General features: G+C 44.0%; 5 protein-coding genes and 3 long non-coding RNA genes across 22 annotated transcripts in view; 6 read left to right on the forward strand and 2 right to left on the reverse strand.

The window, feature by feature from the left end:
• Window positions 1-6,322, forward strand: part of trmt10b (tRNA methyltransferase 10B) — a 10,199-nt gene extending 3,877 nt beyond the window's left edge. For 8 of the 9 annotated variants that reach the window (XM_061252247.1, XM_061252245.1, XM_061252239.1 and 5 more), the window contains 4 exons: window positions 188-266; window positions 2,105-2,172; window positions 2,465-2,588; window positions 3,069-6,322. In XM_061252247.1, the coding sequence (XP_061108231.1) occupies window positions 188-266; window positions 2,105-2,172; window positions 2,465-2,588; window positions 3,069-3,247 (450 nt within the window). In that variant the 3' untranslated portion in view covers window positions 3,248-6,322. Of the gene's footprint in view, window positions 1-187; window positions 267-2,104; window positions 2,173-2,438; window positions 2,589-3,068 lie in introns of all 9 variants that reach the window. The other variant, XR_009709380.1, reaches the window with a different exon arrangement.
• Window positions 6,323-14,112: 7,790 nt separating this feature from the next.
• cxcl19 (chemokine (C-X-C motif) ligand 19) lies at window positions 14,113-17,197 on the forward strand. The gene is made up of 4 exons (XM_061252973.1): window positions 14,113-14,684; window positions 15,067-15,181; window positions 16,225-16,321; window positions 16,616-17,197. The coding sequence occupies exons 1-4, from the start codon at window positions 14,621-14,623 to the stop codon at window positions 16,619-16,621; spliced, it is 282 nt and encodes a 93-aa protein (XP_061108957.1). The 5' UTR covers window positions 14,113-14,620; the 3' UTR covers window positions 16,622-17,197.
• A 948-nt stretch (window positions 17,198-18,145) lies between these two features.
• LOC133134511 (cytidine and dCMP deaminase domain-containing protein 1-like) lies at window positions 18,146-30,256 on the forward strand. The gene is made up of 7 exons (XM_061250713.1): window positions 18,146-18,278; window positions 22,880-23,470; window positions 24,171-24,220; window positions 25,880-26,049; window positions 26,765-26,963; window positions 27,369-27,426; window positions 29,478-30,256. Exons 1-6 carry the CDS (start codon window positions 18,146-18,148, stop codon window positions 27,402-27,404), a joined length of 1,179 nt encoding a protein of 392 aa, XP_061106697.1. The 3' UTR covers window positions 27,405-27,426; window positions 29,478-30,256.
• Window positions 30,257-35,700: 5,444 nt separating this feature from the next.
• LOC133134888 (cytidine and dCMP deaminase domain-containing protein 1-like) lies at window positions 35,701-99,748 on the forward strand. Of its 6 annotated transcripts, none has more exons than XM_061251454.1 (10): window positions 35,701-35,794; window positions 36,740-36,840; window positions 91,217-91,261; window positions 91,707-91,884; window positions 92,250-93,047; window positions 93,803-93,852; window positions 94,724-94,893; window positions 95,517-95,706; window positions 96,326-96,383; window positions 98,604-99,748. In XM_061251454.1, the coding sequence occupies exons 1-9, from the start codon at window positions 35,716-35,718 to the stop codon at window positions 96,359-96,361; spliced, it is 1,647 nt and encodes a 548-aa protein (XP_061107438.1). In that variant the 5' UTR covers window positions 35,701-35,715; the 3' UTR covers window positions 96,362-96,383; window positions 98,604-99,748. The 6 variants fall into 6 exon arrangements, with proteins under 6 accessions (XP_061107438.1, XP_061107439.1, XP_061107441.1 ...); XM_061251455.1 differs by lacking the exon at window positions 36,740-36,840 and adding an exon at window positions 90,483-90,577; XM_061251453.1 differs by lacking the exons at window positions 35,701-35,794; window positions 36,740-36,840 and adding exons at window positions 86,753-87,484; window positions 90,483-90,577.
• On the reverse strand, window positions 68,102-70,106 carry LOC133134891 (uncharacterized). The gene is made up of 2 exons (XR_009709356.1): window positions 69,955-70,106; window positions 68,102-68,927 (listed from the first exon to the last, which is right to left on the reverse strand). It is a non-coding gene; the product is annotated as an uncharacterized LOC133134891 (long non-coding RNA).
• Window positions 75,938-82,328, reverse strand: LOC133135528 (uncharacterized). 2 transcript variants are annotated; one of them, XR_009709406.1, is made up of 4 exons: window positions 81,428-82,328; window positions 81,280-81,340; window positions 80,470-80,495; window positions 75,938-80,101 (listed from the first exon to the last, which is right to left on the reverse strand). It is a non-coding gene; the product is annotated as an uncharacterized LOC133135528 (long non-coding RNA). The 2 variants fall into 2 exon arrangements; XR_009709405.1 differs by lacking the exon at window positions 80,470-80,495.
• Window positions 99,749-119,683: 19,935 nt separating the features above from the next.
• On the forward strand, window positions 119,684-130,283 carry LOC133134890 (uncharacterized). The gene is made up of 5 exons (XR_009709355.1): window positions 119,684-119,748; window positions 120,818-122,307; window positions 123,247-123,422; window positions 123,822-123,879; window positions 129,887-130,283. It is a non-coding gene; the product is annotated as an uncharacterized LOC133134890 (long non-coding RNA).
• A 2,620-nt stretch (window positions 130,284-132,903) lies between these two features.
• LOC133134512 (cytidine and dCMP deaminase domain-containing protein 1-like) overlaps window positions 132,904-143,849 on the forward strand; it is an 18,309-nt gene continuing 7,363 nt past the window's right edge. Inside the window, exons 1-6 of the mRNA XM_061250714.1 lie at window positions 132,904-133,052; window positions 135,672-135,766; window positions 136,400-136,444; window positions 136,889-137,066; window positions 137,387-138,079; window positions 138,854-138,903. Coding sequence (XP_061106698.1) covers window positions 132,962-133,052; window positions 135,672-135,766; window positions 136,400-136,444; window positions 136,889-137,066; window positions 137,387-138,079; window positions 138,854-138,903 — 1,152 coding nt within the window. The 5' untranslated portion in view covers window positions 132,904-132,961. The remainder of the gene's footprint in view (window positions 133,053-135,671; window positions 135,767-136,399; window positions 136,445-136,888; window positions 137,067-137,386; window positions 138,080-138,853; window positions 138,904-143,849) is intronic.

Here is a 143,849-nt window from a genome sequence, read left to right on the forward strand (position 1 = left end):
TACAGCGCTTTGGATAAAGGCGCTTTATAAATGCCAACCATTTAGCATTTAATGGTTAGTCCTGCGTATATTAGTAGTGGATGGTTTGTCATTATATTAAAACCCACTTTTTAGTGAATTTTGCAGAAAAATAGTGCAGCAACACACGTGACTCAGTCGTGTTTTCCTGCTTGTGCGTGTTGTTCAGATGGACGTTACTGAAGAAAGCTGCATCGACCTCTTCCCTCTTGAAAGCCTCATCTACCTCACGCCTGACGCAGAGCAAGGTAAGGGAGTATAACCAGTATATGGGTCTGGTGGCACCCTAGGATCAGAACACTAGGTATTCTCTCAGGGAGATCGGTTTAAAATACTTTCCTCTATTCCAAACAATTCTTGTCCAAGAGCTGGATGGTTTTGACCCTGTGTGTGAGTGTGTGTGAGTGTGTGTGAGTGTGTGTGAGTGTGTGTGAGTGTGTGTGAGTGTGTGTGAGTGTGTGTGAGTGTGTGTGAGTGTGTGTGAGTGTGTGTGAGTGTGTGTGAGTGTGAGTGTGAGTGTGAGTGTGAGTGTGAGTGTGAGTGTGAGAGTGAGAGTGAGTGTGAGAGTGAGTGTGAGTGTGAGAGTGAGAGTGAGAGTGAGAGTGAGAGTGAGAGTGAGAGTGAGAGTGAGAGTGAAATTCAGGTTTTGTTTTTTGTTTTGACTGGTGTCAAAAGTAAGAAGGTGGTGGTTTTGGCATGGTTTAATATACCTGCTCTATGAATCACAGAGCAGCTATTTTATTTATCTGGTGCCAAGTTTCATGGTGTAATGCAATACCCATCACGTCACAATCACCCGTGCCTATTGTTACATTGAATAAATTGTGCCTGTATTTAGATTGCTCAAGACGTGTGTGTGTTTTTACTAGTGGTGTATACACCGACGATGAGCCAAAACATTATGACCCACCTGCCTAATATACTGTTTGTCCTCCGCGTGCTGACATAACATGGCCTCTACAAGACGTCTGAAGGTGCCCTGTGGTATCTGGCACCGAGACGTTAACAGCAGATCCTTTAATGTAAGTTGTGAGGTAGAGCTGCCGTGGATCGGACTTGCCGTTCCAGCTCGTCCCACAAACGCTCGGATCGCGTTGAGATCAGCGGAATTTGGAGGCCACGGCAACACCTGGAACTCTTGCTCACGTTCCTCTGACCATTCCCGAAACAATTTGCGCAGTGTGGCAGGGCGCATCGTCCTGCTGAAGGAGGCCACTGCCATCGGGGGAACGCCGGAGCCGTGAAGGGGTGTGCGTTGCTCCCGTCGCTCCCGGGTCCAGTTCCGACCCTCCCCGTGCCCGTTGTCGGGGGCTTGGCTCGGGCACTCTGCCTGGTCTGCGGCTACACGGCCCCGTACGTGACACAGTGACGCGTTCCTCCGGTGACCCGTCGTTAAAATGTTCTGAGTCGTGTGCCACCCAGCCAAGTAGCCCTTCTGTCCGTTCCGACCGGGGCGGGGTAGCCTTCGTTCGTTGCCCTCGCGCAATCGATGGGACCCCCCGGGTTGCCCAACTCCCCGTTGCCGGGTCGCGGTGTGTCCCTCCGCGGACCACTGTCCGTAGGTACTCCCCACTGCTGTGACCGCCTTACGAGCGCTGCCATTTCGGAGACGCTTCCGACCCAGTCGTCTGGCCATAACAATTTGGCCCTGGTCAAAGTCGCTCGGGTCTTTTACGCCTGCCCATTTCTCCCTCATCCGACACGAGAGCCGACCGTTCGCTTGCCGTCTAATATATCCCAGGCCTTGACATGCGGCGTTGTTGTGAGATAATCAGTGGTATTGGCTTCAGCTGTGAGTGGTCGTAATGCTTCGGCTCGTCTTTGTGCAGCGCGTCGGGAATGGTGCATGGCCTCAGTCAGAACTTTAACATTGCTCCTTAGTACTCTAAATCTAAGTCCCCCCGACTTCAGACTCCTCCGCTGACAAGTAGGGCTGCTCATTATCTCTGAACCGCATATTTTTCCTCTTACAAGCCCTGGCCAGTGCATTAGTCCAGAGTGCAGGGTTAATGTTCTGAGGTTGTTCTGTATGCTGGCATTTGTCTCTGGGCTCTCAGTTTGGTCTCTGTTTTCCCTGATGTTCCAGCTTTGAACACTGTGGATCCGGAGAAGGTGTACATACTTGGAGGCCTGGTGGATGAAAGCATTCAGAAGGTGACTTGAGCCTCTTGCACGTTTCCACACGGTATAGTGCAATATAATTACGAGATCATCTCTTAACTACAAACGGGGGGAAGGTAGGTTGAGAGAAAACAGTGCTTTGTTTTGAATATATACTGCTTTGTGTATTCATAATGTCAGAAATTAAGGCATGATTGAATTACACCTCAATTAGGCTCAGTAGAGCCGCCATTTGAGGCTGAGTGTTGGCTGGCTTAATAAAGCTCCCAATGAGATGTAGTTTCCCTGGTACACCTCAGTTTCTTCCTGCCCCTCCGCCTCACAGAAGATCAGCTTTCTGAAGGCAAAGGCCAGTGGCATCTGTACAGCCAGGCTGCCCATCGATGAATACATGGTGAAGAAGACTAATCCCAAAAACTTCCATTCAAAGATACTGGCCATTAATCAAGGTGAGCTTCTTTGCCTGATATTAATCCCACCTGATTAGGGCTCCCATATCATTTAAGGCCCAGTACTTCCATTACGTAGGGCAGGGATTTCAAATGCAAATCCTGGAAGGTCTCTAGCTGCTGGTTTTTGTTGTCTTCTGCAACTTCATTCAAAGTGCTTAATTTCAGTCATTGATTGGGTGAGGGGTCTGCACACCTTACAAGGCCTAAATTGGCTTCTTATTGAAAGGGAACAACAAAAACCAGGAGAGACTGTGGCCAACAGCGCACATTCTTTAATGCGTCTGCTGGTATGTTAGTCCCCGTTTGCACGCTTAGTGATTATTTAATGCGTCTGCTGGTGTGTTAGTCCCCGTTTGCACGCTTAGTGATTTTTTTTAATGTAACTGAATGAACTGGTAACTACAGGTACTGTAAATGGTGCACCACATAATCCCCCTGTGTACCTGCGTCCCCCCCCCCGTCCCCCCCCCTCTGTAGTCTTCGACATCCTGCTGTGCTTCTGTGAGTCGGGCAGCTGGACTCAAGCCCTGGGAGTCGGAGTCCCGCTGGGGAAAGGGTACGTGGTCGCTCAGGAAACTACGGAGACTTCTGCAACTGAGACAAAATGCGGAACGGGCAAGGCTGTGGACGCCTTACCGTCGAGGCGTGTGATATGAAGGGCAGCTCTGTGTGCTGCATGCCGTCTGGGGAGGGACGCATGGTCACCTCACGGTTTTCTCCTGACCCATGACTGTGTACTGAACGGGGAAGGCTGGGTGGTGTCCACGCTGTGCAACACTGGGAGTACATCTTTCAGATGAGACGTTAAACCAAGGTCCTGACTCACTGTGGGGGCGACATGGCTCAGGCGGTAAGAGCAGTCGCCTGGCAGTCGGAGGGATGCCGGTTCCATTCCCCGCCCGGGCGGTGTCGAAGTGTCCCTGAGCAAGACGTCTAACCCCCAAATGCTCCTGACGAGCTGGTCGACACCTTGCATGGCAGCCATTGGTGTGTGAGTGTGTGTATGAATGGGTGAATGGAGAAGCATCAATTGTACAGTGCTTTGGATAAAGGCGCTATATAAATGCCTGCCATTTACCATTCTGTGGTCATGAAAGATCCCACGACACTCTTTGCAAAGAGTGGAGGGGGGTTCCCTGGTTAAAGTCCTGGCTAAATTCCCAACCCCGGCTCTTTCAACCTACCACCTAATCGTCCCCTGATTCAATTGGCGAAAACATTGTTCTCTCCCTCTCCACCTCAGCTGGTGTGTGGTGAGCATTCTGGCACAAAATGGCTGCCGTCCATCGCCCAGGTGGGCGCTACACACTGGTCGTGGTTGAGGCGAGTTTCCCCCTCAACACTGTAAAGCGCTTTGGATGTCTAGAAAAGCGCGATATGAATGCAATAATCTATCTGTCCATCTACATCGACCCTGTGTGGTGTCCATGCAGTGCAACACTGAGAGTACATCGACCCTGTGCTCGCCCTGACACTACCACGACTAAGGGCTTCTGCCCGGTTGTAGATGTGCCTGCCACCTACAGGACAGCCTGGGTGTGTGGGTAACCTGAACGATGCTGGGTCCTGTTTGGTGAGGGGGCAGGGGTGATGGCGTAATGGCCCAAAAGCGGTTGGAACTAGGTGTCATCAGTGAGTCTCTGACGACTTCAACCAGTCATAATGGCCTGCTGGAGCAAGCTTTTCTGATTGGTTCAATAAGTTATTCTTCCATCCCATGTCTTGTTCCTTCTCTCTGGCTCTGTTGAATTTTCAGGTCACGTGATCTAAGCAATGTCACTGGTAGTGTGCGGTGGGTGTGGCCTGTGGTCATAATCCTCCAATCACACTGGGTTTCGAAGGAAGTCCTAACTGTAAAAAAAAAAAATATGCACTGCTCTGTTGCTGGAATGTAATTTAGAAATCAGTTTTTAATTTATTTTTTTATATGTCACTGATATGATCTTTAGGTTTTTAATTATTCTCATGTTATTTATTGTAGGTTTTGTTTCTTAATGAAGCTGATTGTGTGCATGTGAACCGGTTTTCTTAAGCACGACAGTATCAGCAGCTTCTATGAAGATGAAAATACTTTTTAGAATATATTTCTAGAGAGACCTATTTTGACAGTGTGGCTGAATGTTGTCCATGTGCAGTAACTCTCAGTGCTAATAGGTCTGTGGTAATTCAGTGGTAACATGGCTTACCGTGACCATGACCACGGCTGGTATAGGAGGTGCAACTCTTTACAGCTGGTTCCCTGTCAGTGGTGAGTGTACATAATGGCAGGATGAGGCACTGGTCACTAGAGGAGCCCACGGTGGCTTAATTATCCCGTACACTGGTATATTAGGCAGTTCCTCTACAACATTACATTACACTACACTAATGGCGTTTGGCAGACGCTCTTATCCAGAGCGACGTACAGTTGATTAGACTTAAGCAGGAGACAATCCTCCCCTGGAGCAACGCAGGGTTAAGGGCCTCGCTCAAGGGCCCGACGGCTGTGCGGATCTTATTGTGGCTACACCGGGCTTAGAACCGCCGACCTTGCGGGTCCCAGTCGTTTACCTTAACCGCTACGCTACGGGCCGCTACAACACCGGAGACTCCCTCAATTATGTTCAATTTCAAATGCATTTTATTTGTGTAATTGGTGTAATAAAAAAACGTTGGGAGCAGAAGAGCTGGTTGGGGAAGTAATGGGGCCCGGCCTCTGATGGCCTGCCTAATGTCAGTAATTAAAGTTTGGCTCAATGACAATGGGGGACGTAAAGGAGAAATTCTTGGGAAAATAATAATCGTGGCTTGGCAGATTTTCGCCTGTTATCAGACGGGTTGAGTTATAGAGCCAGCTGGTTAAGTTATCGTCTCAGTCATTCTTCTCCTTGTGATCCAGACTGGGTCATTTGCCTTCATTTATTTCTTGTAACGCCTCCTCACTTGGCAGTGGACGGACTTTTAGACATGGTGTCTGTTCCCGTCATATCGGCCGTGACTCATGCACTGCCGAAGCCTGTTTTACATGGGCAGGTTCTTCCGTGTTCTTCCGTGTTCTTCCGTGTTCTCCCGTGTTCTCCCCCTTTCCACCCAGGTCCCCGAGGGCCGTCCAGTATCCTCCCACAGACATGCAGGTTGGGGTGACCGTAGGCGGTCTGGGGGTGGTTTCCTGCCTCTCGCCCTCTTAAGCGCGTTCCACACGCCCGCGTAAATCTCGAGGAATGCGCACCTGTGTGAAAGCTGCTTATCATACGGTCTCCAAACATGCTGCTACAGGTCGATTTGAATACCTTTTCAGGCTTGCTGGAGTATTATGCCTGCGGCCTCGGATTCCATTGGCTCTCCGAGGCGACAAGTGGAATAAGCCCTGTTGCGTCACCCCGACGTTGTGACGGTTTTTTTCCCCCCAATGAGCTCCCTGGTTCCTGAATTCCATGCAATGCAATGCACAAACACGCTGAATTCAAAGGTTTTGAAAAAGTTTCCATTTCGGTATGAATGTACTGAAAATGCCCAGCTTCTCTGTTAGCCATGTCTGTGGAGGATGCTGTTGATGGTCGGGCAGTCTGAGCAGCATTAATGCCAAGCTTAAAAATGTGCCGCTGTCTTTCTCCCTGGGAGTGCAGGCTCCCCATTGAGCTAGCACAGTGTGTGACATGTCCTCCCTGCTGTTGATCAACGTGGCTTCAAATTCATCACATTTTGTACATTCTTGAAATGATTTCCATAAATAAACCGCTCCTGACCGACAAGAGTGTGACTTGATTATGAATATGCGGTTCCCCTCCAAAAGTATTGACGGCAAGGTCAATTCCTGTTTTTTTTGCAATGCACTGAATACATTTGGGGATGAAATAAAAATAGACTTTTTCTCCATAATTAAGTGTTTTGGGTCATTGTCTTGCTGCCTGATGAAATTCCTCCCAATTAGTTCTGTAAGTTGGCTGACAGAATGTTTTTAAATTCTTCTGAATTCATCCTGCTGCTACCGTCAACCAAGATCAGTGAGCCCACTCCAGAAGCAGCCATGCAAGCCTAAGCCATGACATACTTCTTCTCACCGAAGAATTGGGTGGTCTGATACAAAAGGTGACATGTTCTAAGTTGTTTAACAAATCTAGATAGAAATACCAGGAAATAAAAGCTGAAATTCGGATGTGTTATCTCATGTACATCTTTTCACCTCAAACTCTATTGTCTTCAGTAGCAAAACAAAGGAATTGACCTTGCTGTTCCAATACTTTGGAGGGGACTGATGATTTATGTATTTTACACACACACACACACACACACACACACACACACACACAAACCGAGCAAAGTGGGTATATGGAGAGGCTTGCAAAGAGTAACTTTTCTTCTCATCCTAAAACCTTTTTTGCTGTGTCATGTGGTACCGGCTTTGAGTTATGGCATGTATGGCATTTACACAGCTCACAAGGTGACAGTGGTCGACACCTAGTAGATGTATGAAAATAATTAGTTCAAACTCAATTGAACTCCCCTTGGCCTGTTATTTACATACCTTGGCTTGCAGCCACACACAAAAAAAAAAAACAAACTTGAGAACCAGGTGTTCATTGCGACATTTGAGATGAGATGATTCAGGCGTCGAAAGGCTGGAGCATTGCCTCTTTCTTTAGTGCTTCAAGCCTTTTCCTGGTTTCTTACTGTCTTGATTGCTCGAAGGCAAATGAAATGCGGGAAGCAGGCTCGCATGCTCCTGCTTCAGTGGGCCTTCCCGGCATGTCTGGCTGTCGAGCGCGTAGTGAGGCCCTCAAGCCACGGCAAATGTGTCCGGACAGGAGTGGCTGCTTCGACAACAAATTTGAATTCTTAACAGTCAAAAAATCAGTTTGAGAGAAAACCACATGGCTTTATTGATACTTTTAAGAGATCCGTGAGTAAAATAAAATATGCTGTGCAGGCAACGTTCAAAGTAGATCATGCATAAGGTCAAAATCAAGTCCTGACTAATATTTAATGTACAATATGTTAGGCATCAAATAAAAAAATAGACTGTTATTTATTTTAAATATTTACATTTACATTGTGTAATCAAAGCTGTATATTTTATAATATAGACTGTTCATTCACATTTATTTGGGTTAACTAATGAAATGCCTGTCGTAGAACATTGCTTTATTAGGCAGATTAATGTTTCCACTGTTTGAGTCTGATAGATATCCCCCTTCATTATGTCATGTCATGTCATGCTGATGGTGAGTTATCCTGAGCTTTAAGAACACTTGCAAACAACGCAGGTCGTGTTTAGTGATAGCAGCTGTTTCACGGCTGTCGGATGCTGCTGTCATAATCGATGGGAGAAGCTTCCTGGCGTGGTGTTGCTTGCATCATACATGGGCGAAGCTTCCTGGCGTGGTGTTGCTGGCATCATACATGGTTTCTGAGGGAACAAGAGAGAGGGCTCATTTCCCTCGGCCGCCTCCTTGTTCTGAACGGCCCCACTATATCCTTTAACAATCAAATGGTACTGTGCAAACATGAACGCAGGGTCGATCTGGAGCTGCACTGGGATCATATCATCTCTGTGAGGAAATACTGAGTGCCTGTATGCCAGGGGTGCACAGCAAGGCCCGACCGGGTTCAGGATTTTGTGGCAACTTCTGCTTTTAGTTATTTAATTAGTTCAAACATGTCTAAATCTGATAGGTGGATAAGCACCAGATAAAGTCACAGACTGCAGGTGTATCCTAACGATTTTACTGATCCAGTACAGGAGTAGTGTACAGAACGGTCAGAAATGTAAAATTAAGCTCACTGGTTGGAACAAAAACCAGCACATAGCTCGGCCCTCCAGGACCAGAGTTGGGCTCCCCTGCTATATGCAAACATGAATCTGTCCATATAATTTACATACTTTATCATTTTCTGAAATCACGCCAGGTTTTCTTCCAAGTCTCATAATCAACATGAAAGTCAAAATATTGAACCTCATTGCACCACAAATCATAGGAAAGCCGTGACAATTTAATTTAGTTTTTTTTTTTTTACCTTTTTTGTTTTTGTTTCTCCCGAATGAAACGAATAATTTTCTTCACCCAGGCTGCACGGTGATCCAGGCAGATTCTCTCCCCACCTGCCAAACCCGCACTAGGAAGAAAGAAAAAAAACGACGTAAAACATTGTATTTATATCAATGTGGCTTGCATTTTCAATTTTTTTTGCTAGCAACATAAACAGTGGGGAGATTTTAAATCTGTTTCCAGTAATTTCCCACCATACTTCCCACATGCAATGCTGTGGTTTGATACTCACATGACCTCTGTGTTCTTGCAGGTGGGCCCACTAGGGCGAATTTCGATGCTCTTTATGTTGTTTAGTGGAATTAGCCTGCGTTCGTGGTTGACGCATTTGCAGAACGCAGTGTAACCCATCCCAATTGTTTCCATGCCTGAGTGGAGAAATGTAGGCAGAACCCATTAGTCCCTAGCTCTTATACTGTGATCAAGCTTTGGCATAATGTCTAAACTGCACACGATTGATAAAATATTGCAACCTAAAATATCCACTGTCAGTGTGAAAGGTCTTGTTGCTTCCATGAGTTTAGGGGTGGGCAAGAAGTGTCATAACTGTTTCTGTATTTCATGCCCAGTTCATTACTATGTATAATTACAGGCAATAAAAGTGGGAGTTTCTCACAGATTTTTTTATATTTAGGTAGAAAAGGCTTGTAATTTGGAAGACATTAAGAAGGTGACAAAATATTTATATTACAATAATTTTGTGTTGGGTTAAACTATAACATAAAAGGTATCATAAAATGTCAACATAGTAGGAGGGTTGAACAAACATTATAAAGTGGCACACAGCACAGCGGAATAAGGGCGATTATTTTCTTACCGTGTACCAGCAGGGATGAGATGCTGAGCAGGAGGAGGATTGATGAGCGCATGGTTTGACCTGTACTGCTGGTCTGTAACCACTTCTCTGTGCTTTCTAGGGTCTGTACTGCTGGTCTGTAACCGCTTCTCTGCGTTCTTGGGTCTGTACTGCTGGTCTGTAGTCACTTCTGTGTGCTTCTTTTGTCTCGCTCTGTGGTTGTCCTGTCCTGGAGCACTGTCCCTTAGATTTATATATGAACACAAGTCATGTGCTTCTCACAACCTTCAGAAGTAAAAAAAAATTTAGAAAAAATCCAATTTTTAGATTTGTTATGGTATGAGCATGACTTTGTTTGTTTCAGTTTCAACATGTGGTAAGCGTCAGTCATGAGATGATGTCTTTGAAGTTGAGGGGTACAACCTCAGAGACGTGTTTGTCGGGTGGTGGTTTCATTTAAGTGTGTGATTGACACCTGAATAGGAGACAGTCCTCCTCTGAAGCAGTTTAAGGGCCTTGCTCACAGTATGGATCTTATTGTGGCTACTCTGGGGTTCAAACCAGCGACCTTGCGGGTCCCAGTCACGTACCTTAACCACTATGCTACAGGTACAGTGTACACAGTGTGACTTGATTGGTTTCATCAGCACAGGTAACGGGTGGCAGAAGCACACACTACAGGATTGGGACGGCTATTTATTTTCTTTCAGAGTAAAAGGTAAAACAGGTGAGCAACTGCACCACTCAGTCGACTGCAGACTGTCATTGTGTTCAAAGCAGTGGTGGCCCAGCATTTTAAGTGATTTTTTTGTTTTTGGTCAACTTAATATTTAGTTGTCTTTTTTTCTGTCCATAATGTAAAAAGTAAATGAATACAACATGGATAAATCATCCGCTATGCACCAGCAAATAATAATAACTTTTAAAAACTGGCACAAACGTATTTCCAATAACCACGTTGTAATCACGACTAATACGGGAAGTTCACAGAGGCGACGAAAAAAGAGGAGGTGGCAGATACGGGAAGTTCCCCAGCGGTGCCATGTCACCCATCACATGCTTCCAAAAGGAGAAGAGGGAAGAGAAATTTGACATGTGCATGACCCACATCAAATACAATATTACTATTTCAGGAAGACACAAAAGTCAACTTGTCTGTAAATCATGAGCCCCGTTTAATTACTGGACAGCAAATGGCTTCGGGCCGAAGCACAAGATTGGGTCTGTTCTGAGCTGACTCCACAGATGTGCGATAATCTTCTGCTAGTCATATGACCTGGGGCTTTTTCATCGGCCCATAAACATGTATGCGAGGTTATGCAATTTGTCACATGTTTCAAAATGATTTTTGTTAAAGCACATTGGATACTAATCTTTAAATCAATGATTTTTAGGCTACACTTTGAGAAAATATGAATTGCCGTCTCTGTATCCAACTGTTCACATCATTCTATTATATCATCTGCTTAATGAGTGATTTATATAGAAATAATTTGATCATATGTACACTCACTGAACACTTCATTAGGAACACCTGTACACCGAGTTATTAATGCGATTTTCTAATCAACCAATCGTGTGGCAGGGGTGCAATGCATACAATCAGGTCAGGTTTCAGTTAATGTGCACATCAACCATCATAATGGGGAAATGGCATGGCATGATGGTCGGTGCCAGATGGGCTGGTTTGAGTATTTCTGTAGCTGCTGATCTCCTGGGATTTTCACGCATAACAGTCTCTAGAGCTTACTCAGGATGGTGTGAAAAATAAAACAAATCCGGGATAAGGCAGTTCTTGTTAATAAGAGAGTAGCTCTTAACAGAGAAAAGGCTTCGGTAACACAGATAACCACTCTGTACAATTGTGAGCAGAAAAGCATCTCAGAATGCACAACTCATTCAACCTTGAGGTGGATGGGCTACAAGAGCAGAAGACCACGTCGAGTTCCACTTCTGTCATCCAAGAACAGAAGGTTGAGGCTGCAGTGGGCACAGGCTCACCAAAACAGTGGACAGTTGAAGACTGGAAAAATGTAGGCTGGTGTGATGAATCGCGATTTGTGCTGAGGCATACAGATGATAGGGTCAGAATTTGGCACCAACAACATGAATCCATCGACCCAGCCTTCCTTGTATCAACAGTCCAGGCTGGTGGCAGTGGTGTAATTGGCACACTTTGGGCCCATTAATACCAATCAATCATCGCTTGAATGCCACTCCCTATTTCCATATTTTTGCTGACCATGTGCATCCCTTCATGGCCACAATCTTATAATGGCCACATCCAGCATAAAAATGCGCCATGTCACAAAGAAAAAGTTGTCTGAAGCTGGTTTCATGAATAGGATAATGCGTTCAGTGTTCTTCAGTGGCCTTCCCAGTCACCGGATCTGAATCCAGTAGAACACCTTTGGAATGTGGTAGAACAGATAAGATGAGACACACCGTGAAGAGACGAAGCGGTCACGGGCAGCAAAGTACAGCACAGTCGAACTGTTTACGCCCCTGCCAGGCACAAGGACCGGCGCAGAGCGTTGGAAGGCCGCTCAGCCCGCCGGATGCAAAGCCTACTTCAGTGGCCGTTTCACACAATAGTCCGGCACTGCCCGAGGAGGTGCCAGCTGCAACGGTAAGCTATGAGATATTAACACCTAGAGACCCCTGACAGAGCTGCCCACTTCAGGGTGGCTGCACCTACTGTATTCACAGGCGAGGCCCCACCAGTGCCTCGAAGGGAACTTGCTGCAGTGTTCTGGCCCCCTAGCGTGAGCCTGGGGTCGTGAGAGCACTCACCGCCCGGCCGGTGGCAGCTCTGGGTGAACGTCACGCGCTTCATCGCTACAAAGTACTGCGCAATGCAACTGAATTTACAGGGACGACGTTGTACTTACAGCATACACAAAAGCCCTTATAGCAACGCAGTCGGTTTTATCTAACCTGAGCTCGATTGTTTAAATGACTAAAATTGCCTACTGATAGATACACCTTTGCCATGATTATCCTTCCAGTATAAGTGTGGGAAACAAACACACATCATCAACTATTATCAACTATTTTGAATGTGCAGTTCTCCAGAAACAATGTTCCGATAAGTAGTCTTCAGAGACTTCTGCAGAATGAGTGTGGGAGAGCTTTGTGTGAGTCATGCCTCTTGTAAAACTTCCTCTGTAATCTCTCAAAGCTTTTTTGTGTGAAAGTTAAAAGGAAAGTAAACATGCAACAAGCCTGGTCTTGCTCCGCCTGCTCTCACTCTTCCACAGAATTGTATTTCTTTGTATTCCTTGGAAGGAGATCACTTCTTTATGTATCAAAGTCCCACAGGCTGATCGCATAGATGTTGCAATACTCTGGGCAGGCAATGAACACAGGCCGGAAAAAAAAAAAAGGAATCGACATTTGTGCAATATTCCAAAGAACCATACCACCATGTTTTCCTGTTACCTCCCAAGGCTGACATTTTTAAGCATCATACTGGATATGAGTGTCTGCTGATGCGTGCAGGAAAAAACCTAAAGCTGTGAGCAGCAGCATAAACATTGCCAATACATCTTTTTCTCATCAATTTTACCCACCGCCTTACCCTAACCCTAACCCTAACCCTTCACACCCTTTGTTCAAACATCAATACAACTCTGAATGCCCAACCTACTGTGGGTCGAGTCTTTTTTTTAAGAAATACCAAACACAGTAAATGCAGATCACTCAAATAGAGACACAGAAAAGGCCTTGCGCAGGCTAGAAATGCAGTGTTGTTTCATGCCAGCCTAACAAACTATACACTGTTACTCATTAGTTAAAATGCTTCCCAGTCGTTACAGGTTCTAGGTTCAGCTGAAGTTATACTGTATTTTTTTGTGCACGGATGGGGGATCACGTTTTTACTGCGCAAATGGATTACCAATACTCGTCAGATAAGAAACGGCCAAACAGACAACAATGCTAATTCCTCCAGAGAAATTCTAAGTAAAGAATGGACATTCTATCAACGTTTCTCAGAGTTAGCCTGCTTTTAGAATTGCATTATTATGCATTTGGTTTGCTGGACCCATGCCGTGAAAAGGACACTGACATTACCTTATTTCGTGTAGTAGCCAATATGGAGTTCCAAAATACAGAGCAGGCAAGGTCCCCCCATGCTTGTTTTGGCACCCACACGTTACAAAAAGAAGTAAATGTTGTAGCTAAAGCATTGAAATCTTAAAATAGGTTATACAGATTTGTAATGCTTTCAAGCCCATGTCCTCTTATCATAGTGCTTGAAAATTCTACCATTAAAAAAGCAATGAATGCAAAAAAACACCAGCGCAGCTGTAAACAAGTGTTTACATTACATTATTGGCATTTGGCAGACGCTCTTATCCAGAGCGACGTACAACAAAGTGCAAAGTGCATACCCACAACCAGGGATAAGTGCGCAGAAAGACCTGAGGGAAGTACAATTTCAACTGCTACTTGCACAAACAAAAGTAAGGACCAGGGCCTATTTGATCATCAGATTATTATTATTATTATTATTATTATTATTTTATTATTTATTTTTTTATTTTATTTTAAATCGTAATACCTCAACACGCAAATGTATGAACAAACCGTTTACCTAGGCAAACACCGCTTACTTAGCCAAACTAAACATCCGAATACATTTACATTTTAATTAAACAAGTCTCCGAATGGAGTTCAAATTATTGGGATTATGCAAATAAAATTTTGGTCATCCTTGGAATAGCTGTGTTTTATTTTTTTTATAGAAATAAAACAACCAGTTTGCAAAATGCAGCTAGTTAAACGCAGCCGGATACGCACAGCGAGAAACAAAGGAGTGTAGCAGCAGCATCATAGGCTTCACTTGAGATTCCATTAATCAAAACGTGTTCGGATCTGCCTTTATTTATTTGGAACCATAACAAGAGATTAGATGATCGATGGATTTATTCAATGCCAGCGGTAGTAGAATTCCCGAAGCTGACTGAGAGAACTTGCGCAAGATCGGGATGACGAAAGATATCGACGCGTAGGAGTCTCTCCGCTCGTCGCAGTGGGATGGTTTTCCATTCAGAGGAAAAAGGTATAAAAACGTGCGTCTGTGAATGGATTAGTACGAGAGCCGCACACGGAGTCAAAACTGCCGGTTTTGCAAGTGATTCTTCCAGCGTGTAACCTACTTCTCTCGTCCCATCTCTTCAACATCTCCGGTGACACAAACCACGATGGACTGCAGAGTTATAGCTTCCGTTCTCATCTGCCTGGCGTTCATGTCCATCGCCACTGAAGGTAACCCACGTTTTTAAACCTCAAATTTTACATTTCCTACGAAACAGTTTTTATTGAGTGTTTATTGTTTATTGAAAGTGTCACTTCGTTTCAATAAATGACCAATTACGTGTATTTTTCACGTGAAAGTTTTTCAGGATTTGCATTGTTGAGTGTTAACACTTACATGAAATTACTTCGTTTCATTTTCTTTACAGTTCAGTAGTACCAACAACGATAGCAAAGTACTGTGATAGAACACATCCAGTAATGCATACTGATATTTGTGGATAACTGATCAGTTAGACAGCAAGGATTGACAGTTAACTTCTTATCCATATTTTGTGCATCTCCTCCTCCTCCTCCTCCTCCTCCTCCTCTTTCTCTCTCCTTTTCTCCTCAGGCCTAGAGCTACGATGCAGGTGCATTGAAAGACACAGCGCCTTCATTCATCCACGGCGCATCCTTAACCTGGAGATCATCCCTGCAGGTGCACACTGTGAAAGGGTGGAAGTCATGTGAGTCACCATCTCTCTGTGCTTTCTCTCAGGGTCCTTTTGATGGAAAACACAGCATTAACCAGCATGTGAGCTAGGGAAGGAATCATTGTGGTGGTTTTTTTGAGGGGCTCAGAATAAAACAGGTCGGTAAACTTGGTCCTGGGGTGCCGGAGATGTTCCTGTTTTGCTCCGTCCAAACCCATAACATAACTACACCGGGTGACTTCTTCTCTGAAGTGTCCCAAATGACCTGAATTTGCCCCAAATTAAATCAAACTTTAAATCAGTTTTAAAGAACTCAGGCGGCCATGTGCTGGAGCATTTCACCACTGAATCCATAATCAATAATCTTGAGGTCAAACTCAGATGGAAAAAAACCCAGGAACATCACTGGCACTCCAGGGTTGCCTACCTGGAAAAAGCCAAACCCTAACCCAATACCCTTTAAACATCAGAAATCTCCTATATCACGGATACTCAAATATAACGGTCAAAGCCAGTAGAGCTACTAGTTTCAATTCTAATATAAGCACACACACACACACACACACACACACACACACACATACAGTAGTATAACAGTTGTCTTTCTAAATAGTCTTTTCAAATATACTTATGGGTAATAAGTAGAAGTACATTAAAAGACTTGAAAAACTAAAAAGACTCAAAGTAGATAAAAATTCTAAGGTTTAATCTTTGTACAGGTAGCAGTTGAAATTGTACTTCCCTCTAGGGACTTTCAGCGCACTTATCCCTGGTTATGGGTATGCACTTTGCACTTGCACGTCCCTCTGGATAAGTGCATCTGACCAAATACCATTAATGTAATGTAATGTAATGTTTCAAAAATTCAACAAAGGTAGAAAATATCATCTGGGTGAATATTTTCCCTCCTCACCATCTAGGAATCTCTTATCACCTGAGCAAGTGTGACACATCTCTATCACCTGAGATGAAGAGGTCACCTGTCTGCTGTCTGCAAGTTGTCTGTGATGATGCCATTATCAGGCAGCTCCCTGAGTGATCTGTGGTTTTAACCTTGAATGCCGTTTCTCCCACAGTATTATGGTGAAAGGAGGAAAACAGGAGAACCAGAAGGTATGCGTGGACCATCAGGCCAAATGGGTGCAGAAGCTGATTAATCTCACAATAAAAAAGGTAAAGCATCTTTTCAGTCTCTTGTAGTTGTCCTCATTCATGTGAATGTAAAGTTTTGAGGTTGTTATAGCTACATATCTACGGCACCGATGTGGTGTTACATGGTTGCAGAAAATATATTTGAGAAATATAATTATACTTCATTATATGAACAATATTCATATAGGACCAGGATTAAACCATAAAACAAAAACAAGAAAATCAAAATATTATAATCTTAAAGAATATGTGGGGTTTGAGCATCAGCTCAAGGTATCAGGAAACTCACGTTTGCTTGTTTTTGCTGTGTTGCAGAAGTGACATTCATCTTAGGACTGCTGGACTTGCTGTGGTAAATGGTTGGCATTTATATACCGCCTTTATCCGAAGCACTTTGCAAGGCACCAACCGGCTCGTCAGGGGCGCTTGGGACACTCAGGGACTCTTGGACACACCCAGGGCAGCCCTCTGACTGCCAGACGACTGCTCTTACCTCCCAACGTCGCCCCTAAGCCCGATCCGAAGTTCAATGTGGAAGTTCATATTTACCCACTCAATGGGAGCTGTTTGTAAACAACTTTTATCATTTTTGTTTACTTTTACACCATTTTATACCACTGTGAATTGTATAATTGAACTCTGTAACAGACTGAATATAACACTGTTCCATAGCAGATAAAATGTTTGTTGTTAGTTTGATAAATTTGACCATGAAAGTGATTTTTTAAATTTTTTGTATCATGCTGTTTTATTTATGTGAAAACAAGTGTTTGATAATGTGATGGTTGTATGCTTCAACTAGCGTTTATTTGGATGTATGTTTTATGCTTTGATGCCCGATAGGATTTGCGTGTGCCTTAATACTAAGTTAATAAAATATGAACTCTTGCTACTGAAGACTGTTCTCAGATAAATTTTCCTTTGAGGTCTGTTCTCCCGCCTCACAGCAAGGAGGTCCTGGGTTCGAATCCTCGTCGGCCGGGGCCTCTCTGTGTGGAGTTTGCATGTTCTCCTCGTGTTTGCGTGGGTTTCCTCCGGGTACTCCGGTTTCCTCCCACAGTCCAAAGACATGCAGGTTAGGCTGATTGGAGAGTCTAAATTGCCCATAGGTATGAGTGAGTGAGTGAATGGTGTGTGTGCCCTGCGATGGACTGGCAACCTGTCCAGGGTGTATTCCTGCCTTTCGCCCAATGTATGCTGGGATAGGCTCCAGCCCCACTGCGACCCTGTTCAGGATAAGCGGGTAAAGATAATGGATGGATGGATGGTCTGTTCTCCACTACAGCTGAAGTTCTGGAGTGATCGAATATTGTTGCGATTCGCAGAGTTCTCTCTTCTAAATAGCAATGGACTGAGGTGGGTCGCAGCAGGCATTGGCTTGCTAGCGAGTAAACGTAAGAAGAATGCGTATGTGTATTCCGCATGAAGAGAGATATGCAGAGAGGACAGGTGTTAAACCAGTATGCTGTGGTACTTTTTTTAAATCTCTCTTCACTGACCACCAATGGCTTCTCACAACCAATTCAATTATAAACGACAGAGCTGTGCAAGCAGTGCCCACCTAAGCTTCACTCCAGGCAGAACTCCATTACATTACATTACATTAATCTTCATTTCGGAGACGCTCTTATCCAGAGCGACATACAGTTAATCAGACTAAGCAGGAGACAGCCCTCCCTCGGAGCAATGCAGGGTCAAGGGCCTTGCTCACGGGCCCAAACGGCTGTGCGGATCTTATCTTATTGTGGCTGCACCGGGGATAAAACCATCGACCTTGCGGGGCCCAGTCATTTACCGTAACCGCTACGCTACAGGCTGCGCTAGCACACTGAATCCACAGTCAGCATGTCGCCTCCTCCACCAGCTGGCTGGCTCATCTCTTCAGACCCCCCAGCGACTGCTCCTCGTGGTGCTGGCTTTTCCTCCACATTTGACCCCGGTGATGGAGCGATCATCCTCAATCAGTCAGGAAGGCAGAGTAACTGTTTTTTTTCTTCTTTTTTTTCTGCAAACCCACCTGTTCAGACAAAACCTCAAGAGTCCAGTGGGGCGACATGCAGCCTTATTTGCACAACCAAACTACTGAGGTAGCTGATTTGCACTGATGTGATTTGGTAGTTCATTCATTCATTCGTTATCCTAACCTGCTTATCCTGAACAGGGTTGCAGGGGGCCTGGAGCCTATTCCAGCATACATTGGGTGAAAGGCAGGTCACCAGTCCATAACAGGGCACACACACCATTCACTCACACACTCATACCTACGGGCAATTTAGACTCTTCAATCAGCCTAACTTGCATGTCTTTGGACTGTGGGAGGAAACCGGAGTACCCGGAGCAAACCCACGCAGACACTGGGAGAACATGCAAACTCCGCACAGAGAGGCCCCGGCCGACGGGGATTTGAACCCAGGACCTCCTTGCTGTGAGGCGGCAGTGCTACCCACTGCACCATCCGTGACGCCATTGATTTGGTAGTTGTAATTTACATTAATGTTAAACTGCACACAAAGAATAAATTACACAGAGATAACTCTTCAGAGACAAACTGCCTTCTTCATTTACTAGTGTTTAAGTTAGGAGCAATTTAGCATAAAAGTGAAGTTGATCAAATTCTGAGCTTAATCATGAGGCCTGCATTGATTTCAGAGAGCGAGCCGGTGATATCTCCCTTGTGAAAACAGGAAATAGCAACTAGCAACAGCTGGCCACCAGAGGGCAGGCCAATGCAATATAAGTCTCTTATCCCCTCAAATATTAAAACAACGGCCTCGCCGCAGATACACGACCCATTTCCCGAAGTTAGGGAACTCTTTGAGTTCCGTGAAGATAGCAACAATCAGACTTCCTGTACAGAAGTTCCAGTCTCAACTACCTGTGATTTTCCGTCAAAATAAGAGCTGCTGAGTAACCTTAAATAATGAGAACATATTTACCGCGTTTTGTGCGCTTCCTCACATAATTACCATTGTTTAAATTCTTATAAAAGTCAGCAAGCAACTAGCTTGCTATTTGACTAGTTATTATAATGTAGACCAAGCATAAATTGCTTGACACTGTTGGTTCAATAACAGCTAATTTGCATACCTGCTTACTGTTTGAAAAAAATGTTGCCAAATATGGAGGGGCATACATTAAATCTATGTATAATATTTATAAAATTATACATTTATTATCTAAAATCATGTTCCCAGCAATTGTTGCTGTATTTACAGTGTGGTAAGGGCATGCAATGCCATTGACTGTCAATTCACGAGCAGCTCATTTGCATAGCCCATAACTCAAAAACTATAAATTGTTAACAAATGAAAGGGGTTATACATTTACTCTATCCATCCATCCATTATCTGAACCCGCTTATCCTGATCAGGGTCGCAGGGGGGCTGGAGCCTATCCCAGCATACATTGGGCGAAAGGCAGGAATACACCTTGGACAGGTCGCCAGTCTATCACAGGGCACATGTGACATGGTTAGCTCAGCTAGTTCGCTAGTAAGCACGGACGTGCAGTGAAAGCGAAGGCTGGTAGCAAATTACCTCGACAACACTCCCCGATGATGTAACCCTCAAATTCAAAAGAACGTTGTTGCCCTTGGCTAGAGGCAAGTTCGTCTTTAGCTGACTGGTAACGCGTTCGTTCAACAAATAATTTGGTACAAGTGAGAGGCCGGGGTACAAATCCTACCTCGGACTCAGGCAATTTCTCACCTGTTACACACACACACCATTCACTCACACATTTATACCTACGGGCAATTTAGACTCTCCAATCAGCCTAATGTGCATGTCTTTGGACTGTGGGAGGAAACCGGAGTACCCGCAGGAAACCCATGCAGACACGGGGAGAACATGCAAACTCCGCACAGAGAGGCCCTGGCCGACGGGGATTCGAACCCAGGACCTCCTTGCTGTGAGGCGGCAGTGCTACCCACTGCACCATCCGTGCCACCACATTTACTCTATATACCCATATATTTAATATTCTACAGTAGTTTCTCTTAAATCATGTTCCCAGCAATTGTTGCTGTTTTTCCAGTGTGGGGAGGCCATACGTTGCTATTGACTGTCAATTCACAAGCAGCTCATTTGCATAGCTCATAACTCAAAAACTATAAATTGTTTCAAAATGAAAGGGGGTATACATTTGTTAGCTGGACCCATATCTTTAATATTCTACAGTCCTTTCTGTGAAATCCTGTTCCCAGCAATTGTTGCTGTGTTTCTAGTGTGGATAGGCCATATGTTGCTATTGACTGTCAATTCACAAGCAGCTCATTTGCATAGCTCATAACTCAAAAACTATAAATTGTTTCAAAATGAAAGGGGGTATACATTTGTTAGCTGGACCCATATCTTTAATATTCTACAGTCCTTTCTGTGAAATCATGTTCCCAGCCATTCTTGCTGTGTTTCCAGTGTGGGGAGGCCATACATTGCTATTGACTGTCAATTTACAAGCAGCTCATTTGCATAGCTCATAACTCAAAAACTATGAATTGTTTCAAAATGAAAGGGGGTAAACATTTGTTAGCTGGACCCATATCTTTAATATTCTACTGTCCTTTCTGTTTATCGCCCCGCGGGTCCTCTGGGGAGCTTCTTGGATGAGATGGACATCCTCCTTAGCTCCTCACCAGTCAATGGCACTCCCCTGATCCTCCTGGGTGACTTCAACCTCAACTCAGAGTCCACCCAGTCTACCTTTCTCTCCCTCCTTTCTTCTTTTGACCTTACCCTCACACTTTCCCCTCCCCCCCACAAAACAGGCAACCTTCTTGACCTCATCTTCACAAGGAGCTGCACAACAACCAACCTCTCTGTAACACCACTCCATATATCTGACCCCCCCCCACCTCCCTCATCACTCACACCTGATGACTTTGTCTCCTTCTTTAAAAAGAAGGTTGATGCCATTTGTAATTCCTTCTCCCCACCCTCTCCCCCTGCTGATCCTCCTACCTTCCCCAACTCCCTAACCTCCTTTTCTCCCCTATCTAACTCCGACACTTTGAAACTCCTTACATCTCACCGCCCGACCACCTGTCCTCTTGACCCCATCCCCTCTCCCCTTCTACAATCTATCTCTAATGACATTCTCCCTTTTCTCTCCTCTCTAATCAACACCTCCGTCTCTTCCGGCACCATGCCCTCTTCCCTGAAGAGGGCCAGAGTCACTCCCCTGCTCAAAAAACCCCTCTGCTCTGAACAACTACCGGCCTGTCTCTCTTCTTCCCTTTCTCGCCAAAACTCTGGAACGGGCGGTCTGCTCCCAACTGTCCACTTATCTTCTTCACAACAATCTCCACGATCCCAACCAGTCCGGCTTCAAGAGTGGCCACTCCACTGAGACCGCCCTGCTCGCGGTCACTGAGGCACTCCACTCAGCTAAAGCAACATCCCTCTACTCTGTCCTCATCTTCCTCAACCTGTCGGCCGCCTCCGATACAGTCAACCATGAGATTCTGCTCTCATCGCTGTCTGGGATGGGTGTCACAGGATCTGCACTCACTTGGTTTTCCTCCTACCTCTCTGGTCGCTCCTACCAGGTGACTTGGAGGGGCTCAGTCTCTGACCCTCACCCCCTACAAACTGTCCTGCAGGGCTCAGTTCTTGGTCCTCTCCTCTTCTCGTTATACACCATATCTCTTGGTTCTGTTATCTCTTCCCATGGCTTTTCTTACCACTCTTACGCCGATGACACCCAACTATTTATTTCCTTCCCCCCCGATACCCAGGTCACCACACAGATTTCTGCCTGCTTGGCCGATATCACTGCTTGGATGACTTGTGCCATCAAGCCCCTCCAGCTAGTCCAGGATGCTGCAGCCTGCCTGATCACCAGTCAGCCCAGGTCGGCTCATGTCACCCCGCTCCTCATTGGCCTCCACTGGCTTCCTATTGCCGCACGCATCTCATTCAAGGCTCTAGTGTTGGCATTTCAGGCTGCTAGGGGGACTGCCCCACCTTACATACAATCCTTAATCACTCCCTACTCCCCAGCTAGACCACTCCGGTCTGCCAGCTCTGGTCGCCTTATGGTTCCCTCTCTACGAGCACCTGGCAGTCGAGCTGCATGTTCACGTCTGTTTTCCGTTCTGGTTCCTCAGTGGTGGAATGACTTGCCTACCACTGTCAGGACAGCAGAATCCCTCCCCCTATTTCGACGCAGACTCAAAACACACCTTTTCAAACTGTACCTTAGTCTTCCCTCCTGCCTGATTTCCCCCGCCCCCCTTTCTGATATCCCTATCCTCCTTGTCTAACCCCCCCCCAAAACCCCCCCCCCCAAAAAAAAAATTGCACTTATGATGACTATATGTTTAGAACAACACTTCATGTGTATTTTACTAGTTATGGATGTGATGCTTTAACTTGTCGAAGAACCTATGCACTTGTAAATCGCTTTGGATTAAAAGCGTCTGCCAAATGACAAAAATGTAATGTAAATGTAATTGACCCACCTTTATTTTTCCTTTCTGTTCCTTTTGGAGCGCTATATCCTTTTAAGGAGCTATATCCTAATAAACCCAGGCCAAAGTGAAATGTTGTTTTAAATCTCCCCCTCTTTCGCCTCCCTTAGCTGGCGTGAACCACGTGTCCTACTGGCCCGGCGACCCCAAGCTCAGCCAGCTGTTGCTTAGCGACGATGACGCCTTCGCCGCAGAGCAGCTCAAGTCCAACAGCCGGCTGCACGTGTACATTCCGCTGCAGCCGCTGGCCAGCACGATGCAGCAGTTCGCTGCGGAAACCTCCATGGCCTGCGACTTCCTGCAGCGCATGGCGGACTGCGAGAGCCGGGACGCGGGCGAGCTGTTCACCGTCCAGCGGCGGCGGAGCCTGGAGGACCTCACGACCGCCTTCTTTGTCACGGACGAGCTTCGGCACAAAGACCTGGCCAGGATGGGCCTGGAGAACTTCTGCGTGGAGCCCTATTTCAGCAACTTGCGGCAGCACATGCGGGATCTGATCAAGGTGCTGGCGTCTGTCGCCTCCAGTGTCCCTGACCTCCAGCCGGACTACGGCTTCTATGTGAAGGACCAGGCGGAAGGCCTCTCCCAGGGTCTCTCCCAGGGCCTCTCCCAGGACCTCCCCCAGGGCCTCTCCCAGGGCCTCTCCCAGGACTTCGTCCGACACTGCATGATACAGGCCCAGCTGCTGGCCTACAGGACGGGTGAGGCCGGGGCCCTTTGCCTGACTGCGTCTTCTAGATCAGATGAGTGTTAAGCCGGGATGTTTTTTTCTCCATTCAAAATTGTATTTAGTCTATGACTAGGCTACAGTTTTTCAAGTTTTTCCCTCCTTTATATATGAAATATGAAATCAATGCAAACTTCCACTTCCACAAATTTCCATTTACAAGTGAGATATTAAGAAGTCCAGAACTACAAATCTAACATGGTAAATGTGTAGCATGTTCTCTATCGAATATATAAAGAACATTTACAGAAAGTTTGAGCAAAATTGGAGAAGTCACCCCCCCACATTTCAGATATATATATATTTTTTTTTTGACCTGAAATATAGTTCCTTAGGTGGCAATGTGACTGATACTTGCAAATTAATTTAACTCATGTTAAGTAGCGAAGTGGCCAGATTAGATAGGTTTAGGCTTAACCTTCTGTTTGGCCAACAAAAGCATAATGTAAAAATTATTCCTTAATATTGCTACCGAGCCAGAAGTTAAGCCCTGGAGCAGCCATTATGGTATAGAAATTAAGAACCAGACCCCGAATCATCATATTTTTAATGATTTCCAGCCCTGCCCGTAGGGAAAAGAGCTCTATTTGAGCAACTTCCAGTAGACAGGCATGATTGACAATGGTGCTTGATGTTGTGAGGGATTTAAGGCAAAACCTTTCTTCTCTTTACAGAGGACCCCAAAGTCAGAGTTGGTGCTGTGATCTGGGCTAAAGGAAAGTCTGTGAGTGACTTTTTCTTTTTTAAATTTTTTTCCAGATTTTTCCCTTTTTCTCCCAATTTGGTAGCCAATTGTACCTCGTCTGATTCAATTGGAGGTAGTCGTCCCTCGGCGGCCCGAATCAGAGCGACACGCCTTCTTCAAGCCGTCTCGTCTCGTGCCCGTTGCCGTGATTCCAAGGCACCCGAGGTGCTTATTGTGCGGCGATCTAATAACCCTGCCAAGTCCCTCCCTCTGGAGCAGCGAGCCAATTATTGCTGCCCCACGTGAGCCGGCCAAACTTGGCTTTTGGCAGGACCAAGAATCGAACCCCGGTCCCCGGTGTGCAACTGCAGCGAACTGCAACCGCAAGTCTGCTGCGTCTTAGCCTGTTGCGCCACCGTGGCTCAAGTGAGTGACTTTTTCAATGTCATCGGAGCCATCGGTCATCTGTAAATAACGTTCCAGAAAGTTTATCTTTCTTTCATCACAGTGTGGTAGTTATGTGTTGTGGGGGAAATTCCCTGGAGAGACGTCTTGCAAGCAACCTTTCCCGTTTAAAAGAACCCAGTTCTTTCACAGCAAGGAGAGCTACAATAATACAAACTTTATTAATACTGCAGAAAAACAAAGCACGGAGAATGCATCACACCAATGTGAGAATGCACTAGATTTTAGCAGACAGGGTGTCTATTCTTATATCACTACACATCCTAAGTTATCACATGAATACATTACAGTGAAAGCCAATCATCTTCATACAGTGTTTCAGTACTTTTCCATCACACGTTGTACTCCTGGGCCCACATCTGCTCTTTAAGTCATGTAACATTTGTTTTGCAATTAACACACTGCTACAGCAACTACAAAGCTTACTTTATCATCCGTCTTTCCTCCTTAGGCTGGTTAAGGAGGAACCGACCTTGGGTGCGATTCTTCCTCATTTTTTAGTATCATAATCAAGCACATGAGTGCACCCAACAATGGGAGAGTGTTCTGCTTTATCTCCTGCACGTATGCCTATGTGATGTAAGCTGTGGCAGAGCACTCACCCCTCCCTTACATTTTTGCTGGTTATCTGTCATTTATTCTCTTATGCAGTTTTCTAACGATATGCATTGTACATATCTGGATACATATATACTAGGTTCCATTGTACTACATTATATGGCAAATGGATGGCATTTATATAGCGCCTTTATCCAAAGTGCTGTACAATTGATGCTTCTCATTCACCCATTCATACACACACTCACACACACACTCACACACACTCACACACACACTCACTCACACTCACACACACTCACACACACTCACACACACTCACACACACTCACTCACACTCACACACACTCACACACACTCACTCACACACACTCACTCACACACACTCACTCACACACACACCAACGGCGATTGGCAGCCATGCAAGGCACCGACCAGCTCGTCAGGAGCATTTGGGGGTTAGGTGTCTTGCACAGGGACACTTCGACACAGCCCTGGCGGGGGATCGAACCGGCAACCCTCCGACTGCCAGACGACTGTTCTTACTGCCTGAGCCATGTCGCCCCATTTCTTCTCCCACAGCGTGTGTTCCTGCGGTGGATTGAAAGTGGCGTGTTGAAGGTAAAGAACGGCCATGAAGGTGACGCAGGGTGTTCTGTGGGGCGGTGTTTTCAGGGTTGCTGTGATGGGACGGGCCGCATGTACCTGGTGGGGTGCGGCTACAATGGGTATGCAGGGGGGTCCGCGTATTCAGCGTTTCCCCAGATGAGCAGCGAGGAGATGGACCCTCAGGAAAGGAAGTACAGATACATCATCCATGCTGAGCAGAACGTACTCATGTTCAGGTGTGGAGCGGAGTGGGGCATAAGTAGGGGCAGGGGCAGGGGCAGGGGCCGACAGGGGCCAGGAGAGGGGTGAAAAATGTTAGAACCTGTATTCCACAATATAAACAAGAACAGACTGTATACAACTCAAATCATGGTGGCCTGCAGTGTTTTAGCACTTAAAGGTACAATAGGTAAGATTTTTGTGTTAAAACATTATTTTACCATTGTAAATCCCTTCCTATCATTGAAAAAGGCTCACTGACATGTCGACTCACCCTCTGCCTGTATTTATAGTCCTTAAATTCGGGTTTCAAAATAAGCAGTTGATGGGCCGGCAATCTGTACCAAAACATTGTATAGCAAATATACTAATTCAAACTCATTGGTTGAAAATTGGTTCTAATTGCCACAGCCGATGGCATTTCAACGTCAGCGCATTGATAGACAGTGTTGTGCTTGTTGCTGCAATTCCTCTTTAGAAGTCTGAAATGACCTATTGTACCTTTAAGTGCCTAATTTAGTCATTTTGTTTGAAGGTCCTCATCCCTTCTTTCTGTCCCATAAATTGGCAGCTGATTGAAAGGAAATCATAAAACCTTGCATGTGCTGTGGCCCCTCCAGGCCATAGTTTCAGATCCTTATTGTAGAATTGCAACTTAGCTGCCTAAAGGCAAGCCTGTTGGACTGCTTTTCATGGAGTACTTTTCCCTTCCCTGGTTTGTTCTGTTTCTAGGAGTGCTGAGATTAAGGAGGATGAGAAGACAATGCTCTTTGTCACAAAATGCCCCTGTGATGACTGTGTACCTCTGATAGTGGGCGCTGGAATTAAACAGGTGTACACCATAGGCCCGAGCACAGAAAAAAAAAAAGAAGAAAAAAAAGACCTCTCCTACAAAAGGTTTGTCGAACTACAGGGTGTACAGAAGTTTATGGTGAGTATTTATATCTTATGCAGTGGTGTTTCACAACAATCACAATGCAGTTTGCAGTTTAACCATCAGCAGAAACATGTGCACCTTAGACCAAAGATAACAGTCCCACACCCTGTTGAATTATAGGGGCTGGTCAACCAGCTAGCATCTGTTTCAAAAACCTAGCTTGAGATGTTTTTTTCAGCAGGGTTCTCCCTTACAACCTTGTGAATTTAATCAAAAGTCCGACATTATTAGGCCTGCTTAACAAAGTGATCCAAGGACTGTTGATTTACAATCCGTTTTCTCCTCGTCATATCCTCGCCTCCATTATAAACAGGCCGGAAAAACTGATCCTCAATCGATTGTGTTTTTTGTTTGCATATTCACTCAGCACTTCCTCTTTGAATGTGTTTGTTCCCATAGTGGCAGAAAACGCCACAAGCCGAAGACCTTTCATAACCGCCCGAACAGACATGATCAAGTAAGCTTTCCTATCTTGTGTAAAACTAGACTGAATAGGTTTATGTGTGCACACTACATGGGTGTCATGATTAAGGAAAGTTGAGCCTACTGGTTATTGCTAATACAATTTACATTACACAGTCTTCCAGACTTCTTGACGTGAAGTTAAAGCGGAATTCCCCATGCATTTTTCTTTTCTCTGTAGAAGAGTAGCTGTCCCCCTGATTAAAATGGCCACCCAGCCAGCTCTCTGTCTGTAATGAGACAGATACAGCCCCAAACTACTGTGCCTGCTCCAGGTACCTACCTGGGCGGGCCCTTGCAGTCTATCCACGGACGTCACACAATGAGTCACATTTCCACTTCTATTGAATAGTGAGACAGGGGCTGTACTCTCTAAGAACTAACCACTAAAGAAAGCAAGTATAGGTTTGTGTTCGGTTTACTTTCATAGGACTGAATATGGCACAATTCAATATAATTAAAAAAATATTGAATATTGAATTAAATAAGTATATAAATACACACATTTGTGAAGTTAAACTAGTAGTCCGATATTCCGGTTAGCAACAATGTATTAAGATCGCAAAAATAGTCAGTTATAGTATAGTTAATTATAGTATGAAGCATACCGGGTAAAAGCAAGGCAGTTCAATTACCAACTCATGTTCGAAAGGAATGAGCTTTTATGCCCCAAACCTCCTGAAGTAAAATGCAGGTACTTGTCCCTGATTGGGTGACAGGCAGACGAATACACATTATTTTGTATACATATGATGTGACCAAGGAAACCAAATGGTAATTGTCAGCAAAGCAGACAGTAAACCCCTTTGATCATTCAGTATGGGCTTCCTAACCCCCCTTGATCATTCAGTACGATTGAGGTGTTAGGTGACCATCCAAGAACAATGAAGCAGGAAATGTATTCTTCCCTACAGTATGATTTTGCGTGTCGTGTATTCATCTGATAAAACAAACAAACTAAGCTCAGCCAAACAATGCATGTAAGGTGTGGTTTGGTTTGAGGAAGAGTGTACTGGGTGCAGCAATATTTCTGGTTTAACTTGTCTCATTTGCATTTTGAAGATTGAAGTGAAGCAGTCACATTCACTTCATTTGTCCTACGGGCTGACAGTGAACCCCCCTTGATCATTCAGTATGATTGAGGTGTTAGGTGACCATACAAGAACAATGAAGCAGGAAATGTATTCTTCCCTACATAATCCCCCCTTAAACCTGTATGCAAGAGAGAAAGGCTTAATTCAGGAACAACACATCCTTATCAAAGTGACCACAGGCTCACCACATAGTGGACTTAAGGAGATATGTCTGACACCACTGGATACCAGGAACAACCACAATGGAGCTGTACCAAGGGAGGGGAGTCCCAGTAGCACTAGGTGACTCTACACATATACTGCTGTGTTCCGACTTTATTCATTACAGCATTCCTTTCCCTGTACTCAGCATCCTTTTTGTGTTGTTTTATTAAAACCTGAAGGTTGCAAGTCAGAGCCGATACATCCAGTAACATCAGTACTGATGCTGCTGTGGCTCCCTTGAAAATCAGGTCCCAGTGTGTGTCTTGGTAGTTCCCCTTTATTCCTTAGGGCCCATTAAGATAGTTGTGAATTCTCTGAATCAATCCCTTCTCATCTGCATTTATCTGTGTAAGCAGGTATGGCCATAACAAACATCAATGTGTGTGTGTTGTATGGTTATATGACAGTGGAGCAGTGATGGCATTCTTAACTATGTGTTACATTTTTACAGGCAGTTTGCATTCCCATTTGTATCTCTTCCATACACATACCTTATTTCATATTATTGTCAGTACAATTGCCACAAATAGTTTAATTATTGATTGACACCCAAACCCTTCTGTACCCTTATGGTTTGAAGTTTGCATTGTCAGTCATATCGTTTTTGTTATGTGCAGCAGCAGAATTTAGATAAAACTTAGCTAAAACTTGTTTAAGCTGCTGCAGTATTGAATTCATGTCCTCAGGTCATGGCTGGAACTGTATGAGAGATTTCTGACTGTGTTATACTTTTTGCTGTGTTTTTCAGCCTCGCTATCAACATCTTTTGACCCTCCTTTGTGATGACAGCTGAAACCTTTTCATGAATGGGGGCTGTAGGGGAAATTCACGGAAAAAGAGATCTCCTTCCTTATTGTGATTCATTGCTTACAAAGTCAAAATCAGACTCAATATATCACATGTATGCTGCTTGTTATCAAATCAAATGAACCTAGAACATTTAATTACAGCTAAGCTTATGAAAACGCAAGAAACCACAGTGTAAACTGTCGAAATGAGAGCAAAGACTGCAAAAATGCATCAGGCTAAAGAAGTACATTTACTCACTGAGAAGAATAGATTGATAATCAAATGTTTAGTAGTATATTTTCAATGATTCACTGATGTTTAGTAGTATATTTTCAATGATTCACTGATGTTTAGTATATCATATTTTCAATGATTCACTGATGTTTAGTAGTATATTTTCAATGATTCACAGATATTTAGTAGTATATTTTCAATGATTCACAGATGTTTAGTAGTATATTTTCAATGATTCACAGATGTTTAGTAGTATATTTTCAATGATTCACTGATGTTTAGTAGTATATTTTCAATGATTCACAGATGTTTAGTAGTATATTTTCAATGATTCACAGATGTTTAGTAGTATATTTTCAATGATTCACTAATGTTTAGTATATCTTATTTTTTTTTACTTTTACATTTACTATTGCGCTGTTCACATGCTTCCTCAAGCCAAACTTGAGGATCTGATTTTTCTAACAGAGATCCATCGGATCCCTCTTTGCAATGTTTTGCAATGTACTCAATGGCATACTCCATTATCCTAGGTTCTGAGTACACCTATGTACAATATTCCTGCTGTGGTCGTTTAACTCAAGGACACAGGTGAAATGTAACACACCTCCTGTTTAACCCAGTGTAGCTAACTTCACTGCTAAACAGGTCAGAACAATATATCTACCATGTACAATAAACCAACTGTGGTGGTTTACATCAAGGCCACAGGATAAACATGGGATACCCTGCTGGTACTTTTAAAAAAGTCCAATTCCTCTTGTAAGGGTAATTTTCTCAATTGATTCTTAATTGACAATGTGTGTTAACATAAAGACAATCACAAGATTACAAATAACCTTTTAGTGATAATCCCTATTACTATTAGACCACTTTCTGAATTAAGTGCTTACTATGAGTCTTTCTCTGTCTCTCTCCAGCAGACAGACAGCCTTTGACCTTAATGTCTCTGCTTCTCAGCTAGCACATTCTGGTCTTACAGCAAGGTCAACAAGGGGTATTCAGAAGACAAAATACTGATAAATGTTCATGGCCAGCTTCATGTCTTTTTGTTTTGGTAAAGCCCCCCCTTCTGGAAAAGTGTGTATAAGAGTCTTACTGTGTGATGCAAATCAGAAAGCCGTTAAGCTTTCTCACTTTCTGTCATTTCTTTGCAAATAAATACAAAAGTTAAACTCAAGTATAGCTATTGTTGTTTTTACTGGGATCTGTTTCATCAGACGATGCTCACCTGTGAAATGTTAAAAAGGGCATTTTTCCCTAGCAGTTTGGCGACGAGGATGGGATCTCTAATGTGGTTCTTCCCTATACAGAACAGTCTCGGAGTCTGTGACGTGGACAGACAGTGTACACTGCCAGGGGTCAGAGTCCCCTGAACCGAAAAACCCACCCCACAAAGAGATTGTAAGCAATCGCCTATGGGGAAGGATGATGGTATCCGGTCCAGTTCTGAGACGTTTATGTGTGGGGTAACCAATACGCGATCCTAAAAAAAGAACACTCAGGTGAGGCCATAGTTAATCACTAAAAGGCACCTCGTTTGACTTGGGGCTGACGGGCCCATCACTCAGGGAGTAATTCAAACACTAGAGCCGGTATGCTCTCAAGAGCCGGTATGCTCTCTCAAAAAACTAACCGTTAGGATTAAAGCAAACACTTCTAGATTCAAAATAGGCCTAAAACTTGATAATTAAAATTATTCAAAAATATTGTTGAACCTAAATAGATTTGAACCTAATCTAGGATTTCAAAATCATAGATAAAACTCTCATAGAGAGAACTTAAATAGAGAAACCCTAAAGGATAAGACCCATGAAAAGAATTTAACTTGAGATTTATAGGGAACACTTTTTATTTTATTTTGGGGAAATATTTGTGTGTTGTGTGTATTTGTATGTTGATGCCAATTCTTGACAATAAGTTCAAAATAAAAACCAGCTGGCAGTTCAAATTCACCCCTCGTATTGTGGTCTCTTTATTGAGTATCTTACTTACTGCTCCTTTAGAGCCTAGTTATACTGGTCCTTAACCTTTTACATAGCATAGGTGTTACACATCCACCAATGTGGACAACTAATCTAAATTATTATTAAAATGGAGTCAGATAAACAAAGGTGAATGTATTGGCCCTATTGTGGAGATTCTTGGTCAGCCCAGACCAGTAAAGAGTGGAAGGCAGAGTGGTACTACTGTCTTTGTATTGTGGTTTATTTATTGGCTGATCTAGACTCTCCGCATAGGGGCCACTCATTTTTAACCCTATTAATATTCTTTCTGCAACACCAGAAGGACAAGCACGCTGATACCTTTAGCCCTCGCTAAATTCCGTCGTTGGGTTAAGTGGGGTTTTACACACGTATTTACATTACATTACATTAATGGCATTTGGCAGACGCTCTTATCCAGAGCGACGTACAACAAAGTGCATAACCATAACCAGGGATAAGTGTGCTGAAAGACCCTAGAGGGAAGTATGATTTCAACTGCTACCTGTACAACAAAGATAAGGACCAGGGCCTATTTGAATTTTCTCTTTTTTTTTTTTTTACACAAATAAACAAACAAAGCAAAAGTGACCAAACTTAACTAGCCAAACTCTGCTTACCTAGCCAAACTAAAAATACCGATACACAAAAAAGTAAATCACAGAAAGACGACGATTAAGGTTCACAGGGAGGTAGGGAGGGACGGGGAGAGGTGCTGCTTGAAGAGGTGCGTCTTCAGTTTGCGCTTGGGAAGAGGGGAAGTGCCAAGCGGCCTGTGGAGGCTGAACGAAGAATTTCATTTGCATATGTCAGACCCAAAACTGAGTGCAATTCCTTCTCATTTGTGGGCCAAGGAGGTGTAAACACTGCTCCAGTTGTATCTAACCTAAACTACTAGTTTGGCCCAAGTCCTGGGCAATGCAAAAGATTTCACTGTGATGGATCTTGCTAATGTTTTTTTTTTTTTTTTCAGTATGCCGGTTGATATTGATTCCCAGTACTGGTTTGAACTCACCATCGCGGGTGCAGGACAGAGGACAACATGACGACATTCCAGTCTGTCTCTCAAAGGCAATATTCAGACTAGTTATCCGACAGGTCTGTTAAATAGGATCTGAACCATGACAGTGCCCCTGTAGGGGAAAATTCACAGAACAAAAGATCTCCCTCCTAAAAGCATGATAAACAAATCACAAGTCAAAATCAGACTCCGCCTTAGTGAGCAGGCTGGTTCCTCCAAAACTCGACGATGTGTGCTAAAAGTTTATCAATATATCTGTATTAAAGTATGATATGTACCCTGTATAGTTTCAAACTGATTAACTGCTAAATTGTGCTAGGATTACACAGTGAGCCCAGCCAGCTGGCAGGGGGGGCCCGACTTGAACTGTGTAGACCAAACTGTCAAGGACACGGGCAGAGCAAGATATGACTGTACAGCTGATTTCTCCGGGACTCTCAATGTTTTATGCCAGAAGCGTATCTATTTGACCTAGAACATTAATTATAGCTGAGCTTATGAAAACGCAAGAAACCACAGTGAAAACTGTTGAAATGAGAGCAAAGAATGCTACGTACATTTATTCCCTTAGAAGAGAATAATTAATCAAATGTTTAGTATGTCTGTATATTAGAAAAGTATATTAGAAGTGAATATTAATTTACATTACATTACATTATTGGCATTTGGCAGACGCTCTTATCCAGAGCGACGTACAGTTGAGTAGACTAAGCAGGAGACAATCCTCCCCTGGAGCAGTGCAGGGTTAAGGACCTTGCTCAAGGGTCCAACGGCTGTGCGGATCTTATGTGGTGTGTTCTAATCAAGACTTGAAGAGTTCATAGACACTATTCTCATGTAGAAATAAACAGAGCTGGTGTAGTACAGATTTCTCTAATGTCTTAGACAAAATGGCTGAACTCCAGCCATTATTTTGGTACATATCCAATCATCTAATTCTAAAGGAATGTGGCAGTGGGGTGCTGAGTTAGGAAGTTACACTAACTAGCCACTAGATGGGTCATGTTTGAAACGGGTTCCTCCCTATATGTGATGGGGAAGGGAATGATTAATGAAGGCCGCTGATTTTCAGCACCTGTCCCATGCTTCTTACAAGGTGTGTGTGCAGCCAGTGGAAGGAAGCTGCTGATTGTTCTCCTGGTATGGAGGTATGAGCGGGTACTGTTTCCTGGGGGTATGTATTTGTTTGCAACGACCACAGGCGATGTGGATTTATTATGTTCATGTAAACCTTTTAAACAATGTTGGTGATTGATGTCTTTATCTGTCATAGAGACTGCTGGGGATGTTTTTCATTGAGAGGACAACAGCAGAGTGGAAGTGTGTGGCAATCGCTGTTCCTCTGGTGTTCTTTTTCATGTTTCTTTTGTTTGATTTTGTTTCCGAGTGTTTAATCCTTTTTGCTAGCCAGCGCCCATGATAATGCTGATTAGTTGATCAGCCAGTGTTCACTTAGCACTCTGGCCTGTGGCGGCGCTGGTGAGCAGCTTTGTATATTTGTTTGTTTGTTTTGTTTGTCAAAACCTTACCGATTGTTTGCCAGGCTAACCCAGAACCGGATATATGTATGTTGGGAGGAAGAGCAGGGCTAATGTTTGCAGTGCCACATTGTGTGAATATTTGAACTTGGTTCTTTGTTTGCACCTGATGATCCTTTATGTGTGGGGTGTTTCTGACCGACGGTGTGTTTAACCCCTTGCTCTGCCTCAAAAGCGTAAAAGAATTGTTTTAAGTTTGGGGTTAGTCCTTGTTAACTGTGGGGAAGTTTTATTGTGCTCTCAAACATTCCGTAATGAAATCAATGTTTAATAAATTGTATTTTGATACTTCCAAACTTCTCCTTGCTCATGGTTAATTCTTGGTATACTTGTGACCAGATTACAGGAACAAAGGATGAAAACTGCTCTGAATGTTGAGACCTGGCCTCCTCAGCATAGGGCATGTGACCAAAAGAAGTTAAAAAGATCCTTTGTTTCCTCTCTAATCTTTTCAATCTTTGCCTCAAAAAAAGTCATAAAATCATCACCGCTCTATCAATAGAGGGAATTCTGGATTTGGTTTGTGATTGTCTCTTGGTTAATTTGTCCACTAAACTAAAGAGGAATCTTGAGTTTATTATTAATTATTTGTATTGTCCTCAATAAGGCAGGACAATCTTCATTTGAACATTGGGATTCAGGATGTTCTGATGAAGGAAGGCCTTTGAGTGACAGCGTAATAACAGGAGCATGTGTAGGGAAGTGGTTGAGTGTATTGAGTGCATTCATGTGATGAGCAGACGTCGTCTGAGGTCCATCAACGGACGGTCGTTTTCCTGAGGTGCCGTCTAAGGGCCATACTGTACGATTATAGCGTTTTGCCAAATCGAGAGTTCCGGTGCTTAGGACATCGTTTTGGTTTCGGGAACTTCCGGTTCCTCCACATTCGCTGCCATAAATGTTGCATACTGCATCGTAGCAGCAGTGCCAGCTACCTGAGGACATAGCAGGTCGCCACTTGTGCCAACCCAAAAAGATGGCAACTACAGAAACTTTGCAGGTTAAGAGGAATCGAGATGAAAGTCGCATCGTTTGCGATTGCAAATGCGATAGATGCGATGCAAGCACACAGACCGACATCAAAGGTGAGAGAGGGTCGCTGCCTTGGTTTGTGTAACACGGGTTTTGACACCATAGCCTATGTGAATACTGTATACATACAAGTATAACATGGACATGAAGACAGACAAATTTTTCAACGTCACAGGAATACGTGTGTCTTGCATTTACATTGATGATTTTAATTATTCAAATTAGTGTGTCAATGGAAATTTCATGACGCTGTTTCGGGAACTTCTGGCTCATCCAGCCTCTCCGGTTCCTCCACATTCGCTGCCATAAATATCGCGTACTGCATCGTAGCAGCAGTGCCAGCTACCTGAGGACATAGCTGGTCGCCACTCGTGCCAACCCAAAAAGATGGCAACTGCAAAAGCTTCGCAGGATAAGAAGAATCAAGATGAAAGTCGCAACGTTGGCCCACAGACCGACTCCAAAGGTGAGAGAGGGTCGCTGCCTTGGTGTGTGTAACACGGGTTTTGACACCATAGCCTATGTGAATACTGTATACATACAAGTATAACATGGACATGAAGACAGACAAATTTTTCAACGTCACAGGAATACGTGTGTCTTGCATTTACGTTGATGATTTGAATTTTTCAAATTAGTGTGTCAATGGAAATTTCATGACGCTGATTTATTTACATTACATTAATGGCATTTGGCAGATGCTCTTATCCAGAGCGACGTACAACAAAGTGCATACCTATAACCAGGGATAAGTGCACTGAAAGACCCTAGAGGGAAGTACAATTTCAACTGATATGGGTCCATGTTGCAGTATAGAATCCACCGGCGTGTTGACGTTTTCAGCAGCGAACATTTTGGGTTCTCGGTTTGTTTCCAAAGTGCTCACGTGTAACTGGAGAAGAGCATTATCTTTTATTGATTGCTTTAATCTTTTCTGAGAGTGGTCAGGCATCAGGGTTTATTTAACTTGCCTTAAGGAACCAGGGCAGCTGGTCATTTTGTCCTGTGAGGTGACATGTCCATCCCCCATTTCAGTGCTCGTTCTTGTTCTCACTGCTGTTTAAGTGTAAACATTTACCCAAAGCAAACAGTTTGTTTCTATTGCTGTGATACACCTGACAACGCCTGACACCACCGCCACTCCCGCTGCCCTCTCATCCTCCTTCTCCTTCTCTCACACTCCCCGGCCTTCCGGCCGTGGCGGTGGTACTGGTCTTTTAATTTCCCCCTCATGGAAATTCTCTGTTCTCCCCCTCTCTGACCTGTCCATATCCACTTTTGAATTCCATTCTGTTACAGTATCCTACCCTACTAACCTTTTTATTGCAGTTATCTATCGTCCTCCAGGGCCCCTGGGAAGCTTTTTAAATAATTTTTTAATAATTTATCCGGACATGGTTTCCTGTTGCAGGTCATGAAGTTCGACTTTCCAGAGTCAACCTCTTCACTCTGCTGAGCCTTTGGATGGAACTTTTCCCCAGGACTGAATCCCAAACGGAAAATGCTGAGCAGGTAAAGTAAATCTTCGTGTTAACATAATTGTATGTTGGCGGACTCCAGGAAGGGTAGCCACTGTTCTTGAAGTGGCTAATGGAGATTAAATTAACAGCTGCACATTAATGTTAACGGCGGCACGGATGGTGCAGTGGGTAGCACTGCCGCCTCACAGCAAGGAGGTCCTGGGTTCGAATCCCCGTCGGCCGGGGCCTCTCTGTGCGGAGTTTGCATGTTCTCCCCGTGTCTGCGTGGGTTTCCTCCGGGTACTCCGGTTTCCTCCCACAGTCCAAAGACATGCATGTTAGGCTGATTGGAGAGTCTAAATTGCCCGTAGGTATGAGTGTGTGAGTGAATGGTGTGTGTGCCCTGCGATAGACTGGCGACCTGTCCAGGGTGTATTCCTGCCTTTCGCCCAATGTATGCTGGGATAGGCTCCAGCCCCCCTGCGACCCTGATCAGGATAAGCGGGTGCAGATAATGGATGGATGGATGGACATTAATGTTAACGTTAATGTTCACATCAACCATCAGAATGGGGAAAAACTGATCTCAGTGATTTTGACCTTGGAATGATTGTTGTTTGCACACAGTTCTGACATGCAGAAGACCATCTCTGAACACACAAGGCATCATAACTCTAAGTAGATAGGATACAGCAGGAGAAGTCTAAACAAATAAGTCTAATAAATACCTAATAAAGTGCTCACTGAGTGTACATTTTGCATATTTAAAAGGGAACCTTCATGAGACAAATCAAAATGTGCAGAACAGTAAATTAAAGATTTCTCTGGTTTGAACAATATTAAGAACATCTAAATTAGGTTTTTCTTTCAAACTCGTTTAAAAAAAATTGTTTTTTTAAATGTCTGGGGTGTTTATTAAAGGGATAATTCCATTTTTGAAGATTTCAGATATCTAATTTCTGGAAGCATTTTCAATTGGTAGAGGCCACTTTAATTAGTAATGTTGGGCATTTTACATTGAGCTTTTGATGTCCTGCTGCCATTCTAATGCCTTTCATGGCCTGGGTTTGTAGTCTACAGCAATGCAAATGCACAAAACAAAATGCACAAAACAAGATGGAAAAAATATTCAGGTGAGTTGTGTATGTACACAGTCCCCTAAAACCACGACAAATTCAATTACCTTTACACCAACCACTATGAAACCGGCAAGACACCCGGAACTTCTGTCAATATCTAGAATGGCGGTTCAAAAACCAGGTCCTGGGGACCCTCTATGCATGCTGGTTTTTGTTCCAGACGGTCATCTCTTGATCAGTAGAGGTTGTTTGGACTTAATTGAACAGAATGTAGGTTTGGCTTGTTTTCATTTCCATTGTCTTTGAATTCATAATTTTCTATAAATGTTTTGATTCAGTGACGAGGTGCAAACATTCATCAATGCATTGTGCGGAAATATTGTGCATTTAAAGATGTGTCAGCTGTGTAATTCACTCTTGATATGTGTCAACTAGATGCATAAATGTAGTATAAAAATGAACTAATGCCCCAGTTCTAAACATGTTATTTTTCCACCAGGCACAAGGTACATTCACAGGTCTGGTCGTGGTCCAAGGCCGCAAAGTGATGGGTCTGCACCGCTCCAGTGCTGAGCTGCATGTGGGGCAGGTGGCAGTGATCAGACACGGCCCCAGACTGAAGTGCTGTGACCTCTACTTCTCCAGGAAGCCCTGCTCCACCTGCATGAAGATGATTGTTAACGGTAACAAACCTTGCAATGCCAGGCAGCGTGGCTGTCATCTGCAGTGGCAGCATGCTACAGCAAACCTGTAAAACAACAAACCTGTAAAACAGCAAACCTGTAAAACAAAAACAACCCAGGGCTTTTGTTGTGCAGAGATTGTGGTCTAAAACGGGAAGCTAAACTTCCAGGTAACTCCAGAACTTGACCAACCAGCAAAGATTAGTTCCCCAAGTCTTTATTTAATGCATTTAATTGACCCACCTTTATTTTTCCTTTGTGTTCCTTTTGGAGTGCTATATCCTTATAAGGAGCTATATCCTAATAAACCCAGGTGAAATGTTGTTTTAAATCTCCCCCTCTTTCGCCTCCCTTAGCTGGCGTGAACGTCGTGTCCTACTGGCCCGGCGACCCCGAGCTCAGCCTCCTTTTGCTTAGCGACGCCGCCGGCGTCAAGGACTCCGCTGCCGACGAGGACCCCGCGGGCGTCAAGCAACCCGCTGTCGACGAGGACATCGCGGGTGTCGAGCAACCCGCTGCCACTGGTGACAACCACCCCGCCATACTCGATGCCATCGCCGCGGAGCGGCTCAAGCCCAGCAGCCAGCTGCACGTGTACTATCCGCTGGCCAGCAAGATGCAGCAGGTTGCTGTGAAGACCTCCAAGGCCTCCGACTTCCTGAAGCACATAGCGAAGTGCGAGCGCCAGGAGGACCGCGAGCGCCAGGCGGCCCACGGGAGCCAGGAGGACTGCAAGCGCCAGGAGGACCGCGAGCGCCAGGCGGCCCACGGGAGCCAGGAGGACTGCAAGCGCCAGGAGGACTGCAAGCGCCAGGAGGACCGCGAGCGCCAGGCGGCCCACGGGAGCCAGGAGGACTGCAAGCGCCAGGAGGACCGCGAGCGCCAGGCGGCCCACGGGAGCCAGGAGGACTGCAAGCGCCAGGAGGACTGCAAGCGCCAGGAGGACCGCGAGCGCCGGAAGGACCGCGAGAGCCAGGAGGACCGCAAGCGCCAGGAGGACCGCGAGAGCCAGGCGGCCCACGAGAGCCAGGAGGACCGCAAGCGCCAGAAGGACCGCGAGAGCCAGGCGGACCGCGAGAGCCAGGCGGACCGCAAGCGCCGGGAGGCCCGCGGGCGCCGGGAGGACCACGAGCACCGGGAGGACCGCAAGCGCCGGGCGGACCGCGAGCGCCGGGAGGACCGCGAGCGCCGGGAGGACCGCAAGCGCCGGGCGGACCGCGAGAGCCAGGAGGACCGCGAGCGCCAGGAGGACCGCAAGCGCCAGGCGGCCCACGAGAGCCAGGAGGACCGCGAGCGCCGGGAGGACCGCGAGCGCCGGGAGGACCTGTTCGACAACCAGCGGCAGCGGAGCCTGGAGCGCCTCAGGACCGCGTTCATTGTCAGGGACGAGGATCAGCACCAGTACATCCTGAGGAAGATCGGCCTGGAAAACTTCAGCGTGGAGCCCTATTTCAGCACCCTGCGGAAGCACATGGATGATCTGATCTACGTGCTGGCGTCGGTCGCCTCCAGCGTCCCCGACCTCCAGCAGGGCTACGGCTTCTATGAGAAGGGCCAGGTGGAAGACCTCTCCCAGGACCACTCCCAGGGCCTCTCCCAGGACGTCGCCCGACACTGCATGATACAGGCCCAGCTGCTGGCCTACAGGACGGGTGAGGCCGGGGCCCTTTGCCTGACTGCGTCTTCTAGATCAGATGGGTGTTAAGCCGGGATATGTTTTTTTCTGGCCAGCTTTACAGACACAGCTCATCTTAGTCCTGGACTAAACTGAGTATTCTATGGAGAATCTCCATTCAAAATTGTATTTAGTCTATGACTAGGCTACAGGTTTTCAAGTTTTTCCCTGCTTTATATATGAAATATGAAATCAATGCAAACTTCTACTTCCACAAATTTCCATTTACAAGTGAGATATTAAGAAGTCTAGAACTACAAATCTAACATGGCAAATGTTTAGCATGTTCTCTTTCGAATATATAAAGAACATTTACAGAAAGTTTGAGCAAAATTGGAGAAGTCACCCCCCCACATTTCAGATTATTATTTTTTTTTCTCTCAATGGAATGACCTGCAATATAGTTAGGTGGCCATGTGACTGATACTTGCAAATTAATTTAACTCATGTTAAGTGGCGAAGTGGCGAGATTAGATGTTTAGATGTCTGTTTGGCCAACAAAAGCATAATGTAAAAATTATTCCTTAATATTGCTACCGAGCCAGAAGTTAAGCCCTGGAGCAGCCATTATGGTATAGAAATAAAGAACCAGACCCCAAATCATCATATTTTGAATGATTTCCAGCCCTGCCCGTAGGGAAAAGAGCTCTATTTGAGCAACTTCCAGTAGACAGGCATGATTGACAATGGTGCTTGATGTTGTGAGGGATTTAAGGCAAAACCTTTCTTCTCTTTACAGAGGACCGCAACATTGGAGTTGGTGCTGTGATCTGGGCTGAAGAAAAGTCTGTGAGTGATTTTTTTCAATGTCATCGGAGCCATCGGTCATCTGTAAATAACGTTCCAGAAAGTTTATCTTTCTTTCATCACTGTGTGGTAGTTATGTGTTGTGGGGGAAATTCCCTGGAGAGTTGGTTCCACATTATTCTTAGGGGTCCTGTAAATTTATCACAGGCCACATTTAGCTCCTTCCCACAACTATTCCCCATTTTAACAATTACAGAAAGGTACCAACCTGAAATGAGTCTTAAGGTCTTACGAGATCTCCGGTCCCGGACCGGTGCGTTCGTCAACACATAGGCACGCCCTACACCCGGTGTAGTCTGCCCAAGTCTCGTTCTCGTTGCTGTGGGGTTGCCGCTCAGTATTCCTCAGTATTCAGATCTCATATCGCTTCCTCCTCCCGAAGGCCTTTCCAGTCCCAGGCTGGTGAGACTCAGCCCCTTCTGAGACAGAAACGAGTTAGAGACCCTGCCGACTACGCCAAGTCCCTGGAGAGACGTCTTGCAAGCAACCTTTCCCGTTTAAAAGAACCCAGTTCTTTCACAGCAAGGAGAGCTACAATAATACAAACTTTATTAATACTGCAGAAAAACAAAGCACGGAGAATGCTTTATATCATTACACATCCTAAGTTATCACATGAATACATTACGGTGAAAGCCAATCATCTTCATACAGTGTTTCAGTACTTTTCCATCACACGTTGTACTCCTGGGCCCACATCTGCTCTTTAAGTCATGTAACATTTGTTTGGCAATTAACACACTGCTACAGCAACTACAAAGCTTACTTTATCATCCGTCTTTCCTCCTTAGGCTGGTTAAGGAGGAACCGACCTTGGGTGCGATTCTTCCTCATTTTTTAGTATCATAATCAAGCACATGAGTGCACCCAACAATGGGAGAGTGTTCTGCTTTATCTCCTGCACGTATGCCTATGTGACGTAAGCTGTGGCAGAGCACTCACCCCTCCCTTACATTTTTGCTGGTTATCTGTCACAAGCAGAATTTATTCTCTTAAGCAGTTTTCTAACTATATGCATTGTACATATCTGGATACATATATTCTAGGTTCCATTGTACTACATTATATTTTTCTCCCACAGCGTGTGTTCCTGCGGTGGATTGAAAGTGGCGTGTTGAAGGTAAAGAACGGGCATGAAGGTGACGCAGGGTGTTCTGTGGGGCGGTGTTTTCAGGGTCGCTGTGATGGGACGGGGTGCATGTACCTGGTGGGGTGCGGCTACAACGGGTATACAGGGGGGTCCGTGCGTTCAGCGTTTCCCTGGATGGGCAGCGATGAGAAGGACCCTCTGGAAAGGAAGTACAAATACATCATCCACGCTGAGCAGAACGTACTCATCTTCAGGTGTGGAGCGGAGTGGGGCATAAGTAGGGGTAGGGGCAGAGGCAGGGGCAGGCAGGGGCCAGGAGAGGGGTGGAAAAGGTTAGAACCTGTATTCCACAATATAAACAAGAACAGACTGTATACAACTCAAATCATGGTGGCCTGCAGTGTTTTAGCACTTAAAGGTACAATAGGTAAGATTTTTGTGTTAAAACATTATTTTACCATTGTAAATCCCTTCCTATCATTGAAAAAGGCTCACTGACATGTCGACTCGCCCTCTGCCTGTATTTATAGTCCTTAAATTCGGGTTTCAAAATAAGCTGTTGATGGGCTGGCAATCTGTACCAAAACATTGTATAGCAAATATACTAATTCAAGCTCATTGGTTGAAAATTGGTTCTAATTGCCACAGCCAATGGCATTTCAACGTCAGCGCATTGATAGACAGTGTTGTGCTTGTTGCTGCAATTCCTCTTTAGAAGTCTGAAATGACCTATTGTACCTTTAAGTGCCTAATTTAGTCATTTTGTTTGAAGGTCCTCATCCCTTCTTTCTGTCCCATAAATTGGCAGCTGATTGAAAGGAAATCATAAAACCTTGCATGTGCTGTGGCCCCTCCAGGCCATAATTTCAGATCCTTATTGTAGAATTGCAACTTAGTTGCCTAACAGCAAGCCTGTTGGACTGCTTTTCATGGAGTACTTTTCCCTTCCCTGGTTTGTTCTGTTTCTAGGAGTGCTGAGATTAAGGAGGATGAGAAGACAATGCTCTTTGTCACAAAATGCCCCTGTGATGAGTGTGTACCTGTGATAGTGGGCGCTGGAATTAAACAGGTGTACACCACAGACTGGGACAGTGGCAAAGATAAAGGTGACATCTCCTTCCTCACGTTTGTCCAACGACAGGATGTACAGAAGTTTATAGTGAGTATTTATATCTTATGCAGTGGTGTTTCACAGACCCTTGCAGTCCCAAGCCCAATATGAAGTGGGGTTCCCAAGGGGTTTTGGCTTTGGTTGAGACTGTTTTCAGCCCTGCCAAAAACAGTGTAGCAGTCATTTTAAAAATGTTTAAGGCGGAGAGCGCCATATGACACCTTTGGTACTGAAAGGGATAAATCAAGTCCACCAGGATTTTATTAAATCTGCAGGGAGATCGGGTTCCATTCCCTGGTGTCAAATCCAGCTATACCAGGTTGAAATGATCAGCTCCCAGCTGTTTCAAAACCTTGCTTGAGATGGTCAAACTATGTTGAGTATGGGGCTGGTCAACCAGCTAGCATCTGTTTCAAAAACCTAGCTTGAGATGTTTTTTTCAGCAGGGTTCTCCCTTACAACTTTGTGAATTTAATCAAGAGTCCAACAATGTTAGGCCTGCTTAACAAAGTGATCCAAGGACTGTAGATTTACAATCCGTTTTCTCCTCGTCATATCCTCGCCTCAATTATAAACTGGCCGGAAAAACTGATCCTCAATCGATTGTGTTTTTTGTTTGCATATTCAGCACTCAGCACTTCCTCTTTGAATGTGTTTGTTCCCATAGTGGCAGAAAACACCACAAGCCAAAGACCTTCCATAACCGCCCGAACAGACATGATCAAGTAAGCTTTCCTATCTTGTGTAAAACTAGACTGAATAGGTTTATGTGTGCACACTACATGGGTGTCATGATTAAGGAAAGTTGAGCCTACTGGTTATTGCTAATACAATTTACATTACACAGTCTTCCAGACTTCTTGACGTGAAGTTAAAGCGAAATTCCCCATGCATTTTTCTTTTCTCTGTAGAAGAGTAGCTGTCCCCCTGATTAAAATGGCCACCCAGCCAGCCCTCTGTCTGTAATGAGACAGATACAGCCCCAAACTACTGTGCCTGCTCCAGGTACCTGCCTGGGCGGGCCCTTGCAGTCTATCCACGTACGTCACACAATGAGTCACATTTCCACTTCTGTTGAATAGAGAGACAGGGGCTGTACTCTCTAAGAACTAACCACTAAAGAAAGCAAGTATAGGTTTGTGTTCGGTTTACTTTCATAGGACTGAATATGCCACAATTCAATATAATTTAAAAAATATTGAATATTGAATTAAATAAGTTTATAAATACACAAATTTGTGAAGTAAAACTAGTAGTCCGATATTCCGGTTAGCAACAATGTATTAAGATCGCAAAAATAGTCAGTTATAGTATAGTTAATTATAGTATGAATGTGGTTTTATTGGTTTTTACATTTCTTTACATTTTAAAATTCTTTTTCTTTTTTTAAAACACACTAATTAACACAAAATAATCATTCAATCAAGGACTTAAACTAGTGAAACAAAGACATCAAAAGTCGTTGGTCTTTTGGTGCATTAAAAGACAAGGAAATAGTAAAGAAGAAAGTCCATTCCGCTCAGGTTTAGTTCTCCCGAGAGGCTTCTGTGTCCCTTCTGTGTCCCTTGGTACTTGTCCCTGATTGGGTGACAGGCAGACAAATACACATTATTTTGTATACATATGATGTGACCAAGGAAACCAAATGGTAATTGTCAGCAAAGCAGACAGTAAACCCCTTTGATCATTCAGTATGGGCTTCCTAACCCCCCTTGATCATTCAGTACGATTGAGGTGTTAGGTGACCATCCAAGAACAATGAAGCAGGAAATGTATTCTTCCCTACATAATCCCCCCTTAAACCTTGACCTGTATGCAAACAAGAGAGAAAGGTTTAATTCAGGAACAACACATCCTTATCAAAGTGACCACAGGCTCACCACATAGTGGATTTAAGGAGATATGTCTGACACCACTGGATACCAGGAACAACCACAATGGAGCTGTACCAAGGGCGGGGAGTCCCAGTAGCACTAGGTGACTCTATACATATACTGCTGTGTTCCGACTTTATTCATTACAGCATTCCTTTCCCTGTACTCAGCATCCTTTTTGTGTTGTTTTATTATAACCTGAAGGTCACAGGTCAGAGCCGATACATCCAGTAACGCCAGGACTAATGCTGCTGTGGCTCCCTTGAAAATCAGGTCCCAGTGTGTGTCTTGGTAGTTCCCCTTTATTCCTGTGGGCCCATTAAGATAGTTGTGAATTCTCTGAATAAATCCCTTCTCATCTGCATTTATCTGTGTAAACAGGTGTGGCCATAACAAACATCAATGTGTGTGTGTTGTACGGTTATATGACAGTGGAGCAGTGATGGCATTCTTAACTATGCATTACATTTTTACAGGCAGTTTGCATTCCCATTTGTATCTCTTACATACACAAATACCTTATTTCACATTATTGTCAGTACAATTGCCACAAATAGTTTAATTATTGATTGACACCCAAACCCTTCTGTACCCTTATGGTTTGAAGTTTGCATTGTCAGTCATATCGCTTGTGTTATGTGCAGCAGCAGAATTTAGATAAAACTTAGCTAAAACTTGTTTAAGCTGCTGCAGTATTGAATTCATGTCCTCATAGGTCATGGCTGGAACTGTATGAGAGATTTCTGACTGTGTTATACTTTTTGCTGTGTTTTTCAGCCTCGCTATCAACATCTTTTGACCCTCCTTTGTGATGACAGCTGAAACCTTTTCATGAATGGGGGCTGTAGGGAAAATTCACGGAAAAAGAGATCTCCGTCCTTATTGTGATTCATTGCTTACAAAGTCAAAATCAGACTCAATATATCACATGTATGCTGCTTGTTATCAAATCAAATGAACCTAGAACATTTAATTACAGCTAAGCTTATGAAAACGCAAGAAGCCACAGTGTAAACTGTCGAAATGAGAGCAAAGACTGCAAAAATGCATCAGGCTAAATAAGTACATTTACTCACTTAGAAGAATAGATTGATAATCAAATGTTTAGTAGTATATTTTCAATGATTCACTGATGTTTAGTAGTATATTTTCAATGATTCACAGATGTTTAGTAGTATATTTTCAATGATTCACAGATGTTTAGTAGTATATTTTCAATGATTCACTGATGTTTAGTAGTATATTTTCAATGATTCACAGATGTTTAGTAGTATATTTTCAATGATTCACAGATGTTTAGTAGTATATTTTCAATGATTCACTGATGTTTAGTAGTATATTTTCAATGATTCACTGATGTTTAGTAGTATATTTTCAATGATTCACAGATGTTTAGTAGTATATTTTCAATGATTCACTAATGTTTAGTATATCGTATATTTTTTTTTAACTTTTGCATTTACTATTGCGCTGTTCACATGCTTCCTCAAGCCAAACTAGAGGATCTAATTTTTCTAACAGAGAGGCATAGGATCCCTCTTTGCAATGTTTTGCAATGTACTCAATGGCATACTCCATTATCCTAGGTTCTGAGTACACCTATGTACAATATACCTACTGTGGTCGTTTAACTCAAGGACACAGGATAAATGTGGGATACCCTGCTGGTACTTTAAAAAAGTCCAGTTCCTCTTCAAACACACCTCCTGTTTAACCCTGTGAAGCTAACTTCACTGCTAAACAGGTCAGAACAATATATCTACCATGTGCAATAAACCAACTGTGGTGGTTTACCTCAAGGCCACAGGATAAACATGGGATACCCTGCTGGTACTTTAAAAAAAGTCCAATTCCTCTTGTAAGGGTAATTTTCTTAATTGACAATGTGTGTTAACATAAAGACAATCACATGATTACAAATAACCTTTTAGTGATAATCCTTATTACTATTAGACCACTTTCTGAATTAAGTGCTTACTATGAGTCTTTCTCTGTCTCTCTCCAGCAGACAGACATCCTTTGACCTTAATGTCTCTGCTTCTCAGCTAGCACATTCTGGTCTTACAGCAAGGTCAACAAGGGGTATTCAGAAGACAAAATACTGATAAATGTTCGTGGCCAGCTTCATGTCTTTTTGTTTTGGTAAAGCCCTCCCTTCTGGAAAAGTGTGTATAAGAGTCTTACTGTGTGATGCAAATCAGAAAGCCGTTAAGCTTTCTCACTTCCTGTAATTTCTTTGCAAATAAATACAAAAGTTAAACTCAAGTATAGCTATTGTTGTTTTTACTGGGATCTGTTTCATCAGATGATGCTCACCTGTGAAATGTTAAAAAGGGCATTTTTCCCTAGCAGTTTGGCGACGAGGATGGGATCTCTAATGTGGTTCTTCCCTATACAGAACAGTCTCGGAGTCTGTGACACGGACAGACAGTGTACACTGCCAGGGGTCAGAGTCCCCTGAACCGAAAAACCCACCCCACAAAGAGATTGTAAGCAATCGCCTGTGGGGAAGGATGATGGTATCCGGTCCAGTTCTGAGACGTTTATGTGTGGGGTAACCAATACGCGATCCTAAAAAAAGAACACTCAGGTAAGGCCATGGTAAATCACTAAAAGGCACCTCATTTGACTTGGGGCTGACGGGCCCATCACTCAGGGAGTAATTCGAACAGTAGAGCTGGTATGCTCTCGAGAGCCGGTATGCTCTCACTAACACTCTAAGGACTGGGTCCCAAGTGCTGAGAGTGTTAGAGAGTGATTAGTAGTAATACTAACACTCTGGGACTGGGTCCCAAGCGCTGATAGAAGTAATAGTTAATAGTTAACTATTAGAATTGATTGATCTTAATGAGTAAATGCGTACAAAAAAGAACTGAGCTCTAAAGTAAATTACCTTGTGTAATATGGTATGTTTTGTTGTCCATGAGAGTGCAAGCTGAAAACAGGCCAGTGTGATAGAGGCGTTGTGTAGCGGGTCTGTGTGTGTGTGCACGAATGTGTGAAAGTGTCGACATTGGAGCCAAATTGTCTTTTAGATTTTGTCTTTTAGAAATTGCCTCGCGGATTTTGAAACCGACTCTGATTAGGTTAGGTGCACCATTAAAAAAAAAAGAAAAGAAAAAGTTAAGTTAAAAAAAAAAATTCTCATTAAAATGAGTAAAAAGGAAAATTATTAATAATAAGGTACAGACTGGTAGTGGGGTGAGGTAATAACCATGAGCTCAAAGAGGCAAGACCCAGAATTGATGGGTCCTATGAAAATAATGCATGACAGTATGGGTTGGCAACCACACACCAGTGTATTATCATTTTTTTACTGTAAGAAGAAACAATGTTAAGACAGGAAAAGCAGGCTAAGAGGGAAGAAGGAGATAAGTCCGCAATTTAAAAAATATATATATCTTTTTTTTTTTTATGTATTCCAATTTTTATTTTTTGTCATTTTTTATTATTTTTTATTCAGTGTTACCTCCTGTTGTGCATTTCAGCTGCACTTTTGATCCAAATTTAGCATAACTCTCTGGCATATGCAAAATTGACCTGGACCTAGATTACCCTGCATGTCAGCCAGACCACTATCAGCAAGCTGCTATCGGCTGCCCCAGCACCCAACCACCGAGGAGCAGATTCCAGCACTGCGAGACCCCCACTTTCCAGCAGTGGGGCTGCGGATAGCGGAGTCAGGCAACAGCCTCAGCAAGCCCAGATTCCACAGGAAAGGTAATTTCCACCACGGGCGAACTGCACAGAATGCCCAAACCCCAGAGTGGGTCAGGAAGACCAGGGTCTGACGGTCCTGCAACTGGTCTCTGGAAGCTGTCAGAGTTGCAGATCGTGTGTGTGGACCTGCAGATCCGAGTCAGGTGGGTGGAGAAGGTTTGGTGAAACTGTTAATGATGTTCTTGAGAGACTTACAGAAAAATACGATGCACACAACGGAATGGAGAAACCTGGGGATAATATGCCAGTCTCACCCCGTACGGAACCCAGCTGACTAACTGCTTCATGGACGGTTTGCGGAAAGCGCTGGCTTCAGCAAAAGGATACTGGACTTTGGGAAATGGCTCCCCAGGGTAATGTCACGATCCAAAACCCTGGTGGCTGCCCCGGATGGAATGGCTGGTGTTTTCCCGAATCCTGGCAGCCAAACTGGATTGCAAGGACAATGAAGGTGTACAGGGCGCATGCACGGGGTGGTGAGTCTGCAGGTCTTCTATATCGAACGCCTGCAAATTCATTACCAATCGGATCATTAAAAGTAAATAGGCGAGCATTAGACTTTATTGTGAATATGGGGGCTGGTCATTCTGCAAAATTGTGGTGATCAAAGCCTCCACCTTGTGGAAAAACTATGGTCAGTCAAGATGCCGGAGGAGGTAATATGACAGAAAAGTTTATAATTCCTTTACTGGTTCTGGATAACAATGAGGGTTCTACTATCATTTTAAAACATGCATTTATATTCTCTCCTGTATGTCTGGTAAACCTGCTTGGCAGAGATATGATTGGTTGTAGAATGTACAAATGACGGTTTAACAATTGGTGTGTGGCGCCCCTGCTCCTGCATGTGGTGGAACCCCGGATGGACGCGGACAACGCAACCACCCAAAGCCACGCATTGGGAATGGTATGAGAAGGAGAGGTGATGGGGAGATCAGCACCCTGGAGAGAGATTCCTCTACCTGCAGTCCAGGACCCCGGACAGCGCACGTGAGTGAGCACCGTGGAAAAGTACTGACTCAGCTGCAGCCTTTTTCGCTAATGAGCAGGGAAGGTATTTAAGGCGCGGTCGAGGCTGCAAACGGGGTCAGTCGGCGCCTATTCTGAGGAAGGAAGAAGCAGAGAGAGGAAAGACCGTCTGATGTACTGACCTGGAGGATTGAACCTAAAGGAGACCCCACCTTTACCGACGGACACATGAGAATAATCAAGCACCTTAAACTTACCCTATCCCTTTGTGCTTCTCCCAGCCCTGATGCAGCCCAGGAAGGAAGGAGGAAGGAGGCCCTGAAGAATACCCCGGTCTGGGAAGAACCTAGGTTATTTTTGTGTGAATGGCCCTCTTATTTTTCTCCCGTTTTTCCTACCCTTGCCCTGAGGGGGGGCGCTATCGGCAATACCCTGACAAGAAAAAAAAAAAACTGAATTTCTTTTTTAATTAATTATTTTCTGAATATTACTGACCACCCACGGGCCTCAGGATCCACCCTGAGGCACCACAGTAGATTTAACAGTGTAGAAAACTTTGAAATGTACTTCTATGCATGGGATCTAGACCGATGCCCAGGTACAGCTAAGGCCAGGTAAATATGCCAGTGATGGAGGAACTAGGATGTAGCAGAGGGTTTGAGAATGTGTAGAAGATTGATGTAAAGGATGTATTGAAAGGAAGAAAGTGGTTTGATTACAAAGTGCCTTGCTCAGACACAGGACGAAATGAGGCACTGGTGAAAATCCAGTGAGAATTAAAAGAACTGCATGTAGGGAAGGGATAGAGATTTTGAAATGAGGAGAAATGGAATGGTGAAACAAAAGTGTACTAAATTGTTTTTGGTAGGACAAGATTTTTGCATTGTCTGTACAATTGAGCTCAACATGGCAGCCATTTTGTATCATTTTGGGAAGCGCACCCCATGTGTCTGTGTAAAGCCTCAAACAAAAAATGGGGGGACACAGGACCCTGGGTTAAATTATGTTTGGACTACAGACTGGGAAGAGGGGAGAACTCACCAAATATTCTCCCTCTTACTGCACACCAGTTTCCAGACTCTGACCGAATTCATGCATTGCCTTGTGACTCACACGTGCAAGGCGGAAATGACTAATCTGGCATTGTCACTCAGTGCGCTGGTCCGCTTGCTGGCTTCCTCTGGTACTGTGGCAATATGTGGCTGTAAAGTAATTTAACCCCAGGAGCATGCACCATTAGCCCCCACCGTCTCCGTACCCATACGGGCAGGGGCCCGTGGGGGAAGACTCAGGCATCTGTTTTCTTGAGAAGCTACCCCCATGTCTCATTTTCTAATCGGGCCTCCAGCTGTAAAACTTGTTACGTCAGGGTGCTTTACGGCACAGGAAGGTTTCAGAAAGCACGACCTGTTGGGCCCATTATTCTCTTCGACCCCCCCCCCCCCCCCCTCTTCCTTACTCCCTCCCTCTCACATCTCCCTCATTCCTCAGTTTCCCTGGAAGTATGCATAAAGCATCGGATGTTTCATGACAAAGTCAGTTTAGATAATATTCATGTTTGGTATTATTCTGATTGTTTCAGTGCGACTGGTGCAATGGTTTCATTTCTGCAACAGCAAACTTTGGACATCATAACCAACCAGGAACCAAGGAGAAACTGTGTGGAGCTCTGCCCCAGTGAAAGCCATGTGCCTCAACCCCCCTGATCAGATCTTCTTTTCTGGGGAGGCCTGGCTCCAAATTCCAAATGGTTATAAAACACCAGATGGTTCATTGGTTCATTGCGGACCCATTTTTAGGGTCAACATCAAAGGCCTGATTTTGGATTTAAGTGGACCAAACCAACAAATCTGGGAGAATGCAATCAGACTCCCGTTGCACACCGTGCACGTAATTTCTATGTACAGGGTGTCTGCAGCCAGACTCCCGTATGTAGCTTTTATTACCAGGTATGACTTAAGACTCTGTAAGTTTCCTTTGTAATGCTTTTATGTATATTTTGATTTGGAACTAGAGTGTAATTTTGTATGTAACCTGCCTGGTAAAATAAATTGTTAAAACTTGATCGGTGTGGTTTCGCTTACTGACACTCAATGTTACACAGGGAATGCTTGGTTACCCCCTCAAACTGGTCTAGGGAGGATGAATATTTACGCTTAATGTATCACGGCGTATAGCACCCGTAGACCTATGATGGTAAATCCCTCGCCTCCGCGTGGTAGTTAATTCATGTCGAGCACAGCCGTAGCTATGTTGGTCTGCTTGGGTCCCTAGGCTGTAAACAGATATACCCAAGAGTAGCTATTCCTGCGACCTCTGTAATGACTGCAGATATCTAGTCAGTTCGTGAGATGTGCACATAACGCGCGATGTGACATGCGGCGGAACCAGCAGAGGACTGTTCAGATGAGTAAATCTCAGTACAGGATTCTTATAGTGATCAAGTCAAAATTATAAATAAGACATCTGTAACCCAGGTTATTTTTCATAAACCTAGGTTAACTAGCCTCAGAAATGGATAAATAAATGGACATAAACCTTTAATGAAAAGATAACTATCCCTTTAAACCATAAATGGATAGACTTGTGTCATGTCAATTAGATGTGTAGCTTAGTGATGGTTAAAATGGAGTATTATCTCTTTAAATAGCTGTACGCGTGTTGGCAGTGATCGGGAGGTTACCATGCCGACCAAGTCACGTGACTGCAGAAAAAAACCCAGAAATAAATCTGAAACGGAAGCAGAGATCGGCAGAGAAGAGATTTCAGTTGGAAAACAGTTGTTAACTTCGAATATATTGAAAGAGATAAGTACCTAGACTATAAATACGTTCGAGAACACGACAGGGCTGCGATTATTGATGTTTTTGGTGTTCCGGCTAATTGTGGTTGTTTAACGCTGAAAATGTTGCTATAGTTAAGATCTCACATATTACAGCCAAGAAATAGCCGGTCTTGGAGGTTTAGAATCGTATAGCTGGTTTACCGGCTGTGGGGTTCGGAGCCACCTCGTAGCAAGGTAGCTAGCTTGGCTACTTTGCTGGCTAGCTACGTTGTTCATATCAACGCTGGCTAGCTGGTGAAAGAGTAAAGTTACTAAGCTTTTGAAGATTTGAGCACTTGTTGCACACCGATTTGGACGGCTGTACTACTGCTGTCTACGGATTCAAGATGGCGAGCCACCCATAGGATTACCCACGTTTGGATCAAGACTTCATTGATAGAGACTTCAGCACCCCAACTATAACTGTGGGGTAACAGGAACAGCTACTGGAGAATTAAGGTTGGAACATTCGCTCTAGTTTTCTGAAGCCACGGATAGTGGGGAAATAGAGACACCTGCTGGACGAATAAAGGTGGAACATTTTAGTTTATGTTCTCTCTGCAGTTTGCAATGGAGACAGATTAGGACATTCAATTGAATACCAGTAAACAAAGACTGGATTTAGTTTAGGTTGATTTGTGATAGGAACTTTCGCAGTTAAGTTGTATTTTCTTTTCTTACTGAATTGTGAATACAGTGATAAGAGTGTTTTGTTTCTTTTCTTAAATGGTCAACTGGACTGTGGTCTAGAAAAAAACTAACCGTTAGAATTAAAGCAAACACTTCTAGATTCAAAATAGGCCTAAAACTTGATAATTAAAATTATTCAAAAATATTGTTGAACCTAAATTTAGAGTTTAACCTAAATAGATTTGAACCTAATCTAGGATTTCAAAATCATAGATAAAACTCTCATAGAGAGAACTTAAATAGAGAAACCCTAGGGATTAAAAGAATCTATCTTGAGATTTATAGGGAACACTTTTTATTTTATTTTGGGGAAATATTTGTGTGTTGTGTGTGTTTGTATGTTGATGCCAATTCTTGACAATAAGTTCAAAATAAAACCCAGCCGGCAGTTCAAATTCACCCCTCGTGTTGTGGTCTCTTTATTGAGTATCTTACTTACTGCTCCTTTAGAGCCTAGTTATACTGGTCCTTAACCTTTTACATCGCATAGGTGTTACACATCCAACAAATGTGGACAAATAATCTAAATTATTATTCAAATGGAGTCTGATATAAACGAAGGTGAATGTATTGGCCCTATTGTGGAGATTCTTGGTCAGCCCAGACCAGTAAAGAGTGGAAGGCAGAGTGGTACTACTGTCTTTGTATCGTGTATTATTTATTGGCTGATCTAGACTCTCCGCATAGGGGCCACTCATTTTTAACCCTATTAATATTCTTTCAGCAACACCAGAAGGACAAGCACGCTGATACCGCTAAATTCCGTTGGGTTAGTGTGGGGTTTTACACACGTATTTACATTACATTACATTAATGGCATTTGGCAGACACTCTTATCCAGAGCGACGTACAACAAAGTGCATACCCATAACCAGGGATAAGTGTGCTGAAAGACCCTAGAGGGAAGTACGATTTCAACTGCTACCTGTACAACAACGATAAGGACCAGGGCCTATTTGAATTTTCCCTTTTTTTTTTTTTTTTACACAAATAAACAAACAAAGCAAAAGTGACCAAATTAACTAGCCAAACACTGCTTACCTAGCCAAACTAAAAATACCGATACACAAAAAAGTAAATCACAGAAAGACAACAATTAAGGTTCACAGGGAGGTAGGGAGGGACGGGGAGAGGTGCTGCTTGAAGAGGTGTGTCTTCAGTTTGCGCTTGAAGGTGGGAAGAGGAGAAGTGCCAAGCGGCCTGTGGAGGCTGAACGAAGAATTTCATTTGCATATGTCAGACCCAAAACTGAGTGCAATTCCCTCTCATTTGTGGGCCATGCCCAAATATGATGTGGGGCTCATGACTGGGGCTACTCTACTTCAAGTTACCCCTAAAGTCAGAGTATAGGCCCTGTAAACTAAACGCAAATGTCCCGCCCAGAGGCTGAGGAAGGAATTGGCCCTGTTTTTCATGCGTTGTACAAAGCTGGTGTTGTGGTTCCCTGCCCTAACTCTCCGTGCAATACAATTCTGCTGTAAAAAAAAAAAAAAAAAAGGAGGTGTAAACACTGCTCCAGTTGTATCTAACTACTAGTTGTATCTAACTACTACTGTATCTAAACTACTAGTTTGGCCCAAGTCCCGGGCAATGCAAAAGATTTCACTGTGATGGATCTTGCTAATGTTTTTTGTTTTTTTTTCAGTATGCCGGTTGATATTGATTCCCAGTACTGGTTTGAACTCACCATCGCGGGTGCAGGACAGAGGACAACATGACGACATTCCAGTCTGTCTCTCAAAGGCAATATTCAGACTAGTTATCCGACAGGTCTGTTAAATAGGGTCTGAACCATGACAGTGCCCCATCTCTTATGCCAACATGGTCTTCGAGCCTATTCGGAAGGATACTGTGGTCTATCGCATCAAGCTCAGCACTAAGATCCAACAGCACAAGAAGTGAAATGTAGTTGTGATCAGTAGCAGAGAGAAGATTGTTTACTGCGGTGTGTTCTAATCAAGACTTGGAAGACTTCATAGACACTATTCTCATGTAGAAATAAACAGAGCTGGTGTAGTACAGATTTCTCTAATGTCTTAGACAAAATGGCTGAACTCCAGCCATTATTTTGGTACATATCCAATCATCTAATTCTAAAGGAATGTGGCGGTGGGGTGCTGAGTTAGGAAGTTACACTAACTAGCCACTAGATGGGTCATGTTTGAAACGGGTTCCTCCCTATATGTGATGGGGGAAGGGAATGATTAATGAAGGCCACTGATTTTCAGCACCTGTCCCATGCTTCTCACAAGGTGTGTGTGCAGCCAGTGGAAGGAAGCTGCTGATTGTTCTCCTGGTATGGAGGTATGAGCGGGTACTGTTTCCTGGGGGTATGTATTTGTTTGCAATGACCACAGGCAATGTGGATTTATTCTGTTCATGTAAACCTTTTAAACAATGTTGGTGATTGATGTCTTTATCTGTCATAGAGACTGCTGGGGATGTTTTTCATTGAGAGGACAACAGCAGAGTGGAAGTGTGTGGCAATCGCTGTTCCTCTGGTGTTCTTTTTCATGTTTCTTTTGTTTGATTTTGTTTCCGAGTGTTTAATCCTTTTTGCTAGCCAGCGCCCATGATAATGCTGATTAGTTGATCAGCCAGTGTTCACTTAGCACTCTGGCCTGTGGCGGCACACTCAGCTCACTCAACCGCCCATCCTCTCTCTCTCTCTCTCTCTCTCTCTCTCTCTCTCTCTCTCTCTCTCGCTCTCTCGCTCTCGCTCTCTCTCTCTCTCTCTCTCTCTCTCTCTCTCTCTCTCTCTCTCTCTCTCTCTCTCTCTCTCTCTCTCTCTCTCTCTCTCTCTCTCTCTCTCTCTCTCTCTCTCTCTCTCTCTCTCTCTCTCTCTCTCTCGGCTCATTCCAATTGCTTCTTTGCTTATTTTATCCTTAATCCTAATTAACCACTGACCTTGCATGTCCCAGTCATTTACCTTAACCGCTACGCTACAGGCCAGCCCCATTATAGTGTGGTATGCTTTGTGAGCTTCTTGTTATGCTACATAAGAGTGTCTGCCAAATGCCATTAATGTAATGTAATGTAGTGGATAGAGTGTCTGCCAAATGCCATTAATGTAATGTAATGTAATGGGTAAGAGTGTCTGCCAAATGCCATTAATGTAATGTAATGCTCCCAAGTGGTCCTGTTGATTGCCACTGGTGACTCGCTGCTTTAAAAGCCAGTCTTGATTGCTGCCACATGGAGGATTTTTCTTTGAATAAAGCATGGAGGTGGACTATGGATTGGGCTCAGTCGGCACAAGGTCTGTGACCAAGCCATTATAACCAGGTTAAGTCTCCCGGTTTGACTGTCGTGATGGGAACGTTCGTTCATTTAAAAAAATTATTTTGCCTCCGTTCGGTCAAAAGATTCATTAATTTGGCTCACTTGTTCATTCACTTGTACATCTGGGAAGTACACGCATGAGTCTCATGTGTTACTCAGTTCATTGTTCGTTCACAGCTTTAAACTGTATTTGTTCACAGCATAAACGAGCCACCCGCGTCTCGTTACGGAATTGATTTATCATTTCCTCCTTTAACATTAATTTAGTATGTTCTGTAAACCGCAGTCAAAGTGTAATAGGTTAAATAACCATAATCATTACCCCTCTTTTAGTCAGCATTCATTGACACTTGTTGCACTGTTGTAGCCGAGCCTATTAATCCGAGAAAAATAAAATAAGCCCAATATTTGTATTATTTGGATAGCATGCAAACGGCAAGCGATTCTGATTCTGGTCCGGAGTCAGTCGGTACCGGCACAGATCAGGTCCAGAGTCAGTCGGTACCGGCACAGATCAGGTCCGGAGTCAGTTGGTACCGGCACAGATCAGCTGGCTGATGGATAGTACACAAAAGCCATCTGCTTAGTAGCCTAAATCACACACATCAGCGATGAATAGCATTAATAGACATTTTATCTTCCACAACATCATTTCAGTTTCACATTATAGCCTTTATAATTACATTAGCTTAAGCGTTCTGTGCAGAGTATAGTGTAACAGTCTAACAACTATGTGATATAATGCACAACAAAAGCACCATGACACATCAATAGATGAAGGAAAATGATAGCAATCTTCTAAACACAAGTTAAGAATACACCATCGTGCAAGATCATTACAGTGTAGGTTGAGAAGGAACAGGCTACAGTGACAAAGTTGAGAAGATAAAAAACTGACCTTCTTTCTGTCAGTAATGCTGCTTTTTCCCCACAATGGCTGGACCTCCCTTACAACGGTGGCATAGGTTATATGACTCTAACATGTTGATGGTGTTGTGTCTTGGAAACGACAGAGTCCAAATCTTCAATTTGTCGAAAAACATCTTCACGAGGGAAAAGACGACACCACGGCAGCAAGTTCTTCAGGAAAATTATTTATTTTATTAGCAGCAGCGCATAAAGCCGGATCAGTTCTCCGGAACTGAACCCCGACTGTCATTTTTACACCCATTTTATACACAGTTACTCCACCTACAACTCCTCCTCAAACCTCATTCTGGCAAATCACCCACACTGTTCTTATCGTAACTCCTCTCAAAGCTCCTCCCACAACGTCATTGTGGCAAATTGCCAACGGTCCTTATGCTCTGCCAACAATGTTCAGGGCGTTCTGCCAACTATGAACAAAGTTCAGGACTCCCCCTGTCCTCACTTCACCCCGCACCTGCTCTTGGCAGAGTGGAAAACTACCAGACCTCATAAAGTTCTGAATGCCCCCCCTCTAACACACACGTCACCCATACACGTCACTCTGTATCTTTCGCTTTTATAAGACCAACTAAGCAGCAGTAATCTTTGAAAATATACAGACATACTAAACATTTGATTTAGTATTATCTTCTAATATTCTTTTCTAATATACAGACATACTAAACATTTGATTAATTATTCTCTTCTAAGTGAGTAAATGTACGTTGCATTCTTTGCATTCTTTGCTCTCATTTCAACAGTTTTCACTGTGGTTTCTTGCATTTTCATAAGCTCAGCTATAATTAAAGTTCTAGGTTCATTTGATTTGATAACAAGCAGCATACATGGGATATGTTGATTATAAGTCACTTGCATATAGATACACTTCCGGCATAAAACATCGAGAGTCCCGGAGAAATCAGCTGTACAGTCATATCTCGCTTTGCCCGTGTCCTTGACAGTTCGAGACGCCTCCCCCCCCAGCTGGCTGCTTTTATTAAACTCCGGTTACATATGGGTCATGTGATTGTTTATCATGCTTTTAGGAGGGAGATCTTTTGTTCTGTGAATTTTCCCCTAATTAACACCACTGTGCTGCAAGCTCACAGCATAGATGAGAGGCACACAGTCGAAAACACAGCAGCTTATCTTAGAAAACTACAATCAGAACCGTTGCTTGTATTTCCAATGCCTTTGAGACGCTAAATGTACTGTGCAACTGGGGGATTCATTTGGGGACCCAGTGGATGGCGATTGCCATACCCCACCCTGTTGATAGGTCGTAGCAATGTGCAGTTGGCACATCTTCTTAATATTGAGGGGCTATAAGGTGTCCAGTACCTTAAATACTCATTAATTGTAGCAAAAAAAAATTTTTTTTTCATTTTCATAATTGTTCCCACCCAGGGATGAAATTAAGGAGTCCTTGTGTTTAATTCAGGGATATTGCATGCTTTCAGGGGCAAAGTGAAGCAAATTGTATTGATTTCAAGTTTTGTACTGCCAATGAATGAGAATTTACTGCAAAATATTTAATGATGCAATGTTGCAGGATGTTATGAAGCCAAAATGCAAATGCAATAGTTGCTGGCGGTTTGCGACCCTACTGGATGAGCTCTGAACGAGAATCACAAGTCTCCATTCGCCAGTAGGGGGGGGGCATCCTATGCTCTGGCCTTACTGAATCGGGTGATTCAAGTGAATCGTTGAAAGAGTCGTTCTTTTGACACCACTATTAGGTAGCATTTAACTTCATTCAATTGTCTTATGCATATTTTCTCCACCTCTGTAGGCTACGGTCATAATCAACACCCATTATGGCCTATTTCTGCTTATTCAAAATAGTTCCACAGGTAGTGTCATATAGGCCATCTAATGTATGTTCAGTGAGCAGCCTATTGCTAAATGGCTTGGTATTCATGTAATCACCCATTGTCAATATCAGGACTTGGAAATATGTATAGTTTGGAAATATTACTGGTGTCTTGTTGACATATATTGTCTTTTGTGCAACCACAACTCCCAAGTAATTTTTGCCATCCCCAAGTTCAATATGTTTACGGTTTGTTCTTTTTGGTTTTGTCTGTGTCCAGAGCATGATGACTTCTTGACAGTGGCCCAGTCCTTAAAGAAAGAGTTTGACAGCCCAGAGACGTCAGACCTGAAGTTTGGCGTGGATGGAAAGTGTGAAATGCATGCGTTAGAATCATATAGAATTATGACAATTTCAAGCTATTTATCATGACTCTTGATTTGATCAAAGCCTCATGTGTGAGTGTCTGTGTGTGTGTGTGTCCGTGCATGTGTATGAGTGCATGTGTGTTTATGCACAGCTCTTTCTCTCATGCTTTAATTGCTGACGTGTCTGTGCAGGTGTGAACACTTCCGGTCCATGTTCCAGTCCCACTGGAACGAGGACATGAAGGAGGTGATCGAGATCGACCAGTTCTCCTATCCTGTGTACCTTTCTGGAGTTCCTCTACATGGACAGCGTGGATCTGCCCCCGGAGGATGCCATAGGTACTGCGCGCTAAACTCCACATCTTTTGAGACTGCTTCCTTTGATTACACCATTGCTCTCTCGTTCTCTTTTTGGATTTCTTTCTGGGATAGGGAAGTTAAAGGCACAGAAGGAGACAGTCATCAGGTGTGAGTGATGAGGGAGGTGGGGGGGGGGGGGGGGGGGTCAGATATATGGAGTGGTGTTACAGAGAGGTTGGTTGTTGTGCAGTTTCTTGTGAAGGTCAAGAAGGTTGCCTGCTTTGTGGGTGGGAGGGGAAAGTGTGAGGGTAAGGTCAAAAGAAGAAAGGAGGGAGAGAAAGGTAGACTGGGTGGACTCTGAGTTGAGATTGAAGTCACCCAGGAGGATCAGGGGAGTGCCATTGACTGGTGAGGAGCTGAGGAGGATGTCCATCTCATCCAAGAAGCTCCCCCGAGGACGATAAACAGAAAGGACTGTAGAATATTAAAGATATGGGTCCAGCTAACAAATGTATACCCCCTTTCATTTTGAAACGATTCATAGTTTTTGAGTTATGAGCTATGCAAATGAGCTGCTTGTGAATTGACAGTCAATAGCAACGTATGGCCTCCCCACACTAGAAACACAGCAACAATTGCTGGGAACAGGATTTCACAGACAGGACTGTAGAATATTAAAGGTATGGGTCCAGCTAACAAATGTATACCCCCTTTCATTTTGAAACAATTTATAGTTTTTGAGTTATGAGCTATGCAAATGAGCTGCTTGTGAATTGACAGTCAATAGCAACGTATGGCCTCCCCACACTGGAAACACAGCAACAATTGCTGGGAACAGGATTTCACAGACAGGACTGTAGAATATTAAAGGTATGGGTCCAGCTAACAAATGTATACCCCCTTTCATTTTGATACAATTTATAGTTTTTGAGTTATCAGCTATGCAAATGAGCAGGTTGGCAATTGACGGTCTTTGGCAATGCATGCCCATACCACACCTGACAGACAGCAACAACAGGTGGCAAACAGTTTTTATTGAAATTTGTGCACAATTTTATATTCTCTGCAAATACATCACAATCATATCCAACTGTATTCATTTAACAATGAAAACTGACAAAATTACAGTTCATAAATAATTTTATTCATCAAACTTTTATTTTGATAAATGCGAACCGGGAGTCTCCAATTGTGGCCGGCAACATTTGCCAACTTCACGGAGCTGGAACTCTGTCAATCACGGCACCCGTAGAGGGGACCAGGATATGCCCCCGGAAGATCCCATAGGAATCCGCCCAACCGGTAAGCGGATGCTGTATCCAGTTCCAGTTCTGTATAATGCCACTGCGTGCTCAAGAACACAACCTATCCAGATTGATCATTTCCATTTTCACGGCCTACTTTCAAGCAGACCCGCAGCAAGGAAGCAAAAAGTCAATAATAAAAAGTATCTCATTGTTTCCAAACTCTTATGCCTGCAGTTCCTTTTTACATTCAGTTCCCCCCAAATCTGTGAATCAGTTTTGATTAAAAAAAAAAAAGATTGTTGTACTCAGCGTTGATATATCCTTTAAACTTGAACTTAAATATTTTCTTGGTGACTAAAGGGCTGAGGTATGTCATCTAGGCATTTTATATTAGGCCTGCAATTTATCTGAGTATTTGTAAGCCTAGTGGCTATGCTATAGATGTGCCCAGAATCCAGCTCAACCTGTCTGTTGACTGAATATCATGTTTTAGGTACAGTACCTTATGATTTCACAGTCATGTTTATTTACAGAGTCAGATCCTGCAGACCAAAGTGTTTTTTTACCAACTCTGTAACAGACTGAATATAACACTGTTCCATAGCAGATAATATATTTGTTAGTTTTATAAATTTGACCATGAAAATGATTTTTTTAATTTTTTGTATCATGCTGTTTTATTTATGTGAAAACAAGTGTATGATAATGTGATGGTTGTATGCTTCAACTAGCGTTTATTTGGATGTATGTTTTATGCTTTGATGCCCGATAGGATTTGTGTGTGCTAAGTATTATTAACTTAATACTAAGTTAATAAAATGTGAACACTTGCGACTGGAGACTGTTCTCAGATTAGTTTTCCTTTGAGGCCTGTTCTCCACTACAGCTGAAGTTCTGGAGTGGTCGAATATTGTTGCGATACGCAGAGTTCTCTCTTCTAAATAGCAATGGACTGAGGTGGGTCGCAGCAGGCATTGGCTTGCTAGCGAGTAAACGTAAGAAGAATGCGTATGTGTATTCCGCATGAAGAGAGATATGCAGAGAGGACAGGTGTTAAACCAGTATGCTGTGGTACTTAAAAAAAATTTTTTTATCTCTCTTCACTGACCACCAATGGCTTCTCACAACCAATTCAATTATAAACGACAGAGCTGTGCAAGCAGTGCCCACCTAAGCTTCACTCCAGGCAGAACTCCATTACATTACATTACATTAATGTTCATTTGGGAGACGCTCTTATCCAGAGCGACATACAGTTAATTAGACTAAGCAGGAGACAGCCCTCCCTCGGAGCAACGCAGGGTCAAGGGCCTTGCTCACGGGCCCAAACGGCTGTGCGGATCTTATCTTATTGTGGCTGCACCGGGGATAAAACCATCGACCTTGCGGGGCCCAGTCATTTACCTTAACCGCTACGCTACAGTCTGCGCTAGCACACTGAATCCACAGTCAGCATGTCGCCTCCTCCACCAGCGGGCTGGCTCATCTCTTCAGACCCCCCAGCGACTGCTCCTCGTGGTGCTGGCTTTTCCTCCACATTTGACCCCGGTGATGGAGCGATCATCCTCAATCAGTCAGGAAGGCAGAGTAACTGTTTTTTTTCTTCTTTTTTTTCTGCAAACCCACCAGTTCAGACAAAACCTCAAGAGTCCAGTGGGGCGACATGCAGCCTTATTTGCACAACCAAACTACTGAGGTAGCTGATTTGCACTGATGTGATTTGGTAGTTCATTCATTCATTCGTTATCCTAACCTGCTTATCCTGAACAGGGTTGCAGGGGGCCTGGAGCCTATTCCAGCATACATTGGGTGAAAGGCAGGTCACCAGTCCATAACAGGGCACACACACCATTCACTCACACACTCATACCTACGGGCAATTTAGACTCTTCAATCAGCCTAACTTGCATGTCTTTGGACTGTGGGAGGAAACCGGAGTACCCGGAGCAAACCCACGCAGACACTGGGAGAACATGCAAACTCCGCACAGAGAGGCCCCGGCCGACGGGGATTTGAACCCAGGACCTCCTTGCTGTGAGGCGGCAGTGCTACCCACTGCACCATCCGTGACGCCATTGATTTGGTAGTTGTAATTTACATTAATGTTAAACTGCACACAAAGAATAAATTACACAGAGATAACTCTTCAGAGACAAACTGCCTTCTTCATTTACTAGTGTTTAAGTTAGGAGCAATTTAGCATAAAAGTGAAGTTGATCAAATTCTGAGCTTAATCATGAGGCCTGCATTGATTTCAGAGAGCGAGCCGGTGATATCTCCCTTGTGAAAACAGGAAATAGCAACTAGCAACAGCTGGCCACCAGAGGGCAGGCCAATGCAATATAAGTCTCTTATCCCCTCAAATATTAAAACAACGGCCTCGCCGCAGATACACGACCCATTTCCCGAAGTTAGGGAACTCTGAGTTCCGTGAAGATGGCAACAATTAGACTTCCTGTACAGAAGTTCGGGTCTCAACTACCTGTGATTTTCCGTCAAAATAAGAGCTGCTGAGTAACCTTAAATAATGAGAACATATTTACCGCGTTTTGTGCGCTTCCTCACATAATTACCATTGTTTAAATTCTTATAAAAGTCAGTAAGCAACTAGCTTGCTATTTGACTAGTTATTATAATGTAGACCAAGCATAAATTGCTTGACACTGTTGGTTCAATAACAGCTAATTTGCATACCTGCTTACTGTTTGAAAAAAATGTTGCCAAATATGGAGGGGCATACATTAAATCTATGTATAATATCTATAAAATTATACATTTATTATCTAAAATCATGTTCCCAGCAATTGTTGCTGTATTTACAGTGTGGTAAGGGCATGCAATGCCATTGACTGTCAATTCACGAGCAGCTCATTTGCATAGCCCATAACTCAAAAACTATAAATTGTTACCAAATGAAAGGGGTTATACATTTACTCTATCCATCCATCCATTATCTGAACCCGCTTATCCTGATCAGGGTCGCAGGGGGGCTGGAGCCTATCCCAGCATACATTGGGCGAAAGGCAGGAATACACCTTGGACAGGTCGCCAGTCTATCACAGGGCACATGTGACATGGTTAGCTCAGCTAGTTCGCTAGTAAGCACGGACGTGCAGTGAAAGCGAAGGCTGGTAGCAAATTACCTCGACAACACTCCCCGATGACGTAACCCTCAAATTCAAAAGAACGTTGTTGCCCTTGGCTAGAGGCGAGTTCGTCTTTAGCTGACTGGTAACGCGTTCGTTCAACAAATAATTTGGTACAAGTGAGAGGCCGGGGTTCAAATCCCACCTCGGACTCAGGCAATTTCTCACCTGTTACACACACACACCATTCACTCACACATTTATACCTACGGGCAATTTAGACTCTCCAATCAGCCTAATGTGCATGTCTTTGGACTGTGGGAGGAAACCGGAGTACCCGCAGGAAACCCATGCAGACACGGGGAGAACATGCAAACTCCGCACAGTGAGGCCCTGGCCGACGGGGATTCGAACCCAGGACCTCCTTGCTGTGAGGCGGCAGTGCTACCCACTGCACCATCCGTGCCACCACATTTACTCTATATACCCATATATTTAATATTCTACAGTAGTTTCTCTTAAATCATGTTCCCAGCAATTGTTGCTGTGTTTCCAGTGTGGGGAGGCCATACGTTGCTATTGACTGTCAATTCACAAGCAGCTCATTTGCATAGCTGATAACTCAAAAACTATAAATTGTTTCAAAATGAAAGGGGGTATACATTTGTTAGCTGGACCCATATCTTTAATATTCTACAGTCCTTTCTGTGAAATCCTGTTCCCAGCAATTGTTGCTGTGTTTCTAGTGTGGATAGGCCATATGTTGCTATTGACTGTCAATTCACAAGCAGCTCATTTGCATAGCTCATAACTCAAAAACTATAAATTGTTTCAAAATGAAAGGGGGTATACATTTGTTAGCTGGACCCATATCTTTAATATTCTACAGTCCTTTCTGTGAAATCATGTTCCCAGCCATTCTTGCTGTGTTTCCAGTGTGGGGAGGCCATACATTGCTATTGACTGTCAATTTACAAGCAGCTCATTTGCATAGCTCATAACTCAAAAACTATGAATTGTTTCAAAATGAAAGGGGGTAAACATTTGTTAGCTGGACCCATATCTTTAATATTCTACTGTCCTTTCTGTTTATCGCCCCGCGGGTCCTCTGGGGAGCTTCTTGGATGAGATGGACATCCTCCTTAGCTCCTCACCAGTCAATGGCACTCCCCTGATCCTCCTGGGTGACTTCAACCTCAACTCAGAGTCCACCCAGTCTACCTTTCTCTCCCTCCTTTCTTCTTTTGACCTTACCCTCACACTTTCCCCTCCCCCCCTCAAAACAGGCAACCTTCTTGACCTCATCTTCACAAGGAGCTGCACAACAACCAACCTCTCTGTAACACCACTCCATATATCTGACCCCCCCCACCTCCCTCATCACTCACACCTGATGACTTTGTCTCCTTCTTTGAAAAGAAGGTTGATGCCATTTGTAATTCCTTCTCCCCACCCTCTCCCCCTGCTGATCCTCCTACCTTCCCCAACTCCCTAACCTCCTTTTCTCCCCTATCTAACTCCGACACTTTGAAACTCCTTACATCTCACCGCCCGACCACCTGTCCTCTTGACCCCATCCCCTCTCCCCTTCTACAATCTATCTCTAATGACATTCTCCCTTTTCTCTCCTCTCTAATCAACACCTCCGTCTCTTCCGGCACCATGCCCTCTTCCCTGAAGAGGGCCAGAGTCACTCCCCTGCTCAAAAAACCCCTCTGCTCTGAACAACTACCGGCCTGTCTCTCTTCTTCCCTTTCTCGCCAAAACTCTGGAACGGGCGGTCTGCTCCCAACTGTCCACTTATCTTCTTCACAACAATCTCCACGATCCCAACCAGTCCGGCTTCAAGAGTGGCCACTCCACTGAGACCGCCCTGCTCGCGGTCACTGAGGCACTCCACTCGGCAAAAGCAACATCCCTCTACTCTGTCCTCATCTTCCTCAACCTGTCGGCCGCCTCCGATACAGTCAACCATGAGATTCTGCTCTCATCGCTGTCTGGGATGGGTGTCACAGGATCTGCACTCACTTGGTTTTCCTCCTACCTCTCTGGTCGCTCCTACCAGGTGACTTGGAGGGGCTCAGTCTCTGACCCTCACCCCCTACAAACTGTCCTGCAGGGCTCAGTTCTTGGTCCTCTCCTCTTCTCGTTATACACCATATCTCTTGGTTCTGTTATCTCTTCCCATGGCTTTTCTTACCACTCTTACGCCGATGACACCCAACTATTTATTTCCTTCCCCCCCGATACCCATGTCACCACACAGATTTCTGCCTGCTTGGCCGATATCACTGCCTGGATGACTTGTGCCATCAAGCCCCTCCAGCTAGTCCAGGATGCTGCAGCCTGCCTGATCACCAGTCAGCCCAGGTCGGCTCATGTCACCCCGCTCCTCATTGGCCTCCACTGGCTTCCTATTGCCGCACGCATCTCATTCAAGGCTCTAGTGTTGGCATTTCAGGCTGCTAGGGGGACTGCCCCACCTTACATACAATCCTTAATCACTCCCTACTCCCCAGCTAGACCACTCCGGTCTGCCAGCTCTGGTCGCCTTATGGTTCCCTCTCTACGAGCACCTGGCAGTCGAGCTGCATGTTCACGTCTGTGTTCCGTTCTGGTTCCTCAGTGGTGGAATGACTTGCCTACCACTGTCAGGACAGCAGAATCCCTCCCCCTATTTCGACGCAGACTCAACACACCTTTTCAAACTGTACCTTAGTCTTCCCTCCTGCCTGATTTCCCCCGCCCCCCTTTCTGATATCCCTATCCTCCTTGTCTAACCCCCCCCCCCAAAAAAAAAAATTGCACTTATGATGACTATATGTTTAGAACAACACTTCATGTGTATTTTACTAGTTATGGATGTGATGCTTTAACTTGTCGAAGAACCTATGCACTTGTAAATCGCTTTGGATTAAAAGCGTCTGCCAAATGACAAAAATGTAATGTAAATTTAATTGACCCACCTTTATTTTTCCTTTGTGTTCCTTTTGGAGTGCTATATCCTTTTAAGGAGCTATATCCTAATAAACCCAGGCCAAAGTGAAATGTTGTTTTAAATCTCGCCCTCTTTCGCCTCCCGTAGCTGGCGTGAACCACGTGTCCTACTGGCCCGGCGACCCCAAGCTCAGCCGGCTGTTGCTTAGCGACGATGACGCCTTCGCCGCAGAGCAGCTCAAGTCCAACAGCCGGCTGCACGTGTACATTCCGCTGCAGCCGCTGGCCAGCACAATGCAGCAGTTCGCTGCGGAAACCTCCATGGCCTGCGACTTCCTGCAGCGCATGGCGGACTGCGAGAGCCGGGACGCGGGAGAGCTGTTCACCGTCCAGCGGTGGCGGAGCCTGGAGGACCTCACGACCGCCTTCTTTGTCACGGACGAGCTTCGGCACAAAGACCTGGCCAGGATGGGCCTGGAGAACTTCTGCGTGGAGCCCTATTTCAGCAACTTGCGGCAGCACATGCGGGATCTGATCAAGGTGCTGGCGTCTGTCGCCTCCAGCGTCCCTGACCTCCAGCCGGACTACGGCTTCTATGTGAAGGACCAGGCGGAAGGCCTCTCCCAGGGTCTCTCCCAGGGCCTCTCCCAGGACCTCCCCCAGGGCCTCTCCCAGGGCCTCTCCCAGGACTTCGCCCGACACTGCATGATACAGGCCCAGCTGCTGGCCTACAGGACGGGTGAGGCCGGGGCCCTTTGCCTGACTGCGTCTTCTAGATCAGATGGGTGTTAAGCCAGGATATGTTTTTTCTCCATTCAAAATTGTATTTAGTCTATGACTAGGCTACAGTTTTTCAAGTTTTTCCCTCCTTTATATATGAAATATGAAATCAATGCAAACTTCCACTTCCACAAATTTCCATTTACAAGTGAGATATTAAGAAGTCCAGAACTACAAATCTAACATGGCAAATGTGTAGCATGTTCTCTATCGAATATATAAAGAACATTTACAGAAAGTTTGAGCAAAATTGGAGAAGTCACCCCCCCACATTTCAGATTTATTATGTTTTTTCTCTCAATGGAATGACCTGCAATATAGTTCCTTAGGTGGCAATGTGACTGATACTTGCAAATTAATTTAACTCATGTGAAGTAGCGAAGTGGACAGATTAGATAGGTTTAGGCTTAACCTTCTGTTTGGCCAACAAAAGCATAATGTAAAAATTATTCCTTAATATTGTTACCGAGCCAGAAGTTAAGCCCTGGAGCAGCCATTATGGTATAGGAATAAAGAACCAGACCCCAAATCATCATATTTTGAATGATTTCCAGCCCTGCCCGTCGGGAAAGAGCTCTATTTGAGCAACTTCCAGTAGACAGGCATGATTGACAATGGTGCTTGATGTTGTGAGGGATTTAAGGCAAAACCTTTCTTCTCTTTACAGAGGACCCCAAAGTCGGAGTTGGTGCTGTGATCTGGGCTGATGGAAAGTCTGTGAGTGATTTTTTCAATGTCATCGCAGCCATCGGTCATCTGTAAATAATGTTCCAGAGTTTATCTTTCTTTCATCACTGTGTGGTAGTTATGTGTTGTGGGGGAAATTCCCTGGAGAGACGTCTTGCAAGCAACCTTTCCCGTTTAAAAGAACCCAGTTCTTTCACAGCAAGGAGAGCTACAATAATACAAACTTTATTAATACTGCAGAAAAACAAAGCAAGGAGAATGCATCACACCAATGTGAGAATACACTAGATTTTAGCAGACAGGGTGTCTATTCTTATTTCATTACACATCCTAAGTTATCACATGAATACATTACGGTGAAAGCCAATCATCTTCATACAGTGTTTCAGTACTTTTCCATCACACGTTGTACTCCTGGGCCCACATCTGCTCTTTAAGTCATGTAACATTTGTTTTGCAATTAACACACTGCTACAGCAACTACAAAGCTTACTTTATCATCCGTCTTTCCTCCTTAGGCTGGTTAAGGAGGAACCGACCTTGGGTGCGATTCTTCCTCATTATTTTGCATCATAATCAAGCACATGAGTGCACCCAACAATGGGAGAGTGTTCTGCTTTATCTCCTGCACGTATGCCTATGTGACGTAAGCTGTGGAAGAGCACTCACCCCTCCCTTACATTTTTGCTGGTTATCTGTCACAAGCAGAATTTATTCTCTTATGCAGTTTTCTAACTATATGCATTGTACATGTCTGGATACATATATCCTAGGTTCCATTGTACTACATTATATGGCAAATGGTTGGCATTTATATAGCGCCTTTATCCAAAGTGCTGTACAATTGATGCTTCTCATTCACCCATTCATACACACACTCACACACACACACACACACACTCACACACTCACACACTCACACACTCACACACCAACAGCGATTGGCAGCCATGCAAGGCACCGACCAGCTCGTCAGGAGCATTTGGGGGTTAGGTGTCTTGCACAGGGACACTTCGACACAGCCCGGGCGGGGGATCGAACCGGCAACCCTCCGACTGCCAGACGACTGTTCTTACTGCCTGAGCCATGTCGCCCCATTTTTTCTCCCACAGCGTGTGTTCCCACGGCGGATTGAAAGTGGCGTGTTGAAGGTAAAGAACGGGCATGAAGGTGACGCAGGGTGTTCTGTGGGGCGGTGTTTTCAGGGTTGCTGTGATGGGACGGGGTGCATGTACCTGGTGGGGTGCGGCTACAACGGGTATGCAGGGGGGTCCGCGTATTCAGCGTTTCCCCAGATGGGCAGCGAGGAGATGGACCCTCAGGAAAGGAAGTACAAATACATCATCCATGCTGAGCAGAACGTACTCATGTTCAGGTGTGGAGCGGAGTGGGGCATAAGTAGGGGCAGGGGTAGGGGCAGGGGTAGGGACAGGGGTAGGGGCAGGGGCAGGGGCAGGGACAGGGGTAGGGGCAGGGGCAGGGGCAGACAGGGGTAGGGGCAGGGGCAGGGGCAGACAGGGGCCAGGAGAGGGGTGAAAAAGGTTAGAACCTGTATTCCACAATATAAACAAGAACAGACTGTATACAACTCAAATCATGGTGGCCTGCAGTGTTTTAGCACTTAAAGGTACAATAGGTAAGATTTTTGTGTTAAAACATTATTTTACCATTGTAAATCCCTTCCTATCATTGAAAAAGGCTCACTGACATGTCGACTCACCCTCTGCCTGTATTTATAGTCCTTAAATTCGGGTTTCAAAATAAGCAGTTGATGGGCCGGCAATCTGTACCAAAACATTGTATAGCAAATATACTAATTCAAGCTCATTGGTTGAAAATTGGTTCTAATTGCCACAGCCAATGGCATTTCAACGTCAGCGCATTGATAGACAGTGTTGTGCTTGTTGCTGCAATTCCTCTTTAGAAGTCTAGAAGTTTAGAAATGACCTATTGTACCTTTAAGTGCCTAATTTTGTTTGAAGGTCCTCATCCCTTCTTTCTGTCCCATAAATTGGCAGCTGTTTGAAAGGAAATCATAAAACCTTGCATGTGCTGTGGCCCCTCCAGGCCATAGTTTCAGATCCTTATTGTAGAATTGCAACTTAGCTGCCTAACAGCAAGCCTGCTGGACTGCTTTTCATGGAGTACTTTTCCCTTCCCCTGGTTTGTTCTGTTTCTAGGAGTGCTGAGATTAAGGAGGATGAGAACCCCCTGTGATGAGTGTGTACCTCTGATAGTGGGCGCTGGAATTAAACAGGTGTACACCACAGACCCGAGCACAGAAATGAAAAAGAAGAAAAAAAAACCTCTCCTACAAAAGGTTTGTCGAACTACAGGGTGTACAGAAGTTTATGGTGAGTATTTATATCTTATGCAGTGGTGTTTCACAACAATCACAATGCAGTTTGCAGTTTAACCATCAGCAGAAACATGTGCACCTTAGACCAAAGATAACAGTCCCACACCCTGTTGAATTATGGGGGCTGGTCAACCAGCTAGCATCTGTTTCAAAAACCTAGCTTGAGATGTTTTTTTCAGCAGGGTTCTCCCTTACAACCTTGTGAATTTAATCAAGAGTCCAACATTATTAGGCCTGCTTAACAAAGTGATCCAAGAACTGTTGATTTACAATCCGTTTTCTCCTCGTCATATCCTCGCCTCCATTATAAACAGGCCGGAAAAACTGATCCTCAATCGATTGTGTTTTTTATTTGCATATTCACTCAGCACTTCCTCTTTGAAAGTGTTTGTTCCCATAGTGGCAGAAAACACCACAAGCCGAAGATAACCGCCCGAACCGCCCGAACAGCCCGAACAGGCATGATCAAGTAAGCTTTCCTATCTTGTGTAAAACTAGACTGAATAGGTTTATGTGTGCACACTACATGGGTGTCATGATTAAGGAAAGTTGAGCCTACTGGTTATTGCTAATACAATTTACATTACACAGTCTTCCAGACTTCTTGACGTGAAGTTAAAGCGAAATTCCCCATGCATTTTTCTTTTCTCTGTAGAAGAGTAGCTGTCCCCCTGATTAAAATGGCCACCCAGCCAGCCCTCTGTCTGTAATGAGACAGATACAGCCCCAAACTACTGTGCCCGCTCCAGGTACCTACCTGGGCGGGCCCTTGCAGTCTATCCACGGACGTCACACAATGAGTCACATTTCCACTTCTACTGAATAGAGAGACAGGGGCTGTACTCTCTAAGAACTAACCACTAAAGAAAGCAAGTATAGGTTTATGTGTTCGGTTTACTTTCATAGGACTGAATATGCCACAATTCAATATAATTGAAAAAATATTGAATATTGAATTAAATAAGTATATAAATACACACATTTGTGAAGTAAAACTAGTAGTCCGATATTCCGGTTAGCAACAATGTATTAAGATCGCAAAAATAGTCAGTTATAGTATAGTTAATTATAGTATGAAGCATACCGGGTAAAAGCAAGGCAGCTCAATTACCAACTCATGTTCGAAAGGAATGAGCTTTTATGCCCCAAACCTCCTGAAGTAAAATACAGGTACTTGTCCCTGATTGGGTGACAGGCAGACGAATACACATTATTTTGTATACATATGATGTGACCAAGGAAACCAAATGGTAATTGTCAGCAAAGCAGACAGTAAACCCCTTTGATCATTCAGTATGGGCTTCCTAACCCCCCTTGATCATTCAGTACGATTGAGGTGTTAGGTGACCATCCAAGAACAATGAAGCAGGAAATGTATTCTTCCCTACAGTATGATTTTGCGTGTCGTGTAATCATCTGATAAAACGAACAAACTAAGCTCAGCCAAACAATGCATGTAAGGTGTGGTTTGGTTTGAGGAAGACTGTACTGGGTGCAGCAATATTTCTGGTTTAACTTGTCTCATTAGCATTTTGAAGATTGAAGTGAAGCAGTCACATTCACTTCATTTGTCCTATGGGCTGACAGTGAACCCCCCTTGATCATTCAGTATGATTGAGGTGTTAGGTGACCATACAAGAACAATGATGTGGTTTTATTGGTTTTTTTACATTTCTTTACATTTTAAAATTCTTTTTCTTTTTTTAAAACACACTAATTAACACAAAATAATCATTTAATCAAGAACTTAAACTAATGAAACAAAAACATCAAAGGAATGAAAACAAACTTAAAGAGAGGGTGATTACAAAATATTCCAAAGAGACCTTACAAAACTTAACAAAATCAATTTCAACAATAAAGAAACAAAGGTGAATTAAAAGACGAGAAAAATAGTAAAGAAAGAATCCATTCCGCTCAGGTTTGGTTATCCCGAGAGGCTTCTGTGTCCCTTCTGTGTCCCTTGGGGGGGTGGACTATATGATGAATTCTTTCCAGTGGTCCACCCCCCACTTCTCTCTCGCCAGGTTCTTATTTGTGTGCATGTCCACCAGAATGCCGTCCTGGAGGAGGTTTTGGATCCTCCTCCGGAGAGTGACCAGGTCTACAGATGTTTTCTGGTAGACCTTGATGTTCCTCGTCTCCCACAGGACCTGCTTCACGGTGTTGATGATCCTCCACTGACGCTGGAGCACGGTGGTCTTGCATCCCCCCGGCGGACCGTAGAGGATGCCCTCAGCCATCAGGGAGGACCTCGGCAGGAACCTGCTTAGGGAGACAGAGGAACAAACAAGGCCCCAGACCCGCCTGGCCACGGAGCACTCCCAGAACAGGTGGTGGATGTGTTCTGAGTCAGTGCATCCGTGGGGGCAGCGCTCGGTGAGGGCTAAGTGCCGGCGGTACATAAACGTTCGTGTGGGGAGACACCTATGGGCTGTCATCCAGGCAATGTCTTTTTGTTTGTTTGTAAGACATTTGTGTGTTACATTTGCCCAGATGACTTGCGGGTCCAGGTCTGGCCCCCCCCTCGGGAGCGTTACAATTTCTCCAGATCTTAAATGAGCCATAATCATTTTATAGCTCCACGAGGTTAGGCCAGCCCTGGGCAGACCCGTCCTGTAGGCAAAGTCCTTCAGGGCTCGATAAACATAGGGGGGGTCCCAGCTATAGGGTATGGTGAGGTCCAGCACACCCAAGCCCATTGCTCTGAGGAAGGGGGTGGCATAGTACCTGGCAAAGGTACCAGAGGCCTTACCCACCTTCCCTGCATTCTGGACAAGGGTGGCCAGACCCTGCACCATGATGATGTTCACAATGTCTGGGACCCCCCGCCCCCCATTCCGCTCCTCTTTGAGGAGGGTGACGCGTTTAAGTTTTTCCATGGTGCTCCCCCAGACAAAGCGGAAAGCCATCCGGGTGATTAACTTCCCGGTGGCTTTGTCTGGGGGAAACACCCTCCCCACATAGAGCAGAATGGGTAGGACAATTGCCTTCAGGACGAGGATCTTACCCGCCATGGTCAAGGGCCGTGCACTCCAGCTCCTGATTTTATTTTGGACGTGGCGGAGGGCTTCCTCCCAGCTGGTTCTCCCTCCTCCGTCAGCCTGGAAGGTCACCCCCAGGAGCTTGATGGTATTCCTACGCACAGGGAAGGAAACGGTCAGCTCCTCACTCCAATGTGGAGACAGAAACAGTTCACTCTTGTCCCTGTTGACCAGGGCGCCAGTGGCCACACAGAAGTCGTCCAACACCTTGGTGGCACAAGCGATAGAACGACTGTCTGTGGCGACGATGGCAATGTCGTCCATGTACGCCATCACCTTTAGCCGTTCCCCCCCCGCTCCAGGGAGTGGATAGCCCACCACCCCTGGATTGGCCCTAATGGCCTGGAGGAACGGTTCCAGGTAGATGACGTACAGGAGAGATGCTAGAGGGCACCCCTGCCTGACGCCAGACCTGACATCGAACGGGGCAGAGGGCTGTCGATTGACAACCACTCTGCCCGTTATGTCTGTCAGACAGATCTTTGTCCAGCGCAGGAGGGGGCCAGGAATGTTCATTTTCTCCAGCACTCTCTCCAAGCACACGTGACTCACCCGGTCAAATGCCTTCTCTTGATCGAGACTGAGAAGGCACAAGGGGGACCTCCGCTCCCCGGAGTGGATGATTAGATCCCTCGCGAGGAGCAGGTTGTCATTTATGGACCTCCCCTGCACGCTGCAGGTCTGGTCCGGTCCGATCACCGATGTTATCAGGCCTTGGAACCTCCCCATCAGCGCCTTCGCCATGATCTTATAGTCGACTGAGAGGAGGTTGATCGGCCGCCAGTTGCGGAGGTCCTTCAGGTCCCCCTTCTTTGGGACAAGAGCTACTGAGCTCTGTCTCAGTGAGGCGCCTAACCGCCCCTCCCTGTACGCAGCCCTGAACACTTCCGCCACGTCCCCCTTCAGGAGATCCCAGTGAGCCTGGTAAAACTCAGCTGGGATTCCGTCAGGGCCCGGAGCTTTGTGTGTATTCAGGGAGTGCACGGCCCTGGTGAGCTCCTCAGTGCTCAACTCCGCCTCCATCTGCTCATCTCCCAGGCGTCTGTCCAGGCAGCCCAGGAAGGTGTCCATGAGAGCCCCGTCTGAGGGCCTCTCGCTGTAAAGGCCCTCGTAGAACTCCCTGGCCACCTCCCGGGCCTCCGCCTCTTCAGACACCACCACACCTCTGCTGTTATAGAGAGACAAGATGTTATTCGTCTTGGTTCGTGCCCTGCGGAAGAAGAACCGCGTGCACTTCTCATCCTCCTGGAGGCCCTGGAGTTTGGAGCGGAAGGTCTGTTTCTTCCGCTCTTCCCGGTAGAGGGTGGTGAGGCTCTGCCGAGCTTGTGCAATTTCGCTGCTGACATCCAGGCCTCGGGACTGGAGGAGGCTTAGTCTTTGGAGGGCAGCATTGTGGCGTTCAAAAACTGCCCTCCCTTCCTTCGCCTTCCTCCGTCCGACTGCCCGGAAGTAGCCCCGCACTCGCTCCTTCACCATCTCCCACCACTCCACCGGGGAGTCAAAGAGATGTTTCAGACTCACCCACTCCAGGTATCTTCTCGAGAAGGAGAGACGCACCTGGGGGTCTTGGAGATGGCTGATATTCATCCGCCAGAGCCCCTTACCCACGGTTATAGGTTTCTCCCAGACCAGGGACACGGTTACCATGTGGTGGTCCGAGAAGTGCACCGCCTTGGTGGAATAGCTTGTCTCATTTGCATTCTGAAGATTGAAGTGAAGCAGTCAGATTCACTTCATTTGTCCTACGGGCTGACAGTGAACCCCCCTTGATCATTCAGTATGATTGAGGTGTTGGGTGACCATCCAAGAACAATGAAGCAGGAAATGTATTCTTCCCTACATAATCCCCCCTTAAACCTTGACCTGTATGCAAACAAGAGAGAAAGGTTTAATTCAGGAACAACACATCCTTATCAAAGTGACCACAGGCTCACCACATAGTGGACTTAAGGAGATATGTCACACACCACTGGATACCAGGAACAACCACAATGGAGCTGTACCAAGGGAAGGGAGTCCCAGTAGCACTAGGTGACTCTACACATATACTGCTGTGTTCCGACTTTATTCATGACAGCATTCCTTTCCCTGTGCTCAGCATCCATTTTGTGTTTGTTATAACCTGAAGGTAGGGCGGCCTGTAGCGTAGTGGTTAAGGTCAATGACTGGGACATGGTCGGTGGTTCTAATCCCGGTGTAGCCACACTAAGATCTGCACAGCCGTTGGGCCCTTGAGCAAGGCCCTTAACCCTGCATTGCTCCAGGAGAGGACTGTCTCCTGCTTAGTCTAATCAACTGTAAGTCACTCTGGATAAGAGCGTCTGCTAAATGCCAATAATGTAATGTAATGTAATGTAAGGTAACAAGTCAGAGCCGATGCATCCAGTAACGTCAGTACTGATGCTGCCGTGGCTCCCAGTGTGTGTCTTGGTAGTTCCCCTTTATTCCTGAGGGCCCATTAAGATTCAGAATTCTCTGAATCAATCCCTTCTCATCTGCATTTATCTGTGTAAACAGGTATGGCCATAACAAACATCAATGTGTGTGTTGTACGGTTATATGACAGTGGAGCAGTGATGGTATTCTTAACTATGCGTTACATTTTTACAGGCAGTTTGCATTCCCATTTGTATCTCTTACATACACAAATACCTTATTTCACATTATTGCCAGTACAATTGCCACAAATAGTTTCATTATTGATTGACACCCAAACCCTTCTGTACCCTTATGGTTTGAAGTTTGCATTGTCAGTCATATCGTTTGTGTTATGTGCAGCAGCAGAATTTAGATAAAACTTAGCTAAAACTTGTTTAATCTGCTGCAGTATTGAATTCATGTCCTCATAGGTCATGGCTGGAACTGTATGAGAGATTTCTGACTGTGTTATACTTTTTGCTGTGTTTTTCAGCCTCGCTATCAACATCTTTTGACCCTCCTTTGTGATGACAGCTGAAACCTTTTCATGAAAGGGGGCTGTAGGGAAAATTCACGGAAAAAGAGATCTCCGTCCTTATTACATTACATTACATTACATGGCATTTAGCAGACGCTCTTATCCAGAGCGACGTACAACAAAATGCAAATTAAACACTATTATTGTGATTCATTGCTTACAAAGTCAAAATCAGACTCAATATGTCACATGTATGCTGCTTGTTATCAAATCAAATGAACCTAGAACATTTAATTACTGCTAAGCTTATGAAAACGCAAGAAAGCACAGTGTAAACTGTCGAAATGAGAGCAAAGACTGAAAAAATGCATCAGGCTAAATAAGTACATTTACTCACTTAGAAGAATAGATTGATAATCAAATGTTTAGTAGTATATTTTCAATGATTCACTGATGTTTAATAGTATATTTTCAATGATTCACTGATGTTTAGTATATCATATTTTCAATGATTCACTGATGTTTAGTAGTATATTTTCAATGATTCACTAATGTTTAGTATATCGTATATATTTTTTTTACTTTTACATTTACTATTGCGCTGTTCACATGCTTCCTCAAGCCAAACTAGAGGATCTGATTTTTCTAACAGAGATCCATAGGATCCCTCTTTGCAATGTTTTGCAATATACTCAATGGCATACTCCATTATCGGGTATTCTCGGGGTATTCTAGCTGCCTACTCGGGGTATTCTAGCTGCCAACTGTGGTATGCTAGTTTGGGAGTTGATGTATTCTTCAAGGGTTCAGATTATATCTGTATGTTTACACTAGGACTCTTCGCACTTGTTCTTGTGTTTGATCTGCACTTTGTTGTACGTCGCTCTGGATAAGAGCTTCTGCTAAATGCCATGTAATGTAATGTAATGTAAAAATTATCCTAGGTTCTGAGTACACCTATGTACAATATACCTACTGTGGTCGTTTAACTCAAGGACACAGGATAAATGTGGGATACCCTGCTGGTACTTTAAAAAAGTCCAGTTCCTCTACAAGCACACCTCCCGTTTAACCCTGTGAAGCTACCTTCACTGCTAAACAGGTCAGAAAAATATATCTACCATGTACAATATACCAACTGTGGTGGTTTACCTCAAGGACACAGAATAACCATGGGATACCCTGCTGGTACTTTTTCCAAAAAGTCCAGTTCCTCTACAAACACACCTCCCGTTTAACCCTGTAAATCTAACTTCACTGCTAAACAGGTCAGAGCAATATATCTACCGTGTACAATAAACCAACTGTGGTGGTTTACCTCAAGGCCACAGGATAAACATGGGATACCCTGCTGGTACTTTAAAAAAGTCCAGTTCCTCTACAAACACACCTCCCTTTTAACCCTGTGAAGCTAACTTAACTGTTAAACAGGTCAGAATTTACGTATTAAATTCACAGGAGAATTATCATGCCTAAGTCTTGAATTTACTCCTAAATCTGTGCTATTTTGCTCAACTCTGCCACAGCTGACAAATCTCATTGTTACACAACCATAAAAATCTATTATCCACAGCGGGATAATGCAGAAAACCTGTAATACAAAAGGTCCCAAGGAAATTGCGGATTTGAGATGGAGGTCCAGTCTGTCTTGTTTCCTTGCAGCAGCAAAAGGTCTATCTTCTCTCTGTGCAACAAACAAAGTCCTGGCTTGGTGTGGCTGTGCGAATGTTCTTGGATTCTCTGTTGATAAACAAATTGAGTGGTGTGGATTTTCTTGATGGAAAAGAGAACGTTCTCCAATTGTCCTTGCTTTTATAAATGTAGGATTTATCTTGATGGAAAATAAAAAGTTTTTTCCAATCGTCCCCACTTGTCTGTCGCTGGCTCGCCAATGTAGGAATTTGGTCCTTTGTGTAGTAAAACTAGTAGTCCGATATTCCGGTTAGCAACAATGTATTAAGACAGCAAAAATAGTATTTTATTACAGTATGAAGCATACGGGGTAAAAGCAAAGCAGTTCAATCAGGAAATGTATTCTTCCCTACAAATTGTTAAATAATTAAATACTTAAATTAGTTTTAAAAAAAAAGAATTCACACCTCCATGACTGTCCTTTTTCATATTCCTATTTCCAAGCTTCCGCAGGGTCATTGAGTATGATGCTTATTCTGGCTTTAATTTTGCTAAAAAAGCTTTGCACACCTATGGGACCACCGACCCGTTTCACCAATGATACCTGTGCAGTTGGTGGCTGTAGACTGGCGTCAGATGGTCGAAACTGATTGGTGCAGAGGTATCACAGCAGGAAATGGTGCCCTCTAATATGCCATCCTTGTGCACCCATCTTCCACCTAGTATGCAACCTGCTCTCTGCTCTCTGGACTGCTCTCTGGACTGCTCTCTGGACTGATCTCTGGACTGATCTCTGGACTGCTCTCTGGACTGATCTCTGGACTGATCTCTGGACTCCTCTCTGGACTGATCTCTGGACTGATCTCTGGACTGATCTCTGGACTCCTCTCTGGACTGATCTCTGGACTCCTCTCTGGACTGCTCTCTGGACTGATCTCTGGACTGCTCTCTGGACTGCTCTCTGGACTGCTCTCTGGACTGATCTCTGGACTGATCTCTGGAAATTCACTGGTGTTTCTCACCTTTACTCTTGTGCCCAAAGGAACTGTCTAATGCTTTAGCCAAGCATTAGTGTGTGCTAATTCCGATAGTGGTGTGCCAATACTGATAGCGGTGTGTCCCACCCACCTGCTCTGAAAGATTATGACGGTATTGCTTACATTTACTCCCAACTCTCTACTGTCGTCCAAGTCAGACTCCAGTGGTCCCAGGACAGGGTCAAGGCCATTTTGGCTTTTGTCTGAAATGCACACAGACGCAGTACTGCAAAAACCCTATCAGATCATCTGATCAGTTATACTATGATTACAGATAAAAGAAGCCCGCTTTCAGTCAATAGCAGTCCTTTCATGCACAACCAATACGCATTGCAATGCATTTGCAGGTGAAGTTATACTCTTGTGAGTCCTGAGGTGGAAGAATCATAGGCCAGTGTCCTCTTCACTGTAGACCTGTACAGGAAGAGTCAAAGTTACATTACATTACATTACATTAATGACATTTGGCAGACGCTCTAATCCAGAGCGATGTACAGTTGATTAGACTAAGCAGGAGACAATCCTCCCCTGGAGCAATGCAGGGTTAAGGGCCTTGCCCAAGGGCCCAACCGCTGTGCGGGTCATATTGTGGCTACACCGGGGATCGAACCACCGACCTTGCGGGTCCCAGTCATGTACCTTTACTACTACACTACAGGCCACCCTGTTATAAAGTTGAGCTGGATATACAGCCAATACAAAGGGCTAGGACCATCGATTCTTGGGCAGTTTTACCTAATTAGAAATGTGCCTTGGTTGATTAAAAATGTGTGTCATCTTACCCAATGGAGAGACGAGGTCTTTTTCTCTGTTAAAAAAAAACTAAAAGTTTTAATCCCAGCCAATGATAGTATTGCACAATGTTTGGCATTTTCTACTTAAAAAAAAAATAAGCATGTAGCCTGTATGTCTGCAATGGGACCGGAAATCAGATATGCAGGAAGCTGGCAGCTAAGACACAGCTCTGTGTGTGTGTGTGTGTGTGTGTGTGTGTGTGTGTGTGTGTATGTATACAGTGAGCCAGAATTATTGGGACCCTTCATAAATATGCATGAGAAATAGTGTAAACTAAAAATATAGTTATTGACATACACTTTATTTTCCAACATGTGTTAACCAGTATAAAGAAACGTACAACTCACGTCACTGAATGCATTTGATCCACAAATGCAGATTTAACATTTGAGACTGGGTTATTGCAAAAAATACATGCAGAATTGTGACATTTTTTTTCTTCATATACAAATATGTATGCATTTGCGCAAATCAGAAGACAGAAGACCCACGTTGAGAAATATTTGTGTGTGTGAATAATATGAAACACATTTGTGAATCGTCACTTATTTGTGGATCATGTTACGCACATTTGTGATCTCAATCATGTTTGAATTGACCACCTTAATGAGAAAAGCCCCAGTGGTAAAGATGCACAACTAAACAACTATTAAAGAAACTAGTTACATATAATGCAAAAGTAGCAAGCAGATTTTTAACAAGCTAGCAGAATTTGAATCATTTTGATTGACCCATCTCAGCTTTGACTGAAGTCTATTCACGTCTATTTACAAAAATGACAACTGCGCAATACACACCTCCATAGAGCTGTCACTGTCGTTGCTGTCATCCTTTGTCTTGTGCAAATTGCAATATATCCTGAAAGAGAAAGCACATTTAATGGTATAAAACTGAATTCTACAATTTCCATTAAAATGATGGAAATAAAATGGGCTTCATACGCACTTAAAAATGCCTCGGTCAACATCCTCAATGTTTTCTGCGTCGGCCTCCAGAGCACATGGGTAATGGCAACTCCTTTTACACCTCCTCACCTCACACCCAACAGTGGCTCCACTTCTTTTGCACTTGGCACACTTCTGTGAAGAACCGGTGTAGAGTCTGTTGTAGCGTAGGATTCTGCCTGTGCAGACTGAGGCTGCCATTGTTGTTTTCTCCCCCAAGAAAATATTTCTCTCAGTTCTCCGTTTTCAGTAGACTCTTGTATAACATGCCAAGTTCCCCCCCAAAATGTCATTTTAGATTATTCCACACATCTACCATTGACTCTTATGCATCTAGGCATACCCTAAAAGTGGCCGTTTCCTCTAATCAGGCCCACACCATAGACCTGTCGCCTGTAATCGCTTAGTTATGCACTAGAATTGCTGAATGGCAGGGAAGAGGCCAGGGCCGTCTGGGCATCTGCACCTGTGTACGCCCACGTCTGTGATTCGAAAGGACGACCAAAGGCCCCATTCCCTGCCCTGATCGCGTTGGACAGGCTTTACAAAACGGGGCGTTCTCTGCAGATAAGTGCGTCTAGCCTCCCCTCCCTCCTTCTCCACCCACCTATACCCTGACAGTGTTTCTGCCGTAAACTCCTGAAGGACCGAGGCTGTGCCCGCCTCTGATGTGCAGTGGCTTCTGAGAGCCCACAGTCTCAAGTCTCACCTGTGACTCACAAACTGCTATGGACAGGCTGAAGGATCCGTTTTGTTATTCGAAGCAGTGAACAACAACGGGCATCTGTGGCACAGACCTGGACTGGATTGAGTCCTACCTCTCTGGTCGCTCCTTCCAGGTTGCCTGGGCTGGTACGGTATCGACACCTCGGCCCCTTGCCACAGGAGTTCCCCAGGGCTCAATCCTATACAACATACTGAGAATCCGCCCCTTTCTCACCCCCTACTCGACCCAGCTTCTGGTCCAAGCGATGGTTCTGTCCCACCTGGACTACTGTAATTCCCTCTTGGCTGGCCTCCCAGCGTCTGCCATCTGACCCCTCCAACTTATCCAGAATGCAGCAGCTCGTCTGGTCTTCAACCTTCCCAAATACTCACAAGTCACCCCCCTGCTTACTTCCCTCCACTGGCCGCCTGTCATGGCTCGCATCAAATTCAAAACAAAAAATTAAAAAATAGCTAGCCTTCCAAGCAGTTAAGGGGTCTTCCCCAGCTTACCTACAAAAAATCATCAGACCCTACACCCCTGCCAGACCTCTTCGTTCAGCCTGCACAGGCTGCTTGGCACCTCCCCCTCTTCGAACCTCCACCTTATGCTCACGACTACTGTATGTTCTGGCTCCACGGTGGTGGAACGAACTCCCCGTTGAGGTCAGAACTGTAGAATCTCTCCCCACCTTCAAGCGCAAACTGAAGACGCACCTCTTCAAGCAGCACCTCTCCCCGTCCCTCCCTACCTCCCTGAGAACCTTAATTGTTGTCTTTGTGATTTACTTTGTGTATCGGTATTTTTAGTTGGCTAGGTAAGCAGTGTTTGGAAAGTTAAGTTTGGTCACTTTTGCTTTGTTTGTTTATTTGTTCGTAAAAAAATAAAAAAATAAAAAAATAAAAAAAATTCAAATAGGCCCTGGTCCTTATCTTTGTTGTACAGGTAGCAGTTCAAATTGTACTTCCCTCTCGGGTCTTTCAGCGCACTTATCCCTGGTTAAGGGTACTTTGTTGTACGTCACTCTGGATAAGAGCGTCTGCCAAATGCCATTAATGTAATGTAATGTAACTTGCTGTGGCTCAGTTTTGGGAATTGATTTCTGGCAGTCAGTTTAGTGGTATGATCTTGGCTGAGGCGTATATGTTTTGAAATGACCAAATGCATTAAAAATAAATAAATGTATATATTTTTCAGCAAAGATTGCGAGCAAATGCTTATTCATGGTTAAAGAAGAGACTTGGTTGTACCTATGAAGGTCCAGCAGTTTCATATTACAAGTGTTGATTTGCACATGCAAGACGCATCAATATAATATTGAATAAGCGTTCATTGATATTGTTGCATTTACGTTGTGAATATGAAAACCAGCCCTCAGCGCAGTGTCAACCTGTTCTGGGTCTAGAAAATGGCAGTGCTCCACTCTCTAACTACACTGGCACATCAGATATAAAATGGCTGCTAGATGTAATTGCAGGTGTTGCCACTGGAGGGATGCAATGGTGACATTAGCTGTTATGCTGATTTTTATTTTTTTTTACCATTAAATGGTGATTGTTTCCTGCAGCACTTTTTCCATCTTTGACCTCTACAAAAATGGCCAATGAATAAAAGTTGCTCTATCCAATTTCTTTCCTTACCTCTAATTGTTTTTTTCTAGAAATTTAATCTCCTTGTTACATTTTAAATGTTTCAAAAATGCTTGGAAACTTTATGCTTTGAAGTGCCGTGTGTGGGGTGTGTGTGTGAATGAAAAGCATCAGTTGTACAGGGCTCTCTATAAATGCAGACCATTTAGCATTTGAACCATTGCATTGCATTTGAAAATTTTTATATTTGGGGAAGCTATTACCTCAGCATTTCCAAATGAGTCGTCTTAAGAAATGTGCATTTTCACAAAGGAAAACAGGCAAGAACTGGAAGCAAAAGATCCATCTGACCAAATGTTTATTTGTAGATTTTGTATGCAACCACTGATGCTTTCTATGTAAATCTATTGAGTATGCCTCAGTACATAAATACAATCCGGTTTTACATTATAAGCAATTGTGCAAAAAAGTAACCGCTAACATTCAGTTGTGATGAGTTGACCCTAAAAATGGTATATTCAAGGTTTGAAGGTTTTTCTCTTGCACGTGTACCCAGAAATGATCCATCAGTTCAGACTTTGCATTGTTGACCTGGATTTCTTCAACGCCTCGATTTCTCTCTGCAGGGTGAGCAGCCTGTCCTCATATTCTTGGCAGAAGAGGGGTAAAGATGTTACGGAAGGATAGCCATGTTCCCGGGCTCATTTTAATCGCCTATTTTCAACTCCTTTCACATTGTTATTTGTTGTTTGGGAGGCTCCCAAAGTGTTCTTGAGCAAGAAAACATGAGCACATGTATGCACTTTGCACTTTGTTGTATGTCGCTCTGGATAAGAGTGTCTGCCAAATGCCATTCGTGTAATGTAATGTAACATTATTTAGGTAAATGAATTTTTCCTACAATGTCATTCAGCAATAAACGATTGACCTGTAGATCCACCTCTCCCCGCATGCCACGTCTGTAACTAACCCATATGCCACTGCTTCAAACTGACATTTGAAGGACCAAGGACATTCCATTTGCGTACTTCACCCATTGGGTGGAGCTAGGAGCAAGGAAAGAAGGAGGAGGTGGAAAAATAAACAATTGAGCCCGCTCAGCAGGTTCAGGTTAGCCTTGTTTTCATGGTCACTAGGTTACAATAGGTGTGCATAAATTTTCCTGTCTTACCTGTCTTCTAGGGCAATTATGTCTCGTAGCATTCCCGAGGCTTCTAGCACTCTGAACAACAGGGCGAAGTCTGTAAAAGTGACACACAGTCACAGACACGTTTTGTCAACTGCTTTTCATTAATAGTGACCAGTTGTCATTTGTATTCCTAATTGGCATTATGTGCCATAGAATTGAAATTGAAATAAATAAAAAATCGAATATTCGTGCTCATTTTTTATCAGTAAAGCGATATAGTAAATTGGAAGAGGTAAGCTCATTTTAATCGCCTATTTTCAACTCCTTTCACATTGTTATTTGTTGTTTGGGAGGCTCCCAAAGTGTTCTTGAGCAAGAAAACATGAGCACATGTATGCACTTTGCACTTTGTTGTATGTCGCTCTGGATAAGAGTGTCTGCCAAATGCCATTCATGTAATGTAATGTAACATTATTTAGGTAAATTAAAGTGTTAATTTAGCATTTTCATACGTCTCCCCTCCAAAATGTTGTCGTGTCTAGGAAAACGACAGAATTCTAAATCCAATCTCTAATTTGCAGCAAAGCACCCTCATGAGGGAAAAGACTCCACGGCAGCAAGCTCTTCAGGAAAATCAGACTTTATTAGCACAAGTGCATAAAGCCGGACCAGTTCTGCAGAACTGAACCTCGATTGTTGGTTTCACACACATTTTATACACTTCTTTCACCAATACTCCTCCCAAAACATTCCTCAAAAACAACAGGTGGTCTCTGTGGCGCCTCAATGCCTAGGCCCACTTTTTTTGATTTGTACGCTGTTTTTAAAAATATATGTTCTTATCACATCTTGTTCTGAAAACTGTCCTTGAACATGACTGTCTTCAAAGCAAGACATCCCGCCGCGCAAGCCGGTCAGGTCCACCCGTCCCACAAACTATTTTGGAAAAGACAGCCTTCAAGGCAAGATTCCTTGGCTTGCAAACTGTTCAAGACGCCCCTGTCCCACAAACTATTTTGGCAAAGACGAAAAGAACAAAGCGTCCTTATCACATCGTGTTCCTTAAACTATCCTTGAAAATGGCAGTTCTCAAAGCAAGGCCTGCCGCCCCGCAAGCCGTTCAAGTCGCCCCCGTCCCCCAAACGTTTTTAACATAGAGGAATCATAAAAGATGAATTCATGCAAAATATGGTGCTATTCTTTCTAATTTTCCTTTTTAGCATACACATTATTGTATTCAACTCAGGTTACATATGGGTCACTGTACTTCTAGCACAAATTAATCAGTTTGAAAATATATAGGCATTCTTAATTGTATTTTTACATTTGATTAATGGTGGTTTCTTGCGTTTCCATAAGCTCATCTGTAATGAATGACATGGGGTCATTTGATTACATATTCTACAGTTGACACTGTGGTTTCTTGCGTTTCCATAAGCTTATCTGTAATTAATGATATAGGTTCATTGGATTATATATTGATTACATGAGTAAACAATCTGATTTTGATTTGTGATTGATTTGTCATAAAACGTAGGTAGAACATCTTGTTCTGTGAATTTTTCCTACAATGTCATTCAGCAATAAATGATTGACCTGTAGATCCACCTCTCCCCACATGCCACGTCTGTAACTAACCCATATGCCACTGCTTCAAACTGACATTTGAAGGACCAAGGACATTCCATTTGCGTACTTCACCCATTGGGTGGAGCTAGGAGCAAGGAAAGAAGGAGGAGGTGGAAAAATAAACAATTAGAATGAGCCCAGGGTAACCGCTCAGCAGGTTCGGGTTAGCCTTGTTTACATGGTCACTAGGTTACAATAGGTGTGCATAAATTTTCCTGTCTTTCCTGTCTTCTAGGGCAAGTATGTCTCGTAGCATTCCCGAGGCTTCTAGCACTCTGAACGACAGGGCGAAGTCTGTAAAAGTGACACACAGTCACAGACATGTTTTGTCAACTGCTTGCTGTAATGTGCATTTTTTTTAAGGCCTTTCATTAATAGGGACCAGTTGTCATTTGTATTCCTAATTGGCATTATGTGCCATAGAATTGAAATTGAAAAAAAAAAAATATCGAATATTCGTGCTAATTTTTTATCAGTAAAGCAATATAGTAAATTGGAAGCGGTAAGAGTCCCTACAACAAATAATTAAATGAGATTAACGTGAGGAGTTTTAAATATTTTGGCAATAGCGTCTGTTGTTGTTCGGTGCGTTTCGGCACTTTAGTGTTGAATTTAACTGGCTGATTGTCTGTGGTTCTGCCAGAAAAGAAGCGTAGTGGACATCTGATGTCGTCTGAGGTCCATCAACGGACGGTCGTTTTCCTGAGATGCCGTCTAAGGGCCATACTCTACGATTATAGCATTTTGGCAAATCGAGAGTGCTTAGGACATCGTTTTGGTTTCGGGAACTTCTGGCTCATCCAGCCTCTCCGGTTCCTCATCATTCGCTGCCATAAATATGGCGTACTGCATCGTAGCAGCAGTGCCAGCTACCTGAGGACATAGCAGGTCGCCACTCGTGCCAACCCAAAAAGATGGCAACTGCAAAAGCTTCGCAGGATAAGAAGAATCAAGATGAAAGTCCCATCAGTCCCGATTGCAAATGCACAGAGACCGGCACCAAAGGTGAGAGAGGGTCGCTGCCTTGGTTTGTGTAACACAGGTTTTGACACCATAGCCTATGTGAATACTGTATACATACAAGTATAACATGGACATGAAGACAGACAAATTTTTCAACGTCACAGGAATACGTGTGTCTTGCATTTACGTTGATGATTTGAATTTTTCAAATTAGTGTGTCAATGGAAATTTCATGACGCTGATTTATTTACATTACATTACATTAATGGCATTTGGCAGATGCTCTTATCCAGAGCGACGTACAACAAAGTGCATACCTATAACCAGGGATAAGTGCGCTGAAAGACCCTAGAGGGAAGTACAATTTCAACTGATATGGGTCCATGTTGCAGTATAGAATCCACCGGCGTGTTGACGTTTTCAGCAGCGGACATTTTGGGTTCTCGGTTTGTTTCCAAAGTGCTCACGTGTAACTGGAGAAGAGCATTATCTTTTATTGATTGCTTTAGTCTTTTCTGAGAGTGGTCAGGAATCAGGGTTTGTTTAACTTGCCTTAAGGAACCAGGGCAGCTGGTCATTTTGTCCTGTGAGGTGACATGTCCATCCCCCATTTCAGTGCTCGTTCTTGTTCTCACTGCTGTTTAAGTGTAAACATTTACCCAAAGTAAACAGAGCAGTTTGTTTCTATTGCTGTGTTAATCACTTATACTGGTTGCATACCTGTCAAGTGATTGAACTGTGGAATTTGTCAGTAGATTAGCTTTGATTTGATATTGCTTGTGAGCGATTGTAGGCAATTTAAAGAGGTGTGTCAGAGCGACGCTCCGTCCCAGTTTGTTATGTTATGTTTCACCCCATCCCAGTCTGCTCTCTCACTCGAAGACACCCCCTGCGACGGGGGCCTCCACGGTGTCGGAACCCCTCGAACCTCAGCTGCCCCCCGCTGACCCCCTGTGAGGACTTTGGCAGTTCCATAGTCCCCCTGTGACCGCAGTCTGCTACTTGGAAGGCTGACTTCATCCCCGCATATGCCTACCTCCAGTCCCTACAATTCCTTGCCCTAACTGAGACCTGGATCACACCTGACAACACCGCCACTCCCACTGCCCTCTCATCCTCCTTCTCCTTCTCTCACACTCCCCGGCCTTCCGGCCGTGGCGGTGGTACTGGTCTTTTAATTTCCCCCTCATGGAAATTCTCTGTTCTCCCCCTCTCTGACCTGTCCATATCCACTTTTGAATTCCATTCTGTTACAGTATCTTACCCTACTAACCTTTTTATTGCAGTTATCTAGTGTCCTCCAGGGCCCCTGGGAAGCTTCCTTGATGAGCTAGACACCCTTCTCAGCTCCTTCCCTGAGGATGGTACCCCACTGATTCTCCTTGGAGACTTCAACATCCACCTTGAAGCCTCCCAGGCTGCTGCCTTCCTACCGCTACTCCACTTCTTCGGCCTCTCCCTGCAACACTCTCCTCCAACCCACAAGGCAGGCAATGTCCTAGACCTTGTCTTTGTGAGGAACTGTTCATGCTCCGATTTCACAGTTACCCCTCTGCATACATCTGATCACCACTTCATCTCATTCTCCCTCCCTCTTCCTCCCCATCCTCCTCCCACCCATACTTCCTCAGCCCGCCGTAACCTCCACTCCCTCTCACCCTCTTCCTTTGCCACCACTGGCACCGCCTCACTCCCCCCTCTCGAATCCTTCTCCAAACTCCCCACTGACTCTGCATCTGCCACCGTCCTTTCATCTCTCTCCTCCGCCTTTGACTCTCTCTGTCCCCCTGTCTCAAAGTCGCCTCGCACATCCCCCCTCAGTCCTTGGATATCTGACACCTTCCATTCCTCCAGGGCCAGCCTCCGCGCAGCGGAGAGGAAGTGGGGAAAATCCAGAGACCCTTCAGACCTCACAACTTACCAGTCTCTCCTGGCGGCATTCACTTCTGCTGTCACTGCCGCCAAAGCAAAATACTATCAAACACAAATTCAGAACTCTACTTCTAACCCCCGGAAACTGTTCTCTATTTTCTCCTCTCCTCAACGCACCGCCTCCTCCACCTCAGTCCTCCTTCGCTGCTGATGACTTTGCAGATTTTTTCGATGAGAAGGTCACAGACATCCGCAGTTCCTTTACAACCTCCACTCCCCTCTCTGTGCCCTTCCCTCCCTCTAGGCCCATCCCTTCCTTTTCCACTTTCTCCCCCCTTACAGACTCTGATGTTTCTCAACTCCTGCTCTCCCACCGCCCTACAACCTGTGCCCTTGACCCAATCCCCTCTTCTCTTCTCCAGACTATCACACCTGACATTCTCCCAATTGTCACCTCGCTTGTCAACTCCTCCCTGTCTTCTGGCTGTTTTCCAGCATCCTCCAAGAGGGCCCACATCACTCCGCTACTAAAAAAGCTAACCTTGGTGCTAGCCTTCCAAGCAGTTAAGGGGTCTTCCCCAGCTTACCTACAAAAAATCATTAGACCCTACACCCCTGCCAGACCTCTTCGTTCAGCCTCCACAGGCCGCTTGGTACCTCCCCCTCTCCGAACCTCCACCTCACGCTCACGACTACTGTCTGTTCTGGCTCCACGGTCGTGGAATGAACTCCTCGTTGAGGTCAGAACTGTAGAATCTCTCCCCACCTTCAAGCGCAAACTGAAGACGCACCTCTTCAAGCAGCACCTCTCCCCGTCCCTCCCTACCTCCCTGTGAACCTTAATTGTTGTCTTTGTGATTTACTTTGTGTATCTGTATTTTTAGTTGGCTAGGTAAGCAGAGTTTGGATAGTTAAGTTTGGTCACTTTTGCTTTGTTGTTTGTTTGTTTATTTGTTTGTAAAAAAGAAATAAAAATAAAAATTCTAATAGGCCCTGGTCCTTATCTTTGTTGTACAGGTAGCAGTTGAAATTGTACTTCCCTCTAGGGTCTTTCAGCGCACTTATCCCTGGTTCTGGGTATGCACTTTGTTGTACGTCACTCTGGATAAGAGCGTCTGCCAAATGCCATTAATGTAATAATTTATCCGGACATGGTTTCCTGTTGCAGGTCCTGAACCTCGACTTTCCAGAGTCAACCTCTTCACTCTGCTGAGCCTTTGGATGGAACTTTTCCCCAGGAATAAACCGAAAAATGCTGAGCAAGTAAAGAAAATCTTCCTGTTAACATAACTGTATGTTGGTAGACTCCAGGAAAGGGTAGCCACTGTTCTTGAAGTGGCTAATGGAGATTAAATAAACATCTGCACATTAATGTTAACGTTAATGTTCACATTAACCATCAGAATGGGGAAAAACTGATCTCAGTGACTTTGACCTTGGAATGATTGTTGTTTGCACACAGTTCTGGTATGCAGAAGACCATCTCTGAACACACAAGGCATCATAACTCTAAGTAGATAGGATACAGCAGGAGAAGTCTAAAAAAATAAGTCTAATAAATACCTAATAAAGTGCTCACTGAGTGTACATTTTGCATATTTAAAAGGGAACCTTCATGAGACAAATCAAAATGTGCAGAACAGTAAATTAAAGATTTCTCTGGTTTGAACAATATTAAGAACATCTAAATTTGGTTTTTCTTTCAAACTCAAAATTGTTTTTTTTAAATGTCTGGGGTGTTTATTAAAGGGATAATTCCATTTTTGAAGATTTCAGATATCTAATTTCTGGTGAGCATTTTCAATTGGTAGAGGCCACTTTAATTAGTAATGTTGGACATTTTACATTGAGCTTTTGATGTCCTGCTGCCATTCTAATGGCTTTCATGGCCTGGGTTTGTAGTCTACAGGAAGAAAATGCACAAAACAAGATGGAAAAAATATTCAGGTGAGTTGTGCATGTACACAGTCCCCTAAAACCACGACAAATTCAATTACCTTTACACCAACCACTATGAAACCGGCAAGACACCCGGAACTTCTGTCAATATCTAGAATGGTGGTTCAAAAACCTGGTCCTGGAGACCCTCCACGCATGCCGGTTTTTGTTCCAGACGGTCATCTCTTGATCAGTAGAGGTTGTTTGGACTGAATTGAACAGAATATAGGTTTGGCTTGTTTTCATTTCCATTGTCTTTGAATTCATAATTTTCTATAAATGTTTTGATTCAGTGACGAGGTGCAAACATTCATCAGTGCATTGTGCGGAAATATTGTGCATTTAAAGATGTGTGAGCTGTGTAATTCACTCTTGATATGTGTCAACTCGATGCATAAATGTAGTATAAAAATGAACTAATGCCCCTGTTGTAAACATGTTATTTTTCCACCAGGCAAAAGTCTCAGGTCTGGTCGTGGTCCAAGGCCGCAAAGTGATCGGTCTGCACTGCTCCAGTGCTGAGCTGCATGTGGGGCAGGTGGCAGTGATCAGACACGGCCCCAGACTGAAGGGCTGTGACCTCTACTTCTCCAGGAAGCCCTGCTCCACCTGCATGAAGATGATTGTTAACGGTAACAAACCTTGCAATGCCAGGCAGCGTGGCTGTCATCTGCAGTGGCAGCATGCTACAGCAAACCTGTAAAACAACAAACCTGTAAAACAGCAAACCTGTAAAACAAAAAACAGCCCATCCTGAAAGGGCTTTTGTTGTGCAGAGATTGTGGTCTAAAACGGGAAGCTAAACTTCCAGGTAACTCCAGAACTTGACCAGCCAGCAAAGATTAGTTCCCCAAGTCTTTATTTAATGCATTTAATTGACCCACCTTTATTTTTGCTTCCTTTTGGAGCACTATATCCTTATAAGGAGCGATATCCTAATAAACCCAGGCCATAGTGAAATGTTGTTTTAAATCTCCCCCTCTTTCGCCTCCCTTAGCTGACGTGAACCGCGTGTCCTACTGGCCCGGCGACCCCGAGCTCAGCTTCCTGCCGCTTAGCGACGCCGCTGTCGTCGAGCACCCCGCTGCCGTCGAGCACCCCGCCGAGTTCGACGCCATCGCCGCGGAGCGCCTCAGGTCCCACAGGCAGCTGCCCGTGTATGTTCCGCTGCCTCACATGATGCTGAGGTTCGCTGCTGACACCTCCGCGGCCTCCAGCTTCCTCGAGTACGTGGCGCATAGCGAGAGCCGGGACGCGCGCGAGCTGTTCATCGAACTCCAGCAGCGGAGCCTGGAGGACCTCACGGCCACCTTCTTTGTCACGGACGAACTTCGGCACAAATACATCCTGAGGAAGATCGGCCTGGAAAGCTTCTGCGAGGAGCCCTATTTCAGCAACCTGCGGAAGCACATGCAGGATCTGATCAAGGTGCTGGCGTCGGTCGCCTCCAGCGTCCCCGACCTCCAGCCGGACTACGGCTTCTATGTGAATGACCAGGAGGAAGACCCTGTGCCGGACCAGGTGGAAGGCCCTGTGCCGGACCAGGGGGAAGGCCCTGTGCCGGACCAGGTGGAAGGCCCTGTGCCGGACCAGGCGGACGACCCTGCACCGGGCCTCTCCCAGGACCTCCCCCAGGACCTCTCCCAGGACCTCCCCCAGGACCTCTCCCAGGACCTCCCCCAGGACCTCTCCCAGGACCACTCCCTGGAGCTCCCCCCGAACCTCTCCCAGGGCCTCCCCCAGGACGTCGCCCGACACTGCATGATACAGGCCCAGCTGCTGGCCTACAGGACGGGTGAGGCCGGGGCCCTTTGCCTGACTGCGTCTTCTAGATCAGATGGGTGTTAAGCCAGGATATATTTTTTTCTGGCCAGCTTTACAGACACAGCTCATCTTAGTCCTGGACTAAACTGAGTATTATATGGAGAATCTCCATTCAAAATAGTCTATGACTAGGCTACAGGTTTTCAAGTTTTTCCCTGCTTTATATATGAAATATGAAATCAATGCAAACTTCCACTTCCACAAATTTCCATTTACAAGTGAGATATTAGTCTAAAGTCTAACATGGCAAATGTTTAGCATGTTCTCTATCGAATATATAAAGAACATTTACAGAAAGTTTGAGCAAAATTGGAGAAGTCACCCCCCCACATTTCAGATTTATTATGTTTTTTCTCTCAATGGAATGACCTGGAATATAGTTCCTTAGGTGGCAATGTGACTGATACTTGCAAATTAATTTAACTCATGTTAAGTAGCGAAGTGGCCAGATTAGATAGGTTTAGGCTTAACCTTCTGTTTGGCCAACAAAAGCATAATGTAAAAATTATTCCTTAATATTGTTACCGAGCCAGAAGTTAAGCCCTGGAGCAGCCATTATGGTATAGAAATAAAGAACCAGACCCCGAATCATCATATTTTGAATGATTTCCAGCCCTGCCCGTCGGGAAAGAGCTCTATTTGAGCAACTTCCAGTGGACAGGCATGATTGACAATGGTGCTTGATGTTGTGAGGGATTTAAGGCAAAACCTTTCTTCTCTTTACAGAGGACCCCAAAATCGGAGTTGGTGCTGTGAGCTGGGCTGATGGAAAGTCTGTGAGTGATTTTTTCAATGTCATCGCAGCCATCGGTCATCTGTAAATAATGTTCCAGAGTTTATCTTTCTTTCATCACTGTGTGGTAGTTATGTGTTGTGGGGGAAATTCCCTGGAGAGACGTCTTGCAAGCAACCTTTCCCGTTTAAAAGAACCCAGTTCTTTCACAGCAAGGAGAGCTACAATAATACAAACTTTATTAATACTGCAGAAAAACAAAGCAAGGAGAATGCATCACACCAATGTGAGAATACACTAGATTTTAGCAGACAGGGTGTCTATTCTTATATCATTACACATCCTAAGTTATCACATGAATACATTACGGTGAAAGCCAATCATCTTCATACAGTGTTTCAGTACTTTTCCATCACACGTTGTACTCCTGGGCCCACATCTGCTCTTTAAGTCATGTAACATTTGTTTTGCAATTAACACACTGCTACAGCAACTACAAAGCTTACTTTATCATCCGTCTTTCCTCCTTAGGCTAGTGAAGGAGGAACCGACCTTGGGTGCGATTCTTCCTCATTATTTTGCATCATAATCAAGCACATGAGCGCACCCAACAATGGGAGAGTGTTCTGCTTTATCTCCTGCACGTATGCCTATGTGACGTAAGCTGTGGCAGAGCACTCACCCCTCCCTTACATTTTTGCTGGTTATCTGTCACAAGCAGAATTTATTCTCTTATGCAGTTTTCTAACTATATGCATTGTACATGTCTGGATACATATATCCTAGGTTCCATTGTACTACATTATATTTTTCTCCCACAGCGTGTGTTCCTGCGGTGGATTGAAAGTGGCGTGTTGAAGGTAAAGAACGGGCATGAAGGTGATGCAGGGTGTTCTGTGGGGCGGTGTTTTCAGGATCGCTGTGATGGGACGGGCCACATGTACCTGGTGGGGTGCGGCTACAACGGGTATCCAGGGGGGTCCGCGTATTCAGCGTTTCCCTGGATGGGCAGCGACGAGCTGAACCCTCGGAAAAAGAAGTACAAATACATCATCCATGCTGAGCAGAACGTACTCATCTTCAGGTGTGGAGCGGAGTGGGGCATAAGTAGGGGCAGGGGCAGGCAGGGGCAGACAGGGGCCAGGAGAGGGGTGGAAAAGGTTAGAACCTGTATTCCACAATATAAACAAGAACACACTGTATACAACTCAAATCATGGTGGCCTGCATTGTTTTAGCACTTAAAGGTACAATAGGTAAGATTTTATAGTCCTTAAATTCGGGTTTCAAAATATGCAGTTGATGGGCCGGCGATCTGTACCAAAACATTGTATAGCAATACACTAATTCAAGCTCATTGGTTGAAAATTGATTCTAATTGCCACAGCCGATGGCATTTCAACATCAGCGCATTGATAGACAGTGTTGTGCTTGTTGCTGCAATTCCTCTTTAGAAGTCTGAAATGACCTATTGTACCTTTAAGTGCCTAATTTAGTCATTTTGTTTGAAGGTCCTCATCCCTTCTTTCTGTCCCATAAATTGGCAGCTGATTGAAAGGAAATCATAAAACCTTGCATGTGCTGTGGCCCCTCCAGGCCGTAGTTTCAGATCCTTATTGTAGAATTGCAAATTAGCTGCCTAACAGCAAGCCTGTTGGACTGCTTTTCATGGTGTACTTTTCCCTTCCCTGGTTTGTTCTGTTTCTAGGAGTGCTGAGATTAAGGAGGATGAGAAGACAATGCTCTTTGTCACAAAATGCCCCTGTGATGACTGTGTACCTCTGATAGTGGGCGCTGGAATTAAACAGGTGTACACCACAGACCGGGACAGTGGCAAAGATAAAGGTGACCTCTCCTACCTCAAGTTTGTCCAACAACAGGATGTACAGAAGTTTATAGTGAGTATTTATATCTTATGCAGTGGTGTTTCACAGACCCTTGCAGTCCCAAGCCCAATATGAAGTGGGGTTCCCAAGGGGTTTTGGCTTTGGTTGAGACTGTTTTCAGCCCTGCCAAAAACAGTGTAGCAGTCATTTTAAAAATGTTTAAGGCGGAGAGCGCCATATGACACCTTTGGTACTGAAAGGGATAAATCAAGTCCACCAGGATTTTATTAAATCTGCAGGTAGATCGGGTTCCATTCCCTGGTGTCAAATCCAGCTATACCAGCTTGAAATGATCAGCTCCCAGCTGTTTCAAAACCTTGCTTGAGATGGTCAAACTATGTTGAGTATGGGGCTGGTCAACCAGCTAGCATCTGTTTCAAAAACCTAGCTTGAGATGTTTTTTTCAGCAGGGCTCTCCCTTACAACCTTGTGAATTTAATCAAGAGTCCAACAATATTAGGCCTGCTTAACAAAGTGATCCAAGGACTGTTGATTTGCAATCCGTTTTCTCCTCGTCATATCCTCGCCTCCATTATAAACAAGCCGGAAAAACTGATCCTCAATCGATTGTGTTTTTTGTTTGCATATTCAGCACTCAGCACTTCCTCTTTGAATGTGTTTGTTCCCATAGTGGCAGAAAACACCACAAGCCGAAGACCTTCCATAACCGCCCGAACAGACATGATCAAGTAAGCTTTCCTATCTTGTGTAAAACTAGACTGAATAGGTTTATGTGTGCACACTACATGGGTGTCATGATTAAGGAAAGTTGAGCCTACTGGTTATTGCTAATACAATTTACATTACACAGTCTTCCAGACTTCTTGACGTGAAGTTAAAGCGAAATTCCCCATGCATTTTTCTTTTCTCTGTAGAAGAGTAGCTGTCCCCCTGATTAAAATGGCCACCCAGCCAGCCCTCTGTCTGTAATGAGACAGATACAGCCCCAAACTACTGTGCCTGCTCAAGGTACCTGCCTGGGCGGGCCCTTGCAGTCTGTCCACGGACGTCACACAATGAGTCACATTTCCACTTCTATTGAATAGAGAGACAGGGGCTGTACTCTCTAAGAACTAACCACTAAAGAAAGCAAGTATAGGTTTGTGTTCGGTTTACTTTCATAGGACTGAATATGCCACAATTCAATATAATTTAAAAAATATTGAATATTGAATTAAATAAGTTTATAAATACACAAATTTGTGAAGTAAAACTAGTAGTCCGATATTCCGGTTAGCAACAATGTATTAAGATTGCAAAAATAGTCAGTTATAGTATAGTTAATTATAGTATGAATGTGGTTTTATTGGTTTTTACATTTCTTTCCATTTTAAAATTCTTTTTCTTTTTTTAAAACACACTAATTAACACAAAATAATCATTCAATCAAGGACTTAAACTAGTGAAACAAAGACATCAAAAGTCTTTGGTCTTTTGGTGCATTAAAAGACAAGGAAATAGTAAAGAAGAAAGTCCATTCCGCTCAGGTTTAGTTGTCCCGAGAGGCTTCTGTGTCCCTTCTGTGTCCCTGCTGTGTCCCTTGGTACTTGTCCCTGATTGGGTGACAGGCAGACGAATACACATTATTTTGTATACATATGATGTGACCAAGGAAACCAAATGGTAATTGTCAGCAAAGCAGAGAGTAAACCCCTTTGATCATTCAGTATGGGCTTCCTAACCCCCCTTGATCATTCAGTACGATTGAGGTGTTAGGTGACCATCCAAGAACAATGAAGCAGGAAATGTATTCTTCCCTACAGTATGATTTTGCAAGTCGTGTAATCATCTGATAAAACAAACAAACTAAGCTCAGCCAAACAATGCATGGAAGGTGTGGTTTGGTTTGAGGAAGAGTGTACTGGGTGCAGCAATATTTCTGGTTTAACTTGTCTCGTTTGCATTTTGAAGATTGAAGTGAAGCAGTCACATTCACTTCATTTGTCCTACGGGCTGACAGTGAACCCCCCTTGATCATGCAGTATGATTGAGGTGTTAGGTGACCATCCAAGAACAATGAAGCAGGAAATGTATTCTTCCCTACACAATCCCCCCTTAAACCTTGACCTGTATGCAAACCAGAGAGAAAGGCTGAATTCAGGAACAACACATCCTTATCAAAGTGACCACAGGCTCACCACATAGTGGACTTAAGGAGATATGTCTGACACCACTGGATACCAGGAACAACCACAATGGAGCTGTACCAAGGGTGGGGAGTCCCAGTAGCACTAGGTGACTCTACACATATACTGCTGTGTTCCGACTTTATTCATTACAGCATTCCTTTCCCTGTACTCAGCATCCATTTTGTGTTGTTTTATTATAACCTGAAGGTCACAGGTCAGAGCCGATACATCCAGTAACGCCAGTACTAATGCTGCTGTGGCTCCCTTGAAAATCAGGTCCCAGTGTGTGTCTTGGTAGTTCCCCTTTATTCCTGAGGGCCCATTAAGATAGTTGTGAATTCTCTGAATCAATCCCTTCTCATCTGCATTTATCTGTGTAAACAGGTATGGCCATAACAAACATCAATGTGTGTGTGTTGTACGGTTATATGACAGTGGAGCAGTGATGGCATTCTTAACTGTGTGTTACATTTTTACAGGCAGTTTGCATTCCCATTTGTATCTCTTACATACACAAATACCTTATTTCACATTATTGTCAGTACAATTGCCACAAATAGTTTAATTATTGATTGACACCCAAACCCTTCTGTACCCTTATGGTTTGAAGTTTGCATTGTCAGTCATATCGTTTGTGTTATGTGCTGCAGCAGAATTTAGACAAAACTTAGCTAAAACTTGTTTAAGCTGCTGCAGTATTGAATTCATGTCCTCATAGGTCATGGCTGGAACTGTATGAGAGATTTCTGACTGTGTTATACTTTTTGCTGTGTTTTTCAGCCTCGCTATCAACATCTTTTGACCCTCCTTTGTGATGACAGCTGAAACCTTTTCATGAATGGGCGCTGTACGGAAAATTCACGGAAAAAGAGATCTCCGTCCTTATTGTGATTCATTGCTTACAAAGTCAAAATCAGACTCAATATATCACATGTATGCTGCTTGTTATCAAATCAAATGAACCTAGAACATTTAATTACAGCTGAGCTTATGAAAACGCAAGAAGCCACAGTGTAAACTGTCGAAATGAGAGCAAAGACTGCAAAAATGCATCAGGCTAAATAAGTACATTTACTCACTTAGAAGAATAGATTGATAATCAAATGTTTAGTAGTATATTTTCAATGATTTACTGATGTTTAGTAGTATATTTTCAATGATTCACTGATGTTTAGTATATCATATTTTCAATGATTCACTGATGTTTAGTAGTATATTTTCAATGATTCACTAATGTTTAGTATATCGTATATTCTTTTTTAACTTTTACATTTACTATTGCGCTGTTCACATGCTTCCTCAAGCCAAACTAGAGGATCTAATTTTTCTAACAGAGAGGCATAGGATCCCTCTTTGCAATGTTTTGCAATGTACTCAGTGGCATACTCCATTATCCTAGGTTCTGAGTACACCTATGTACAATATACCTACTGTGGTCGTTTAACGCAAGGACACAGGATAAATGTGGGATACCCTGCTGGTACTTTAAAAAAGTCCAGTTCCTCTTGTAAGGGTAATTTTCTTAATTGATTCTTAATTGACAATGTGTGTTAACATAAAGACAATCACATGATAACAAATAACCTTTTAGTGATAATCCTTATTACTATTAGACCACTTTCTGAATTAAGTGCTTACTATGAGTCTTTCTCTGTCTCTCTCCAGCAGACAGACAGCCTTTGACCTTAATGTCTCTGCTTCTCAGCTAGCACATTCTGGTCTTACAGCAAGGTCAACAAGGGGTATTCAGAAGACAAAATACTGATAAATGTTCGTGGCCAGCTTCATGTCTTTTTGTTTTGGTAAAGCCCTCCCTTCTGGAAAAGTGTGTATAAGAGTCTTACTGTGTGATGCAAATCAGAAAGCCGTTAAGCTTTCTCACTTTCTGTAATTTCTTTGCAAATAAATACAAAAGTTAAACTCAAGTATAGCTATTGTTGTTTTTACTGGGATCTGTTTCATCAGATGATGCTCACCTGTGAAATGTTCAAAAAGGGCATTTTTCCCTAGCAGTTTGGCGACGAGGATGGGATCGCGAATGTGGTTCTTCCCTATACAGAACAGTCTCGGAGTCTGTGACACGGACAGACAGTGTACACTGCCAGGGGTTAGAGTCCCCTGAACCGAAAAACCCACCCCACAAAGAGATTGTAAGCAATCACCTGTGGGGAAGGATGATGGTATCCGGTCCAGTTCTGAGACGTTTTTGTGTGGGGTAACCAATACGCGATCCTAAAAAAAGAACACTCAGGTGAGGCCATGGTTAATCACTAAAAGGCACCTCGTTTGACTTGGGGCTGACGGGCCCATCACTCAGGGAGTAATTCGAACACTAGAGCCGGTATGCTCTCGAGAGCCGGTATGCTCTCACTAACACTCTAAGGACTGGGTCCCAAGTGCTGAGAGTGTTAGAGAGTGATTAGTAGTAATACTAACACTCTGGGACTGGGTCCCAAGCGCTGATAGAAGTAATAGTTAATAGTTAACTATTAGAATTGATTGATCTTAATGAGTAAATGCGTACAAAAAAGAACTGAGCTCTAAAGTAAATTACCTTGTAAAAACAGGCCAGTGTGATAGAGGCGTTGTGTAGCGGGTCTGTGTGTGTGTGCACGAATGTGTGAAAGTGTCGACATTGGAGCCAAATTGTCTTTTAGATTTTGTCTTTTAGAAATTGCCTCGCGGATTTTGAAACCGACTCTGATTAGGTTAGGTGCACCTTTAAAAAAAAAAGAAAAGGAAAATTTATTAAAAGTAAAAAAAAAAAAATTCAAAATAAAACTTGCACATTAAAATGAGTAAAAAGGAAAATTATTAATAATAAGGTACAGACTGGTAGTGGGGTGAGGTAATAACCATGAGCTTGAAGAGTTCAAAGAGGCAAGACCCAGAATTTACGGGTCCGATGAAAATAATGCATGACAGTATGGGTCGGCAACCACACACCAGTGTATTATAATTTTTTACTGTAAAAAGAAAAAAGAAACAATGTTAAGACAGGAAAAGCAGGCTAAGAGGGAAGAAGGAGATAAGTCCGCAATAAAAAAAAAAAGATATATATCTTTTTTTTTATGTATTCCAATTTTTATTTTTTGTCATTTTTTATTATTTTTCATTCAGTGTTACCTCCTGTTGTGCATTTCAGCTGCTCTTTTGATCCAAATTTAGCATAACTCTCCGGCATATACAAAATTGACCTGGACCTAGATTACCCTGCATGTCCGCCAGACCACTATCAGCCGCAAGCTGCTATCGGCTGCCCCAGCACCCAACCACCGAGGAGCAGATTCCAGCACTGCGAGACCCCCACTTTCCAGCAGTGGGGCTGCGGATAGCTGAGTCAGGCAACTGCCTCAGTAAGCCCATAGGAAAGGTCATTTCCACCGCGGGCGAACTGCACAGAATGCCAAAACCCCAGAGTGGGTCAGGAAGACCAGGGTCTGATGGTCCTGCAACTCGTCTCTGGAAGCTGTCAGAGTTGCAGACCGTGTGTGTGGACCTGCAGATCCGAGTCAGGTGGGTGGAGAAGGTTTGGTGAAACTGTTAATGATGTTCTTGAGAGACTTACAGAAAAATACGATGCACACAGCGGAATGGAGAAACCTGGGGATAATATGCCAGTCTCACCCCGTACGGAACCCAGCTGACTAACTGCTTCATGGACGGTTTGCGGAAAGCGCTGGCTTCAGCAAAAGGATACTGGACTTTGGGAAACGGCTCCCCAGGGTAATGTCACGATCCAACCCTGGTGGCTGCCCCGGATGGAATGGCTGGACTCAGATGCCACAGGGCGCTGGTGTTTTCCCGAATCCTGGCAGCCAAACTGGATTGCAAGGACAATGAAGGTGTACAGGGCGCATGCACGGGGTGGTGAGTCTGCAGGTCTTCTATATCGAACGCCTGCAAATTCATTACCAATCGGATCATTAAAAGTAAATAGGCGAGCATTAGACTTTATTGTAAATATGGGGGCTGGTCATTCTGCAAAATTGTGGTGATCAAAGCCTCCACCTTGTGGAAAAACTATGGTCAGTCAAGATGCCGGAGGAGGTAATATGACAGAAAAGTTTATAATTCCTTTACTGGTTCTGGATAACAATGAGGGTTCTACTATCATTTTAAAACATGCATTTATATTCTCTCCTGTATGTCTGGTAAACCTGCTTGGCAGAGATATGATTGGTTGTAGAATGTACAAATGACGGTTTAACAATTGGTGTGTGGCGCCCCTGCTCCTGCATGTGGTGGAACCCCGGATGGACGCGGACAACGCAACCACCCAAAGCCACGCATTGGGAATGGTATGAGAAGGAGAGGTGATGGGGAGATCAGCACCCTGGAGAGAGATTCCTCTACCTGCAGTCCAGGACCCCGGACAGCGCACGTGAGTGAGCACCGTGGAAAAGTACTGACTCAGCTGCAGCCTTTTTCGCTAATGAGCAGGGAAGGTATTTAAGGCGCGGTCGAGGCTGCAAACAGGGTCAGTTGGCGCCTATTCTGAGGAAGGAAGAGGCAGAGAGAGGAAAGACCGGCTGCTGTACTGACCTGGAGGATTGAACCTAAAGGAGACCCCACCTTTACCGACGGACACATGAGAATAATCAAGCACCTTAAACTTACCCTATCCCTTTGTGCTTCTCCCAGCCCTGATGCAGCCCAGGAAGGAAGGAGGAAGGAGGAAGGAGGAAGGAGGCCCTGAAGAATACCCCGGTCTGGGAAGAACCTAGGTTATTTTTGTGTCAATGGCCCTCTTATTTTTCTCCCGTTTTTCCTACCCTTGCCCTGAGGGGGGGTGCTATCGGCAATACCCTGACAAGAAGAAAAAAAAAACAATTTCTTTTTTTAATGAATTCTTTTCTGAATATTACTGACCACCCACTGGCCTGAGGCACCACAGTAGATTTAACAGCGTAGAAAACTTTGAAATGTACTTCTATGCATGGGATCTAGACAGATGCCCAGGTACAGCTAAGGCCAGGTAAATATGCCAGTGATGGAGGAACTAGGATGTAGCAGAGGGTTTGAGAATGTGTAGAAGATTGATGTAAAGGATGTATTGAAAGGAAGAAAAAGTGGTTTGATTACAAAGTGCCTTGCTCAGACACAGGACGAAATGAGGCACTGGTGAAAATCCAGTGAGAATTAAAAGAACTGCATGTAGGGAAGGGATAGAGATTTTGAAATGAGGAGAAATGGAATGGTGAAACAAAAGTGTACTAAATTGTTTTTGGTAGGACAAGATTTTTGCATTGTCTGTACAATTGAGCTCAACACGGCAGCCATTTTGTATCATTTTGGGAAGCGCACCCCATGTGTCTGTGTAAAGCCTCAAACAAAAAATGGGGGGACACAGGACCCTGGGTTAAATTATGTTTGGACTACAGACTGGGAAGAGAGGAGAACTCTCAAAATATTCTCCCTCTGTTACTGCACACCAGTTTCCAGACTCTGACCGAATTCATGCATTGCCTTGTGACTCACACGTGCAAGGCGGAAATGACTAATCTGGCATTGTCACTCAGTGCGCTGGTCCGCTTGCTGGCTTCCTCTGGTACTGTGGCAATATGTGGCTGTAAAGTAATTTAACCCCAGGAGCATGCACCATTAGCCCCCACCGTCTCCGTACCCATACGGGCAGGGGCCTGTGGGGGAAGACTCGGGCATCTGTTTTCTTGAGAAGCTACCCCCTTGTCTCATTTTCTAATCAGGCCTCCAGCTGTAAAACTTGTTACGACAGGGTGCTTTACGGCACGGGAAGGTTTCAGAAAGCACGACCTGTTGGGCCCATTATTCTCTTCAACCCCCCCCCCCCTTCCTTCCTCCCTCCCTCTCACATCTCCCTCATTCCTCAGTTTCCCTGGAAGTATTCATAAAGCATCGGATGTTTCATGACAAAGTCAGTTTAGATAATATTCATGTTTGGTATTATTCTGATTGTTTCAGTGCGACTGGTGCAATGGTTTCATTTCTGCAACAGCAAACTTTGGACATCATAACCAACCAGGAACCAAGGAGAAACTGTGTGGAGCTCTGCCCCAGTGAAAGCCATGTGCCTCAACCCCCCTGATCAGATCTTGTTTTCTGGGGAGGCCTGGCTCCAAATTCCAAATGGTTATAAAACACCAGATGGTTCATTGGTTCATTGCGGACCCATTTTTAGGGTCAACATCAAAGGCCTGATTTTGGATTTAAGTGGACCAAACCAACAAATCTGGGAGAATGCAATCAGACTCCCGTTGCACACCGTGCACGTAATTTCTATGTACAGGGTGTCTGTAGCCAGACTCCCGTATGTAGCTTTTATTTCCAGGTATGACTTAAGACTCTGTAAGTTTCCTTTGTAATGCTTTTATGTATATTTTGATTTGGAACTAGAGTGTAATTTTGTATGTAACCTGCCTGGTAAAATAAATTGTTAAAACTTGATTGGTGTGGTTTCGCTTACTGACACTCAATGTTACACAGGGAATGCTTGGTTACCCCCTCAAACTGGTCTAGGGAGGATGAATATTTACGCTTAATGTATCACGGCGTATAGCACCCGTAGACCTATGATGGTAAATCCCTCGCCTCCGCGTGGTAGTTCATTCATGTCGAGCACAGCCGTAGCTATGTTGGTCTGCTTGGGTCCCTAGGCTGTAAACAGATATACCCAAGAGTAGCTATTCCTGCGACCTCTGTAATGACTGCAGATATCTAGTCAGTTCGTGAGATGTGCACATAACGCGCGATGTGACATGCGGCGGAACCAGCAGAGGACTGTTCAGATGAGTAAATCTCAGTACAGGATTCTTATAGTGATCAAGTCAAAATTATAAATAAGACATCTGTAACCCAGGTTATTTTTCATAAACCTAGGTTAACTAGCCTCAGAAATGGATAAATAAATGGACATAAACCTTTAATGAAAAGATAACTATCCCTTTAAACCATAAATGGATAGACTTGTGTCATGTCAATTAGATGTGTAGCTTAGTGATGGTTAAAATGGAGTATTATCTCTTTAAATAGCTGTACGCGTGTTGGCAGTGATCGGGAGGTTACCATGCCGACCAAGTCACGTGACTGCAGAAAAAACCCCAGAAATAAATCTGAAACGGAAGCAGAGATCGGCAGAGAAGAGATTTCAGTTGGAAAACAGTTGTTAACTTCGAATATATTGAAAGAGATAAGTACCTAGACTATAAATACGTTCGAGAACACGACAGGGCTGCGATTATTTATGTTTTTGGTGTTGCGGCTAATTGTGGTTGTTTAACGCTGAAAATGTTGCTATAGTTAACATCTCACATATTACAGCCAAGAAATAGCCGGTCTTGGAGGTTTAGAATCGTATAGCTGGTTTACCGGCTGTGGGGTTTTGAGCCACCTCGTAGCAAGGTAGCTAGCTTGGCTACTTTGCTGGCTAGCTACGTTGTTCATATCAACGCTGGCTAGCTGGTGAAAGAGTAAAGTTACTAAGCTTTTGAAGATTTGAGCACTTGTTGCACACCGATTTGGACGGCTGTACTACTGCTGTCTACGGATTCAAGATGGCGAGCCAACCATAGGATTACCCACGTTTGGATCAAGACTTCATCGAACTTCATTGATAGAGACTTCAGCACCCCAACTAGAACTGTGGGGTAACAGGAACAGCTACTGGAGAATTAAGGTTGGAACATTCGCTCTAGTTTTCTGAAGCCACGGATAGTGGGGAAATAGAGACACCTGCTGGACGAATAAAGGTGGAACATTTTAGTTTATGTTCTCTCTGCAGTTTGCAATGGAGACAGATTAGGACATTCAATTGAATACCAGTAAACAAAGACTGGATTTAGTTTAGGTTGATTTGTGATGGGAACTTTCGCAGTTAAGTTGTATTTTCTTTTCTTACTGAATTGTGAATACAGTGATAAGAGTGTTTTGTTTCTTTTCTTAAATGGTCAACTGGACTGTGGTCTAGAAAAAAACTAACCGTTAGAATTAAAGCAAACACTTCTAGATTCAAAATAGGCCTAAAACTTGATAATTAAAATTATTCAAAAATATTGTTGAACCTAAAATTAGAGTTTAACCTAAATAGATTTGAACCTAATCTAGGATTTCAAAATCATAGATAAAACTCTCATAGAGAGAACTTAAATAGAGAAACCCTAGGGATTAAAATAATCTATCTTGAGATTTATAGGGAACACTTTTTATTTTATTTTGGGGAAATATTTGTGTGTTGTGTGTTGTGTGTGTTTGTATGTTGATGCCAATTCTTGACAATAAGTTCAAAATAAAAACCAGCCGGCAGTTCAAATTCACCCCTCGTGTTGTGGTCTCTTTATTGAGTATCTTACTTACTGCTCCTTTAGAGCCTAGTTATACTGGTCCTTAACCTTTTACATCGCATAGGTGTTACACATCCAACAAATGTGGACAACTAATCTAAATTATTATTCAAATGGAGTCAGATAAACGAAGGTGAATGTATTGGCCCTATTGTGGAGATTCTTGGTCAGCCCAGACCAGTAAAGAGTGGAAGGCAGAGTGGTACTACTGTCTTTGTATCGTGTATTATTTATTGGCTGATCTAGACTCTCCGCATAGGGGCCACTCATTTTTAACCCTATTAATATTCTTTCAGCAACACCAGAAGGACAAGCACGCTGATACCGCTAAATTCCGTTGGGTTAGCGTGGGGTTTTACACACGTATTTACATTACATTACATTAATGGCATTTGGCAGACACTCTTATCCAGAGCGACGTACAACAAAGTGCATACCCATAACCAGGGATAAGTGTGCTGAAAGACCCTAGAGGGAAGTACGATTTCAACTGCTACCTGTACAACAACGATAAGGACCAGGGCCTATTTGAATTTTCCCTTTTTTTTTTTTTTTTACACAAATAAACAAACAAAGCAAAAGTGACCAAATTAACTAGCCAAACACTGCTTACCTAGCCAAACTAAAAATACCGATACACAAAAAAGTAAATCACAGAAAGACAACAATTAAGGTTCACAGGGAGGTAGGGAGGGACGGGGAGAGGTGCTGCTTGAAGAGGTGTGTCTTCAGTTTGCGCTTGAAGGTGGGAAGAGGAGAAGTGCCAAGCGGCCTGTGGAGGCTGAACGAAGAATTTCATTTGCATATGTCAGACCCAAAACTGAGTGCAATTCCCTCTCATTTGTGGGCCATGCCCAAATATGATGTGGGGCTCATGACTGGGGCTACTCTACTTCAAGTTACCCCTAAAGTCAGAGTATAGGCCCTGTAAACTAAACGCAAATGTCCCGCCCAGAGGCTGTAGAAGGAATTGGCCCTGTTTTTCATGCGTTGTACAAAGCTGGTGTTGTGGTTCCCTGCCCTAACTCTCCGTGCAATACAATTCTGCTGTAAAAAAATTAAAAAAAAGGAGGTGTAAACACTGCTCCAGTTGTATCTAACTACTAGTTGTATCTAACTACTACTGTATCTAAACTACTAGTTTGGCCCAAGTCCCGGGCAATGCAAAAGATTTCACTGTGATGGATCTTGCTAATGTTTTTTGTTTTTTTTCAGTATGCCGGTTGATATTGATTCCCAGTACTGGTTTGAACTCACCATCGCGGGTGCAGGACAGAGGACAACATGACGACATTCCAGTCTGTCTCTCAAAGGCAATATTCAGACTAGTTATCCGACAGGTGTGTTAAATAGGGTCTGAACCATGACAGTGCCCCATCTCTTATGCCAACATGGTCTTCGAGCCTATTCGGAAGGATACTGTGGTCTATCGCATCAAGCTCAGCACTAAGATCCAACAGCACAAGAAGTGAAATGTAGTTGTGATCAATAGCAGAGAGAAGATTGTTTACTGCGGTGTGTTCTAATCAAGACTTGGAAGACTTCATAGACACTATTCTCATGTAGAAATAAACAGAGCTGGTGTAGTACAGATTTCTCTAATGTCTTAGACAAAATGGCTGAACTCCAGCCATTATTTTGGTACATATCCAATCATCTAATTCTAAAGGAATGTGGCAGTGGGGTGCTGAGTTAGGAAGTTACACTAACTAGCCACTAGATGGCTAATGTTTGAAACGGGTTCCTCCCTATATGTGATGGGGGAAGGGAATGATTAATGAAGGCCGCTGATTTTCAGCACCTGTCCCATGCTTCTCACAAGGTGTGTGTGCAGCCAGTGGAAGGAAGCTGCTGATTGTTCTCCTGGTATGGAGGTATGAGCGGGTACTGTTTCCTGGGGTATGTATTTGTTTGCAATGACCACAGGCAATGTGGATTTATTCTGTTCATGTAAACCTTTTAAACAATGTTGGTGATTGATGTCTTTATCTGTCATAGAGACTGCTGGGGATGTTTTTCATTGAGAGGACTACAGCAGAGTGGAAGTGTGTGGCAATCGCTGTTCCTCTGGTGTTCTTTTTCATGTTTCTTTTGTTTGATTTTGTTTCCGAGTGTTTAATCCTTTTTGCTAGCCAGCGCCCATGATAATGCTGATTAGTTGATCAGCCAGTGTTCTCTTAGCACTCTGGCCTGTGGCGGCACACTCAGCTCACTCAACCGCCCATCTCTCTCTCTCTCTCTCTCTCTCTCTCTCTCTCTCTCTCTCTCTCTCTCTCTCTCTCTCTCTCTCTCTCTCTCTCTCTCTCTCTCTCTCTCTCTCTCTCTCTCTCTCTCTCTCTCTCTCTCTCTCTCTCTCTCTCTCTCTCTCTCTCTCTCATTCATTCCAATTGCTTCTTTGCTTATTTTATCCTTAATCCTAATTAATCAAGGTCCGCCACCTTTACGAAGATTTTAGGCGTTCATTGAAACTTCAAACTGACTTTGGAGCGAGGTCATTCCTTTTGTCTAATTCCCGTTTTCTCACTTACACGATCCTCCCTACCTTTCCATGCCTTCTTCAGGGTTGGATCTGCACCGACGACGTCTTCACCTGCTTCGCCACTCCCTCCGTCATGTGGCGGCTGCTGTCCATGGGTGAGGCTCCTCCCCCTCCCCCCGTGTTAAATTCTGTTATTTCAGGCGACTGTTCCATTACATTACATTACGTTAATGGCATTTTATCCAGAGCGACGTACAGTTGATTAGGCTAAGTAGGAGACAGTCCTCCCCTGGAGCAATGCAGGGTTAAGGGCCTTGCTCAAGGGCCCGCCGGCTGTGCGGATCTTATTGTGGCTACGCCAGGTTTAGAACCACTGACCTTGCATGTCCCAGTCATTTACCTTAACCGCTACGCTACAGGCCAGCCCCATTATAGTGTGGTATGCTTTGTGAGCTTCTTGTTATGCTACATTGCTGTGTGTCGCTCTGGATAAGAGTGTCTGCCAAATGCCATTAATGTAATGTAATGTAGTGGATAAGAGTGTCTGCCAAATGCCATTAATGTAATGTAACGTTCCCAAGTGGTCCTGTTGATTGCCACTGGTGACTCGCTGCTTTAAAAGCCAGTCTTGATTGCTGCCACATGGAGGATTTTTCTTTGAATAAAGCATGGAGGTGGACTATGGATTGGGCTCAGTCGGCACAAGGTCTGTGACCAAGCCATTATAACCAGGTTAAGTCTCCCGGTTTGACTGTCGTGATGGGAACGTTCGTTCATTTAAAAAAATTATTTTGGCTCCGTTCGGTCAAAAGATTCATTAATTTGGCTCACTCGTTCATTCACTTGTACATCTGGGAGGTACACGCATGAGTCTCATGTTACTCCGTTCATTGTTCGTTCACAGCTTTAAACTGTATTGGTTCACAGCATAAACGAGCCACTCGCGTCTCGTTACGGAATTGATTTATCATTTCCTCCTTTAACATTAATTTAGTATGTTCTGTAAACCGCAGCCAAAGTGTAATAGGTTAAATAACCATAATCATTACCCCTCTTTTAGTCAGCATTCATTGACACTTGTTGCACTGTTGTAGCCAAAAGCCATCTGCTTAGTAGCCTAAATCACACACATCTGCGATGAATAGCATTAATAGACATTTTATCTTCCACAACATCATTTCAGTTTCACATTATAGCCTTTATAATTACCTTAGCTTAAGCGTTCTGTGCAGAGTATAGTGTAACAGTCTAACAACTATGTGATATAATGCACAACAAAAGCACCATGACACATCAATAGATGAAGGAAAATGATAGCAATCTTCTAAACACAAGTTAAGAATACACCATCGTGCAAGATCATTACAGTGTAGGTTGAGAAGGAACAGGCTACAGTGACAAAGTTGAGAAGATAAAAAACTGACCACCTTTCTGTCAGTAATGCTGCTTTTTCCCCACAATGGCTGGACCTCCCTTACAACGGTGGCATAGGTTATATGACTCTAACATGTTGATGGTGTTGTGTCTTGGAAACGACAGAGTCCAAATCTTCAATTTGTCGAAAAACATCTTCACGAGGGAAAAGACGACACCACGGCAGCAAGTTCTTCAGGAAAATTATTTATTTTATTAGCAGCAGCGCATAAAGCCGGATCAGTTCTCCGGAACTGAACCCCGACTGTCATTTTTACACCCATTTTATACACAGTTACTCCACCTACAACTCCTCCTCAAACCTCATTCTGGCAAATCACCCACACTGTTCTTATCGTAACTCCTCTCAAAGCTCCTCCCACAACGTCATTGTGGCAAATTGCCAACGGTCCTTATGCTCTGCCAACAATGTTCAGGGCGTTCTGCCAACTACGAACAAAGTTCAGGACTCCCCCTGTCCTCACTTCACCCCGCACCTGCTCTTGGCAGAGTGGAAAACTACCAGACCTCATAAAGTTCTGAATGCCCCCCCTCTAACACACACGTCACCCATACACGTCACTCTGTATCTTTCGCTTTTATAAGACCAACTAAGCAGCAGTAATCTTTGAAAATATACAGACATACTAAACATTTGATTTAGTATTATCTTCTAATATTCTTTTCTAATATACAGACATACTAAACATTTGATTAATTATTCTCTTCTAAGTGAGTAAATGTACGTTGCATTCTTTGCATTCTTTGCTCTCATTTCAACAGTTTTTACTGTGGTTTCTTGCATTTTCATAAGCTCAGCTATAATTAAAGTTCTAGGTTCATTTGATTTGATAACAAGCAGCGTACATGGGATATGTTGATTATAAGTCACTTGCATATAGATACACTTCCGGCATAAAACATTGAGAGTCCCGGAGAAATCAGCTGTACAGTCATATCTCGCTTTGCCCGTGTCCTTGACAGTTCGAGACGCCTCCCCCCCCCCCCCCCCCCCCCCAGCTGGCTGCTTTTATTAAACTCGTTACATATGGGTCACTGTGTGATTCTAGCACAATTTAGCAGTTAATCAGTTTGAAACTATACAGGGTACATATCATACTTTAATATGGATATATTGATACACTTTTAGCATAAATCATCGAACGTTTTGGAGGAACCAGCCTGCTCATCAAGGTGGAGTCTGATTTTGACTTGTGATTGTTTATCATGCTTTTAGGAGGGAGATCTTTTGTTCTGTGAATTTCCCCCAAATTAACACCACTGTGCTGCAAGCTCACAGCATAGATGAGAGGCACACAGTCGAAAAAACAGCAGCTTATCTTAGAAAACTACAATCAGAACCGTTGCTTGTATTTCCAATGCCTTTGAGACACTAAATGTACTGTGCAAAAAAAATTTTTTTTCTTCATTTTCATAATTGTTCCCACCCAGGGATGAAATTAAGGAGTCCTTGTGTTTAATTCAGGGATATTGCATGCTTTCAGGCGCAAAGTGAAGCAAATTGTATTGATTTCAAGTTTTGTACTGTCAATGAATGAGAATTTACTGCAAAATATTTAATGATGCAATGGTGCAGGATGTTATGAAGCCAAAATGCAAATGCAATAGTTGCTGGTGGTTTGCGAGCCTACTGGATGAGCTCTGAACGAGAATCACAAGTCTCCATTCGCCAGTAGGGGGGGGGCATCCTATGCTCTGGCCTTACTGAATCGGGTGATTCAAGTGAATCGTTGAAAGAGTCGTTCTTTTGACACCACTATTAGGTAGCATTTAACTTCATTCAATTGTCTTATGCATATTTTCTCCACCTCTGTAGGCTACGGTCATAATCAACACCCATTATGGCCTATTTCTGCTTATTCAAAATAGTTCCACAGGTAGTGTCATATAGGCCATCTAGTGTATGTTCAGTGAGCAGCCTATTGCTAAATGTCTTGGTATTCATGTAATCACCCATTGTCAATATCAGGACTTGGAAATATGTATAGTTTGGAAATATTACTGGTGTCTTGTTGACATATATTGTCTTTTGTGCAACCATAACTCCCAAGTAATTTTTGCCATCCCCAAGTTCAATATGTTTACGGTTTGTTCTTTTTGGTTTTGTCTGTGTCCAGAGCATGATGACTTCTTGACAGTGGCCCAGTCCTTAAAGAAAGAGTTTGACAGCCCAGAGACGTCAGACCTGAAGTTTAGCGTGGATGGAAGGTACATGCATGTTCACAAGGTAATCCTGAAGATCAGGTGATGCTTTCTACAGGGCAGGCAGGCAGGCTGTTCTGGTCGTTAGGGTCTGGTTGGCCAGACTCCCACTGTCTGTTTACAGATTTTCAACTTGGAAAGTCATGGAAATGGAAATTGGCCAGAAAATAGAAAACCTTTACAGCGGGGAAAAACTCTTGGAACATGTGAAATGAATGCGTTAGAATCATATAGAATTATGACAATTTCAAGCTATTTCAGCAACCAGGACCAGCTTTGTAATATCCCACAAAATCGCTAAAAACAGTAAGCCATTCTCAGATGGAGAGTTTGTAAAAGAGTGATGGTGGACTCTGCAGCACTAATATGTCCTGAAAAAAAAAGCATTTGAGCAAGTCCCGCTGTCCAGGCGCTCTGTGACGAGAAGGATCGAGGACATTGCAGGAAATTTGGAGCTTCAGCTGCAACGTGAAGTGGCAAATTTCTCCTTGGCTTTGGACGAGAGCTGTGTTGTCCGTGACACAGCCCAGTTACTTGTATTTGTCCGTGGGATAACGGACTTCAAGATTACGGAGGAGCTGGCAGCAATGCGCTCAATGAAAGGGACAACGACGGGGAGCGATCTGTTCACGGAGGTAAATGCATGCATGGACACACTGAGTTATGAGCTATGCAAATGAGCTGCTTGTGAATTGACAGTCAATAGCAACGTATGGCCTCCCCACACTAGAAACACAGCAACAATTGCTCGGAACAAGATTTCACAGACAGGACTGTAGAATATTAAAGATATGGGTCCAGCTAACAAATGTATACCCCCTTTCATTTTGATACAATTTATAGTTTTTGAGTTATCAGCTATGCAAATGAGCAGGTTGGCAATTGACGGTCTTTGGCAATGCATGCCCATACCACACCTGACAGACAGCAACAACAGGTGGCAAACAGTTTTTATTGAAATTTGTGCAGAAATTTATATTCTCTGCAAATACATCACAATCATATCCAACTGTATTCATTTAACAATGAAAACTGACAAAATTACAGTTCATAAATAATTTTATTCATCAAACTTTTATTTTGATAAATGCGAACCGGAAGTCTCCAATTGTGGCCAGCAACATTTGCCAACTTCACGGAGCTGGAACTCTGTCAATCACGGCACCCGTAGAGGGGACCAGGATATGCCCCCGGAAGATCCCATAGGAATCCGCCCAACCGGTAAGCGGATGCTGTATCCAGTTCCAGTTCTGTATAATGCCACTGCGTGCTCAAGAACACAACTTATCCAGATTGATCATTTCCATTTTCACGGCCTACTTTCAAGCAGACCAACAGCAAGGAAGCAAAAAGTCAATAATAAAAAGTATCTCATTGTTTCCAAACTCTTATGCCTGCAGTTCCTTTTTACATTCAGTTCCCCCCAAATCTGTGAATCAGTTTTGATTTAAAAAAAGATTGTTGTACTCAGCGTTGATGTATCCTTAACTTGAACTTAAATATTTTCTTGGTGACTAAAGGGCTGAGGTATGTCATCTAGGCATTTTATATTAGGCCTGCAATTTATCTGAGTATTTGTAAGCCTAGTGGCTATGCTATAGATGTGCCCAGAATCCAGCTCAACCTGTCTGTTGACTGAATATCATGTTTTAGGTACAGTACCTTATGATTTCACAGTCGTGTTTATTTACAGAGTCAGATCCTGCAGACCAAAGTGTTTTTTTACCAACTCTGTAACAGACTGAATATAACACTGTTCCATAGCAGATAATATATTTGTTGTTAGTTTTATAAATTTGACCATGAAAATGATTTTTTAAATTTTTTGTATCATGCTGTTTTATTTATGTGAAAACAAGTGTATGATAATGTGATGGTTGTATGCTTCAACTAGCGTTTATTTGGATGTATGTTTTATGCTTTGATGCCCGATAGGATTTGTGTGTGCTAAGTATTATTAACTTAATACTAAGTTAATAAAATGTGAACACTTGCGACTGGAGACTGTTCTCAGATTAGTTTTCCTTTGAGGCCTGTTCTCCACTACAGCTGAAGTTCTGGAGTGGTCGAATATTGTTGCGATTCGCAGAGTTCTCTCTTCTAAATAGCAATGGACTGAGGTGGGTCGCAGCAGGCATTGGCTTGCTAGCGAGTAAACGTAAGAAGAATGCATATGTGTATTCCGCATGAAGAGAGATATGCAGAGAGGACAGGTGTTAAACCAGTATGCTGTGGTACTTTTTAAAAAAAAATTTATCTCTCTTCACTGACCACCAATGGCTTCTCACAACCAATTCAATTATAAACGACAGAGCTGTGCAAGCAGTGCCCACCTAAGCTTCACTCCAGGCAGAACTCCATTACATTACATTACATTAATGTTCATTTGGGAGACGCTCTTATCCAGAGCGACATACAGTTAATTAGACTAAGCAGGAGACAGCCCTCCCTCGGAGCAACGCAGGGTCAAGGGCCTTGCTCACGGGCCCAAACGGCTGTGCGGATCTTATCTTATTGTGGCTGCACCGGGGATAAAACCATCGACCTTGCGGGGCCCAGTCATTTACCGTAACCGCTACGCTACAGGCTGCGCTAGCACACTGAATCCACAGTCAGCATGTCGCCTCCTCCACCAGCTGGCTGGCTCATCTCTTCAGACCCCCCAGCGACTGCTCCTCGTGGTTCTGGCTTTTCCTCCACATTTGACCCCGGTGATGGAGCGATCATCCTCAATCAGTCAGGGAGGCAGAGTAACTGTTTTTTTTCTTCTTTTTTTTCTGCAAACCCACCTGTTCAGACTAAACCTCAAGAGTCCAGTGGGGCGACATGCAGCCTTATTAGCACAACCAAACTACTGATGTAGCTGATTTGCACTGATGTGATTTGGTAGTTCATTCATTCATTCGTTATCCTAACCCGCTTATCCTGAACAGGGTTGCAGGGGGCCTGGAGCCTGTTCCAGCATACATTGGGTGAAAGGCAGGTCACCAGTCCATCGCAGGGCACACACACCATTCACTCATACCTACGGGCAATTTAGACTCTTCTAGACTCAGCCTAACTTGCATGTCTTTGGACTGTGGGAGGAAACTGGAGTACCCGGAGGAAACCCACGCAGACACGGTGAGAACATGCAAACTCCGCAGAGAGGCCCCGGCCGACGGGGATTTGAACCCAGGACCTCCTTGCTGTGAAGCGGCAGTGCTACCCACTGCACCATCCGTGACGCCATTGATTTGGTAGTTGTAATTTACATTCACGTTAAACTGCACACAAAGAATAAATTACACAGAGATAACTCTTCAGAGACAAACTGCCTTCTTCCTTTACTAGTGTTTAAGTTAGCAGCAATTTAGCATAAAAGTGAAGTTGATCAAATTCTGAGCTTAATCATGAGGCCTGCATTGATTTCAGAGAGCGAGCCGGTGATATCTCCCTTGTGAAAACAGGAAATAGCAACTAGCAACAGCTGGCCACCAGAGGGCAGGCCAATGCAATATAAGTCTCTTATCCCCTCAAATATTAAAACAACGGCCTCGCCGCAGATACACGACCCATTTCCCGAAGTTAGGGAACTCTGAGTTCCGTGAAGATGGCAACAATTAGACTTCCTGTACAGAAGTTCCGGTCTCAACTACCTGTGATTTTCCGTCAAAATAAGAGCTGCTGAGTAACCTTAAATAATGAGAACATATTTACCGCGTTTTTTGCGCTTCCTCACATAATTACCATTGTTTAAATTCTTATAAAAGTCAGCAAGCAACTAGCTTGCTATTTGACTAGTTATTATAATGTAGAGCAAGCATAAATTGCTTGACACTGTTGGTTCAATAACAGCTAATTTGCATACCTGCTTACTGTTTGAAAAAAATGTACACTAAAAAATACATTAAATCTATGTATAATATCTATAAAATTATACATTTATTATCTAAAATCCTGTTCCCAGCAATTGTTGCTGTATTTACAGTGTGGTAAGGGCATGCAATGCCATTGACTGTCCATTCACGAGCAGCTCATTTGCATAGCCCATAACTCAAAAACTATAAATTTGTTACCAAATGAAAGGGGTTATACATTTACTCTATATACCCATATCTTTAATATTCTACAGTAGTTTCTCTTAAATCATGTTCCCAGCAATTGTTGCTGTGTTTCCAGTGTGGGGAGGCCATACGTTGCTATTGACTGTCAATTCACAAGCAGCTCATTTGCATAGCTGATAACGCAAAAACTATAAATTGTTTCAAAATGAAAGGGGGTATACATTTGTTAGCTGGACCCATATCTTTAATATTCTACAGTCCTTTCTGTGAAATCATGTTCCCAGCCATTCTTGCTTTGTTTCCAGTGTGGGGAGGCCATACATTGCTATTGACTGTCAATTTACAAGCAGCTCATTTGCATAGCTCATAACTCAAAAACTATGAATTGTTTCAAAATGAAAGGGGGTAAACATTTGTTAGCTGGTCCCATATCTTTAATATTCTACTGTCCTTTCTGTTTATCGCCCCCCGGGTCCTCCGGGGAGCTTCTTGGATGAGATGGACATCGTCCTTAGCTCCTCACCAGTCAATGGCACTCTCCTGATCCTCCTGGGTGACTTCAACCTCAACTCAGAGTCCACCCAGTCTACCTTTCTCTCCCTCCTTTCTTGTTTTGACCTTACCCTCACACTTTCCCCTCCCACCCACAAAGCAGGCAACCTTCTTGACCTCATCTTCACAAGGAGCTGCACAACAACCAACCTCTCTGTAACACCACTCCATATATCTGCCCCCCCCACGTCCCTCATCACTCACACCTGATGACTTTGTCTCCTTCTTTGAAAAGAAGGTTGATGCCATTCGTAATTCCTTCTCCCCACCCTCTCCCCCTGCTGATCCTCCTACCTTCCCCAACTCCCTAGCCTCCTTTTCTCCCCTCTCTAACTCCGACGCTTTGAAACTCCTTACATCCCACCGCCCGACCACCTGTCCTCTTGACCCCATCCCCTCTCCCCTTCTACAATCTATCTCTAATGACATTCTCCCTTTTCTCTCCTCTCTAATCAACACCTCCGTCTCTTCCGACACCATGCCCTCTTCCCTGAAGAGGGCCAGAGTCACTCCCCTGCTCACAAAACCTACTCTTGACCCATCTGCTCTGAACAACTACCGGCCTGTCTCTCTTCTTCCCTTTCTCGCCAAATCTCTGGAACGGGTGGTCTGCTCCCAACTGTCCACTTATCTTCTTCACAACAATCTTATAATCTTATACCTATACACCAACAAGAACCCTCCATTCTGCCACTTTGTGCCGTCTGGCGCCTCCCCCTCGCCACACCTGCACTTCACGCTCACGACTGCTGTCTGTCCTGGTCCCACGGTGGTGGAATGACCTCCCGGTGGATGTCAGAACGGCAGAGTCTCTGACCTCCTTCAAGCGCAGACTGAAGACCCATCTCTTCAGGCTACACCTTTCCCTCCCCAACTCACAATCACCGTGATTAGTCTTAGACCGTAATGGCACTTATGTATAGATATTGTTACTTGTATAGGTATTGTTGTTTTTATTGGCTGTTGTATTGTTGTATTCTAGCTGTCAACTGTGGTATGCTAGTTTGAAAGTTGATTGTACTCTTCAAGGGTTCTGAATTTCTGTATGTTACACTCAGACTCGGAACTGTACTGTCCTCTCAGGTCCACTTTTGCACGTGTTCTTGTGTTTCATTTGCACTTTGTTGTATGTCACTCTGGATAAGAGCGTCTGCTAAATGCCAAGTAATGTAAAGTAATGTAATGTAATGTAACAATCTCCACGATCCCAACCAGTCCGGATTCAAGAGTGGTCACTCCACTGAGACCGCCCTGCTCGCGGTCACTGAGGCACTCCCTCTACTCTGTCCTCATCTTCCTCGACCTGTCGGCCGCCTTCGATACAGTCAACCATGAGATTCTGCTCTCATCGCTGTCTGGGATGGGTGTCACAGGATCTGCACTTGGTTTTCCTCCTACCTCTCTGGTCACTCCTACCAGGTGACTTGGAGGGGCTCAGTCTCTGACCCTCACCCCCTACAAACAGGAGTCCTGCAGGGCTCAGTTCTTGGTCCTCTCCTCTTCTCGTTATACACCATATCTCTTGGTTCTGTTATCTCTTCCCATAGCTTTTCTTACCACTCTTACGCCGATAACACCCAATTTTTTATTTCCTTCCCCCCTGATACCCAGGTCACCACACAGATTTCTGCCTGCTTGCCCGATATCACTGCCTGGATGACTTGTGCCATCAAGCCCCTCCAGCTGGTCCAGAATGCTGCAGCTGCCTGATCACCAGTCAGCCCAGGTCGACTCATGTCACCCCGCTCCTCATTGGCCTCCACTGGCTTCCTATTGCCGCACGCATCTCATTCAAGGCTGTAGTGTTGGCATTTCAGGCTGCTAGGGGGACTGCCCCACCTTACATACAATCCTTAATCACTCCCTACTCCCCAGCTAGACCACTCCGGTCTGCCAGCTCTGGTCGCCTTATGGTTCCCTCTCTACGAGCACCTGGCGGTCGAGCTGCACGTTCACGCCTGTTTTCCGTTCTGGTTCCTCAGTGGTGGAATGACTTGCCTACCACTGTCAGGACAGCAGAATCCCTCCCCCTATTTCGATGCAGACTCAAAACACACCTTTTCAAACTGTACCTTAGTCCTCCCTCCTGATTTCCCCCGACCCCCCTTTCTGATATCCCTATCCTCCTTGTCTAACCCCCCCCCAAAAAAAAACCCCCAAAAAATTGCACTTATGATGACTATATGTTTAGAACAACACTAGTTATGGATGTGATGCTTTTACTTGTCGAAGAACCTATGCACTTGTAAGTCGCTTTGGATTAAAAGCGTCTGCCAAATGATGAAAATGTAATGTAAATTTAATTGACCCACCTTTATTTTTCCTTTGTGTTCCTTTTGGAGCGCTATATCCTTTTAAGGAGCTATATCCTAATAAACCCAGGCCAAAGTGAAATGTTGTTTTAAATCTCCCCCTCTTTCGCCTCCCTTAGCTGGCGTGAACCACGTGTCCTACTGGCCCGGCGACCCCAAGCTCAGCCGCCGCAGAGCAGCTCATGTCCAACAGCCGGCTGCACATGTACATTCCGCTGTCCAGTTTGCTGCGAAAACCTCCATGGCCTGCGGACTGCGAGAGCCAGGACGCGGGCGAGCTGTTCACCGTCCAGCGGTGGCGGAGCCTGGAGGACCTTCTTTGTCATGGACGAGCTTCGGCACAAAGACATCCTGGCCAGGATGGGCCTGGAGAACTTCTGCGTGGAGCCCTATTTCAGCACATGCAGGATCTGATCGAGGTGCTGGCGTCGGTCGCCTCCAGCGTCCCCGACCTCCAGCCGGACTACGGCTTCTATGTGAAGGGCCAGGTGGAAGACCTCTCCCAGGACCACTCCCAGGGCCTCTCCCAGGACGTCGCCCGACACTGCATGATCCAGGCCCAGCTGCTGGCCTACAGGACGGGTGAGGCCGGGGCCCTTTGCCTGACTGCGTCTTCTAGATCAGATGGGTGTTAAGCCGGGATATGTTTTTTTCTCCATTCAAAATTGTATTTAGTCTATGACTAGGCTACAGTTTTTCAAGTTTTTCCCTCCTTTATATATCCATCCATCCATCCATCCATTATCTGAACCCGCTTATCCTGATCAGGGTCGCAGGGGGGCTGGAGTCTATCCCAGCATACATTGGGCGAAAGGCAGGAATACACCCTGGACAGGTCACCAGTCTATCACAGGGCACACACACACCATTCACTCACACACTCATACCTACGGACAATTTTAGACTCTCCAATCAGCCTAACGTGCATGTCTTTGGACTGTAGGAGGAAACCAGAGTACCCGGAGGAAACCCACGCAGACATGCAAACTCCGCACAGAGAGGCCCCGGCCAACGGGGATTCGAACCCAGGACCTCCTTGCTGTGAGGCGGCAGTGCTACCCACTGCACCATCCGTGCCGCCCTCCTTTATATATGAAATATGAAATCAATGCAAACTTCCACTTCCACAAATTTCCATTTACAAGTGAGATATTAAGAAGTCTAGAACTACAAATCTAACATGGCAAATGTTTAGCATGTTCTCTATCGAATATATAAAGAACATTTACAGAAAGTTTGAGCAAAATTGGAGAAGTCACCCCCCCACATTTCAGATATATATATATATTTTTTGACCTGAAATATAGTTCCTTAGGTGGCAATGTGACTGATACTTGCAAATTAATTTAACTCATGTTAAGTAAAATGGCCAGATTAGATAGGTTTAGGCTTAACCTTCTGTTTGGCCAACAAAAGCATAATGTAAAAATTATTCCTTAATATTGCTACCGAGCCAGAAGTTAAGCCCTGGAGCAGCCATTATGGTATAGAAATTAAGAACCAGACCCCAAATCATCATATTCTGAATGATTTCCAGCCCTGCCTGTAGGGAAAAGAGCTCTATTTGAGCAACTTCCAGTAGACAGGCATGATTGACAATGGTGCTTGATGTTGTGAGGGATTTAAGGCAAAACCTTTCTTCTCTTTACAGAGGACCCCAAAGTCGGAGTTGGTGCTGTGATCTGGGCTGAAGAAAAGTCTGTGAGTGATTTTTTCAATGTCATCGCAGCCATCGGCCATCTGTAAATAATGTTCCAGAGTTTATCTTTCTTTCATCACTGTGTGGTAGTTATGTGTTGTGGGGGAAATTCCCTGGAGAGTTGGTTCCACATTATTCTTAGGGGTCCTGTAAATTTATCACAGCCCACATTTAGCTCCTTCCCGCAACTATTCCCCATTTTAACAATTACAGAAAGGTACCAACCTGAAATGAGTCTTAAGGCCTTACGAGATCTCCGGTCCCGGACCGGTGCGTTCATCAACACATAGGCACGCCCTACACCCGGTGTAGTCTGCCCAAGTCTCGTTCTCGTTGCTGTGGGGTTGAGTATTCCTCAGTATTCAGATCTCATATCGCTTCCTCCTCCCGAAGGCCTTTCCAGTCCCGGGCTGGTGAGACTCAGCCCCTTCTGAGACAGAAACGAGTTAGAGACCCTGCCAACTACGCCAAGTTACTGTGGGGGAAATTCCCTGGAGAGACGTCTTGCAAGCAACCTTTCCCGTTTAAAAGAACCCAGTTCTTTCACAGCAAGGAGAGCTACAATAATACAAACTTTATTAATACTGCAGGAAAACAAAGCACGGAGAATGCTTTATATCATTACACATCCTAAGTTATCACATGAATACATGATTGGTGAAAGCCAATCATCTTCATACAGTGTTTCAGTACTTTTCCATCACACGTTGTACTCCTGGGCCCACATCTGCTCTTTAAGTCATGTAACATTTGTTTTGCGATTAACACACTGCTACAGCAACTACAAAGCTTACTTTATCATCCGTCTTTCCTCCTTAGGCTGGTTAAGGAGGAACCGACCTTGGGTGCGATTCTTCCTCATTTTTTAGGATCATAATCAAGCACATGAGCGCACCCAACAATGGAAGAGTGTTCTGCTTTATCTCCTGCACGTATGCCTATGTGACGTAAGCTCTGGCAGAGCACTCACCCCTCCCTTACATTTTTGCTGGTTATCTGTCACAAGCAGAATTTATTCTCTTAAGCAGTTTTCTAACTATATGCATTGTACATGTCTGGATACATATATCCTAGGTTCCATTGTACTACATTATATGGCAAATGGTTGGCATTTATATAGCGCCTTTATCCAAAGTGCTGTACAATTGATGCTTCTCATTCACCCATTCATACACACACTCACACACACACACACACACTCACACACTCACACACTCACACACCAACAGCGATTGGCAGCCATGCAAGGCACCGACCAGCTCGTCAGGAGCATTTGGGGGTTAGGTGTCTTGCACAGGGACACTTCGACACAGCCCGGGCGGGGGATCGAACCGGCAACCCTCCGACAGCCAGACGACTGTTCTTACTGCCTGAGCCATGTCGCCCCATTTTTTCTCCCACAGCGTGTGTTCCCGCGGCGGATTGAAAGTGGCGTGTTGAAGGTAAAGAATGGGCATGAAGGTGATGCAGGGTGTTCTGTGGGGCGGTGTTTTCAGGGTTGCTGTGATGGGACGGGGGGCATGTACCTGGTGGGGTGCGGCTACAACGGGTATCCAGGGGGGTCCGTGCGTTCAGCGTTTCCCTGGATGGGCAGCGAGGAGATGGACCCTCAGGAAAGGAAGTACAGATACATCATCCATGCTGAGCAGAACGTACTCATGTTCAGGTGTGGAGTGGAGTGGGGCATAAGTAGGGGCAGGGGTAGGGGCAGGGGCCGACAGGGGCCAGGAGAGGGGTGAAAAAGGTTAGAACCTGTATTCCACAATATAAACAAGAAGAGTGTGTATACGACTCAAATCATGGTGGCTTGCAGTGTTTTAGCACTTAAAGGTACAATAGGTAAGATTTTTGTGTTAAAACATTATTTTACCATTGTAAATCCCTTCCTATCATTGAAAAAGGCTCACTGACATGTCGACTCACCCTCTGCCTGTATTTATAGTCCTTAAATTCGGGTTTCAAAATAAGCAGTTGATGGGCCGGCAATCTGTACCAAAACATTGTATAGCAAATATACTAATTCAAGCTCATTGGTTGAAAATTGGTTCTAATTGCCACAGCCAATGGCATTTCAACGTCAGCGCATTGATAGACAGTGTTGTGCTTGTTGCTGCAATTCCTCTTTAGAAGTCTGAAATGACCTATTGTACCTTTAAGTGCCTAATTTAGTCATTTTGTTTGAAGGTCCTCATCCCTTCTTTCTGTCCCATAAATTGGCAGCTGATTGAAAGGAAATCATAAACGCTTGCATGTTCTGTGGCCCCTCCAGGCCATAGTTTCAGATCCTTATTGTAGAATTGCAACTTAGCTGCCTAATAGCAAGCCTGCTGGACTGCTTTTCATGGTGTACTTTTCCCTTCCCTGGTTTGTTCTGTTTCTAGGAGTGCTGAGATTAAGGAGGATGAGAACCCCCTGTGATGAGTGTGTACCTGTGATAGTGGGCGCTGGAATTAAACAGGTGTACACCATAGGCCCGAGCACAGAAAAAAAAAAAGAAGAAAAAAAAGACCTCTCCTACAAAAGATTTGTCGAACTACAGGGTGTACAGAAGTTTATGGTGAGTATTTATATCTTATGCAGTGGTGTTTCACAACAATCACAATGCAGTTTGCAGTTTAACCATCAGCAGAAACACCTTAGACCAAAGATAACAGTCCCACACCCTGTTGAATTATGGGGGCTGGTCAACCAGCTAGCATCTGTTTCAAAAACCTAGCTTGAGATGTTTTTTTCAGCAGGGTTCTCCCTTACAACCTTGTGAATTTAATCAAGAGCCCAACATTATTAGGCCTGCTTAACAAAGTGATCCAAGGACTGTTGATTTACAATCCGTTTTCTCCTCGTCATATCCTCGCCTCCATTATAAACAGGCCGGAAAAACTGATCCTCAATCGATTGTGTTTTTTGTTTGCATATTCACTCAGCACTTCCTCTTTGAATGTGTTTGTTCCCATAGTGGCAGAAAACACCACAAGCCGAAGACCTTCCATAACCGCCCGAACAGACATGATCAAGTAAGCTTTCCTATCTTGTATAAAACTAGACTGAATAGGTTTATGTGTGCACACTACATGGGTGTCATGATTAAGGAAAGTTGAGCCTACTGGTTATTGCTAATACAATTTACATTACACAGTCTTCCAGACTTCTTGAAGTTAAAGCGAAATTCCCCATGCATTTTTCTTTTCTCTGTAGAAGAGTAGCTGTCCCCCTGATTAAAATGGCCACTCAGCCAGCTCTCTGTCTGTAATGAGACAGATACAGCCCCAAACTACTGTGCCTGCTCCAGGTACCTGCCTGGGCGGGCCCTTGCAGTCTGTCCACGTACGTCACACAATGAGTCACATTTCCACTTCTGTTGAATAGAGAGACAGGGGCTGTACTCTCTAAGAACTAACCACTAAAGAAAGCAAGTATAGGTTTGTGTTCGGTTTACTTTCATAGGACTGAATATGGCACAATTCAATATAATTAAAAAAATATTGAATATTGAATTAAATAAGTATATAAATACACACATTTGTGAAGTAAAACTAGTAGTCCGATATTCCGGTTAGCAACAATGTATTAAGATCGCAAAAATACCCAGTTATAGTATAGTTAATTATAGTATGAAGCATACCGGGTAAAAGCAAGGCAGCTCAATTACCAACTCATGTTCGAAAGGAATGAGCTTTTATGCCCAAAACCTCCTGAAGTAAAATACAGGTACTTGTCCCTGATTGGGTGACAGGCAGACGAATACACATTATTTTGTATACATATGATGTGACCAAGGAAACCAAATGGTAATTGTCAGCAAAGCAGACAGTAAACCCCTTTGATCATTCAGTATGGGCTTCCTAACCCCCCTTGATCATTCAGTACGATTGAGGTGTTAGGTGACCATCCAAGAACAATGAAGCAGGAAATGTATTCTTCCCTACAGTATGATTTTGCGTGTTGTGTAATCATCTGATAAAACGAACAAACTAAGCTCAGCCAAACAATGCATGTAAGGTGTGGTTTGGTTTGAGGAAGAGTGTACTGGGTGCAGCAATATTTCTGGTTTAACTTGTCTCATTTGCATTCTGAAGATTGAAGTGAAGCAGTCAGATTCACTTCATTTGTCCTACGGGCTGACAGTGAACCCCCCTTGATCATTCAGTATGATTGAGGTGTTGGGTGACCATCCAAGAACAATGAAGCAGGAAATGTATTCTTCCCTACATAATCCCCCTTAAACCTTGACCTGTATGCAAACAAGAGAGAAAGGTTTAATTCAGGAACAACACATCCTTATCAAAGTGACCACAGGCTCACCACATAGTGGACTTAAGGAGATATGTCACACACCACTGGATACCAGGAACAACCACAATGGAGCTGTACCAAGGGAGGGGAGTCCCAGTAGCACTAGGTGACTCTACACATATACTGCTGTGTTCCGACTTTATTCATGACAGCATTCCTTTCCCTGTGCTCAGCATCCATTTTGTGTTTGTTATAACCTGAAGGTAGGGCGGCCTGTAGCGTAGTGGTTAAGGTCAATGACTGGGACATGGTCGGTGGTTCTAATCCCGGTGTAGCCACACTAAGATCCGCACAGCCGTTGGGCCCTTGAGCAAGGCCCTTAACCCTGCATTGCTCCAGGAGAGGACTGTCTCCTGCTTAGTCTAATCAACTGTAAGTCACTCTGGATAAGAGCGTCTGCTAAATGCCAATAATGTAATGTAATGTAATGTAAGGTAACAAGTCAGAGCCGATACATCCAGTAACGCCAGTACTAATGCTGCTGTGGCTCCCTTGAAAATCAGGTCCCAGTGTGTGTCTTGGTAGTTCCCCTTTATTCCTGAGGGCCCATTAAGATAGTTGTGAATTCTCTGAATCAATCCCTTCTCATCTGCATTTATCTGTGTAAACAGGTGTGGCCATAACAAACATCAATGTGTGTGTGTTGTATGGTTATATGACAGTGGAGCAGTGATGGCATTCTTAACTATGTGTTACATTTTTACAGGCAGTTTGCATTCCCATTTGTATCTCTTACATACACAAATACCTTATTTCACATTATTGTCAGTACAATTGCCACAAATAGTTTAATTATTGATTGACACCCAAACCCTTCTGTACCCTTATGGTTTGAAGTTTGCATTGTCAGTCATATCGTTTGTGTTATGTGAATGGGGGCTGTAGGGGAAATTCACGGAAAAAGAGATCTCCGTCCTTATTGTGATTCATTGCTTACAAAGTCAAAATCAGACTCAATATATCACATGTATGCTGCTTGTTATCAAATCAAATGAACCTAGAACATTTAATTACAGCTAAGCTTATGAAAACACAAGAAGCCACAGTGTAAACTGTCGAAATGAGAGCAAAGACTGCAAAAATGCATCAGGCTAAAGAAGTACATTTACTCACTTAGAAGAATAGATTGATAATCAAATGTTTAGTAGTATATTTTCAATGATTCACTGATGTTTAGTAATATATTTTCAATGATTCACTGATGTTTAGTATATCATATTTTCAATGATTCACTGATGTTTAGTAGTATATTTTCAATGATTCACAGATATTTAGTAGTATATTTTCAATGATTCACAGATGTTTAGTAGTATATTTTCAATGATTCACAGATGTTTAGTAGTATATTTTCAATGATTCACTGATGTTTAGTAGTATATTTTCAATGATTCACAGATGTTTAGTAGTATATTTTCAATGATTCACAGATATTTAGTAGTATATTTTCAATGATTCACAGATGTTTAGTAGTATATTTTCAATGATTCACTGATGTTTAGTAGTATATTTTCAATGATTCACAGATATTTAGTAGTATATTTTCAATGATTCACAGATGTTTAGTAGTATATTTTCAATGATTCACAGATGTTTAGTAGTATATTTTCAATGATTCACTGATGTTTAGTAGTATATTTTCAATGATTCACAGATGTTTAGTAGTATATTTTCAATGATTCACAGATATTTAGTAGTATATTTTCAATGATTCACAGATGTTTAGTAGTATATTTTCAATGATTCACAGATGTTTAGTAGTATATTTTCAATGATTCACTGATGTTTAGTAGTATATTTTCAATGATTCACAGATGTTTAGTAGTATATTTTCAATGATTCACAGATGTTTAGTAGTATATTTTCAATGATTCACAGATGTTTAGTAGTATATTTTCAATGATTCACTAATGTTTAGTGTATCTTATTTTTTTTTACTTTTACATTTACTATTGCGCTGTTCACATGCTTCCTCAAGCCAAACTTGAGGATCTGATTTTTCTAACAGAGATCCATCGGATCCCTCTTTGCAATGTTTTGCAATGTACTCAATGGCATACTCCATTATCCTAGGTTCTGAGTACACCTATGTACAATATTCCTACTGTGGTCGTTTAACTCAAGGACACAGGCGAAATGTACAAACATACCTCCTGTTTAACCCAGTGTAGCTAACTTCACTGCTAAACAGGTCAGAACAATATATCTACCATGTACAATAAACCAACTGTGGTGGTTTACATCAAGGCCACAGGATAAACGTGGTATACCCTGCTGGTACTTTTAAAAAGTCCAGTTCCTCTTGTAAGGGTAATTTTCTCAATTGATTCTTAATTGACAATGTGTGTTAACATAAAGACAATCACAAGATTACAAATAACCTTTTAGTGATAATCCCTATTACTATTAGACCACTTTCTGAATTAAGTGCTTACTATGAGTCTTTCTCTGTCTCTCTCCAGCAGACAGACAGCCTTTGACCTTAATGTCTCTGCTTCTCAGCTAGCACATTCTGGTCTTACAGCAAGGTCAACAAGGGGTATTCAGAAGACAAAATACTGATAAATGTTCATGGCCAGCTTCATGTCTTTTTGTTTTGGTAAAGCCCCCCCTTCTGGAAAAGTGTGTATAAGAGTCTTACTGTGTGATGCAAATCAGAAAGCCGTTAAGCTTTCTCACTTTCTGTCATTTCTTTGCAAATAAATACAAAAGTTAAACTCAAGTATAGCTATTGTTGTTTTTACTGGGATCTGTTTCATCAGACGATGCTCACCTGTGAAATGTTAAAAAGGGCATTTTTCCCTAACAGTTTGGCGACGAGGATGGGATCGCGAATGTGGTTCTTCCCTATACAGAACAGTCTCGGAGTCTGTGACGCGGACAGACAGTGTACACTGCCAGGGGTTAGAGTCCCCTGAACCGAAAAACCCACCCCACAAAGAGATTGTAAGCAATCGCCTATGGGGAAGGATGATGGTATCCGGTCCAGTTCTGAGACGTTTATGTGTGGGGTAACCAATACGCGATCCTAAAAAAAGAACACTCAGGTGAGGCCATAGTAAATCACTAAAAGGCACCTCGTTTGACTTGGGGCTGACGGGCCCATCACTCAGGGAGTAATTCAAACACTAGAGCCGGTATGCTCTCAAGAGCCGGTATGCTCTCTCAAAAAACTAACCGTTAGGATTAAAGCAAACACTTCTAGATTCAAAATAGGCCTAAAACTTGATAATTAAAATTATTCAAAAATATTGTTGAACCTAAAATTAGAGTTTAACCTAAATAGATTTGAACCTAATCTAGGATTTCAAAATCATAGATAAAACTCTCATAGAGAGAACTTAAATAGAGAAACCCTAAAGGATAAAACCCATGAAAAGAATCTAACTTGAGATTTATAGGGAACACTTTTTATTTTATTTTGGGGAAATATTTGTGTGTTGTGTGTATTTGTATGTTGATGCCAATTCTTGACAATAAGTTCAAAATAAAAACCAGCTGGCAGTTCAAATTCACCCCTCGTATTGTGGTCTCTTTATTGAGTATCTTACTTACTGCTCCTTTAGAGTCTAGTTATACTGGTCCTTAACCTTTTACATAGCATAGGTGTTACACATCCACCAATGTGGACAACTAATCTAAATTATTATTAAAATGGAGTCAGATAAACAAAGGTGAATGTATTGGCCCTATTGTGGAGATTCTTGGTCAGCCCAGACCAGTAAAGAGTGGAAGGCAGAGTGGTACTACTGTCTTTGTATTGTGGTTTATTTATTGGCTGATCTAGACTCTCCGCATAGGGGCCACTCATTTTTAACCCTATTAATATTCTTTCTGCAACACCAGAAGGACAAGCACGCTGATACCTTTAGCCCTTGCTAAATTCCGTCGTTGGGTTAAGTGGGGTTTTACACACGTATTTACATTACATTACATTAATGGCATTTGGCAGACGCTCTTATCCAGAGCGACGTACAACAAAGTGCATAACCATAACCAGGGATAAGTGTGCTGAAAGACCCTAGAGGGAAGTATGATTTCAACTGCTACCTGTACAACAAAGATAAGGTCCAGGGCCTATTTGAATTTTCTCTTTTTTACACAAATAAACAAACAAAGCAAAAGTGACCAAACTTAACTAGCCAAACTCTGCTTACCTAGCCAAACTAAAAATACCGATACACAAAAAAGTAAATCACAGAAAGACAACGATTAAGGTTCACAGGGAGGTAGGGAGGGACGGGGAGAGGTGCTGCTTGAAGAGGTGCGTCTTCAGTTTGCGCTTGGGAAGAGGGGAAGTGCCAAGCGGCCTGTGGAGGCTGAACGAAGAATTTCATTTGCATATGTCAGACCCAAAACTGAGTGCAATTCCCTCTCATTTGTGGGCCATGCCCAAATATGATGTGGGGCTCATGACTGGGGCTACTCTACTTCAAGTTACCCCTAAAGTCAGAGTATAGGCCCTGTAAACTAAACGCAAATGTCCCGCCCAGAGGCTGTAGAAGGAATTGGCCCTGTTTTTCATGCATTGTACAAAGCTGGTGTTGTGGTTCCCTGCCCTAACTCTCCGTGCAATACAATTCTGCTGTAAAAAAAAATAAAAAATAAAAAGGAGGGGTAAACACTGCTCCAGTTGTATCTAACCTAAACTACTAGTTTGGCCCAAGTCCCGGGCAATGCAAAAGATTTCACTGTGATGGATCTTGCTAATGTTTTTTTGTTTTTTTTCAGTATGCCGGTTGATATTGATTCCCAGTACTGGTTTGAACTCACCATCGCGGGTGCAGGACAGAGGACAACATGACGACATTCCAGTCTGTCTCTCAAAGGCAATATTCAGACTAGTTATCCGACAGGTCTGTTAAATAGGATCTGAACCATGACAGTGCCCCTGTAGGGGAAAATTCACAGAACGAAAGATCTCCCTCCTAAAAGCATGATAACCAATCACAAGTCAAAATCAGACTCCACCTTAGTGAGCAGGCTGGTTCCTCCAAAACTCGACGATGTGTGCTAAAAGTTTATCAATATATCTGTATTAAAGTATGATATGTACCCTGTATAGTTTCAAACTGATTAACTGCTAAATTGTGCTAGGATTACACAGTGAGCCCAGCCAGCTGGCAGGGGGGGGCCGACTTGAACTGTGTAGACCAAACTGTCAAGGACACGGGCAGAGCAAGATATGACTGTACAGCTGATTTCTCCGGGACTCTCAATGTTTTATGCCAGAAGTGTATCTATTTGACCTAGAACATTAATTATAGCTGAGCTTATGAAAACGCAAGAAACCACAGTGAAAACTGTTGAAATGAGAGCAAAGAATGCGACGTACATTTATTCCCTTAGAAGAGAATAATTAATCAAATGTTTAGTATGTCTGTATATTAGAAAAGTATATTAGAAGTGAATATTAATGAAATGTTTAGTTTGTCTGTATATTTTCAATGATTACTGCTGCTTAGTTTGTCTTATAAAAGCGAAAGATACAGAGTGTATGGATGACGTGTTGTGGGGAGGGCATCCAGAACTTTATGAGGTCTGGTAGTTTGCCAAGAGCAGGTGCGGGGTGAAGTGAGGACACGTAGTTGGCAGAATGCCCTGAACTTTGTACAGAGTTGGCAGAGCATAAGGACCGTTGGCAATTTGCCACAATGACGTTGTGGGAGGAGCATTGGGAGGAGTTACGATAAGAAAAGTGTAGGTGATTTGCCAGAATGAGGTTTGAGGAGGAGTTGTAGGTGGAGTAACTGTGTATAAAATGGGTGTACAAATGCCAGTCGGGGTTCAGTTCTGGAGAGCTGATCGGCTTTATGCACGTGTGCTAATAAAGTCTGATTTTCCTGAAGATCTTGCTGCCTGGTGTCGTCTTTTCCCTCACGAAGATGTTTTTCGACAAATTGAAGATTTGGACTCTGTCGTTTCCTAGACACAACACCCCATCTCTTATGCCAACATGGTCTTCGAGCCTATTCGGAAGGATACTGTGGTCTATCGCATCAAACTCAGCACTATGATCCAACAGCACAAGAAGTGAAATGTAGTTGTGATCAATAGCAGAGAGAAGATTGCTTACTGTGGTGTGTTCTAATCAAGACTTGAAGAGTTCATAGACACTATTCTCATGTAGAAATAAACAGAGCTGGTGTAGTACAGATTTCTCTAATGTCTTAGACAAAATGGCTGAACTCCAGCCATTATTTTGGTACATATCCAATCATCTAATTCTAAAGGAATGTGGCAGTGGGGTGCTGAGTTAGGAAGTTACACTAACTTGCCACTAGATGGGTCATGTTTGAAACAGGTTCCTCCCTATATGTGATGGGGAAGGGAATGATTAATGAAGGCCGCTGATTTTCAGCACCTGTCCCATGCTTCTTACAAGGTGTGTGTGCAGCTAGTGGAAGGAAGCTGCTGATTGTTCTCCTGGTATGGAGGTATGAGCGGGTACTGTTTCCTGGGGTATGTATTTCTTTGCAACGACCACAGGCAATGTGGATTTATTCTGTTCATGTGAACGTTTTAAACAATGTTGGTGATTGATGTCTTTATCTGTCATAGAGACTGCTGGGGATGTTTTTCATTGAGAGGACAACAGCAGAGTGGAAGTGTGTGGCAATCGCTGTTCCTCTGGTGTTCTTTTTCATGTTTCTTTTGTTTGATTTTGTTTCTGAGTGTTTAATCCTTTTTGCTAGCCAGCGCCCATGATAATGCTGATTAGTTGATCAGCCAGTGTTCACTTAGCACTCTGGCCTGTGGCGGCGCTGGTGAGCAGCTTTGTATATTTGTTTGTTTGTTTTGTTTGTCAAAAGCTTACCGATTGTTTGCCAGGCTAACCCAGAACCGGATATATGTATGTTGAGAGGAAGAGCAGGGCTAATGTTTGCAGTGCCACATTGTGTGAATATTTGAACTTGGTTCTTTGTTTGCACCTGATGATCCTTTATGTGTGGGGTGTTTCTGACCGACAGTGGGTTTAACCCCTTGCTCTGCCTCAGAAGCGTAAAAGAATTGTTTTAAGTTTGGGGTTAGTCCTTGTTAACTGTGGGGAAGTTTTATTGTGCTCTCAAACATTCCGTAATGAAATCAATGTTTAATAAATTGTATTTTGATACTTCCAAACTTCTCCTTGCTCTGCATGGTTAATTCTTAGTATACTTGTGACCAGATTACAGGAACAAAGGATGAAAACTGCTCTGAATGTTGAGACCTGGCCTCCTCAGCATAGGGCATGTGACCAAAAGAAGTTAAAAAGATCCTTTGTTTCCTCTCTAATCTTTTCAATCTTTGCCTCAAAAAAAGTCATAAAATCATCACCGCTCTATCAATAGAGGGAATTCTGGATTTGGTTTGTGATTGTCTCTTGGTTAATTTGTCCTCTAAACTAAAGAGGAATCTTGAGTTTATTATTCATTATTTGTATTGTCCTCAATAAGGCAGGATAATCTTCATTTGAACATTGGGATTCAGGGATGTTCTGATGAAGGAAGGCCTTTGAGTGACAGCGTAATAACAGGAGCATGTGTAGGGAAGTGGTTGAGTGTATTGAGTGCATTCATGTGATGAGCAGACGTCGTCTGAGGTCCATCAACGGACGGTCGTTTTCCTGAGGTGCCGTCTAAGGGCCATACTGTACGATTATAGCGTTTTGCCAAATCGAGAGTTCCGGTGCTTAGGACATCGTTTTGGTTTCGGGAACTTCCGGTTCCTCCACATTCGCTGCCATAAATGTCGCGTACTGCATCGTAGCAGCAGTGCCAGCTACCTGAGGACATAGCTGGTCGCCACTCGTGCCAACCCAAAAAGATGGCAACTACAGGAACTTCGCAGGTTAAGAGGAATCGAGATGAAAGTCCCATCGGTCCCGATTGCAAATTCACAGAGACCGGCCCCAAAGGTGAGAGAGGGTCGCTGCCTTGGTTTGTGTAACACGGGTTTTGACACCATAGCCTATGTGAATACTGTATACATACAAGTATAACATGGACATGAAGACAGACAAATTTTTCAACGTCACAGGAATACGTGTGTCTTGCATTTACGTTGATGATTTGAATTTTTCAAATTAGTGTGTCAATGGAAATTTCATGACGCTGATTTATTTACATTACATTACATTAATGGCATTTGGCAGATGCTCTTATCCAGAGTGACGTACAACAAAGTGCATACCTATAACCAGGGATAAGTGCGCTGAAGGACCCTAGAGGCAAGTACAATTTCAACTGATATGGGTCCATGTTGCAGTATAGAATCCACCGGCGTGTTGACGTTTTCAGCAGCGGACATTTTGGGTTCTCGGTTTGTTTCCAAAGTGCTCACGTGTAACTGGAGAAGAGCATTATCTTTTATTGATTGCTTTAATCTTTTCTGAGAGTGGTCAGGAATCAGGGTTTGTTTAACTTGCCTTAAGGAACCAGCACAGCTGGTCATTTTGTCCTGTGAGGTGACATGTCCATCCCCCATTTCAGTGCTCGTTCTTGTTCTCACTGCTGTTTAAGTGTAAACATTTACCCAAAGCAAACAGTTTGTTTCTATTGCTGTGATACACCTGACAACACCTGACAACACCGCCACTCCCGCTGCCCTCTCATCCTCCTTCTCCTTCTCTCACACTCCCCGGCCTTCCGGTCGTGGCGGTGGTACTGGTCTTTTAATTTCCCCCTCATGGAAATTCTCTGTTCTCCCCCTCTCTGACCTGTCCATATCCACATTTGAATTCCTTTCTGTTACAGTATCCTACCCTACTAACCTTTTTATTGCAGTTATCTATCGTCCTCCAGGGCCCCTGGGAAGCTTCCTTGATGAGCTAGACACCCTTCTCAGTTCCTTCCCTGAGGATGGTACCCCACTGATTCTCCTTGGAGACTTCAACATCCACCTTGAAGCCTCCCAGGCTGCTGCCTTCCTACCGCTACTCCACTTCTTCGGCCTCTTCCTGCAACACTCTCCTCCAACCCACAAGGCAGGCAATGTCCTAGACCTTGTCTTTGTGAGGAACTGCTCATGCTCCGATTTCACGGTTATCCCTCTGCATACATCTGATCACCACTTCATCTCATTCTCCCCCCCTCTTCCTCCCAATCCGCCTCCCACTCCTCCCACCCATACTTCCTCAGCCCGCCGTAACCTCCACTCCTCTCACCCTCTTCCTTTGCCACCACTGTCACCGCCTCACTCCCCCCTCTTGAATCCTTCTCCAAACTCCCCACTGACTCTGCATCTGCCACCCTCCTTTCATCTCTCTCCTCCGCCTTTGAATCTCTCTGTCCCCCTGTCTCAAAGCCGCCTCGCACATCCCCCCCCAGTCCTTGGCTATCTGACACCTTCCGTACCTCCAGGGCCAGCCTCCGCGCAGCAGAGAGGAAGTGGGGAAAATCCAGAGACCCTTCAGACCTCACAACTTACCAGTCTCTCCTGGCGGCATTCACTTCCGCTGTCACTGCCGCCAAAGCAAAATACTAACAAACACAAATTCAGAACTCCACTTCTAACCCCCGGAAACTGTTCTCTATTTTCTCCTCTCTCCTCAACACACCGCCTCCTCCACCTCAGTACTCCTTCGCTGCTGATGACTTTGCTGATTCTTTTGATGAGAAGGTCACAGACATCCGCAGTTCCTTTACAACCTCCACCCCACTTTCTGTGCCCTTCCCTCCCTCTAGGCCCATCCCTTCCTTTTCTACTTTCTCCCCCCTTACAGACTCTGATGTTTCTCAACTCCTGCTCTCCCACCGCCCTACAACCTGTGCCCTTGACCCTATCCCCTCTTCTCTCTCCAGACTATCACATCTGACATTCTCCCAATTGTCACCTCCCTTGTCAACTCCTCCCTGTCTTCTGGCTGTTTTCCAGCATCCTCCAAGAGGGCCCACATCACTCCACTACTAAAAAAGCTAACCTTGGTGCTAGCCTTCCAAGCAGTTAAGGGGTCTTCCCCAGCTTACCTACAAAAAATCATTAGACCCTACACCCCTGCCAGACCTCTTCGTTAAGCCTCCACAGGCCGCTTGGTACCTCCCCCTCTCCGAACCTCCACCTCACGCTCACGACTACTTTCTGTTCTGGCTCCACGGTGGTGGAATGAACTCTCCGTTGAGGTCAGAACTGTAGAATCTCTCCCCACCTTCAAGGGCAAACTGAAGACGCACCTCTTCAAGCAGCACCTCTCCCCGTCCCTCCCTACCTCCCTGTGAACCTTAATTGTTGACTTTGTGTATCGGTATTTTTAGTTGGCTAGGTAAGCAGAGTTTGGATAGTTAAGTTTGGTCACTTTTGCTTTGTTGTTTGTTTGTTTATTTGTTTGTAAAAAATAAATAAAAATAAAAATTCTAATAGGCCCTGGTCCTTATCTTTGTTGTACAGGTAGCAGTTGAAATTGTACTTCCCTCTCGGGTCTTTCAGCGCACTTATCCCTGGTTATGGGTATGCACTTTGTTGTACGTCACTCTGGATAAGAGCGTCTGCCAAATGCCATTAATGTAATAATTTATCCGGACATGGTTTCCTGTTGCAGGTCATGAACTTCGACTTTCCAGAGTCAACCTCTTCACTCTGCTGAGCCTTTGGATGGAACTTTTCCCCAGGAATAAACCGAAAAATGCTGAGCAAGTAAAGAAAATCTTCCTGTTAACATAACTGTATGTTGGTAGACTCCAGGAAAGGGTAGCCACTGTTCTTGAAGTGGCTAATGGAGATTAAATAAACATCTGCACATTAATGTTAACGTTAATGTTCACATTAACCATCAGAATGGGGAAAAACTGATCTCAGTGACTTTGACCTTGGAATGATTGTTGTTTGCACACAGTTCTGGTATGCAGAAGACCATCTCTGAACACACAAGGCATCATAACTCTAAGTAGATAGGATACAGCAGGAGAAAAAATAAGTCTAATAAATACCTAATAAAGTGCTCACTGAGTGTACATTTTGCATATTTAAAAGGGAACCTTCATGAGACAAATCAAAATGTGCAGAACAGTAAATTAAAGATTTCTCTGGTTTGAACAATATTAAGAACAATCCAAATTTGGTTTTTCTTTCAAACTCAAAATTGTTTTTTTTAAATGTCTGGGGTGTTTATTAAAGGGATAATTCCATTTTTGAAGATTTCAGATATCTAATTTCTGGTGAGCATTTTCGATTGGTAGAGGCCACTTTAATTAGTAATGTTGGGCATCTTACATTGAGCTTTTGATGTCCTGCTGCCATTCTAATGGCTTTCATGGCCTGGGTTTGTAGTCTACAGGAAGAAAATGCACAAAACAAGATGGAAAAAATATTCAGGTGAGTTGTGCATGTACACAGTCCCCTAAAACCACGACAAATTCAATTACCTTTACACCAACCACGATGAAACCGGCAAGACACCCGGAACTTCTGTCAATATCTAGAATGGTGGTTCACAATCTGGTCCTGGAGACCCTCTATGCATGCTGGTTTTTGTTCCAGACGGTCATCTCTTGATAAGTAGAGGTTGTTTGGACTTAATTGAACAGAATGTAGGTTTGGCTTGTTTTCATTTCCATTGTCTTTGAATTCATAATTTTCTATAAATGTTTTGATTCAGTGACGAGGTGCAAACATTCATCAGTGCATTGTGCGGAAATATTGTGCATTTAAAGATGTGTGAGCTGTGTAATTCACTCTTGATATGTGTCAACTCGATGCATAAATGTAGTATAAAAATGAACTAATGCCCCTGTTGTAAACATGTTATTTTTCCACCAGGCAAAAGTCACAGGTCTGGTCGTGGTCCAAGGCCGCAAAGTGATGGGTCTGCACTGCTCCAGTGCTGAGCAGCATGTGGGGCAGGTGGCAGTGATCAGACACGGCCCCAGACTGAAGGGCTGTGACCTCTACTTCTCCAGGAAGCCCTACTCCACCTGCATGAAGATGATTGTTTACGGTAACAGACCTTGCAATGCCAGGCAGCGTGGCTGTCATCTACAGTGGCAGCATGCTACAGCAAACCTGTAAAACAACAAACCTGTAAAACAGCAATCCTGTAAAACAAAAACAGCCCAGGGCTTTTGTTGTGCAGAGATTGTGGTCTAAAACGGGAAGCTAAACTTCCAGGTAACTCCAGAACTTGACCAGCCAGCAAAGATTAGTTCCCCAAGTCTTTATTTAATGCATTTAATTGACCCACCTTTATTTTTCCTTTGTGTTCCTTTTGGAGTGCTATATCCTTTTAAGGAGCTATATCCTAATAAACCCAGGCCAAAGTGAAATGTTGTTTTAAATCTCCCCCTCTTTCGCCTCCCTTAGCTGACGTGAACGTCGTGTCCTACTGGCCCGGCGACCCCGAGCTCAGCCTCCCGTTGCTTAACGACGCCGCCGGCGTCAAGGACTCCGCTGCCGACGAGGACCCCGCGGGCGTCAAGCAACCCGCTGTCGACGAGGACATCGCGGGTGTCGAGCAACCCGCTGCCACTGGTGACAACCACCCCGCCATACTCGATGCCATCGCCGCGGAGCGGCTCAAGCCCAGCAGCCAGCTGCACGTGTACTATCCGCTGGCCAGCGAGATGCAGCAGGTCGCTGAGAAGACCTCCAAGGCCTCCGACTTCCTGAAGCAAGTGGGCCGCGAGCGCCGGGAGGACCTGTTCGACAACCAGCAGCAGCGGAGCCTGGAGCGCCTCAGGACCGCGTTCATTGTCAGGGACGAGGATCAGCACCAGTACATCCTGAGGAAGATCGGCCTGGAAAACTTCAGCGTGGAGCCCTATTTCAGCACCCTGCGGAAGCACATGGAGGATCTGATCGACGTGCTGGCGTCGGTCGCCTCCAGCGTCCCCGACCTCCAGCAGGGCTACGGCTTCTATGAGAGGGACCTCTCCCAGGACCACTCCCAGGGCCTCTCCCAGGACGTCGCCCGACACTGCATGATACAGGCCCAGCTGCTGGTCTACAGGACGGGTGAGGCCAGGGCCCTTTGCCTGACTGCGTCTTCTAGATCAGATGGGTGTTAAGCCAGGATATGTTTTTTTCTGGCCAGCTTTACAGACACAGCTCATCTTAGTCCTGGACTAAACTGAGTATTCTATGGAGAATCTCCATTCAAAATTGTATTTAGTCTATGACTAGGCTACAGGTTTTCAAGTTTTTCGCTGCTTTATATATGAAATATGAAATCAATGCAAACTTCTACTTCCACAAATTTCCATTTACAAGTGAGATATTAAGAAGTCTAGAACTACAAATCTAACATGGCAAATGTTTAGCATGTTCTCTATCGAATATATAAAGAACATTTACAGAAAGTTTGAGCAAAATTGGAGAAGTCACCCCCCCACATTTCAGATTTATTATTTTTTTTCTCTCAATGGAATTACCTGCAATATAGTTCCTTAGGTGGCAATGTGACTGATACTTGCAAATTAATTTAACTCATGTGAAGTAGCGAAGTAGACAGATTAGATAGGTTTAGGCTTAACCTTCTGTTTGGCCAACAAAAGCATAATGTAAAAATTATTCCTTAATATTGCTACCAAGCCAGAAGTTAAGCCCTGGAGCAGCCATTATGGTATAGAAATAAAGAACCAGACCCCAAATCATCATATTTTGAATGATTTCCAGCCCTGCCCGTAGGGAAAAGAGCTCTATTTGAGCAACTTCCAGTAGACAGGCATGATTGACAATGGTGCTTGATGTTGTGAGGGATTTAAGGCAAAACCTTTCTTCTCTTTACAGAGGACCACAAAGTCGGAGTTGGTGCTGTGATCTGGGCTGAAGAAAAGTCTGTCTGCGATCGGCCATCTGTAAATAACGTTCCAGAAAGTTTATCTTTCTTTCATCACTGTGTGGTAGTTATGTGTTGTGGGGGAAATTCCCTGGAGAGTTGGTTTCACATTATTGTTAGGGGTCCTGTAAATTTATCACAGCCCACATTTAGCTCCTTCCCGCAACTATTCCCCATTTTAACAATTACAGAAAGGTACCAACCTGAAATGAGTCTTAAGGCCTTATGAGATCTCCGGTCCCGGACCGGTGCGTTCTTCAACACATAGGCACGCCCTACACCCGGTGTAGTCTGCCCAAGTCTCGTTCTCGTTGCTGTGGGGTTGCCGCTCAGTATTCCTCAGTATTCAGATCCCATATCGCTTACTCCTCCCGAAGGCCTTTCCAGTCCCGGGCTGGTGAGACTCAGCCCCTTCTGAGACAGAAACGAGTTAGAGACCCTGCCGACTACGCCAAGTCCCTGGAGAGACGTCTTGCAAGCAACCTTTCCCGTTTAAAAGAACTCAGTTCTTTCACAGCAAGGAGAGCTACAATAATACAAACTTTATTAATACTGCAGAAAAACAAAGCACGGAGAATGCTTTATATCATTACACATCCTAAGTTATCACATGAATACATTACGGTGAAAGCCAATCATCTTCATACAGTGTTTCAGTACTTTTCCATCACACGTTGTACTCCTGGGCCCACATCTGCTCTTTAAGTCATGTAACATTTGTTTGGCAATTAACACACTGCTACAGCAACTACAAAGCTTACTTTATCATCCGTTTTTCCTCCTTAGGCTGGTTAAGGAGGAACCGACCTTGGGTGCGATTCTTCCTCATTTTTTAGGATCATAATCAAGCACATGAGCGCACCCAACAATGGAAGAGTGTTCTGCTTTATCTCCTGCACGTATGCCTATGTGACGTAAGCTGTGGCAGAGCACTCACCCCTCCCTTACATTTTTGCTGGTTATCTGTCACAAGCAGAATTTATTCTCTTATGCAGTTTTCTAACTATATGCATTGTACATGTCTGGATACATATATCCTAGGTTCCATTGTACTACATTATATTTTTCTCCCACAGCGTGTGTTCCTGCGGTGGAACCTCTCCGGTTCCTCCACATTCGCTGCCATAAATGTCGCGTACTGCATCGTAGCAGCAGTGCCAGCTACCTGAGGACATAGCAGGTCGCCACTCGTGCCAACCCAAAAAGATGGCAACTACAGAAACTTTGCAGGTTAAGAGGAATCAAAATAAAAGTTGCATCGTTTGCAATTGCAAATGCGATAGATGCGATGCAAGCACACACACTGACACCAAAGGTGAGAGAGGGTCGCTGCCTTGGTTTGTGTAACACGGGTTTTGACACCATAGCCTATGTGAATACTGTATACATACAAGTATAACATGGACATGAAGACAGACAAATTTTTCAACGTCACAGGAATATGTGTGTCTTGCATTTACATTGATGATTAGAATTATTGAAATTAGTGTGTCAATGGAAATTTCATGACGCTGTTTCGGGAACTTCCGGTTCCTCCACATTCGCTGCCATAAATATCGCGTACTGCATCGTAGCAGCAGTGCCAGCTACCTGAGGACATAGCTGGTCGCCACTCGTGCCAACCCAAAAAGATGGCAACTACAGGAACTTCGCAGGTTAAGAGGAATCGAGATGAAAGTCGCATCGTTTCCGATTGCAAATGCACACAGACCGACACCAAAGGTGAGAGAGGGTCGCTGCCTTGGTTTGTGTAACACGGGTTTTGACACCAGAGCCTATGTGAATACTGTATACATACAAGTATAACATGGACATGAAGACAGACAAATTTTTCAACGTCACAGGAATACGTGTGTCTTGCATTTACGTTGATGATTTGAATTTTTCAAATTAGTGTGTCAATGGAAATTTCATGACGCTGATTTATTTACATTACATTACATTAATGGCATTTGGCAGATGCTCTTATCCAGAGCGACGTACAACAAAGTGCATACCTATAACCAGGGATAAGTGCGCTGAAAGACCCTAGAGGGAAGTACAATTTCAACTGATATGGGTCCATGTTGCAGTATAGAATCCACCGGCGTGTTGACGTTTTCAGCAGCGGACATTTTGGGTTCTCGGTTTGTTTCCAAAGTGCTCACGTGTAACTGGAGAAGAGCATTATCTTTTATTGATTGCTTTAGTCTTTTCTGAGAGTGGTCAGGAATCAGGGTTTGTTTAACTTGCCTTAAGGAACCAGGGCAGCTGGTCATTTTGTCCTGTGAGGTGACATGTCCATCCCTCATTTCAGTGCTCGTTCTTGTTCTCACTGCTGTTTAAGTGTAAACATTTACCCAAAGCAAACAGTTTGTTTCTATTGCTGTGATACACCTGACAACACCTGACAACACCGCCACTCCCGCTGCCCTCTCATCCTCCTTCTCCTTCTCTCACACTCCCCGGCCTTCCGGTCGTGGCGGTGGTACTGGTCTTTTAATTTCCCCCTCATGGAAATTCTCTGTTCTCCCCCTCTCTGACCTGTCCATATCCACATTTGAATTCCATTCTGTTACAGTATCCTACCCTACTAACCTTTTTATTGCAGTTATCTATCGTCCTCCAGGGCCCCTGGTAAGCTTTTTAAATAATTTTTTAATTATTTATCCGGACATGGTTTCCTGTTGCAGGTCATGAACTTCGACTTTCCAGAGTCAACCTCTTCACTTTGCTGAGCCTTTGGATGGAACTTTTCCCCAGGACTGAATCCCAAACGGAAAATGCTGAGCAGGTAAAGTAAATCTTCGTGTTAACATAACTGTATGTTGGCGGACTCCAGGAAGGGTAGCATACTGTTCTTGAAGTGGCTAATGGAGATTAAATTAACAGCTGCACATTAATGTTAACGTTAATGTTCACATCAACCATCAGAATGGGGAAAAACTGATCTCAGTGATTTTGACCTTGGAATGATTGTTGTTTGCACACAGTTCTGACATGCAGAAGACCATCTCTGAACACACAAGGCATCATAACTCTAAGTAGATAGGATACAGCAGGAGAAGTCTAAACAAATAAGTCTAATAAATACCTAATAAAGTGCTCACTGAGTGTACATTTTGCATATTTAAAAGGGAACCTTCATGAGACAAATCAAAATGTGCAGAACAGTAAATTAAAGATTTCTCTGGTTTGAACAATATTAAGAACATCTAAATTTGTTTTTTCTTTCAAAATCGTTTTTAAAAAATTGTTTTTTTAAATGTCTGGGGTGTTTATTAAAGGGATAATTCTATTTTTGAAGATTTCAGATATTTAATTTCTGGTGAGCATTTTCAATTGGTAGAGGCCACTTTAATTAGTAATGTTGGGAATTTTACATTGAGCTTTTGATGTCCTGCTGCCATTCTAATGGCTTTCATGGCCTGGGTTTGTAGTCTACAGGAAGACAATGCACAAAACAAGATGGAAAAAATATTCAGGTGAGTTGTGCATGTACACAGTCCCCTAAAACCACGACAAATTCAATTACCTTTACACCAACCACTATGAAACCCGCAAGACACCCGGAACTTCTGTCAATATCTAGAATGGTGGTTAAAAAACCAGGTCCTGGGGACCCTCTATGCATGCTGGGTTTTGTTCCAGACGATCATCTCTTGATCAGTAGAGGTTGTTTGGACTTAATTGAACAGAATGTAGGTTTGGCTTGTTTTCATTTCCATTGTCTTTGAATTCATAATTTTCTATCAACGTTTTGATTCAGTGACGAGGTGCAAACATTCATCAGTGCATTGTGCGGAAATATTGTGCATTTAAAGCTGTGTAATTCACTCTTGATGTGTCAACTAGATGCATAAATGTAGTATAAAAATGAACTAATGCCCCTGTTGTAAACATGTTATTTTTCCACCAGGCAAAAGTCACAGGTCTGGTCGTGGTCCAAGGCCGCAAAGTGATGGGTCTGCACTGCTCCAGTGCTGAGCTGCATGTGGGGCAGGTGGCAGTGATCAGACACGGCCCCAGACTGAAGGGCTGTGACCTCTACTTCTCCAGGAAGCCCTGCTCCACCTGCATGAAGATGATTGTTAACGGTAACAAACCTTGCAATGCCAGGCAGCGTGGCTGTCATCTGCAGTAGCAGCATGCTACAGCAAACCTGTAAAACAACAAACCTGTAAAAGAGCAAACCTGTAAAACAAAAACAGCCCATCCAGAACGGGCTTTTGTTGTGCAGAGATTGTGGTCTAAAACAGGAAGCTAAACTTCCAGGTAACTCCAGAACTTGACCAGCCAGCAAAGATTAGTTCCCCAAGTCTTTATTTAATGCTTTTAATTGACCCACCTTTATTTTTGCTTCCTTTTGGAGCACTATATCCTTATAAGGAGCTATATCCTAATAAACCCAGGCCATAGTGAAATGTTGTTTTAAATCTCCCCCTCTTTCGCCTCCCTTAGCTGACGTGAACCGCGTGTCCTACTGGCCCGGCGACCCCGAGCTCAGCCTCCTGCCGCTTAGCGACGCCGCCGGCGTCAAGGACTCCGCTGCCGACAAGGACCCCGCTGTCGTCGAGCACCCCGCTGTTGTCAAGGACCCCGCTGACGTCAAGGACCCCGCTGTCGCCGAGCTCGACGCCGTCGCCGCGGAGTGGCTCAGGTCCCACAGGCAGCTGCCCGTGTATGTTCCGCTGCCTGACATGATGCTGACGTTCGCTGCTCAGACCTCCGCGGCCTCCAGCTTCTTCAAGTACGTGGCGCATCACGAGAGCCGGGACGCGGACGCGGAAGAGCTGTTCAAGGAACTCCAGCAGCGGAGCCTGAAGGACCTCATGGCCACCTTCTTTGACGATTGCAAGGACGAGCATCGGCACAAATACATCCTGAGGAAGATCGGCCTGGAAAACTTCTGCGAGGAGACCTATTTCAACGACCTGCGGAAGTACATGCAGGATCTGATCAAGGTGC

Source organism: Conger conger, chromosome 8 (genome assembly GCF_963514075.1).
Source record: "Conger conger chromosome 8, fConCon1.1, whole genome shotgun sequence".
In the NCBI taxonomy this organism is placed as follows: domain Eukaryota; kingdom Metazoa; phylum Chordata; class Actinopteri; order Anguilliformes; family Congridae; genus Conger; species Conger conger.

Bases quoted from the DNA above. Each gene is read 5' to 3' on its own strand.
- cxcl19 (XM_061252973.1), top strand. From the start codon at position 14,621: ATGGACTGCAGAGTTATAGCTTCCGTTCTCATCTGCCTGGCGTTCATG. The intron at 14,685-15,066 runs GTAACCCACGTT...TTTTCTCCTCAG, and splicing joins CATGTCCATCGCCACTGAAG to GCCTAGAGCTACGATGCAGG. The intron at 15,182-16,224 runs GTGAGTCACCAT...TTTCTCCCACAG, and splicing joins TGTGAAAGGGTGGAAGTCAT to TATTATGGTGAAAGGAGGAA.
- LOC133134511 (XM_061250713.1), top strand. From the start codon at position 18,146: ATGTCGCCTCCTCCACCAGCTGGCTGGCTCATCTCTTCAGACCCCCCA. The intron at 18,279-22,879 runs GTAACTGTTTTT...CGCCTCCCTTAG, and splicing joins CAATCAGTCAGGAAGGCAGA to CTGGCGTGAACCACGTGTCC. The intron at 26,050-26,764 runs GTGTGGAGCGGA...TTCTGTTTCTAG, and splicing joins CAGAACGTACTCATGTTCAG to GAGTGCTGAGATTAAGGAGG.
- LOC133134888 (XM_061251453.1), top strand. From the start codon at position 87,394: ATGGCAACTGCAAAAGCTTCGCAGGATAAGAAGAATCAAGATGAAAGT. The intron at 91,262-91,706 runs GTGAGTTGTGCA...TTTTTCCACCAG, and splicing joins AAGATGGAAAAAATATTCAG to GCAAAAGTCTCAGGTCTGGT. The intron at 93,853-94,723 runs GTGAGTGATTTT...CGGTGTTTTCAG, and splicing joins GCTGGGCTGATGGAAAGTCT to GATCGCTGTGATGGGACGGG.